Source organism: Micromesistius poutassou, assembly GCF_964030765.1.
Source record: "Micromesistius poutassou genome assembly, chromosome: 4".
Classification (NCBI taxonomy): Eukaryota; Metazoa; Chordata; class Actinopteri; order Gadiformes; family Gadidae; genus Micromesistius; species Micromesistius poutassou.
In genome coordinates this window covers 3,133,604-3,276,555 of record NC_140274.1, presented here as the reverse complement: position 1 = coordinate 3,276,555, position 142,952 = coordinate 3,133,604, and the positions used below count along the sequence as shown (strand labels likewise).

Here is a 142,952-nt window from a genome sequence, read left to right as displayed (position 1 = left end):
AGGACTAAACACGACCAATGATTTGCAGGATGAGAAAACATTTAAAACAAGGAGCAGTTTCCACGCAGAATTTCTTGCTTCTTTCTCAACTTGGAGGGCCATTTTGTATCTCACTCACAGCTACTCTCATCTGACTTGGCCCACTTACTTGGAAAAGAAGACTTCAAAGACAAGGCGCCTAATTGCAATTGTCTAGCTGGTATTGGAATCCAGGAGAAAACAGCATTAAATCAGAGAGAGAGAGTGAGAGAGGGTGGTGGAAAGAGAGAGATTGAGAGAGGGTGGTAGAGAGAGAGATTGAGAGAGGGTGGTAGAGAGAGAGATTGAGAGAGGGTGGTAGAGAGAGAGATTGAGAGAGGGTGGTAGAGAGAGAGATTGAGAGAGGGTGGTAGAGAGAGAGAGAAAGAGAGAAGTGAGAAAGAGAACGTGATAGAAATAAATGGTAGAGCATGATAGAGGGGTGTTATAGTGAGAGAGGTAGAGAACGAAGAGAGATCAAGAGAGAGATCAAGAGAAAGATCAAGAGAGAGAGAGAGAGAGAGAGAGAGAGAGAGAGAGAGAGAGAGAGAGACTGTAGAGCCTGTAATTTTGCCACAAAACTCCCCCATACAACCCAGGTGGACACACCCCCCTCTGGATCCCAGGGAGCCCAAAATAGCCCTGCCTCACTTATTAAGGGAGGGAATCAAAACAGTAAACAACAGGGGGGGGGCTGTCATTAAGAGAACCACAAGGACCTAAAAGTAGACATGGGAACAGTAGGAGCCCGTGCACACGAGGAACCGGTCCTGGAGGATGGTACAGTCGTCTGTGTGGAGGGGAATTAGCATGCAGAGCAGAGTCACAACACAAACAAACACACATAAACGCACACACACACACATACACATCCACATCCACAAACACACACACACGCGCACACACATCCACATCCACAAACACACACACACGCACACACATCCACATCCACAAACACACACAAACACACACACACACACACACACACACACACACACACACACACACACACACACAGTGTGACGTCAACCGACGTTAATAGAAGGAAACTGATGAAACAAAAACGCGTAAAATAAAAGGCGCAAAAAAACTAGAAAGTCGTTTGAAGCGAGGAGCGTCAGTGAGAATAGCGGGACGCGGCATGGTGCGGGGGGTCTATAAATACTCTGCGTGGATGCGCACATGGGCGTAGATCCGTGGCGTCACATCTTTTTATACACCGCCCGACACATCGAGGGAAACCCGATATAGCACCACCGGTGTGAGACATCGCATCACTTATTCAAGCAGGGTGGGAATGTAGTGTGTGGATTCACACCGGAACCGCATCCGCTTCAGTTGCGTTTTTTTTCCGACTTCCATATAAACCTCCCAAATAACTCTGTGTGTGACTGTCAGGCTGTTGTTTATTTCTTTCCTTTTTTGGGGGGGGGGTGGAGGCTTTTAATTGACTTCACTGTCACTGCCGTGTGGCTTTAATTAAAACCGAGCAATTAGAAAATTGAAAAAGAGATGAAGAAGGGGAGCGAGCCGGAGGGTGAGGAAAGCACACTAGGGGGACGGGGGGACGGGGAGGGGATAATTACACAAGGAAGAGGAGCGCCACACACAACTCCACAACACCGCGGCCCTAGTGCCGCCGTCCCTCTCTCCCCGCTCAATCACACTGCTAATATCACCTCTCCTCACTCTGCCTCTCACGCTTTGTCCGTTTGTTTAGCTCTAAAACTCCCTCAGAGTCCCTCGGATTCTCCACGCTAAGCAGGCTGAATACTAACCGGGCGGGCGAGCACTGCGGTAGGGTGGGGGGGGGGGGGCCCACACACACACACACACACACACACACACACCGACACCTGAGTCCCGTTCCCCCTCGGGTGATGTGAAATGGGCTTTTAATAAAGCCAGCGACGCCGTGGTCCCCTGCCCGGCTCACGTGTAACGCCTCGGTGATCCCGCCCTACTCGACGACAAGCGTCACTCATCACCCGACAGAACCCCAGGGTGGAAACTAGTGGTGGATTTCATGATTTGTTTGAATGAATCAGTTTGCGTCGGTCAGTTCGCCAAGAAGAGTCGTTCGTTCGTTCGTTCGTTCGTTCGTTCGTTCGTTCGTTCGTTCGTTCATTCGTTCGTTCGGATTTCCGGTAGCGGTGAATCATGGTTCTCAGTCACTGAGTCGGTCAGACTCGGCTCCTCCCTCGTTCTCGTTCAAACGAATTGTGAAGGCACAGTTCTCAGCCGAGTCAGTCAGACTCAGCTCCTCCCTCGTTCTCATTCTCAAACGAATCACGATCGTGCAATGGTGCAAACGGTCATCAATCAACACAACATTAACTAAGTTCCTTTTAGCTGAGGAGCGCTTCATGGTCGGAATCGGGATGTTGTTGCCCGGCTGGCTCTCGTGACTTCTCAGTCCTCGAGTCTTCACCGCTAAACACAGTCAGTGAACGAACGGCGACTCGCGACTCAGCGCGACTCAGCGACTAGTGGGTGGAGCTGGGAGTCGAGTCTCGGCGAACAAACGATTCGAACGAGACGAACTGAAACGGGGAATCAGGTCGGTTTGTTTATGTTAAAGAGTCGTTCGTTCAAACTGATTAGTGGAAACAGACGTTCAGCCTGAAAGCACTGAGCCGCAAATTCACCAATTTCACAGAACAACACGTTCTTGCTCTCCTATTCTTGTTTTTGCTGAACTCACTCCAAGCCAACAGCCCCTCTGTCGGCGTCGTTGCTTGTCTGCTTTTGTCTTGATCAATGGCTGCAATTAACACACACACACGATCAATGGGCCCGGGCCCTGGAAGAGCCGGGCGCCGTGGCCCAGCGGGGGGCCCAGCGCTCGCTGCTGCCTCCTGGGGGGGGGGGGGCACGCTCCAGACAAGAGGCTAATGACACTCACAGCGCTCCTCCCCTCCACTCATTAATCAGCCCTCAGGTGGGGGTGACGGATGGCCAGTGTCCGTTTCCGGCGACTTGCCGACCCCCCCGCTGTCCGTCAGCGGGGGGGTGGGGCGGGGGTGGGCGGGGCTGTGTGTGTGTTTTTAATTGTTGGTTTGTTTGGCAGGTTGTATTCAGCTTGTTTTTTCTGTGGACTGTATTTAACATGAGGTCCATCCTTTCAAAGCACTGTGTGCAGGTACTGGAAGAGTGCGTCATCAAAACACATTATTATTATTATCACTATTAATGTATCCACCCTTTTATTCACCCATCCATTCATCCATTCACCCTGCCATCCATTCACCCATCCATCCATCCATCGAATTGTCCATCCCTCCATCCATCCACCTGTCCAGTCATCAATCGTGTCGTCCGTCTGTCCGTCGCTTCCCTCTGCATCCCTCTATCCTCTCCACGCTGTTGAAGTGAAGCAGAGCGAGCTGCAGCCCCATTAGTAGGCTCTCCTCTCTCCTCCCTCTCTCTCCTCTCTCCTCTCTCCTCCCTATCTCTCCTCTCTCCTCCCTCCTCCCTCTCTCTCCTCCCTCCTCCCTCTCTCTCCTCTCTCCTCCCTCCTCCCTCTCTCTCCTCTCTCCTCCCTCTCTCTCCTCTCTCCTCCCTCTCTCCTCCTTCCTCTCTCCTCCCTCCTCTCTCCTCCCTCTCTCTCCTCTCTCTCCCTCTCTCTCCTCTCTCCTCCCTCCTCTCTCCTCAATCTCTCTCCTCTCTCTCCCTCTCTCTCCTCTCTCCTCCCTCCTCTCTCCTCTCCCTCTCCCTCCTCTCTCCTCCCTCTCTCTCCTCTCTCCTCCCTCTCTCCTCCCTCCTCTCTCCTCCCTCCTCTCTCTCCCTCTCTCTCCTCTCTCCTCCCTCCTCTCTCCTCTCTCCTCCCTCCTCTCTCTCCCTCTCCCTCCTCTCTCCTCCCTCTCTCTCCTCTCCCTCTCCCTCCTCTCTCCTCCCTCTCTTCTCTCTCCTCCCTCTCTCTCCTCTCTCTCCCTCTCTCTCCTCTCTCCTCCCTCCTCTCTCCTCAATCTCTCTCCTCTCTCTCCCTCTCTCTCCTCTCTCCTCCCTCCTCTCTCCTCTCCCTCCTCTCTCCTCCCTCTCTCTCCTCTCTCCTCCCTCTCTCTCCTCTCTCCTCCCTCTCTCCTCCCTCCTCTCTCTCCCTCTCTCTCCTCTCTCCTCCCTCCTCTCTCCTCCCTCCTCTCTCTCCCTCTCCCTCCTCTCTCTCCCTCTCCCTCCTCTCTCCTCCCTCTCTCTCCTCTCCCTCTCCCTCCTCTCTCCTCCCTCTCTCTCCTCTCTCCTCTCTCCTCCCTCTCCCTCCTCTCTCCTCCCTCTCTCTCCTCCCTCCTCTCTCTCCCTCTCCCTCCTCTCTCTCCCTCTCTCTCCTCTCTCCTCCCTCCTCTCTCCTCTCTCCTCCCTCCTCTCTCTCCCTCTCCCTCCTCTCTCCTCCCTCCTCTCTCTCCCTCTCCCTCCTCTCTCCTCCCTCTCTCTCCTCTCCCTCCCCCTCCTCTCCCCAGCAGACCAACGCAGCGCTCGGTGAGCCTACGCTCGCGGCTCCAACATATGAAACAACTTAACGGCCGACCCCGCGTCGTCTTATCTTCTCCGCCATCTGCCCACGGCCCCCAGCCTCTGCACGTCTCGCCTCTTATGGCGTACAGTAGAGAGGCCAGCAGATGGTCGGACCAGAGCAACACCACAAGCTGGGCAGACGATGGCTCTGGGGAACATCAGCAGCCTGGACTCTGAGGTCCAGGCCTCTGCTGTGAACAAAGGGTTACAGCGGATCGCTGTGTGGTGATGGAGATTCATTGGTCTTGTTTTACATGCAGTGTTTGTCGCCAGGACGTGGTTGTTGTTTATGGGGATGGGGTTGGATGTGATTTGCGACCTCGCAAATAGGTTAAGCTTATTTCAGTCCATTATGCAGATACATGCTAATTCCTTGGCAGCTTATCCCAAAGAGGTATTCCTGTGGAGTTTGAGGAGAGGATGGGTGAGAACGGGCATGTTCTTAATGTAAACTAATGGATCTGGGAATTCTCAGCCGGGAGCGCTGAAGGAATGAGGCTGATACCGCCGCCGCGATCCCCGGTGATAAATAACCCCTCACTTAAGTGACACACTTTAAGCCCACATTCCCACTGTTTAATATATGAGTAGCATCTTCAAGGTGAGCGCACACCTCACAACTCTCCTGTACCAGGCAGGCTTTATCTGCTAAAACACAACACCCCCCACGTCGTACAATATCGTTTATTTTTTAATTTCACTTTCATTTCCTCCTCTTACGAGACGGACAGCTCTTCCACTAACCGTTCTGTCTTATACTGACTTGCCAGCGGGTGTGAAGATACCAGAGTATGATAATTCTGAAAAATAATGTTTTCTGCTTCCCGCCCCAAGGGTACGGCTGAACAATAACAACTCTGAACGCAGTCTAAAGCTCCCTGTTTCTCCGAGTGGAGACGACTCTCCTCTTCCTCTACTACAGTAGACGGTACAGTACACTGCGCTACGGGGTTAGCGCCCTGAAGCTACCAGGGCGGTGAGTCCCACCCTCAGGGGCCCGATCACACTCCTACGGGGCTGACGTTGTCTGCCAGGCCCTCTTGTGGCCCCTGTTATCTCGTCGGAGCAACACTAGGAAGAAAGACTTTGAGTCTGAATGGGATTTATTTTTCAATAGAAAAATTTAAAAAAGGGAAAAATATATATTCTATCTTTTCATTATGTTGGCAAGAAAAGAAGGAAACGCTTTGAGAAGAACATGCTGGAATGAATGAATGAATGAATGAACGAACACCAATCATACCCAAGGATTCCTGAAAGAGGGCGAGGGCGAACGAGAGAGCATCCTCCCAGACCTCCACCCCCAGCCCCACCCCATCTCTTAAAACTCCTGCATTTCAAACAAAAGGAAGGCACACACACACACACACACACACACACACACACACACACACACACCAGCCCAATAGATAAGTTCCACGCTCTCCTACTCAGTGATGGAAGCAAAAAGAGCTGAGGTGGAGTTCAAACCATCCCCCCTCCTCCCCCCCCGCCTCCCTCCCTCCCCCTCCCTTCTGTATCTTCCCTCAGGCTGTAGCTCGCTTCAGATAAACACACACCCACACTCGCACACAGACACACTCAATATGATACACACCCACCCACTTGCACACACACACACACACACACACACACACACACAGTACATGCGGTGCTCTTCCGTGTTCTCGTCAACACATGCTTGCAGCATAGTGAGTGTTTCGTTATGCCTGCTGCTTGAGCACGATCCAAGGTTCACCCCCACCCACTCTCACAAATACACACATAAAAAACACACACACACACACACACACAGTAGGGCAGCAGCATCCAAAGACACTGTTTACAGAAAACAATTGTCAGCAGTTGAACCCAAAACAGAATGTGTTTATTTAGGTTGAAGAGCAATCTGCTGGTAAACAACAGATGGAAACAGTGTATCTGTTGTTTGTGTTCGATGTGTTTGTTGTGTTGTCTAAATCAGATCGGTAAATATCGAGTTATCCATCACAGAGAGGAACACATCATCGCCTGGCGAAGCTATTGACATCGGCGTCGAACGCCACCGTACGTCTAAATGCTCCAAATGAGTTCTGGAAAGGAATACATATTCCACTGCGAGCGTGTGATAATAAATGGTGATACAGAGACGAGCAGAGACGCGAGCAGTGAGGAGAAAACTCTTCCAAGGACATCTCTCCTCTGACAACAGGCTGACAAAATATGCAGCGGAATAACATGTTGGAGCGAGGGTGGGGTGCTCTGGAAGCGCGGGGGATGATGTTCACCGGAGTTATGGAGTTATTAAACACCAAACACCACTCACATTCTAACAGGAGAACACGGTAGGGAGAAAATCATGTTTTCTTTTGTTAAACATTCAGTAGAAAGTTAAAGAAGAGAAGTGAAGGGTGCTGATGGGTTTGGAAAACGTGTTGTGGCGGGGGGGGGGGGGGGGGGGGGGTTTCAGGAAAATGTTGAAAACTTGCCTGGGAAAAACCGTGGTGACATGTCAGGATTGAGGAGCTTCTGATGGACTGGGGGAGGCCGGGTAGCGGTAGTGAATTGAAGACTGGTTTTAATATCGTACTGGAGTGGAAACTAGAGTGAATCCACGACGCTAAGGGCGTGTGGACTCAGTGACTGATGGAGGACTGGGTATAGAACAAACTGTGTGTGATACGACACGAGGAAGATCTGTCGGATTGGTGATCCAGCAGGAACCAACTCCTAACATTGAAGGATTCATCTCTCATTTAGAGCAGTAAAATCAGCAACCATTAATCCGCCCATCCACCAATACACGTCCAAGCATCTATGAACGTATCCACCCTAAAATCGATCCCACTGTGTATCCAACCATCCATCCATCCATGCATTCATTCATCCTTGCATCGATCCGTCCATCCATCATCACCTATACATGTCCATCTATCAAGGCATCTACCCACCATTCTCTCCCTCTGTGTATCCAACCATTCATCCATCCATCCATCCTGTTGGTTGGGGTTTGATAGCTCCATAGCAGGAGTCATTTACATTTAGGTCATTTAGCAGACGCTTTTATCCCAATCGACTTACAATTTATGACAAGTACATTTGTCATAAAAAGTGAGTCATGAATCAGTCATCCTCTGTCTGGGGTCACTATTGCTGCTATGGAGCTGTGTCTCGTGGTCCTGCCCCTGCACGCCAAGCCCATGTACCGCCCAGGAAACACACACACACCATCCACACCTGTGTCAGATGTCAGGCAAACGGGACGGCTGTCAAGACCTGAATCCCAGTCTCTGGAAGGCCAGACGGCCGCCCTGACAGGCGGCCAGGGAGCTATGGACAGCAGCCAGTGGCGCCATGAAGAGCTGCACACGCATACACAATATTATCTTGTTACAGAAGCTCTGCCTTTCTCGGTATATATACATCCGTCTCTCTCTCCTTCTCGCCATGTTCCTCCCTCACTCTCTCTCTCACTCTCTGTCTCTCTCTCTCTCTCTCTTTGTTCTCTCGTGCTCTCTTTCACTCACTTCCTCTCGCTTTCTCACTTCTCTCTGTCACTTGTCTCTGTCTCTCTCTCGCTCTCTCTCGTTTATCTTGTGCTCTCTCTTTCTTTCTCACTTCTTCTCTCTCTCTCTCTGTCATAGTCTCTCTCCCCTTATCTATCTCTCCCTCTCTCTCTCTCTCTTCATTCATTCGTGCTCTCTCTTTCTCACTTCTTCTCTCTCTGTCATAGTCTCTCTCTCTCTTCATTCTCTCGTGCTCTATCTTTCTCACTTCTCTCTCTCTCCCTTCCTCTCCCTCCCCCGCTCCCTCCCTCCTTATCTCTCCGTCTTTCTGACACGATCACAGAGCAGATCTATTAGCCTGGTATCGCGGTTGACGTGGGCCCGTGTTCCCACTATGATCGGCCTGATTAATCCCTTTTCTTGAGCAAAACCAAATAAAGGAAGAAGTCTGCCGAACCGGAATGTCTGGAAGGCGCGCCGCCCGTATAAACGGGGCCGGATCTGCATCGACTTAATGACAGTGGCGTCATGACTTGGACCTCATTGGATCTGTAGTATCTCCAGCTCCCCGAGCGAACGGCACGCATGGGCTGACTCAGACCAGGACATGGTGCCCGCATCACAATCTCTGTTCTCTCTCTCTCTCTCTCTCTCTCTCTCTCTCTCTCTCTCTCTCTCTCTCTCTCTCTCTCTCTCTCTCTCTCTCTATCTCCTTTATCTCCGCCTCCTATTGGCTGCTGATGTGTGTGCTGCTGCATGATAAGTAGAAGGTCAGAAGGGAGAGAAAGCAGGCGAGGAGTTGGGGAGTGTGTTTTTCCTCCGTCTTCTCTGGGGGATTTTCCGCCCGCGGTGTGACAGCATTGTTCTGTAGATACGGACCCAGGGGCCCGGTCTTCCTGGTCAATGCACCGGGCGCCAAAAACAACTTGCTTTTGCTGCTTCAGGAAGGGATAGACACTAGTGATGATAATCTCCCCTGCCGTTGCATAGCAACACACGACTAATGCTCTATTCCACTATTAACAATGCACCTATAGATTTATGAATAATAAGCGTAAATAATGTAAAATAGATGTTAAAGCAATGATAATATAATACAGGCTCCCTGAAACTCTCTCTCTCTCCCTCTCGTGCGCCCTGGGTTTGGGTTGTGATCTGTCTTCATGAGAGTTTGCTGCTGGAAGCAGGGGCACCTTATAGGTGCCCCCATCTCCTGACACCTGAGCTGGGTGTGAGATCGACATTAGTTGAATTATCATCATTCCACACGGCTCACAACTGAGCAGTCAGCTGCCCTGCGAGAGCCAAGTGATTCTTCATTGAAATATATGCCAATATTTCAGTCTTCATTTTATTTTTTACATGGACTAAGAGGAGAAGTTATGAAAGTTTAACGTTGGCTCTGAGCCATGGAATGCAATGAATAAAAAGGCTTTTAGATATGCACGGTCGTGTAACAAGAAGGAATAGAAATACATTCGTAGGTCAGGGAAAGTCTAAGTAGGCCTGCCGGATATGATGGATGGAGAGGCAAAAGAGAACTGAGCAAAGACAGACGGCACGGCGAGCTCGGACCCAGAGAATCCTCATCTCCTCTCAGTGGCGAGGTGTGGCTCTGTCTGAGTCTTTGGTCCTAATGTGTGCAGAGCACCAGGGATATGTGAAGACAACTCCACTCTTACACTCCATGGCTTCAGATAAACACACACCCACCACACACACATGATACACACATACACACATACATAAAATGACACACACATTCACACAACACATCAGATGATACAACCATACACACACCAAAACAACCCGGAGTGGGCAAGGGGGGAGGGGGGGAGGGGGGAAGGGGGGGAGGGGGGAGGCGGGGGGGGAAAGGTGGTCTGCAGCTCTGCACCAGGGCTGGGACGCTTATGGAGTCCCTCACGGAGGAGGAGCTGCGCTGCCGGCGCTGTCCACCGGGGGGGGGACGGCGGCGAAGACACGGGTTGGAAAACGCAAAGAGTTTCAGATGGAAAAAAAGCAGATCTCTGTGTGGGATCACAGGGCGCAGGGCGGGGCGGCTTCAAGGACCGGCTACACAAACCTATATTGAGGAACGTACTCCGCGGGCAATCCTGGTCAAAGATATGAAATAAACCCAGGACTGGGGGCTGGAAGGAGATGTGCTAGACACGAGCCTTCTCTGAAGCCTCAGTCTGGAGCGTCCAGGAGGGCCCGGGCCGGGAGGCTGTGAGGCGGTGGTGGTGGTGAGGGAGGAAGCGGGCTGGACTCTTCCACAGGGGAGGACTTGCTGTTGTAATCCTTCACTGTTGATAGCAACGCTGGCTGGCCGGCTGCACCCAGGCGGCGGCGGCGGCGGCGGGCGGCGGCGGCGGCGGCGGCGGCCGACGCGCGATACATCAGCAACGCCTTCCTTCATAACCAGAGCCAGGCATCCCTCTATCAGCTCCAGAAGTCTGCTCAGCAGAACACCGGAGTAATCACCAGCAGGAGGAGATAAAAAAACACATCAACCAACACATCTTGGGTGCCGCTCCGGAGCCAGCTCCTCGCCTGCCTTTTTTCGTTCCCCTATCACACTCAATTAAATCCCTTCTTGTCAGATCAAACAGTGGCCCAGACCACCCCCCCCCCCACCTCCCCGGGGGGCGGGGGGGCGGGGGCGGGGGGGCGGGGGCGTGGGGGGGGGAGGGGGCAGGTGATGTCTTAGGCGCCCTGTGCGCCTGAACAGGGCTGACATTTGAGGAAAGGCTGCAGGGTTGGGGTCCCCGAGATACGGGGCGATAGCCGCGCACGCCGCCGCCGCCGAGCACCGAACCCAATGAACTGCGTGCACTTTGTGGAGGCGTTTCATCTGCCGCTCGGAGCGCCGTAGACACGCGTGCGTGCACGCAGTCACGCAGTCGCGCACGCACAGACGCATGCACAGAGGCACGCACGCGCACATGCAGAGACGCGGCGCACACAAAGACACACGTAGAAGCGCACGAGCAGACACACACGCACGCAGACAGACAGGCACATACAAAGGCACGTACGCACGCAGCAGGCACGCACACACACACACACACACAGATACAAAGACATGCGCACACATGCGCACACTGGGATACAAAGACCACCACAGTCACGCACACACACAAACGCACTCACAAAAGCACACACACACACACACACACACACACACACACACACACACACACACACAATGTGGGTGTTATCGTAGGATAGGTGCAGCTCCTCCTCTGATTGAGAATTATTAATGTTCCCTTTCAGAAGCACAGCCAGAGATAATAATAGACGTCTTGTTTTATTTACATCCAATATTTTGATTACTCACTAATTGGCTGAACAGCTTGATATCATTTCAACGATACGAGACATTTCACTGGCCATCATGAATAACATTAATTGCTGTGCAATTGTATAATGTCTTTAACTTTCCTTGTCTTCTCTGTGACAAATTATCTGTTGAATTTGGCATTAAGTTCATGAAATATGCATGTCACCCATTTGGATTAATTCCCCAGAAAGTAATTAGTATTAGCAGAAAAATTTGCTGAGATAATATTGATACAGTGGGAGCATTAACATAAACGTGCTCCGTCTAATGCTACTGGTAATCAGGGAAGATAGAGCGCTTAACTTAATAATGAACAGAAGTACTCTGGTAGCCTTAAGAAATATCCAAGAATACTGCAATACATTTACCATAAAGCCTTAAACGTTTGCTCAAACGATTGTTCAACGTTACGGTAACATCATTTATTATCCCTAGCTTCTTTTGGGATTATATCTCTCCAAAAGAATGAAAAATATTTAAAATGACAAAAGACGAAAACATGATCCCTCAGTAAATGGTAAAGACTGCATTAATACAGCGCTTTTCAAGACAGCCGCCACTGAAAGCACTTCACAATACTGCCTGTGTGAGTCAATATTGTAAGTGTGAGTCTTAGTCTCAGGCCCAGAACGGCATGTAGATCACAATACATTACAGGATGGCTGCATTTAAATCGTTACGACAGGAGCAGGAACAAACAAACCAGACCAGGGGTTCAACCGGAAGAATAAAACATGAAACGTCCATGTTTCAAATTCATATCTGCACACCAGTCATCAGAATTGTTACGCCGCCTGCAGGCGCAGATGCTGCGTTGAGTATGATTGAATACTAATGCATCGACAGCTGCTTGTGTTTTTACACTCACTCTGCTGCATCGAGTGTGTCTAACTCACAGTCCAGGCACCGGCGATGATGTGAGCTGACGTCTCTCCCGGACTTCACGTTTTGTTATTACATGAAGACTGAAGGCACTTCTTTCACAGCAAAGAGGAGAGTGCTTGTTTTGACTCTGAATATTTCTCACGCATTAACAAACAGGAATAAAAAACAGAATAAATAAAGACAGTTAACTCCGACTCGGCCCTCTCTCTCTCTCTCCTGTGTGGCGTGAGGGGTCCTGAGCACACACCACTGGCGAGCCGTGTCCTTCCCGCTCACCGATCGGTGTTGAAAGGATACGATTGGCCGGCCTATTAAGACGTTGACTCGGAGGCACCTGGTTAAATATTTAAAGGCGTAACTTGGTATTCACTGCATAATGTGTGCGCATGAAAGCGCTATAGGACCTGACACAATGAGAGCACAGCGCTCGTGGTGGTGGTGTGTGTGTGTGTGTGTGCGTGTGTGGAGGGGGGTTGTATGAGGTTGGGGGCTTCTAAGTTGGAAAGCATAATCAAGCCACTGCTGACAAAGATCAGGTCCACTTTCTCTCAACCCTGCCCTCTAACTAACACACACACACACACACACACGGATTTGCATTTTGACAGCGAGTGGCACACACACACAACACACACATTAGACACCACCAACTGAAAGGTCAGAGGTCGGCTCTTTGCCATTTTAGCATTCCAGATGCTAAGCCTGTGTTTCTGGCATCAGACTTGTACGTTTTGGCTGGGAGAAATGTGCTTGCCCTAAGCTAACAATGGCTAAGCTAATCAGCAAAAGGTTCCTTTTCTCGTGACCAATCTCGTAGCCGTGGAAAACAGGCTTTTTCTTCAGTGTCATACTTTGTACAAATTACCAGTCAGGAGGGAAATTGCTCTATATTTTGTCAAGCATCTGTCATCTGTCAGAAAGGAGCTATTTAAGTCGCAGGAGAGAAGCTCCATTATCACCATGGTGTGTGTTTGGCTCTGTCTGGTTTCACCGACTCTACACATCACTCTCCACTTCACACGCCAAGAAAAGTTTGTGAGGAATTGGAAAGAAAGGAAGTCAAATAAAAAGACGGTTGGTTTGAAGAAGTTCCCCGGGGACAAATAAAGTAACGTGTGTGTGGATCTGAACCAACACCAACGGTTTAATTTAATTAAAATGCTTTAAGCCACCAGTGTATTTGTTTGTCGGTTGTTAACGATGTAAACATCGCGGTTGAGCGGTTCAACGGGTTTGTTTACCAGGAACGGCGTTGTCATTACCGACCACAATCTCCACAATCTCCCCATCACAAACCACACACAGCGACTGTTTTCGTCTGATAAAAAAACTCAAATTGCGGCATATTCTATTGCAACCAGGTCACAAAATTACGTTTTTCAATTGTGTCTTTTAACCTACCAGAGTGGAAAAATCCACCGCCCTCTGCAATTATTTCAATATGCAACCCAGGATGGTTTTACCTGTCAGACGGTCTGTCATTTTGGGCCCTACCTCCATCTTCTACATCCAGCCTGCTCACATGATGGAAGACAGCAGGACCCCCTCTGTGAAGATACACACACACACACACACCCTGGGGTGAAACTATGGCTCTCCAAACGGACGTTCTACACCTTTGATTGTTGGTAGTACTAATATGTATCATAGACTGTATTCATACAGCACTTTTCTAACCAGTGGCCACTCAAAGCGCTTTTACAATATTGTCTAACAATCACTCACCGACGGCGGTGTCAACCACGCAGGGCGGCAGCCAGCTCGTCGGGAGCAGTCAGGGTGAGGCGTCCTGCTCAGGGACACCTCTAACACTCCGGGGAGCCGGGGATCAAACTAGCAACCTTCCGTTAACCAGCCACCCCGCTTCACATACTGAGCCACATGCCGCCCGTTGTCAAACATGTCCTGCTTTGTATGTAGAGTTTAGACCTGGTCCACTGGCTGCCTAGTATCCGCAGTGACCCTAGAGACCCCCGGTTGTTCTCTCCTCCTCCACTGGACCCCAGAGTAGCAGGCAGTCTCAACTCCAGAAGTGTCTCATACAGGGGCCAGGGCAGTCACCCAGAGCAGATATTTACACATAGCGATACACCAACAGATGGCTGGCTCTGGCCTCTCTGACGGATAACACTGGACGAACAGCTCGTAAACGCTGCGTCCGGTACCTGCAGCATCGACCCAGCGCCCCGGCCGAGCCGTCGCGGTGACGCTGGTCCCTGGAGGTGTTGGTGTGGCCGGGATGCAGAGAACAGGCAGGCCCACGCACACGCACCACCCCGGGAAAAGCAATCGATCGCAGGTGTTTGGACTGGGTTAGGTAATTGTGCTGCCGCCCACTGTGCTGTCCGCTAGGACACACAGACACACGCACACACGCACACACACACACACACACACACAGCTGGGTTGGTGTCATTGTAGGAGGCATTGGTCTAATGGTGCTTTGATTTTGACGGTTATGTAGTCTAAACGGTGGCAATATCGTCAAAATACTTGGCACAGGCACACACGCACACACACACACACACACACACACAGTGGACACACACACATACGCACACACACATACTCTGTGTGTGTGTGTGGGAGGCTCAGCATTAAGCATGGCTCAGTCCAGAGCCCCGCATCCTCTTCCTCATCCTCTTCCTCTGAGGTATGAGGAAGACCAAGAGGGGTGCCTCTGGCGCCCCCCCCCTCCCCCGCTGGTCTGCACATCGTTCCAGAGAAACGCAGCAGGCCGCACTGCATCAGACCCCCATCCGTCTCCTTCTACTCAGTCCATTGGAAAGCCATTCCCGGCCATAATCAATTAGGGCCAGATCGATAACTCCTGGCAGGTCGCCGTGGCGATGAGACGACCCTCCACTCATTGAGCGGTCACTCAGATACCACTGCTGTCCCCTGGCAGGTCGCCGTGGCGATGAGACGACGCGCCCATCCACACACTCACAAGGACACACACACGCACAAGGACAAACAAGGACACAGGGCCAGACACAAACGCTCCCGGACACACGCGACCAGGGCCAGAACACACTGCCGGACACACGGAGACACACACACACACACACACACACACACACACACACACACACACAGGACGGTCAGGAGGTGCACAGAGAATCACACGACACACGGATACATCATTTTAGTTGTTGTTTTTTAATTGTATCACTTCCCCATTGCACAAAATGTAATTGTTTTGGTTTTTAATTAAGACTTGGCGGATTCAGTACTGCAGTGAGTTTGGAGTATTTGTTCTGAATTGAGTTTGGAACTGATAGAGAAGCAGGGCCTTTACCTCCCATCTCCACGCTCGTTTCAAGATTCATTTATTTGTTTGTTTCTGAAACAATCAAACTGGGAGAAGGATAGAGGATGATGTGAAATGATGTTGTTAGCCAGTTATGTCATTTTCTTTGTACTTACTGATTTATGAGCATTTGCCATAACCAACAACTTTATTGTATGGGACTGTAAAGTTATAGCTTTCCAAACTATATTTCTGTGAAGACTCCAGTGGTGTTCATGATACAAGGGCAGGACACATACCGTAAACCTGAAAATGTTGGTTAACGAAGCATTCGGTAAAATGTATTCATTTGAGGCTTTTTAAAATTTGAACACTTTCCAAGTCTCTCTTGAATTAATCCCACTTGGAAAACATTAGAGACAAATGTGATGTCAAACATGTCACATCATTCAGTTAAAGAAGCTGTATTCATTATCTACAGTCTAAACCTGTGTTTTTAACTGGTGGGTCGCGACCCAAAAGTGAGTCTGTGACCCAAGTGTGTGGTCAAAATTCTTTTTACATTTATTTGTATTTAATTTTACTTCTTCGTTTTTTTTATTGCTAGAGTAATGTGCTTTGAATGCAGGGATGAAAATAAATGAGCTTAGTTTGAATTGTATAAAAGTAGGTCACGACTTAATCACCATAGGAAAAATGTGGGACCCAAGGCCAGACCAGTTGAGGACCAGTGGTCTAAACGACCCTTCCTCCCCTGTCAATTTCAAACCGTGAAAGTCAACACCTCCAACTTTTTAGTTCAAACGCTGTCGATAAACCCTTCACCGTCTCCTGTTAGGGTAGCTCAGGGTATGGACCCCGGCTGGACACCGCCGAACCGTCGGAGCCTTCGACGCCGGCCGGTCCAACGCTGTTGTTAGTTCTCGCACTCGACAGCCCCATGGAAAAGGGATTGATGTCAAAGCCACCTGTCTTTGTCTTTGAAGCCTGCCAGTGACTCCCAGCATCACAAGGCCCAGCCCCCATGCGGCGAGAGAGGGCCGCAGGACATCCAGGAAACGCCCGCCCCTTCCAGTCAAAGCTCCTGACGGGGGAGCTGAACGTGACACACTTCAGTCACGCGTGTCCGCTCCGGTCCCGTGGTCACATGGTCCCGTCGCCCATCGTGAGGCTGCTCTCTACGCTGGGCGTCTTCCCTGATAAACGTTGTAAACGGCTGTGGGCCATCGAATTCCCCTCTCCTTCGTTAGCATAGCAAAACTTCCACTTTGTTACTACGGCAACAAATTGACTATTCAATTAGTCTAGAAGAAGGAGTGGTATTGGTGCGTCGGAAGCCTTAAAGACACAGACACACACACAGTGTGCTATCTCTCTGCACAGAGCCACGCACTCGTCGCCAGGAGCGACCCAGAAGAAACCCATTTGGCAACAGGATGCGTTTGTTTAATTAGACCTCTTCAGAGCAGTGCCGCGCCGCGCTACCTTCATTTCCCCCTCCTTAATGTTCATCACAAAACACCCCGGCGCTACACACGAGTGCTGTTTGTTGTTGATTTTATTGGCCAAACTTAGGAGCACAACGGTTTGTGAGTAATGATGTGAAGTGATAGCCGCCGGGGCCGTCTGCTGAACACCACAGCCATGGACTTGGCAGGGCCAAAGACGAGCCACAAGGGGCATCTGGGTAATGGCTGAGCTCCACGACGTCTCCCGTTTCCAGCACAATGACGGGCGCGCCGCTGAGTGGAGCCGACAATAAGGTAACAGAGACAGAGACGGAGAGCAGGGTGTTGTTTGGGCGGGAGCAACTCAACCTCTTTGTGTGCAGTAACTCTGGATTTGGGCTCGGAGTTGACCTTTGACCTTTCATTGGTTCGGCCACTGTGTGACACAGAAACCAGTTACCACGTTTGCGATTTCTGTAGCGGGTTCTCTCCCATTATAACCAGTCGTTATCCAGGCACTGGTTGGTCCGCACACAGAGTGCGTCTGCGTGTGTATCTCTGTTGGTATACAGTGTGTCTACATGTGCCGCTAGAAGTCATTGCCGTGTTAAAAAGTGAATTGTTATACAAACGTACTCCAGTACACTTTTGGTATTCAAGGCGCTCCAGGATTGAATCCTTTTTTCATTCCCCGTCACTCCTCTGCCAGCGCGGCTTCTCTTCCTCTCTGCCCGCATCCAAGCGAAAGACTAAAGAGCTTCTCCGGCTCTTCGTCTGTCACGTCTTCAAGGGCTCTGGAAAAAGATGTCAAAATACGGTCTCCGAGCGGGGCCCTGCTGAAGCTTTGCCTCCACAGGCTCTCTCTCAGCAGCGAGTGACACGGCGGCGCACTCACCCCGTTCTCCCTACTTTTTTTTCCCCTTTCTCTTTCCCGTCGTCTCATCCCTGCACCCCGAGACGGAGACGGAGACGGAGACGGGCACCCCCCCGCGGCGAGGAAATCAGCCGCTCGCTCGACTGCATAGAAATAGCATTTGGATTGTGGAAACATTTTTCTTCCATAGGGGCTGCATGAATGTGCAGCGAGAGAAAAGCTCTCCCTGCCAGTGCTTATGTGGACGCTGGGGTCGCCTGTAAACACTGACGGGAAACAGGGAAGTGTTCCTGTTGCTGCACGGCGGCCCCTCCTAGACTGAGAGTGAGACAGAGAGTGAGACAGAGAGAGAGAGTGAGACAGAGACAGAGACAGAGAGTGAGACAGAGACAGAGAGTGAGACAGAGAGAGAGAGTGAGACAGAGACAGAGAGTGAGACAGAGAGTGAGACAGAGAGAGAGACAGAGTGAGACAGAGAGAGAGACAGAGAGTGAGACAGAGAGAGAGACAGAGACAGAGAGAGAGACAGAGTGAGACAGAGAGAGAGACAGAGAGTGAGACAGAGAGAGAGAGAGAGACAGAGAGAGAGACAGAGAGAGAGACAGAGACAGAGAGTGAGACAGAGAGAGAGACAGAGACAGAGAGTGAGAGAGAGACAGAGAGTGAGAGAGAGACAGAGCCAGCAAGTGAGAGAGAGACAGAGCCAGAGAGCGAGAGAGACAGAGACAGAGACAGAGAGTGAGAGAGACAGAGACAGAGAGTGAGAGAGACAGAGAGAATGACCTACACAGAGGGAGACAATGAGAGAGAGAGAGAGAGAGAGAGAGAGAGAGAGAGAGAGAGAGAGAGAGAGAGAGAGAGAGAGAGAGAGAGAGACCAGGGGGGAATCTCTACCATGACACTGGGCAACTTGACTTGGAGATATAAATCTGTAGACAGAGACAAAGACAGCGCGATAGAGAGGCAGGGTAGAGACAGGGACAGAGAGACAAACAGAGGGCTACAAAGAGAGAGAGACAGAGAGAGACACAGGGTGAGCGAGAGAGGGACTTCTGTTCACCTAAACAGAATGAGGATGTTAAAAATGCATGGGGTGGAGTTTAACACACTGCTCTTGGGAAAGACAAAGTGCACACACACACACACACACACACATACACACACACACACCGAGGACCCTAAATCTGTGGAGGATGGTGGGAGAGAGGCTACCTTTTCTTACCGCAGTAAAGGGAGATGAGATACTTTGCCCGTTCTGGACTGTATCGTATTTGACAGTAAGTGGAATAAGTTACATCTTCACATAAAGAGGAGATATAGATTTAGAGAAAAGAGTGCGAGGTGAGATATATAAAGCGAGACAGAAGGAAATAAAAAGGAGCTTTATGGAGACTTGGAGGTGGGAGTTTAAGAGTAAGCTACACCAGACTGGGGCACTGCTAAAGGGCCTGTCCACCACTCCCCCACAGGGACCTGTTCACACCCCTCTGGAGGAAGGTTTAGGAGAGGATCTATCTGGAGTCTGCAGCTGAGCGAGCGAGAGAGAGAGAGAGAGAGAGCAAGAGAGAGAGAGAGAGAGAGCAGTGTATACCCAAACAGTGATACTCTGCAGTCCCACGTAATCTCTCTCCATTTGAATGGAACAGATGCTATCAGGCTGCCAGCATCTGCGCGCGCGGCGGAGTCAGTGCTGGAGTACACTTCCACCAGACATCTGTCACAAGAACCCACCGTTTCAAAAACATGAACGTGATGGTGTACATGGAGGTGGAGGGGAGGGGCGGGTGCCAAAATACACTCCCCTGTATATGGATGAATCAATTGTCGTTATCATGGTCGCGGTTTAAAAAATGCATTGGTCGACTCTTCAGGTGCACAGGGAGGCGGAGTCCTGATTCAGAGCTCTCGGTTGTCCAATTACAGACGGCTGCGACCAGGTGGCATCTCTGTGAGAGGGTGAACGTCTCTGTGAGATGGTGAACACCTTGGTGAGATGGTGAACATCTCTGTGAGATGGTGAACACCTTGGTGAGATGGTGAACGTCTCGGTGAGATGGTGAACACCATGGTGAGATGGTGAACATCTCTGTGAGATGGTGAACGTCTCGGTGAGATGGTGAACACCTTGGTGAGATGGTGAACGTCTCGGTGAGATGGTGAACACCTTGGTGAGATGGTGAACCTCTCGGTGAGATGGTGAACGTCTCGGTGAGATGGTGAACGTCTCGGTGAGATGGTGAACACCTTGGTGAGATGGTGAACGTCTCGGTGAGATGGTGAACACCTTGGTGAGATGGTGAACCTCTCGGTGAGATGGTGAACGTCTCGGTGAGATGGTGAACGTCTTGGTGAGATATATACAAGGTGGCCGGTACATGCAGACCACAAACAGGACCAGTACATGCAGACCGGTGCAGACCACAAACAGGACCAGTACATGTAGGCCGGTGCATGCAGGCCGGTGCATGCAGACCGGTGTATGCAGAACACAAGCACGACCGGTCTCAAAGGAGGAGACCTCATCCTCACTGACCAAAGAGCAACGGCTCAGGCTTCAAAGTCATTTTGAAACAGGAGTCCTTCCCCGGCATAGTAATGTCAGCGACACGGCGCCAGACCTCTGAAGTCTCCCCTTTGTTTCATTTGTTTTTCATGTGCAACGTAATGTAACGGACATCTGAGAAAACAATAAAGATCTACCGCCACTTTTGGAGGCGCCCATGGGGTCCTGATCCTGTAATTGAAGATTGATGATGACAGAGTAAGCCCTTGTGGAAAAGTGAGCAGGCCTCAAAAAAAAGGGAGAAACGTGCTTGAATAATCACCATGGCAACAGTTGGTTTTAGTTTTCTTCCTTCCTCTTTTTCCCCAGTTTGCAAACACACAGAAAACTTTCTCCCCCTGGAAAGTATCTCTCTGTAATGTGTTGTTAGCTTCTCTGCAGCCACATATTCAAATTATCTAAATTGATTCCAAGTATCTCCATTCACCATCTTTAGGAGCCAATCTAAAACTTAATTTACAACCTAATACATCGTTACCAGGGGTGATTTTTTTCTCCGGCGGAGGATTGCATTGTCTCAAAATAATAACTAATCTAGGGAAGAGATTTCCTACACTATAAATGGAGGAATCATACGTCATTGCTCCCGGTACTTGTGGCCGGTGAAACAAAAACACGACAAATTTGATTAAATTGAAAGGAAAGTGTCTTGGCAGACTGTGGGCCTCAACAATGACAAGCAGAGTAAATAACATCAACTAACAGACACACCCATATAGGCTACTGCTGGAGGAAAGCAAACAGCACGGACCCATCTACCAGACCCAATTAAAGAATCAGGAGCAAAATTACTTTTATTACATCTTATTGTACAAGTACACAAGAGTACATTCTTATGCTTGGTTCCTCAACAATATGTAAAAATAAGTAGCAGAATTGTAAAGTGATCACGGTAGTTGTACCTGCCACGGTTTAGTCTAGGGCGAAAAAATGCTATGCAATTACAGACAAATATGTATTGAAATAGTCTTTTGTTGAAGTGTGCGTGGGGTTGGATGGGGAGGAGGACAGCAGACCGGAGACACATTCTTGTCCCCAGACAGAATTTGCACTGCTTTTCAGAAGTCAAAAAGGCTTAGCACTTTATTCGGTGGCAACAATTACGACTGCGATAAGCCTGCTACCTGCCCTGACATGTGATTGTCAGAGCAATCTTCTGGCCAGTATCAGGCTTGGATCCCACTGTGGAAGCATCAGTCCAGGGTGAAGAGACGGCTGACTGCTCGGCTCCGATTGGCGAGCACCTGATGGCTTTACAGCTGTTGTGTTGGATGTCCAGATGTTCCACAAAGCCTCGCTCGTTGGGTACATACTTACACTCCTGCTCCTTGAGCAAACCACTGTCCCCCAGATCTGGAGTTTGGCCCCCGGGCCCCACAGCGTGAAACCTAATAACGGTCCTTAACAGGATGGGACAGCAGAGGACCTCCGCCCCCAGGTGGAGCGATAAAGACTCATCTCCCTCACACAGCGGCAATCCGGATGGGATTGAAGACGTTTGGCCGCAATAAGTGCTCAGTGTGGGTCTGGGAAAGACCCACACTGGGTCAGGCCAATATACAAAGACGCACAACTATCCCACCCCCACCAGGACATCAGCTCCCCTGTGTCTGGCGAAGGAACGAGAGCCAATCAATCTTGAACGATACACACATTTTCTCCATTCATCATCCATTACCATTAGAGCAGGACCCAAGAGGAACCCCCTGCATATTATATTCTCTCTCTCTCTCTCACCAAGATGTTCATCTATCAAAGACGTTCACCAACTCACCAAGACGTTCGTCTATCAAAGGCGTTCACCATCTCACCAAGACATTCTTTTGAAGATTACCTCGAGGTAGAACCATGCGGAGGCTCCTTAATGTTTATCTGCCTATCAGAAGTGTGGCGCGACGGCAGATGATATTTACACCATAATGTTTCACAATTGGTGAGCTTATCAGGTTATTGTGATTGGGGTCCTCAGCCTCAGAGATCAGATTCCATACGCAGGTAGCTGAAATATGGACTCCTGGAACCCAGATGGGATTACTCTAATGTGATCCGGTGTACTTTCCATACGAGGGTAATTGACTCCGCAACACATTAACTCCTTGCCACTCAAAATGGAGGTCAGGAATCTGCCCCCCCCCCCCCCCCCCCCCCCCTCCCCATCTCCACTGACATGTAGGTCAAACTAGCTGTAGATCGTAGTGTGCTAACATTGGCCAATGGGGCCAGAGGAGGAGACTTTCTGTCCCGGCTACAGTTGGGCGGGCTGCAGGCACCCCCTCCCGTGACCCTGACCAGCAGTAAGTAGGCGGAGAGGGGGTCATGAATTGAAGCGTTCTCTAGCTCTACAGCAACGCTCTCTCGTCTCTAAACCTTTGTAGCAGGAAGCGCCCTCTCTCTCTAATGACGCTCATCTGGAAAATCCTGTTCCAGGTGTTGTGAGATGAGAACCTGAGGCATGAGGTTAAGGATGATCTGACTTGATCATCCTGTGTAAAACTATCAAAGTATTTCCAAACAATAAGCCTTGGGTCTCAAAAGAAATAAAGAATGCAAAAAATGAAAAGAAAGCTGCCTTCATGAGTAAAGATAGTGACAGGGTTAGGGTTGCACAAAAGAATCTAAAGGTTGCCATAAGGCAAGGGAAAAATAACTACAGAGATAAGGTTGAGAACAAACTTCAGGAGTGTGACACTAAAGGTCTATGGAAGGGCCTTAAGTCAATAACGGGATATGGCCAGGTTACTAGTAGTCTGAAAGAAGGTACATTTACACCTGATGAGGCTAACCAATTCTATGCCAGATTTGACTCTACTATTAACTCAGATGTTCACTCACCTACACAGTCCATTATGTCCTTAGAGGAAGATGGGAGTGGTCATTTACCCTGCCCCCCAATAGCTATCACTGTTTCTCAGCTTAGGAGGCTTGAGGTAAATAAGGCCCCTGGCCCAGATGGGATCATGCCGCGTGTTCTCAAAGTATGTGCTGATCAGCTGTGTGGGGTGCTTCATTATTTGGATACCTTGTCTCTGTCTGCGTCCAAAATCCCAGCAATCTGGAAAACATCTTGTATTGTGCCAGTGCCAAAAAAATCTAATGCTAAGGCATTAAAAGACCTCAGACCTATTGCCTTAACATCACATGTGATGAAATGTTTTGAGAGGACTGTGCTGGGACACCTAAGGGCACAGGTCAGTGCCTTTCAGGACCCACTTCAGTTTGCGTATAGGGGGGGGTGTAGGTACAGATGATGCACTACTTTACTTGTTGCACAGAGTGCACAGTCATCTAGAGCTGACTGCTGCATCTGTTAGAATAATGTTTTTTGATTTTTTTCGAGTGCTTTTAATACTCTACAGCCAAACATTTTAGCTAAAAAGCTTCTTGGTTTTAATCTTCATACATCTGCTGTTGCATGGATCACAGACTACCTCACAAGCAGGTATGTAAGGGTTCATGACACCAAGTCTGAGATAATCGCCACCAACATAGGAGCACCACAGGGTACAGTTCTATCTCCCTTTTTATTTACACTTTATACTTCTGACTGCAGACATAGTAGTGCCTCTTGTCACTTACAGAAGTTTTCTGATGACTCTGCATTAGTAGGCTATATTACCAACAATGACCATGCAGCATATCAGAATGAGGTGGCTAGCTTTGTCAGTTGGTGTGATGATGCCCATCTCATTCTAAATATAGACAAAACTAAGGAGTTAATATTTGATATTTGAGGAGTTTAATATTTAAAAGGAAAAAAATATTATTAGAGGTCAGCCAGTAGAGGTAGTAACTTCATATAAATACCTTGGTGTTCACTTAGATAATAAACTAGACTGAAAGGAGAACTGGAATAGAATAGAATAGAATCTTTATTGTCATTGCACAACAGGTATACAATGAAATTGCAGTGCTACTTCGGCCAGTGCATAATAAATATTAAAAATAAAGAAAACAGTAATAAGTTAATTAATTAAATAGCAAAGAATTAATAACTGCAGAGTTACCTTCAAGAAGGCCCAGTCTAGACTGTTTTTTCTTAGGAAACTGAGGGCATTTGATATGGGTAGGCCTATTTTTTATCATGGGATACTGGAAAGTGTCCTTTTTTTATGCTGTTGTGTGTTGGGGCAGTAGCCCCAGTAACAGTTGAGGACAGGAACAGGTTTAACAAGGTGATAAGGAAAGCAGGCTCCATCATTGGTTCATGCCCAAATTCTGTGGAGGAAATATTGGATAAGAGGGTAATGAGGAAGATGAGGAGTGTGTTGTCAAGGGATGACTACCCCTTGTACAACATCTGGGTAGGCTCCTCCTACCCAGATGCTCCACTGAGAGATTTAGGAGGTCCTTTGTTCCCACAGCAATCAGGCTTTTTAATAAGAGCTGTTGATATGTTGTGACTTAAGCTGTTGTTGTGACTTATGGTTGTTGGTTGTTGTAATTCATGCTGGTGATATTGCTGTGATTGTTGTGTTCTTCCAGTGCCTATGTATGGTGCAAACCTATTTTATTTGCTGTTGTAGTGTGTGTTGTACTGTGCCCTGTCTTCATCTCAGTACTGTCCTGTTGATGTATGTTGTTGTGTGTGTGTGTGTGTGGTGGCTGGTGGCAAATGAATTTCCTCTTGGGGATTAATAAAGTCAATCAATCAATCAATCGAATAAGTAGGTGAGAAAGTTTGTTGGTTAATGAGCTGGTAGTTAGGGTGGATGAGTTGAGTTGGACTCTTAGCTAATTACGTTTGCCATGCTGACATTTACATGAACATTTATGGACATTTTAAGGGCATTTAGCAGGCGCTTTAAACCAAAGCGACTTACATAAAGTACATTTGTTAGAAGAAATAAAAACAATATCACTGTCAGTACAGTAAGGAAAGCAATGCTAAGTACTATTTTTAAGTGCAAGGACGTACAACATACAATTAGTGTGTAAGAGAGGTGTGGGGATGTGTGTGTGTGGGGGGGTGGTAAGGGGGGAGACTATGCAGTCTGGGTGAACTCTGAACTCTGAGCCGTGTTGGGCACATAGCTAATTAAATTAAGTTATTTAAATTAAATTTACCAAGTAAGTGACCCAAGTGGTTCCTCGACAGTTTCCTCATGTCCTCAAACCTCTCCTCACACGCTGATGGACAAACACCATCTTTCTCTTTTAATTGTTTTAACGATCGGCACCTCACTCCCGTTTCTAATTTCCATGGCTGAGGAAAAGTCTTTCCGGGGATTATATGTTGTACAGTCAATCCTCGACAACATGCCGATATTTCCCAGAGGACTTTGCCGTGGGGGTGACCTTTCCGATAGAGGCTGGCGTCTCGCAGTCGTGTGCGCAATACATGACGTCTAATCCGCCTCAGGACCTCGGTCAGATGGGCGATTCAGCTCACAACACAACAGGTTTGGACTTTTTCAAAGCAGACGTGTGTATTTACAATCAATCCTGCAAATACATCTCCCCAACCCCATAGGAGAGCAATATTCGCTTCACCAGTCAAAGGTTCCTGTGAAACATGTGGTGCCTCCACGGTGCGCTACAACCCACCCAGCCCGTTTTACACACAATTTAGGGTTTTTTGCTGACGCTTTTATCCAAAGCGTCTTACAGCCATTCATTCACAAATTCACAAACCGATGGCGGAGTCAACGATGCAAGGCAACAGCCTGCTAGTCGGGAGCAGTCAGGGTGAGGTGTCTTGCTCAGGGACACCTCGACACTCTAGGAAGAGTTGGGGATCGAACTAGCAACCTTCTTGTTACCAGCCAACCCGCTCTACCTCCTGAGCCACTGTCGCCCCAGAATCTTCCAACTTACAGCATCACGGGGGACTTCAAAGAGTCCCCCCGGAAGAGTCAAAACTGTTACTTTAGCCGGCCATTAGCAGAAGACAGGATGGCTTTGGACCAAATACAGTCAGGACCCTGCACTGGGGAGGTGGCTACAGCGGCCCAACACACCAATAGCATCCAGCTGCAGCCCCGGAGATGGGGGCTGTAGTGTGGTAACGGGGCCTGTGGTGCGGCAGCTCGACAGGCCTCCGTTCACAGGCCCCCCTGCCACCCCACAGGCCCCTCTGCCACCCCACAGGCCCCTCTGCCACCCCACAGGCCCCCCTGCCACCCCACAGGCCCCCCTGCCACCCCACAGGCTCCAGCTCCGGGGCTGCAGCTGGATACTACTCCAACACACTGCCCTCCAGCGCCCTCATTGGCTAAAAAGCCTCCCAAATCCATGTTATATTAGTTTTCTTCTTGCAATGTTTACTGCAGATGAGCTCCTGGGCGAGACGGGCCAAAGCCACCGGAGGTCGTGAGGGTCGGCCGCCCACGCTCCCCCTGTGTTAAAGCGGATTTCCCCTCCCCCTCTGAGGAGATGCATGTTATCGCCGCTGTAAGTACGAGCGAGTCTAATCCGGGCAAATAAAAGGAAAAGGAGGGGGAGGAAAAGTGTGAAAATCAATTTGACGTGCAACAAGATCTAATTTTCAACCGAACACGGTCCGTGCAATCGACATAATCACAAATTAGAACAAGGAAATAGGTGTGTGCTGCCCGCCGTGCGATATTCCTTTATTCATATAGCTGCGTTTCCCATTTGCAGATAGCAAGGGAATCCAAAGAGTGGAGTGAGGACGAGGATATAGTCCACAGGTCACGGGAGACCCATCGCAACAGAACCTCGCTAAACAATGATCCTTATTTTTTAATTAAACCGCAACATTGATTTAATTTTAGAGTACCACAATACACACGAAAATATAATGCAGAATTTTAATTACGTGACTGGATACGGAGGCGGAACAGGCCAGGTTCCAATTAGCGGTTAATTAGGTCTGCGCGTCACCGCGGGACCGAGCCTGCAGACACACCAGCCGCTCGGCCGCAGAACCCAGCCGCCGCGTGCTGGGAGGCGTTTACACAGAGCGACGCGCCGCAGCAGCAGAGGCTGGGAAACGTCACGTTTCGCAGCTCAGTTTAGAAGGAATAATAAGAACAACACCAGACGTGTACGACATAACGTAGGAGTCTGGTGGAGAACGAGAAATGTAGGATAGCCGTCGCAGCAGCAGCTGGACAGTAAAGGTTTGTGAAGCTTCTTAAATTGACACACACACACACACACACACACACACACACACACACACACACACACACACACACACACACACACACACACACACACACACACACACACACACACACACACACACACACACACACACACACACACACACACTTTCAGGGGGGTCCCAGGAGATGAGTTCAGTGGACCAGCCGCTAAACACGCTGTGATCAAACCCTGCTGACAACTCGTCTACGTGCGAGTCTACCCTGGTTCTGTAATAAACAGCAAGGCGATTGTATTTCGGGTCATTTGAGAGATTTCCTAGAAAAGTACAATAAAGAGAAAAGGAGAACCATGATCATTTTGATTATATTTTTTAATTCTTCAGCATTGGACCCAAAAAAACAAATGCAAAACAAAACCAAACAACATAAATACATCGCTGTGTTTCCCGTTCCCTGTCGGCTCCGCAGCGGTCTGCTCTGCCTTGTTACTCGTCTCGCGAACCCCGGCAGAACAGACCGTCTTATCAGGTGTCGCCAGGTCCAAATGGCATTTTACAAACGTGCACCAGGGTTAACCAAACCACGCACACGCACAAACCACACACTTCTGTCCCTATTCGCAATAGCTGAGCGATCCTTGATCAGTTTATTAGCTTTTGTTCCATTTTTATTTAAACCAAAACGTGTTGTTATCTCTGTTATATCTATGTTGTTGGAGTTCCCTAGAGAACCAGTAATCTACAAACCAGTTATGTATATACAATCAAAGCAGTCAACACAGCCAACCGCTGCTTTACGTCCTGTGACGCCTTACGAGGTGAAGAGCTGGGAAATGAGGGTTTAACGTAAAGGAGCCGAAACAGGGCAGGCGCCATCGGTAGAAAGGAAAACACTAAAGAAAATGAGCTATTAACACGGACCGGACATCACAGAGACAGCTCCCCTAGACGGCCATTTTGCGGATGTTCATGATCAGTCTCTTGCTGTACTCCTTGTGGTCGACGGGCTTCACGTCCATCACCGTGGCCTTGATCCGAGACTCGTCCTAGAGAGGGGAACAGACAAACAAACACACAAACAAACAAAGAGTGAGGCCTGAGGACAGCTCACAAGCCATCAGACGCACGGCGGTGGTGGGAGCAGCACAGAGCGACAGACACACAGCTTCTGTACATGTTGCGAGGCCCTTCAGATGTTTGTTTGAAGCCTGCCGTCCCTTCTGCGAGGATATAGGCCCCGTTTAAAGACAACATGGCAGTAAAGATAATGATGCCAATACCCTCGAGGCATCCTTACCATCCAATAACTTTCCTTAAACAAACTCTGCGCTGCATTCTAGAGTATAGTTATTCCCAGTAATCCCAATTAATCCTCCCCTGAAATACAGTCCGGGAGAGACGGTGGGCTCAACGTGAGATATGATCGTACCCGGGTTGGGCAGCGCTGTGGCGTCGACTGCCATTAAAATGAGGATCACCACAGAGAAATGGGAGTAGTGGCGTTTTTTTATCAACGCCATCCCCACCTTCACGGCCGTCTAGACAGGAGAAGGTCATTGGCAGCCGGGGCCATCATTCTCCGCGTTTAAAGCGCAGTTACACACACTTTGTCTCCATTAATCTCCCCTTATACCCATGTAGGTGAGATGTAAATCATCCCCGATCGGGTTGGCACTGACATTTTATTTTAACAAGATCCACACGCTGTCCTCGCCCAAATAGGTAGAGTAACCCCCGGCATCCCTTACATAAGCGGGGGAGAGGGGCTACGATGCACGGGTCCACCCTCACTCCGCGCCGCCCCCCCCCCCCCCCCCCCGAGCTACGCGGCTATGCTAAATATGCTAATGAACCAATGCAAGAACAACACATTATGTACGCAAGGCCGACGCCCCTCAGGAGCCCTATAGGGGTACGGTTGCCCTGGTGGTGGTCCACCCGCCTCCACTGGTTTGTGGGGCGAGGCGGCTGATGGGCAGAGCTGAGCTCAGGCTAGCGCCGGGCAGGGTTAGCATTGGCCAGGCAGGCTGGCGCAGGCTAGTGCTAGGCAGGCTAGTGCTAAGCTGGCCTAGCAGGCTAAACTCTAGGCAGGCTAAGTGCTAGACAGGCTAGCTCTAGGCAGGCTGTTTGTGGTGCTGAGCACTCTGCTACAAGGCTAGAGGTGCCCGAGCTATAGGGGGCTCCACATTAACATAGCGCTGAATAAGGATGGGGGGAATCAAGTAAACGAAGACTGTGTGTGCGTTCGTGCCTTGACTTAACACACAGTGCACGACAAACATACACACACACACACACACCCCCTGAGGGCGAGGCAGCATCTGTGCGTGCTGACGGTGTTAACAGCAACAGCGGTGGTGCTACAGTTAGTTCCCGCGGCTTTGCAGGGATTTGCATCTGGCTGGCTCTGTGAGAAGGCTCTGCCGTTAGCCCTGGGCCTGGCCGGGCTCCCTCGGGGCGGCGGCTGACGGCACGAGGGGAAGGAGGGGGCACGGTGTTGGCAGGGTGGAGCTTGTAGCTACCAGCCCCTCTCTCTCTCCCTGGGTAGCTGTTAGCTGCCAGCGCCAGTGAGAGAGGGGCTGGTAGCTTGAAGCAACAGGTAGCTACGAGCTGAGTGAGTGAGTGAGTGAGTGAGGCTGGTAGCTTAAAGCTCCATTGAGAGAGAGGAGCCAATAGCTTAAAGCTACCAGCTACTAGCTCAAGGCTACCAGCCCCTCTCTCTAGCTACGAGCTACAGTGAGAGAGAGAGAGAGGAGCTGTTAGCTACGAGCTACAGTGAGAGAGAGAGAGAGGAGCTGTTAGCTACAGCGAGAGAGAGAGAGAGAGAGAGAGCTGTTAGCTACAGTGAGAGAGAGAGAGAGGAGCTGTTAGCTACAGAGAGAGAGAGAGAAGCTGTGAGCTACAGTGTGAGAGAGAGAGGAGCTGTTAGCTACAGAGAGAGAGAGAGAAGCTGTTAGCTACAGTGAGAGAGAGAGCGAGAGAGAGAGAGAGAGAGAGAGAGGAGCTGTTAGCTACAGAGAGAGAGAGAGAAGATGTTAGCTACAGTGAGAGAGAGAGAGGAGCTGTTAGCTACAAGCTACAGTGAGAGAGAGGAGCTGTTGGCTACAGTGAGAGAGAGGAGCTGTGAGCTACAGTGAGAGAGAGAGAGAGAGAGGAGCTGTGAGCTACAGTGAGAGAGAGGAGCTGTGAGCTACAGTGAGAGAGAGAGAGAGAGAGGAGCTGTGAGCTACAGTGAGAGAGAGAGAGGAGCTGTGAGCTACAGTGAGAGAGAGAGAGGAGCTGTTAGCTACAGTGAGAGAGAGAGAGGAGCTGTTAGCTACAGTGTGAGAGAGAGAGTGGTAGCTACCTAGGCTGGTAGACTCACTCTCTGGTGATGAAGTGCCAGAGCTCTGCTACATCTGCCCTGTGGAAGCCCATCATGTCATGACTAGATCAAGCCGGTCTAGAGGGTTGTTCAGACTCTGATATCGTCCACATTTGAGCGCCAGTGGCTGTGGCTGTACCTGCACTAGAATTTAGTAAATGAATCGATGGATGGAGGCTGTGTAAGAATGGATGTAATCCATGGATGTAATCCACTGTACACACACAACGGTAAAGTTGAGTGCTGCTGGGTGTTTAGTAACACGGTCGAGTGGTGCACAGGCAGTGAGCACGTTGAGCTGGGCGAAAACCGGAATACATTTCCATGCGACAGGCCTTCGGTTAAAAAGAGAAAAAAAAAAAAAAAAAAAAGGCTGCAAAGAGAATTTTTTCCCTTCCAAGAATAACATGAAAAATGTTGAAGCAATGCGGTGGAAGATTGCTGCCTGCAGACACGGGTCAGCTCGGCGGGCATTAATTCAACCCGCCCGGTGCGATGGACCCAATTGAGCTGTGCCAAAAGTGAGGACTCTGGACACGGCAGGCATTAACTCGCCCAAAGCAGCCGCCGGAAATAAGCGTGGAACGATTTGACGGTGCAGCGCGCCAAAAAAATAAAAAAACATCTCCGGAGAAACATCATCTGAGCCCCCGCTGGATTCTGGGCCGTTTTTAGGGGACTAAAAAGAGGAGATACTGTCAGGGTCGATTCATAGAAGACCAGGACAACGGGACAACAGAGGTCCGTACAGCAAGCCCGGGCCCCTGAGGCGCAGGGCCTTAGTTTGGGGCCCTAAATCCATCATCCACCCGTGGGGTCGGAGGGCTTTGACAACTAGGTCCCCCTGCCAACGAGAGAAAGTTACAGGCTGGGGCCGCTACTTCCTCACATCAAAACGGCCCTGCCCGGAATGGGTGGTTTATCAAAAATCTTTGGGAACATTTTAATGACTTTCTTTTTCTTTGGTTATGCACCGATATATCATCGACTCCCCATTTCTTTTATTTGTGTCGCCCATGGTTGGTTTTAGTGTGACTTTTATGACCCGGTGATCAGAGTCGTTAATGTGGGTCGTATGGAGCCACACCAATCCTGGGGCTTCTGGTTAATGGCCAATTTAACGAAACAACAGGCAGTGGGAGACCTAATTCAAAAAGTAGTCCATTAAGAAAATATTAAATAGGATTAAACCCTGTTCTTCTTCCACTATTCCAGTTAATACTCCAACAAACTAAACACTTTCTTTTTACCTATGCTTTTTTTTCCTCCGCATTCTCCTTTCATAGCAAGGTCGTTCCACTTGAAGGCACCCCTCACGACGTGTGAGCGGCAGAGAGCCGGGTGTAGGAACCTCCCCCGGCCTATCAGGTCATTTTTGAAGAGATAAGAAAGAAAATCGAACCTCAACACAACTGTATACAAAATACAGCGGTTGAGATCTTCTGAGTAAATTGTTATTTCAGTTGAGACTCGTTACTTTGTGTGTGACATTTGCTGGTGAGCGTGCGAGGAAGGAAGACGCCGCTAGTCATGTTCTGTTCCCCAAAGTCCTCCCCACTGTTTTATCTGGGCTTCGAAAGTCCCCCTTTCTGCACAAAAAACACCACCTGCAATGCCCTGGCCTGGCCTACAGCTCCATGGCTGATCTCACCCCGTTCCTCCAGTGATTAGCCCTGGTCTCTTCTTGCCAGAGAAGCAGGATTTGTGTGGGCAAAAAAAAAAAAACATCAGCCCAGGCATTTGCTATGCAAATCCTGCCACACATCTCTTTCAAACTGGGCGGGATTGAAAAGCCCTGGCGCGCGCGCGCGCGCACACACACACACACACACACACACACACACACACACACACACACACACACACACACACACACACACACACACACACACACACACACACACACACACACACACACACACACACACACACACACACACACACACACACACACACACACACACACACACACACACGTCGCCTCCTTCCTCTGTGGCCCTACCGTTTTGAAAACATTTAAAATGTGTTAAAATGTCTAGACAGGGGGCCTGCAGGGGTGACTCACATCCTAAATACCAGCCGAGTGATTAGAAAGTGAAAAAAAAGCTGTAATGACGGCCGGCCGAGTGTGAGGAACGTGGCGAACGGGGCGAGAGGGAACAGACAGACACTTGACAAGTTTAAAAAGTGACAGGGATATTCATCCAGCGACATTTCCAGAAGTCATGACCTACATGCATTCATCCCTGTTCTGATATTGTAAACGGGTTTGAGCTGTGGAGCTCCAGCACAGTCAAGATAAGATAAGATAGTCCTTTATTAATCCCCCTTAGGAGAAATTCGCAGTGACCAGCAGTACAGTGGGAAGAGTGCTAAACAAGAGTCAAAGTCAGAAGGGAGGATTTATATCCACTGCAAAGTTCCAAAATATTAGATCTGTGTGGATGTGTCTTGATAAGGCGTTTGCGATTTTTACCAAATGGGAGTACAATCAGATCGACTTTGTACTTCCCCAAGAAACTAAATCCCTATCGATTCACCGATCATTTTTACATTTCACAGGTATTTCTAAACCCTACCATACACCGATTCCTGAAGTCGCTGCATTTGATCCGATAAAATGATCTCAAAGTATAATAAGTTTCAACCTCCCCCACAGACCAAAAGAAAAGCAGCAGACTCATCAAATATGTACAGAGTGTGCCCTTCAGAAACCTGCTTACAATAACGCCTCTCAATGACTTGACAGCGCAGTGCTGCAAACGCTTCAGCAAATACATCAAACACCGGAGGACTGCGACACACAAGCGTGGAGGTTGTGTCACAAAACGAAACGGAGAATAAATAAAACGCTGCACCACTTTATCTCCGCCGACTGACAGCTCTGATAAACGCCGGTGGTTTCCCCCGGTGTACCGAGGCCCGTGTGTACCACATCATCGGTGTGTCCATAACACAACCTCCTCTCCACTTCCCGGGAACAATAGCCGGCATTCACAGAGGAACACAAACGAGGGCCCGGTGAAGGTGTCGTGTGGGGGGACACGGGGGCTGTGGCGGCTGCAGGGCGGAGGAGCGTGTCCTTGTGGAAGCAGAGTAGGCACTTTTGAGGATGAAGCCACTGAGCTGTGTGACCGACGGGAGGACGGATGTGGAAGCCCTCCTCCCTGCCTCACACCGCAGGCCTGGCTCTGCCCCAGACCTCGCGCTACAAGCCCCGGCCCCATCGGTTCCTTCAGGCCCTGCTGTCCACGACAATCACAACAAGGGAGCTTTCTGTGTGCAGCCCGTGGGAGACGTGACCGTGGGAGAGGTTCACCCACCTGGGAGTTCACCTGACACAAAGCTCCGCAAGATAGGCAGCTTGTATGGAAAGGGAAAAGATCGCCACCATTTTGAATCGCATTTGTGGGCTTATTGTTTGGCAGCAACGCATTAAAAACCATTGGGTGAGACTGTGCATGAAATCACAAAGGCCTGAATGTGTGCCGTGCTTTCAAAAAGAAGACACTTCACCTTTGGTAAAAGACAAAGTTTAAAGCATGCCCCTTTAAAAGGATTGTAGGTGCTTAGCATTTAGCTTGAGTCCAAGGAGACATACATCATGAATGAGCAGGTAGCGGACTAGGTAGGCCTGGGCAATGTGGCTGAAAGACATCATGATATAACTTGATCCTATTGATCGATAACTATTCATCATTTTAATGACCTAATAAGACTAGGAATTACCATGCTGGATTTAAACACTTCTGTTTGACACTATGATCTTCCACTGTTCTTCATTGCTAAATACTCCAATGTCGATACAACACTGAAAAACACAAATATTGTAAGTAAATATGGAACCGTGTTTATATAACAAAACCAGCTGCTAGATTCGGTGGTGCAGTCTCTTATCGATATATATTGAACATGTTTTATATTGATATTGATCAAAGGTCTATCACGATATGATAACTTATCGTTTTGTTGCCCAGGCCTGGGACTAGGCATCTTGCTCAGGGACACCTACGGGTGGGATCTTAAACCGGAAGCGGTTATAGATCCTGGATGAACAGAGGCAACGTGTGTGTGGGCTGTGAGACCCCCTGAGCGTTCATCTATCCTGCACCCAAGCGAACGCCTCCCTGTGTTGAAGACGTCAGCGGACGTCCGCTGGACTTACGTTGTACGTCTCCAGCTTGACCCGGCTGCGGAACACGAACGTGTGGAAGTTGGCCTGCTGGAAGACCTCGTCGAACGCCGCCTCGTTCTGGAGGGGAAACACGGCGGGGACATTTCAATTAAACCCTTCGGCATTGTACAGTCTAGCTTTTAATGAGCGCTAACAGGACACACCGCTCTGAAGAAACACCGGCTTGGATTATTTCATGAGCGCCTCTTCACACGCACACGCACAGAAGGTGTGAATCCTTGAATCCAATGAACACATTATACACTGCTTATTTATACGCAGTGAAATGTTAGTTTGTTGTGCTTCGTGCCAGAGCATTTGTGTTTCAGATCGGGGGGGGGGGGGGGTTCACGCAGCACCGGGTCTCCACTCGGCTAGACTGGTAGCTCAGCCGTGGGGGGGGGGGGGGTGCTCACCGAGTCCTTAAGCTGCCCGAGGTAAGCCGCATTCTGGCCCAGGATGGCCTCGGCGCTCTCCTGGAAGCACGTCACCCATTGGTTGTCCCCGTAGTCCGCGATGTTGGCCTGCCAGAGAGTGGAGGAAAACGAGGAGTCGGTGAGAACGAAGGCGGAATCGTAAACCGCCTTTCACCACCGGTGTCTTTACGTTATTTAAAGCATGTGTGCGAGCTGCATGAGGAGATGTGATTCCGGTCCATATGGGTGGGTATTCATGATGAATGCATTCACGATGAGGCCGTATGTACACCTTGAGGTACGGTGATGCATACGGGGGAAGAGAGATTCACAGCTTATGTTACCGCTTGTGTTCGGTGGCAATATGCTGATGGCTGAATGGTACAAAACAATAACAAAAAAATATGCTTATTCCAAAAGGGCTGGGCGCTTTCGCTGACTGAAGGCGTTTTTAAATTTAAAAGGTGATATTTCATGTATTTCGGCTCCATACAAACAAAGAATAGGCCTATATTTCAGTTCATCCCTGCAAAAACCAGAAAGCACAGAAAGTCAAACAGAAAGACAATAACCGCCTCATGCAGAATTTAACATAAAAACAAATAAACATGTATTTTTATAACCAGTGTGACGGATAAAGAAGAACACAACTGAGTGTCTCAACACAAAAAGAAGAACACAACTGTCTCAAGTAGGCACCCAGCCAACGTCTGAGCAGAGAGGTCTGGCCCTGGCCCACTAAACGGCTGCCCTGGAACCGCAGGCACTGTCCCTTATGTGTGTGTCTTGGACTGACTGTCTGTCTGTCTGTCTCGGGTGTGTGCGTGTCTGTGACGTGTGCGTGTGTGCCCACGCCAGTGTGTGTCTCATGTGTGTGTGTGTGTGCGTGCCAGTGATTGTGCGTGGTTTTGCGTGTGTACGTCACTCACCGACAGGATGAGCCGGTACTTGTAGTTGGGGAACTCTTTGTCACACTTCTCACAGCGGTACATGCCGTTCTGCTGGTCCACTACCTTCTTGTTGCAATCTGGGCTGGGGCAGGCCTGGTACAGGCAGTTCTCCTTACGCAGGTACACTATGGTGGCGATGCTGCTGAAGTAGTCCGCCTACAGAAACACACACACACACACACACACATTAATGTAGATTCCAACTTTCTGTCCACGTGAGGGCTGCGTGCGGTGAGACATTCGTTAGGAGCGATGCCATCGTCAACGCATTAAAAATAACATTGTATTAACATTAAGACAGAGGACAAACACTGGGAGGTTCAAAATAATGAATTGCATAATTTGACGGAAATCTGCATGCATCGCTCCGACACAAATGCAAAGCTACGACGTGTCTCCCACACGTATTTATGAGCAGTATGAGAAAATGTAAATTATGAGAATTATGGAGGCCGTGCGCATGTCAACAGGCTCTCCGAAACAGATTCCTTCACCTTCACTGAAGAGTGAAAGATTTATAAAAAGACACCGAAAAGCGAGTTGTGAGAAAGGAGACAGCGGGCCGGAGGGGGAGGGGGGAGAGATGAAATGCAGGCGCGGCCTTTAAAGGCTCCAACCCGCCAGGCGACAGACCCCCTGTGATGGGTCTGCCGAGTCAGTCGGGAGATGGGGGGGGGGGGGGGGGGGGGGTGCTGGAGCTGGCTCTGATTGTCATGTAGTGCGGGGCGGCTGAAGTCACACGATTCTGCCGCCCCCCTGCAGAACGGCGAGGGCAGAGATATGGTATCACCGGGCCCGAGTGGCAAAGCGTTTGGGGGGAGACCCAGGAGATGTGCGATTATGATGAAAACAGCCAAAGGAAAGGAACAGCCCGTTCCTCGTAACAGGTGACTCCGACATGTGGCTGACAAAAAAACAAAAAAAAAGAAACATTAGTTTTGCGTAGAAATGACAGCGCCGTCCATCAGGTGTCGATAAACCCAGCAGCCATCCGACAGATCCGCCTCACGGACCTCGTCTTCGTCTAATTAGTGCACGTGTTGCCGCGAGAGAAGCGTCACAAAAAACCGGACCGAAGAGTCTTTAAATGCGTGAACCCCGCATGGGCGACCCTCCGGCGTGCCAGGGAAGATGGTCAGGCCCGGCGGTGTGGTGCGGTGACAGCAGCCTTAAGAGACAGCGGCGGTGAGGAGACACCGAGTGTCAACAGAGGTTGTCCTCCCACCAGCACCTCCGACGGGGTGCTCACGCCCCAACGAGCCGGCTTGTTTTGGACCTGCTCTCCCCCCTTCCCTCCCTCCTTCCTACCCTCCGTCCCTCTGTCCGTCCGTCCATCCATCGCCCCGCTGGCCCTCAAGATGATTGGGTTGTGGGTGCGGAGGGGGGTGGGATGGAGGTTCACTGCCTGGCTAAAGGTGCATTTCCTCGGGGGTCAGTGAGCACGGTGACAAGTGGCCTCCTCGGAGCCGGGGCACCAACAGCAGACCTACCAATCATCCTGCCGTGTAAGTCTAATTATGTTAACACCACAGAACCGCCCGGGGCTAAAAGGCATCTGTAATAGCGTCTAATCCGGGTGAGAATTGTTGATTCCTAATGCCCTGCTTGCACGACTAGGCTTAAAAAAGCATATTTGCGCATTCTGGCTGTTGTGATTCAACCGTAGACAAAAAGGAACAGACTTGTGGAAAATAAAAAAGAAAGGATTTAACAGGAAAGGGACCCACGCCCCCCGGGAGTCCTGTTCACTTACAGTCTTGGCCACCGCTCAATATCCAGGCTGCGGCCCGGGGCCCAGCCTCCTGTTCTCTGGAGGAAATAAACTGAAGGAAAACTAGAATTGATCCGCCGCCTCCGTCCTCCTCCTGCCAACTGCCGACCCCCGGGTCAGGCCACGACAGTTCCTCGACCCCAATTAGCACTGTGCGCACGACATCTGATATCATGTCACTTCAGATAAATAAGCACTTCAGAAAAGCAGTTAACGGCATTGGCAAAAAGAGAGGAATTCACCCCCCCCCCCCTCTAAACAGACTTCTGATTCTCCTGATTTAACCAAATACAACCGTGGCAGTTTCTCACAAAAAAAAAGCAACAATTACAACAACAAAAAATAATAAAGCTTGTCAATTAGGAGTTGGACGTCACGTCGGTGAGACAGCGCGGAAACGGTGACAGGGGAGCGTCCGAAAACGCTGTTCTGCCATCCTCTGTCACATCCCGTGTACAACATGTCCGCCCGGCTCGCCGGAGACCGGACAGCGCGTGTCAGAGGGCAAGCCCCCCGCGTTGGGAATATCGGAGATTGTGACACAAAGAGTTTATGACAGGGATGGGGGGGGGGGGGGGGGTGGTGAGCAATTAATTGTGGCAGATCTTGGTCAAGGGAGTGCAGTGAAAACCTGACCCTGCATCACCCCCCCACCCCTCCCTACGTCAGCGGGGGTCTGGGTCCAGGTAAGCCAGGTTCAAGACGGCCTGAGATGACAGGCTTCTGCTTCCTGTCAGTTCAAAGTCCCCCCCCCCCCCGCCCCCCGCCGGCGCGGCCCACGCTGAGGAGGACAAACGTGCGGCGTCGCGGGGGTCACGCTCGCTCCGCCCTCGCTCTTGTTCTCGCCGTTGAGCGGCGTGAGCCAATGGGAAGAGGGGACGATGTTCAACGGACAAGATGGAGGCACCGATGACCGCAGTGCGGCGAGATGAAGAGGACATGGAGGATGACAAGAGGATGCAGACGAGATGGAGACACTGATGACCGCGGTCCATGTGGCAGAGCGGCGGGATGAAGAGGCGGAGGATACGGACGAGACGTAGGCTGCTCGGGCGAAACGGGACGAGAGCAAAACCAGCGAGATCATTTCAAATGGTAAATGGACTGCATTAATACAGCGCTTTTCTAACCAGTGGCCACTCAAAGTGCTTTACAATTATTGTCCGACATTCCCCCATTCATACAAACATTCACACACTGATGGCGGTGTCAACCACGCAAGGCGACAGCCAGCTCGTCGGGCACAGTCAGGGTGAGGCGTCCTGCTCAGGGACACCTCGACACTCGGCTAGGAGGAGCCGGGGATAGCAACCTTCCGATTACAAGTCAACCCGCTCTGCCTCCTGAGCCACTGCTGCCAAGACCGCAGTGTGTATTGTATTCGCATAGACTCACTGGCTACCCAGACCGTCTGCACCCTCGTCATAATTTGCCTCCCAAAGCGATGTGGATGCCTCTAACTTTGCGGCGGTTAGTTTGTCACGGCCTTCTGCGTCGAGCGCTCCGCGCCAAGAAGAAACACGGGAGAAACAATGAGCGCTGGTACCGCTGAGCCCAAACAGCCACCGGCGTCCGCCTTAATTCAGACCGTACCGCGGTAATAACTTCAGAGAATTGGACCGCTTGACGGCGGAGAGACCATTAAGAAGGGGGCGAGAAGATAACGTCAATGCGATTACTCAGATGTTTTGAGCCGAGGAGCTGTCGTATCTCGCATCACATCGTGGTTATATAGCGACACGGCCCAGTTCTGGTGGCTGGTGATGGGGGAACGAGATTAGAGAGTGGGTGACCATGTGTGTATTTGTGAATCCATGTGTTTGTCCATGTGTGTGTATCCGTGTCCGTGTGTGTGTATGCGTGTCCGTATCTGCGTGTGTGTCCGTATCTGTCTCTCTGTGTGTGTCCGTGCGTGCATTAAAGCTTATAGCCTTGGTACAATGGCTCCACTTTCACAGCCGGGAGCAGAGCAATCTGCACGGAAAACACACACACTCGACAGTACACACAAACACACAGCAAAGGCAAAAGGCAAAGAGACACACACACGTAATCCAATAACCCCTGTGACTCCTCACATCAAAGCAAGGGGCTGAGGAAGGGCAGGAGGCTGAGGAGCGGCGGTGTCCTTGTTAAGACGCTGTGTACCTTTGTGCTTTTTGTTTTCCACAAAGTGGAGGTGTCATCCTTGGTGTCCCCTTTGCTCAAAACCCCCCAAAGTTTCCCATTATTGCCCTCAGCTAAAGCCTAAAATGGTTTTCGGAGCAAAAAGTCATGAAGAAAAAAAAAAAGTGAAAGTTCCATTCTCCAGCGATATGAAGTTAATAAATGGAACAACACACATTAAGAATGTATGCAAACAAATCAAACTAATTATTCACACAGGTTCAGCGTTCTCACCCGTCACTATTCACACACACAGAGACACAGCCAGCGAGCCGGAGTCCTTACATTACGAGCTGAAATTAAAGCATTGCATTAAAACACTTTACTTATGGCAGAGCCCATCGTTTCATTACCGAGCGCCCCAGGCAGGGTGGGGTGGGGGGGCATGGTAAGGGGGGGTTATCCCATTAGGATCAATATGAAGTGCTGAGTGCCGTTTGGGCTGGATCTACATAACCCGGTCAGCGAGAGGACACCCAGGACATGGTGATTAACGACCCGGCGGACGTTCACCCCCCGCCCCCCCTCCTCCCTCCTTCCCTCTTCCTCACGGAGTGAGACAGCGTGGAAGACCCACAGTCACTTAAAAACGAGCACCCGATGACCGCGCCCAATTCGATGATGAGCCCGATCCATCACCGTGGCAACCTTTGGAAGCGGCAAGCAACGAGGAACTTCCTCAGAAATCGAATTCGTAAAAGGAAAGAAAAGAAAACAAATCGCCGCGTGTCCTGCGTTTCCCTCCCTTCCATCTCTTCCAGAAGCGTCAGAGGATCCTGACCAAGTGCCGAGGATTTGCGCGGCCGACGCCTTGATGGCCTCACCTTGAGCCCGCTGCCGAACACACAGGGGGACGTGCCGTGAATAACAACGCCCACGCCGTCGGCACGCCAACCAGACGCTGATGCTGTGGGTGTCGGGGGGATGACGTGCGTGTCAGGGGGGGGGGGGCCTCACCTTGTCTCCGTGGCCCAGGTGCTCCGTCTTGACGTCGCTCAGGGTCTTCCAGTTGGTGCTGGCTCCGCCACCTCCGCCACCCCGCATCTCAGTCAGCGACTGCCCCTCCACGGCGTGACCCTCCTTGTCGTACCTGTGATGTACACACAGAGCAGCACACACACACACACACGTTGACAAATGTGATGGACGCATGCCGCGGCGCTGGGGACATGAATCACGGTGAGGAGATAAATCACAGCACATGGGGCCATTACTGGACGTCTGTTTGTTATGTGTAGATCTATGGCGCTGTCTGTTTACGACACACACACACACACACACACACACACACACACACACACACACACACACACACACACACACACACACACACACACACACACACACACACACACACACACACACACACACACACACACCTGGGGGTCAAAGCCCAACCATCAACCTGCCCAATCTCTCTACATGGGCCCCATCTACAGTATAGCAACACAACTACATGCATCACTGTATGTATCTTTGTACTGGTGGTATCACTGTATAGAAGTATCATTGTGTAGATGTATCTTTGTACTGGGTGGGTATCACTGTGTAGATGTATCTTTGTACTGGGTGGGTATCACTGTGTAGATGTATCTTAGTACTGGGTGGGTATCACTGTGTAGATGTATCTTAGTACTGGGTGGGTATCACTGTGTAGATGTATCTTTGTACTGGGTGGGTATCACTGTGTAGATGTATCTTTGTACTGGGTGGGTATCACTGTGTAGATGTATCTTTGTACTGGGTGGGTATCACTGTGTAGATGTATCTTTGTACTGGGTGGGTATCACTGTGTAGATGTATCTTTGTACTGGGTGGGTATCACTGTGTAGATGTATCTTTGTACTGGGTGGGTATCACTGTGTAGATGTATCTTTGTACTGGGTGGGTATCACTGTGTAGATGTATCTTTGTACTGGGTGGGCATCACTGTGTAGATGTATCTTTGTACTGGGTGGGTATCACTGTGTAGATGTATCTTTGTACTGGGTGGGTATCACTGTGTAGATGTATCTTTGTACTGGGTGGGCATCACTGTGTAGATGTATCTTTGTACTGGGTGGGTATCACTGTGTAGATGTATCTTTGTACTGGGTGGGTATCACTGTGTAGATGTATCTTTGTACTGGGTGGGTATCACTGTGTAGATGTATCTTTGTACTGGGTGGGTATCACTGTGTAGATGTATCTTTGTACTGGGTGGGTATCACTGCCGTTTCATCACATACACGCTGACCTCAGAGCTCGATCCGTCGGCGGTAAACACGGCTGTGGACAGGTTGAAAGCCGTCACATTTGAATTTGGCTTCAAAGAAGAAATAAAGAAAAGGACGAAAGGACAGAAAAATAAAAGCTATGTTCAGAGGCTGTGTGTCTGAGCAGGAGGGAGGACGGCTGCCCTGGCCTCCTCCTCCTGAGACACGGCAGCACAGGACTCTTAAAAAACTAAAATACAACAAAGAGGACCGGAGCTGGGGCGGGACCCAGGCTGTCACCGTGGAACCAAAAACCCATTTCCTCCCCAACGCTCGCGGTGCTACGCCGAAGACGAGGATGAGGAACGCGGGGAGGGGGGCGGTGGGGCAAGGGCAAGGAGAAACCAGGGAAAAGGAAATGGAAAAGGAGAGGCGGGGGAGGAGAGTAAACGACATCTAAAACATGCCCCGGTGATCAATTGAGCCTGGAGTCGGGGGGGCTCTGCGGGAGTGGGGCGCCCGAGAGGTAAATACAAAAGATAAATACATGTAGTGCAAGGCCCTGAGACGGACGGGAGGCATGACTAATTGAAAATCTCGCCATTAGTGCTTCGGTCGGCGGCCCAGGCTGCCCACAGACCGTCACTCTCCACCACTCCTGCTGACTAATGTCAGCAATTATTTCCGGCGACCCCCTTTCTTTCACCGGTACGTCTGCACCGCTCGGTTTTAATTGTGCTTGCTCGCGGTCCGAGAGATCGGGGGGGGGGGGGGGTGGTGGGGGAAGACAACCTCTGAAAGGAAATCAGGTCTTTTTATCGGTTCAGTGTTGCAGCTTTTGGTCGAGCCACCAAAAAAGGTGGCTGACCAAAAGAGCGACGCTGCACTTAAACAGACTCCACCTCAGTAGTTTGTGGGTGTACCCTCGCAAACAATAGACTTAAAACCAGAAAGAAACATGTGATGGAAACGACCCGCTACACTTCATTTAAAGCTATTATTTTCTCCAGCCAGGAATCCCACGCAAAAACTCCAGAGGCAGACGCGGCCTATTCATAACGAGACAACCTGATTGCCTAATTCAACCACTGAAAAGGCGCGGGGGGGGGCGGGGGCTGGCCTTGATCAAGGCGGACAAAGGCAGAAGTGATTGGAACCGGGCGAGAGCCGAGGAACGGGAGGCCTGACAGACGAGCTGAAGACGGGCACTGAAACCGCGAGCCGCACAGTTCAGCACTGAGCTGCTTTGAACAAACCGATTTTAACAAACCTATCATAAGCCATGACAATAAAACGGACACACACACAGTCTTTGCAGTTGAGTTGAAATGCTTGTTGTCTTTATGTTATTGCCAATGTACAGTATGAGCAAAATGTATGGAGCGCAACGAATGGTGTAGCGTAAAAACGTAAAGCCATCGGATGTTTCATGAACCAAACGACCCACGGTGCGATAGTCCAGCAGTAAGATGATGTCATTTGTGACATTAGAGTCACGTCAATTACAGGACATTGAGGTTTGATTACTCATAAAGTTTGATGGAAGGAGCTCAAATTGACCAATCATGTTGCTGGAAGCTGGGCTCTGGAAGCGCGTAATTGGCTGTCATCGGTGAACTCAACCTCAGATAGCACTAGTAAACAGTAGGGATGTGTCAGAATATTCGATTATTCGTTCCCGAGGATCAAAACCGATTTTTAACATTTGGAGCATTAACATTTTTTCAAAAAAAAAAAAAACACGCGTCCGTCCGTCCGTCCGCCCGTCCGTCCCGCGGACCCTGCTATAACGTATGCATTACAAGATTATACAGAATCTCACGCCAGCGAAAACCCAAAAGTTGGCAGCCCTGCTATTATTATTTTTTATTATTATTAAGTGTGGAACGGGGAGAGCGTCTGACGTCATTCAACAGCGCATTATGTAATGACGTTTACAGAGTGTAGGCCTATTCTGTTGTGAGGCTAACAATGTCCAAGTCCCGCAAAAGCTCCGCCTGGGCACACTCCAAGAAAATAGAAGAAAATCGTGTCCAGTGTGGGATATGTGGAACAAAATTATCCTACCATGGCTCCACGTCAACGATGCTGTCGCATCTCAAGTTGCATCCAACTAACGTTAACGAAGATGAGGGACCCACCCAATCAAGCATGGCAACATTTATTCACGCTCGCCAAGTGTAACAGAAGCCGCAGCGAAAAAACTTCTGCCCTAATTGCCAACATGGTGGCTAAAGATATGCTGCCTATTAGTACAGTAGAGGGGAGGGGGTTTCGAGAATTAATGGCATACATAGAGCCAGAGTACACGGTTCCGTGTCGCAAAACCATCACCTCGCGTCTCGAAAAGATGCATGCTGAATGCTCAGAGTCCGTTCGCAATTGCGTTAGCCAAAACGGACAGAGTAGCTATTACCACGGACGCCTGGACCTCACTCGCAGTGGAATCATACATTACAATAACGTGTCATTTCATTGATGAAAATTGGGAAATGAAGAGCGCTGTCTTACAAACACGGTCGATGCCAGAGAGACACACAGCAGAAAATCTAGAGGGGCTGAGAACAGCAGTCGAAGAGTGGGGCTTGGAGGGGAACATAATTGCGTGTGTTCACGATAATGCAAGTAACATCTTACTAGCCAACACACAGCTACTGGAGTGGGACTCAAGCTCGTGCTTTGCCCACACATTACAGCTGGCAATAAATGATGGGTTCAAAGTCAATGCCGTAAGCCATGTTGTTGCAGCCGCCAGCAGAGTCGTATCCCACTTCCACCACAGCACTGTGTCAAGTCAGGCCCTGAGAACCAAGCATGAACAGCAGAATCTGCCTCAGCATCGTCTGATACAGTACTGCCGCACCAGGTGGAATTCGATCTGTGACATGTTCGAACGACTCCACGAACAGAGGTGGGCCATTGCGGCAGTGCTGTCAGACAGAAGGTTCACCAAACTGTCAGATGCACGCACACTAGAGCCAACAGATGAGAGCTGACACATTATGGAAGAGCTGATCCCGGTGCTGAAATCACTGAAGACTGCAACAACGGCGCTCTGCGGAGAATCAGCCGTGTCCATCTCCATGGTTTATCCAGTCACCACAACACTGCTCTCAAAGCACCTGCTTCAATCTGCAGATAAGCCACGCAAAGTCACAGAGTTCAAGTGCACAGTGTCGGATAGGGATGTCACGATACCAGAAATTTAGTAGTCGATACCAATACCAGTGAAATTCCACGATTCTCGATACCCAATTCGATACCACGGTCAAAAACAAAACAATAAATCCCATGTACTTTATTTATTAAAAACATTTAAACATTCCAAAAAACAGTGGCACTGGCATGTAGCCTTCAAGTAATGAATAAAAATAAACCACTATTAACAATACAAAAAAAGAACAGTGGCATGTAGCGTTCAAGTAATAATAATTTAAAAATAATAATACGCGCTGAAAGCAGGCAGTCATGCAGCTATGCGGCTGGCGTTTACACTTGCGTGCATGGCGGGGTTTAAAACATAACTTCCAACCTAATATTAAGTAATATAACGCAGGTGCGCAAGGCAGCCACAGGAGACGCCAACATTGTTTTCAACTGCTCGGTACCGCGCCGTATTAATTACCAAGTTTTGAAAAGAAAAAGTATTTGAAGCGAATAAGCAACGCTGTTTTTGATTTGTTTATTTGGTTTTGAACGAATAATTTTGGATGCATGCATCGGCTTTGAGTTGGTTTGTTTACTTTGAAATTGCATACGCTCGCAACACACACGCACACGCGCACACGCACGCACACATTCACCGCCGCACCTACTACAACCTGCCGATCTTCAATCAAAACAACATCAAGTAAGTGATGCCGAACGCAGTCGTACCATGCGTGTTTAGAAGCGCAACATTGAAACGGGTCCCGTCTGAAACAGTCGCGCGGCGCAGCGTTCCAAACGCAAAGTACTTCCAGACGCGACTCTTGTTATTCTTTTTATCGACGAGTCGAGGCGGAGCGGTCGCACTCGCTGCAGCTGCCGTCTTCCATGTTCCCGTGTAGGTGTATATGCTGCCCACGTGACGTCCAGAGGAATTGCATCCTCGGTACCTACGGTACTAAGAAAAACGAGTACCGTCACGTTTTTTTTAATTTTGGTATCGACTTGGTACCGAAGTATCGGTTCTCGTGACATCCCTAGTGCGCTGTCTCTGTGTCCTCAGGGGCCATGCGCTTTCTTAATGACTCCGACACTAGGGATGTCACGAGAACCGATACTTCGGTACCAAGTCGATACCAAAATTCAAAAAACGTGACGGTACTCGTTTTTCTTAGTACCGTAGGTACCGAGGATGCAATTCCTCTGGACGTCACGTGGGCAGCATATACACCTACACGGGAACATGGAAGACGGCAGCTGCAGCGAGTGCGACGGCTCCCCGTATCGTGACATCCCTACTTTATACTTTATTTACTACTTGAAGGCTACATGCCACTGTTCTTTTTTTGTTATGTAATGTTCAAATGTTTTTTAATAAATGAGTGTGTTTAAGTACATGGGATTTATTGTTTTATTTTTGTTTTTTGCCGTGGTATCGAAATGGTATCGAGAATCGTGGATTTTCACTGGTATTGGTACCGACTTCTAAATATTTGGTATCGTGACATCCCTACAGCGCAGAGGGTAGCACTCATTGCCTCTTACCTGGACCCGCGACACAAGCACATGCGATTCACTACTGAAGAGGTTTGTGTGTTCCTATTTTGGCCCAATATTAGGTTAGCATAGGGCCTATGTTATTCCTGTAGGAGAAATCAAACGATTTGCATAACTTGATTAAAGTCTAAATGCCACAAGATTACCATACAAGCTTTATCTTATAGCAAAGGCTGAAAAAAATATATACGTATATATATCGCCTATATATAAATAGGCTATATAAAAAAATAATATATATATATCTTCCCTTTCTCTTGTCATCGGACAGGTGAAAGATGCCGTCAAAGACAGAATTGCTGTTGTCCTTTTAAATTTCGAAGAAAATGCTCAGGCTAGCACAGCACCATCATCACCACCATCCACACATCCACAACAGCCTGCGCCCCCACCCGACAAGCAACAACGTAGGGCAGACGCCGACCGGACAGCGATGGCAGACTTTTTCGGGGAAGAATACTTTTTGAATGCACCTGACCAAAAGACGGAGCTGGAGAGATACTCACAGGACCAGTGCATTCCCCCTGATTAAGCCCCTCTGGAGTGGTGGAAAAGGAATCAAAACAGATACCCCGAGCTCTTGCGTGTCGTGAAGGCGTACCTCTCCATCCCTGCTGAGCGGGTTTTTTCCGCTGCAGGTGTTTTAGTCAATAGGCTCTGCACTCGTCTCCTCCCAGCACATGTGGACATGCTGTTGTTCCTAAATAAAAACTCGGGTTGATGAGACTGCCTTTTGGCTCTCTTCTCTCTCTCCGTTCCACAAGCCCGCACCTAGCTGCTTTCTCAAAATGTTCGGCTACTAAATAATTCCATTGCGATTATTTTCGTTCATTTTCGTTTCTGCATGTGGCCTAGCGCCTGTGTTTTAGGTAGGCCTATGCTTGTTCATCTTTTGAGTTGACTTTGCAGTTTTACAACTTAACGAAACTTGTGTATTTGGCCGTTTTGATGTCGGGTGTTCTGTTCTACATTATTATTATGTTAGCCTGATTGAAGTATTTCTGATTACAGTATTTACATTTATTCATCAGGATTAATACCAGAATAAATTCGATTTTTCACTGTTAAAGTTTTTTGTTTTGTTTGTTTATTTTGCATTTAATATATGAAGTGATTTCTTGCCGATGAGGGCCGCCGCTCCCCATACGCAGAGTAGCCTACGCAGAGCGCGTAGGGCCCCAAGTACCTGGGGGGGGGGGGGGGCAAAATTAAGGTTGGTAATTATTACATTATTACCTTACAATTTACAAAATATATAAATGAATTACGAACAGGCCCACCGTTGTTATTTCCAAAAGCTTAGCAGCGGGTCTGCCGATGATCCATGGCTGCCTTTGTGAATCTCGGCCAGTGCCGGCGCTCCGCACACGCAGAACACGCACTGCGCGTAGGGCACCAAGTAAGGTTGATAGCCTAACTATTACATTCCAATTTTCAAAATATATATATAATATATATATTATATAAGATATATAAAATATTATATATAAGTTAATTACGAACAGGTCCACCGTTGTTATTTCGCATCGGAGGCACCCAATGCGAACAGGTCCACCGTCGTTACTTACTACCCCCCCCCCCCCCAACAATCGAATATTTGATTATTCGTTCATACCACCCACTGATTATTCGACCATGAAAAATTAGACTTATTCACATCCCTAGTAAACAGCAAATAAGTGTCTCAAATCCTGCACCGTGTAGACTGGCCACTGTGGAAACACACTTATTAAAATACCACAGCGTAACTCCATCCAGTCAGTCTGTGGTTCTGGCCCAGGCTCTGTGCCCGCCCCCCCCCCACCCCTCCTTTTGTAGTACTGCAAGAGGGTTATATCCAAAATTTCTTGACTTAAAGTATAGAGCCATAATCGGTTGCTTTGCCCCCCATGGTGCACCAGAGAAGGTCACACACTGGTACTCTCCCAGTACCCTCCCAGTACTCTCCCAGTCCCACCAAGACTCTTGTTTCCTGTCTTTTCTAGCCTGACAGTCAAACAACCATTTCCACAAGGCCGTATCCATGGCCAAGTATACGTCTAAAATAAACCTTGTGCTTCCTCTGCCAAGTTGAACAGTAGGACTGCAGGATCCCAGATCTCTCAGGCCACATCAACACTATGCCAGCTAAGTGTAGAAATGATGTTTTCAAGTTTCAAACGCTGTTCAAACATAGTCACGTATGCACATGCAACAAATTACTATTTGTTGCTCTGCAAGAGGTCTGTGTTTTATTTATATTTATTCACTTTAGCAAACATTTTCAAGCAGCTCACTAATTTTTTCGGTGGAGGAAAAACCACAGCTCAGTGTGGACAGAGAAGAAGAAAGGAGAAAGAAAAAAGGACTATTTAGCCGTAGACCGTAGCGGACTAACGACCGAGGTGCAAGGGGATCGACCCAGTCACAACGAAAACGCACAAATACTAAACTATGTGCCGGGATAATGACCAACTAACCGGGATGAGAAGTCTCCAGATGGGCTTGATTGACATATGTAACTAGGTCAGTGCAGGCCAGAGCCAAACACTGAATAAGTGAGGACGCCTGGTTATTAATGTATACACTATACAAATTAAAATAAATACACATTTGCAGCCAGAAGCGTTAAATTCTTCAGCGATATACCAGGAGTATGTGCAGCCTAACTGATGCAGCGTTCTGCGTCTCTGCCTTCAAACAACACGACGGGTGACAAAAGCAGGTTCTCAGTTGATAGACTGAACCATGTTGGCATGCCACAGTTCATTTATATCTTTAAATGTCAACATAAGCAATGTAGTTGTTTATAAAAAATAACCACATTCCATCACCTCTTAATACCACACCACCTCTCACTAAAGGAAGTGTAACCGACTGGACTTCCCCCTTGGGTTGAGAGGCAATTGAACTCTCAGCCTTCACCAAATCATTTGGGGGCAAAACTCAAGAGACCAAGCAGCAGCCCATCCATCAGAGGATAACACACCCTGGCTCTCCAAAGATGACGAATAATGAATAATACAATTACAGATTCAGGAGGAGGTGTGATCCGGCAAATGTTTCACAAAATGGATGAACTTCAGCTGCCCACCTCCCATTACCATTCAGGAGTATTCAGCAGAGGCGGACATCCTAAGAGACCATCTGAACCATTTAGATGATCTACAGGCTCTACGGAGCAGGTAGGGGCCGGTCTCCCTGCCAGAGGATAACTACAGCTATGACTACAGAGGTTGGGGCTCGAACACAGAACCTGTCTCCATGGATCCACAGAACCTTTACCTCTAATCCTGCCACCTTCTAGCTACGGCACACATGCAGCAGAATCTGGACCACGTGTTAATGGTAAATGGACTGCATTTATATAGTGCTTTCTAACCAGTGGCCACTCAAAGCGCTTTACAATATTGCCCAACATTCACCCATTCACACACTGACGGCGGAGTCAGCCACGCAAGGCGACAGACAGCTTGTCAGGAGCAGTCAGGGTGAGGCATCTTGCTCAGGGACACCTCGACACTCAGATAGGCGGAGCCGGGGATTGGACTAGAGACCTTCTGGTTACACACATGCCGCCCCGTGTGTTCAGGAGGCCACCCTAAAGCGCTGATTTTCAGTTGACCGCTGTGCACAAAGCCCTGCGTCCAGCCGGTCAGCTGGACCCAAGGGGCTAGACAAACGTGGCAAGGCTGTCCTCAAGTGACTGATTGACTAACGCCGTGGGAGGGAGCTGGAACGAAATATCGCCCCCGGAGGGGAGGGGAGAGGGGTTACCGTGGCGTCCTGGAGAGAAGGGACCAGAGGCATCACCAAATGTGTCGTTGCCCCCTAATGGACAACTGCGGTATCGCACAAGAGTTAAAGAGTCAAAACGGAGGAGAAATACAGTAGATCGAAGCCTGTTTGAGACCAGCAGTGCCGATTGTTAACAGTGGCTGAATCTTTTATCCTTGTAAATGGGGGAAAATTGCGGAACATTGGATTTGAGCTTAGGGAAATCCACAATTGAGTTATACACAAAAGAATGTTAAGAGTTATTTTGAGCAAACAGCAAACAGTTATGCTTGGAAAGCACTAATGCATGCAATCTGTGAGAGCGCAACGCTCAACATGGGAGGAAGATAATTAGGCAGCGCAAGCACAGATACTCTGCACTCCAACCCCACCCCCCACCCCCCCCCCCCTCTCAAATACACTAACAAACTTCTGCACAGTTCTGCATTGCTGTGCAATAAAACAGTTGTCTTCTGCCTAATGCTAATTACTGTGACATTAAACGGTGCAGTAGTCAGCAGTCCCCAGAATACACGATGGGGTCCGCTGGCTGATTCTCCGGTGCGGCCCAAACCAAGCCACCAGGGACGTATTAAATAGTTGTAGAGAACTCAAATGCTCGGCACCAAAACATAATCAAATTAAAACTAAATCCCTGGGACAGAACCAGGACACAGGTGATTGCGGTGAGCTCTTTTTTCTCTACCTGGCCAGAAATAACCGAGAAGTGCCACATGTGTGTGACAAAACCGGTCACACAGAGTTGAGCAAAATCAAGAAAGGCGACGGCCACAAAGTGTTTAATCGTTTGCCATGACGTCGGTTTAATTTCGTTTTACTTTGAGACAAACAATGAGATTTTTTTTAATCTAATTTAATGAACGGTTCATAAATCACATCCATCACATTTAAAAACTGAACTATTTTTTTTAATTAAGTGTTGATAAGTCAGCTTGTTTTTGCACCCCATAAATCTCTCCATATTGCATTGGATTGAATGAGAATAGGCTCTACCACTCACACCCTCAATCTCTCGACCACTCTCTCCCTCTACCCCTCTCTCTGGACCACTCTCCCTCCCTCCCTCACTCTACAACTCGCTCTCTCCCTCGACATCTCTCTCCCTCCACCACTCCCTAGTTCAAGTCAGGTCTCCTGTCAACTGTGACTTCTGGGCTCAATTAGAGGAGGTCTATGACGCTCTAAAAGGCCTCAAAAAGTCCTGCAAGGACCGGCCCGTCTCCAGGACTGGATAAACAAACACAGCGTCAGGAATCGTTATCTGGGGTCGGCCATGTGAGAAGGGACACACACACACACGCACACACACACACTTCATTTATTTGGAATGACCAAAACTTACGACACAGCATTCCAAATATTAATAAAGAGCCCATTTATGTCTCACACAGCAACACAAACACTGTGCAAGTATTTACAGCCAAGCAAATTAGTAAATAAATACAACGCTATCACGGGTAAAGATGGCACCGCCTTCTCCATACATGCAGACTGCCTATGCTTGCTGACACAGAGCAGTATTTGGCTATTTGCTTAGATTTCTTCTTATTAAATCCAGCAATTTGCAATCCTCTAACACAGAGTCTATGAACGTGTCCAAGGCTACCATAAATAAGTACAACCAGTATTGTGTTATAACCACCTGATTACCTACCTATAACCACCCTACTGAAAGAGCATGAATTAATGGCTGGTATTTTAACATTTTGTCAGAGAAACACAGGTCCATATACATGTCAAAGAAACAACCCACTTCCAGAATCACAATCGTTTTTAAAAGATCATCAACAACAACAATGTCAGGGGTGTTTGGAGTCTCTAAGAACACTTTCTAGCAAGTTGTCTCACACACACACACGAATGATAGGAAGGACCCATGAAGTTATTAAAATATGATTTAAAACATGCTCAGGCCAAGTTTTGAGTCCAATATCGTCAACCAACGGGGCAAATCTCAAACGGCTTAAGGCGAGGCCTTCACAGGGCACCCACGGGCGTCCAACGAGCCAATCACCGGCGGATCAACACAATCAGGAAGAGGCAGCCGAGTGGTAAACAGAACTGTACTCTGTTGACTCGCTCTCCACCGCCTCCCGCAGAGCCCGCCCATTTAGCCGCTGCCATTATGGAAATGAAATCCTCGCATCAACAGAGAAGAGAAAATCCCACAACTGCTTCCTCTTCCACAGCACGTGGCTGCCGCTCCACTAGCACACGGTGGTGTGGAGGTGGGAGGTGCACGGGGTCTAATGGGTGAGCCCGTGATGACTCAGAATCGCCACGCCCTTTTCCTTCACCCTCATCCCATCCCATGCGTCGGGACACCTGTGACTGCCAGCTTTAACCCTTGGGAGTCATTCATTCATTCATTCATTTGGGGAGGAACTGGTCCGCTAAGAGAACACAGGACGACGCCACTAACAGGCGGCTGCTATCATGTACGAATCGGGAAGGTTGGGGATTAGGGCCGGATCAATAGGCCGGCCGGGTCGATCAATGTGCCCTGGAGCTGAAGGGAAGGTCGAAGAAGAGCGGTCACGCGACCATCTCCCCTCAGTGCCACTTTTGGCTGACTGACAGCCTTGTTATCTTCCACCCCGTGTGTCACAGTGAAATCCTGCGTCCAAGCCCCAGAAAACGTCAGGAGAAAGGAGGAATGAAAAGGACTTATGCTTTTTCCTTTTGTGTCGCAGTCGGAGGTGCAAAACACACAGGCTTATTTCTGGACTGGGCGAGCACCTAGGACGGGAGGGTTTAGGTAATGATGAATTGTAGGAACGGCCAGAGAGTGCAGAGAAAAGATGAAAGCTGGAGTCCAAACTGTTTCTCTATTCCTTTGAGAAGCGCAGGCCAATAGCGAGTCTGAGGAATACAAGCGTATGGCTGTTCAATTGTGATAGCTCAGACCATCTTAAAACCGCATTTGGCTCCGGTGCCTTTGAAAGAAGCTGAAATACATTTCACTATACAACAGCACCACTTGTGATAAGCCCACACAGGACCGGTTGTACGTGCTTGTCTACAAATAAAGTTAAAGTCTTAATAAAAACGGCCACAATTGCGGGAAATCTAATTAACTCATCCGCAGATGAGTTAATTAGAATTTTCCTGAATTCCGTCTCTTTACATGCGAGACAAAAAAAAAAAAAAAATCACTTTCCAACAGATTACATGTGAATCCAATTCTCATGAGGTACCACAGCACCAGCCCAAACCCACCAGACTAAAACGTCACACATCCTGAAGACAAGAGCAAAGTACGTAGCTTTACAGTCCATTTCCACATCCTGCGGCCCGTCAAGACATAAAACAGCGCCTAATGCTTCCCACCAACGCAAGCATGCATGGACGTATGCACGCCTGTTGGTATGGTAAAATGGTAAATTAACTGCATTTATACAGTGCTTTTCTAATCGGTGGCCACTCAAAGCGCTTTATAATATTGCCCAACATTCACCCATTCATGCACACATTCACACCCCGACGGCGGAGTCAACCACACAAGGCGACAGCCAGCTCGTCCGGAGCAGCTCAAGCTAGGCGGACCCAGGGATCGAACTAGCAACCTGCCGGCCACCAGCCACCCCGCTCTACCTCCTGAGCTACCTTTCGCCCCCAGGCTTTGGAGAGCCCGTATGTAAACGTCTCCCCCACTCACCAGCCCCGCAGCTTGAAGGCCTCGGGGATGTCCGGGTTGATCATGACTGTGCTGCTAAAGGACGCCGACAGGGAACGCCCGCCAAAGTCCGACAGCTTAGCCCCCTTGATGGCCACGATGGGCTGCGCCGAGCCGTCAAAGTTCTCCGCCTGCGTACGCACATTGGTGGAGGAACAGAGAGTCACCAACGCTTCACCAAACTGGATTCAGATTTTTCCTCTGCTTCCTACGTGGTGTGTCACGTCTTTGGTCTGTCGCGCCAAAGTACAATTTATCAACATAAAAACAGATTTTCACTGCAATCGTTTTTGTAGATTTAAGGTGGTCTTTATTTATTTCATTGAGTTATAAACAACAACATGGAGAAGCACCTAGAGGGAATGAAACCAAACCAAAAAGGACGCACACACACAAAATGAGAGCAAATATATAAACCTAACCGGAGTCCTTAGAGAGGAGAGAGGACATAATGCAGTTTGGTATTATGATTGTTCTTTCTAAACTATACGTCCTCCTGTACCTCAGCACGTCCCTGCGGAACTAGGGATCTGCCGAGCAAACAAAGAGGCTAACAGTCTGCTCCTCGTCAAGGGGGAGGAAACGGGAGAGGAGAACCGTGGGGGCCATGAGTTGAAAATCAACTGCGACTGCAACCCAGAGTCCGTTCATCACGGCGTGACAGGGTATTTATTCCCTGGTCTGAGCTACAGCTTCTAGCTTCAGCTATCGGAGAGGCCCCGAGTTCCATTAAACACACACACACACACATCCAAATCTACCGAATAACTACTCAAGTGACACACAGGCCCAGTCCACAAACACAGCTTATTTTGACATAAACACCCAGTTGGTTGACAGGTAGACCCAACAGGTATGGATAGTTGTGAAGGTGCCCATCATGCAACCATAGAACAGAGTTCTGAATAAATACTCTTGTTTGGACGAGCATTCGTTTTCATCGGAAACAAACGGAATGAGAATCCTTCTGCACCGCGTCGTCAAAAGCTGTTCCCTTTATCCTACAGTTATCCATGAAATGGATAGTCAACAGTATGCATTGTAACTCCCATGCCTTAGGGGGCGCTCTATGGCACCTGTTCAGTGTACCTTGTAACGTTGTTCCAGTGCTAGTGAATCAGAGTTGAAGAGGATATCAACGTCTCGACCGGCGCTCTTGTGTCACTCCGTTACTAAAAAGGTATCCTTACATTATCTAACAAACATAATACCTACTCCAAGAAGAAACCCCCCTGCTGGGCATGTTGACCCCGCCTGCGCCCCCCCCCCCCCCCTCTCACCTCCTCCCCCCACAGGGTGACAGACACCGTTCGGCCGGACTGGTCCATCAGGTTGAAGGTCCGCTTGGAGACCTCGCGGTTGGCCTTGGTGGTGAGGCGGGTCAGCTCGTCAACACTCTTGCACACCCCGATCACATCTGCACCGGGGGGGGGGGGGAATGTAAGGTAAGGAACCCGGGCCAAGATCGGACTGAAGTCTCCCCGCTGACACCCGAGAAAAGTCCGGAGAGGGACGAGAACTCATGTGCTTGGCTTGAAAAATAATAAACATAAAAATAGAGAGAAAGGGGAAAATACAGCTCCCTTCTCCACACCATTCACGGGGCACATATGCATATCATAAATATTGATCGATGGGCCAGGGAACCCTAGGTCACACACAGGAAGCGCTGGTGGTTTTCCACCACAAATTGGCTCTGGGGAAATCAGCGGCTGGTTTTTCCATTTGGAGGCGGGGCTGAGGTCAGTGTCTTGCAGGTGCATACATTCATAACTCCGCGACGCCACTGGACTGAGCCGGGAACAGCTCAGTACTCTCCGCTAAGGAGCGGCTCAGACCATCAGACTATAAGTTATCTGACTGTTAACGAAGTGTTTCCAGTATGCACTTTGCACATATTGTAAATAATGTTCCTCATTTTGTACATTTCAATTTATTTACATTATATATACACACCACTTTTTCACGTTTTGCATTACCTTTTGCACTATTTAGCATTTATTTATTGCAAATATTACTTGTCTTATTTTACCTAATTTTATCCTTTTGTTCTTATTGCACCGTGGGTCGGAGATAATCGCAATTTCGATTCCTCTGTATGTCTGGCACATATTTTGAAATTGATAATAAAGTTGACTTTGAACTGATGGGACTATCTGTGGGATGGGAAGGATACATTACATTTACATTAAACAGATGCTTTTATTCCGCATCCCAGTGTGATCAGTGGTTTGGTCGATAGGTTTTGACGTTTCTTAATAAAGCTTGATTTTCTTAAAACGAGGAACGGCAATATTATGAGCTAAAATGAAACTGAAATGATGTGCTGTTTATTTAAATATCATCTCCACTTTATTAAGACATATACTGATGCCTTCAAATGAATGCAATCAGCAGGTTTTATATTGATATGTAACACACATTAGAACATTTAGATAAATAAAGAAAAGTATACTTTGTATGGTTCTTGAAAAAGTATTATGTTGCTTTGCGAAAATGAATTAAATGAAGTCGAAAAGTTGTCACCAGTTGACTAGATTAGTGTGACAATTTATTCTACAACCAATTGTTAAGTTTGCTATTGTATTAAAGGTCCCATGGCATGAAAATTTCACTTTATGAGGTTTTCTAACATTAAGTTGAGTTCCCCTAGCCTCTCTATGGTCCCCCAGTAGCTAAAAATTGCATTAGGTGTAAAACGAGAAGTAGCTATCTTACTCCATCTTTGAAAAAAGGATCACTGAAACGCTTTGATTTGGGTTCCGGTCCCGTACGACGTCATACGGGACCAGGTTACCTCCGCTTTCTCTGCTTGGCCCACCCAGAGAATTTGGCCCAACAATGAGACAATGAGCTAGGACCGTGCGAGTTATTTGGATAATCATTCTGCTGTTGGTGTTATGGCGCATAACACACAACACAATAACGCAAGCTTGCATAAAGCTCCCATTTGGTGAAAAGACTAGACTGCGTCGGGTTGGTTGAGAAGGAATTGGGAATCGCGACATGGAGGAGAAAAGGATTGTTGCCCAGGATTGTCCGTCGGAGCCCCGTTGTAGCGGGCAGCGGGGCTGGGTGGGCGTTCAGTGTTCACCGTGTTTACAGTGTTCCACTGTAAACACTAGTGCATGGTACCGTATTACTGTATTAGGTACTGTTAAGTACTGTATTAGGGGCCCACTAACACCTATATAAAAGCATCCATAGAATAGCATGCCATGGGACCTTTAAGTTGGTTCCGCCCATCATCTGCATTGTACAGACCAATAGCAGAACTCTAGCTCTAGGAGACGCTACAAGGCCCCTAAATTATACCCATCCCCCGCAGAAATTACTGCCCATATGCAGGATTTTTGGTGAAACCGCTGAACTATTCCCAAAAGTGCTGCCATCATCAAGTTGCCTTTTCCACCCAAAACAGATTAAGTCAACGCTCAACATATTACTTTGTAAAATAATACGTTCTCTTACAAATAATTTATAGGCTCTACAGTCTGTTGCGTTGACAAATCAAACATGTAAAGCTTGTATCCGAATACACTGCTCCTCTCTCATGGAGTATAACTCAAACTATCTCTACGATGTCGAGCTAGGAGCTTAGGAGCCAACATGGCCACGACCATAGCATTGTGTTGGAAAAGGGGCGAAAATTTGCATGTAATTTTCACGGCTCCATCACTGGATGGAGTACCACTAATATGACACACATTCGAGTCATTTGTCTTCAAATGTCGGCCGATTGTAACCTTTCCCACTGAAGGCCAGATGGTAGGGGGGGGCTGTTTTACTGGGGTTAATGTCCAGAGGGAAATGGGCTTCAGATTGAATCACTCCTACTCTGGCCGTCTGGTTCTGAGTGGCCAGAGTTCACCTTGAGCTCTCACTCACACACACACACACACACACAAGTACATATTATACTCAGATCGTCACCCCAGGGGTCTGAATAGAAATTAACCTTCTGATCTAGTGTCAATAACATCTTCCTGCTGAGCCCCAGTACCATGTCTTGGCCTTACATACAGACGTAAACAGTGCCATGGTTTTGAATCGTAACCTTTACACAGTGCCTGGTTTCGTAGTGATACCCAGTGTTTGTCTCTCATGTGCCCTCGTTTCCACTCACGACGCGCTCGACGACGACCTCATTTGATCTCACCAAACCCAGGTGCGTCTCCCCCTCTCCCCAGGTGCCTGATTTGCCCCTTAATCAAATTTTGATCACGATTTATTTATTTTTTTTTAAATAGAACAGCTGGATACATTTTTGTACGTTATTTTCTATTTGAACATCTTCTATTTGAACTTTTTGTGTATTTTATTAAGGGGAAATTTCAAGGTTCTTAGTTACAAAATGCGTTTTTTTGCAAAGAAATGCCGAAAAAACGCGTCGTGTTTCAAAATTCAAAAACAATCGTTTGAATAATGTTGTTATTTTTTTCCCATAATCCAGCAGCCCCCGACCAACCAACCGGCAGACGGCCCCTGTGAGCGAGTGTCCTCACCCAGCACAGCGTCCTTCTCCATCGACTCCAGGTCGCTGATGGCCACAAAGTCGCAGAGGGCCACGGGCAGGTCGGTGGCGTCGTCACAGGGGATGATGGACGACTCGCCGTTCAGCGTCATCTCGTAGTCGTTCTTCATCGACGAGTACTGCTTGTTGGCGATCTTCAGGGTGCCCTTGGAGATGTAGTACACCTAGAGGGAGGGACAGACGCACGGACGGGACAGACGTTAGAGCACCGCCCGAGGACCGGGGGATCCACCCAACACGACTTCACACGGAGGGAAGGGAGGGGCTGGAGGGGATGGGTGGGGGGTAGCAACAAACGCTGGCAGGAGATCATAAGACGATCACAGTGTTGTTGCTCTGGTACGTTGGCAAGATAGCGCGGTCTACAAGACATCGGCGATGTCTCGGAGGCCGCCGCCGACAGCTGTATCTGAGCGTCTCCGCCCGCAGCCCATTTCCTGTGCGACGGCTCGGGAAAATGAGTGTTGGGTGTCGTCAGACCTGCGCTCTGTCAGTTTCCTCACCTTGCCGACCTCGATCAGACTGTAGAACTTGTCCACCTCCTGGTTGAAACCAGTGACGCGGATTTCTCCCTGCAACCCAAAACATCAAAACACGTCAGCCACCGTCACACACAGGAATTAGAGCGGGTTGGCGGGTTGCTAGTTCGATCCCGGGTCCTCCTAGCTGAGTGTTGAGGTGTCCCTGAGCAAGACACCTCACCCTAACTGCCCCTGACGAGCTGGCTGTCACCTTGCATGGTTGACTCCGCCGTCGGTGAAAAGAATTCTCAAAACAAAAGTATTGTCTTCAAGTAGAATTATTTACAATTTCAACACAAATTATATTATTATATATCCCGGCGGTTTTTTTTCATAAGATAGTGAACACACACACATATGGCATAAACAGTCAAAAAGTAGCCTAAATCAGTAAAAGTATCGCAATGTATTTCTAATACAGGAACGGCAAATTTTGTGTGAAATTGAATGTGTGTATGAATGGGTGAATGTTAATGTTAGGGTAATGGCAACATTGTAAAGAGCTTTGAGTGGCCACTGGGGCTATATAAATGCAGTCCATTTAAACCCAGGAGACCGCTGGCCCCACTCTGGGCTATACTGGGAGTACGGGGATGATGAACACAACAACAGGAAGGAGGACGGTAACAACACCCACACTCTCGTCCACGATCTCCATGGAGAAGAGCTTGCCGTCCCCGCGGGAGTTGCTCCATGTGCGGATGCTGCTACGGTTGGTCACGCGCACCCGGATGGTCCACCTATCAGAGGAGAAGAGAGGCCCTGTGGTGAGCTGTCCGACTCACGCTCAAGGGTTGAGGGCGGTGTGGGAGTCACTTTCATGCCAACGGGCACGCCACATGATATATTTTTCGAGCTTCCCACATTTAAAGTATCTCCACGTAGCCAAGCACACAGAGTGCATAAATAAACACGGAGGTAAATTGGGCTATTTTGCGTCTCTTCTGAAGATGCATTAAGGTACAGGCTGTTCATGTAAAGCTTGTTGAGATTAATGGGAATTTAAAGGGTGGTTAGCGTCACAAATTAAATAGTTCCAAGATTATTTTTTTTCCCCCACTGCTTTAAAATGGCAATTAGTTTCTCTCTATCGTTCTTTTATAATAACTCGAAATAAAACCAGCTGTATTCATTGAATCAGAGCATTCGGCACAAAGAAATCACCGGATGGAAGCCTCCTTTGAAGATTGCTAGAGAAAACAATGGTAAAGTAAAAGTATTATCTTCTATATTCTTTAGGCATTCGAGAGTATTATTATTTTGAAAACGTACTAGCTAGGAGCCAAAACCCGAAAAAAAAAAAAACATTTAAAAGATCCCTTTTAACTTTTGTACATTTTAATATAAACGCATGGCCTGCTCCGTCGCTGCAGTGCAGCCGTGCACTGCCTTCTAGTTCAGAACCCCGCAGGAAGGCGCGATGGCAGGGATACGCAGAGCCACCGGCCCCTTAGTGGATGGAAGGGGGCCAAGACACTCACTTGGACTGGTAGGGGTTGAGGCTGGCGATGGGCACGACTTTGGAGGAGCCCCCCGGGGTGCTGGGCAGGGCAGAGGGGGTCTTCTTCCCGAACTCTCTGCTAGGACCTTTGTTCGCAGCTGGGGGGGGGGGGGGAAAGAGAGAGAGAGAGAGAGAGAGAGAGAGAGAGAGAGAGAGAGAGAGAGAGAGAGAGAGAGAGAGAGAGAGAGAGAGAGAGAGAGAGAGAGAGAGAGAGAGAGAGAGAGAGAGAGAGAGAGAGAGAGAGGACAGGAAAATCAATGATCCAAGAACAGCAAGTAATAGAGTGAAGTGAAGTGAGAGATACATGCATTATTCATACAGGCAGAGTAACAAAAGATCCAATTCCTTTAGATGCCGGCTCTGTGATCGGCGTAATCGTCTCGGGCACTATACCGCGGAGCTGCGTCAGGCGACGGCCACACGTGACGCAGGGACGCGTGTGGGCGCTGGTGTGAACACGGTGTGAGGCAGGAAAAAGGAAGTGGTGGGGATGATGTTCCTCCCGAAGAGGAGCAGGATGATTCACAGTCACAGATTCAGGGGCAGAGTGTGAAATGTGAAACACACTTAGAGACGCTCCCTCCACTGCAGAGCGCAGCCGGCGCTGCCTTACTGTGGGATTTGTCGGTTGGATGGACACCCCTACCGTGTGCATGCGTGCGTGTGTGTATGTTTCCCACGTGGCGGATTATAGTTCAAAGTGTCCACTTAAGCCACACCACCACCCAACACTTCAACTTTGCCAACCTCTGCACTTCTGGTAATTAAGCCCTCCCCAGATCAGGCAACACACACACACACACACACACACACACACACAAAATTAACAATAACTGGTGATGAGGAGGGTGCTGCCGTGGGCTCCATCGCCTCGCGGCAGATTAAAAGGGATGAATACCTGCCAGGGAACGGGGGCTCAAGACGGCCTTCTGACAGCCAGATCACACCTCATCCTCCACCACCACCAACACCGCCGCCGCCGCCACCCGTCCCCCCGGTTCCAGCCCATTTACCCCACCTTGCGCTACTTGAGTCCCTCCAACAACGTATTTAGATTACCTATGGATTTAGCCTGAGTGTGATCGAGGCGAGGGGAAGCGTTTTAATCAACGTACGGACGGGCTCGTCAGCGTTTAAAGTGTTCCCAGGTAAACTTCTCAACGCCGTGTGGGAAAGTATGAGACGTGATCCATTAAAATACTGTTAACCCCGTCATGCTAATGAATAACGAGAACCACCGAGTTTCATTAATAAAATATCAATGGGGCGGCTTGTGTTTGATCACACCCATATGGAAGGACGTAAGCAATGTGTATCTGAACATAACGTGTCTGAGCAGTGTTGCAGGCATACTCCTCACCTGCTGCTGCAAATTGGCTGGATACCTAGCCGCGTTGGCCCGACAAACACTGCCATCAGGTGGCCACTCACAAGAATACGCACCTATTAAAATACCTGGTGAAAGAACCTGAATATAACTCACCCTCTTTACCGTTCTGGGGCTGCAGGGGGCGGACCGGAGCGGCGGGCTCGGCAGCCTGTGGTGCTTTACCCCCCTGACCTGGAGAGCAAGAAACCACATCGCCCATCAGCTCTGAGGCCTTCTATCACCTCTGAGGAGACGCCCTTACTGAGCAGCTCTCATGAAAGACAGATTTTGGTGAGGTTACTAAGACACGAGGTGAACATGCGTGGACTAGAAGGCATCACCTTCCACGAAGGGAATGGGCTCGCCCAGCTTGCCGGGAACATCTTTGGCCGACTTGATCACCTCGATCTCCAGGATGATGATGACCCGCCTGGGAACAAATCACCCACATGGTTGTATTCATGGAGTCTATCAAAAAACTTAATGATAACATCCCCCCCACACCCCTCTTATGGACCCATTGTATGTTGTACGTCCTGGCACTTAATGTACGCAGTTATTGTATGTTGTACGTCCTGGCACTTTATGTACGCACTTAATGTATGTTGTACGTCCTGGCACTTAATGTACGCACTTAATGTATGTTGTACGTCCTGGCACTTAATGTACGCAGTTATTGTATGTTGTACGTCCTGGCACTTAATGTACGCAGTTATTGTATGTTGTACATCCTGGCACTTAAAATAGTACTAGCATTGTGTAGTGTCTTATCCTAGCTATCTCTGTTGTATACGGGGAATGGGTTAACCTAGCGATTGTAAGTTCTTCGCACTTGGTTCTATGAACGTCCTTACTGTTCCGACAGCGATATATTGTTTCTCTTCCTTCTGACAAATGCACGTAAGTCTCTTTGGATAAAAGCGTCTGCTAAACGCCCTGAATGTAAATGTAAATGATAACCCTGGACGAACATTAACATTACGGACACCTGGCACTTGAGTGGGTCCGTATTGTTTTGCGATACTAACTCCCAACCCTCACACAGCATGTGTTATTCGTTCATTTTCAGATTGGGGCGTCACCATGAAAGCATCCCATAATAACCCGACCACCATTACTGCAGCTCACCTTCCATCCTTCAGCACGTTGGTCACACTCTTCTTTAGCATGCACACACAGTTGGGCTCCAGCTGGTTCTGGTCGGCCAGGGAGTTCAGCTGAGTGGACAGCATGAAGTCTGCAGGGAACAGGGAAAGAACGCCACAAACATTGAATCTCCAACCACCACACTTTAACATTAATTCACATCACATTCAGCAGACGCTTTTATCCAAAGCGACTTGCAATGGTTCTCTCACACACACACACACACACACACACACACACACACACACACACACACACACACACACACACACACACACACACACACACACACACACACACACACACACACACACACACACACACACACACACACACACACACAGCGACAGCCAGCTCGTCGGGAGCAGTCAGGGTGAGGCGTCTCGCTCAGGGACACCTCGACACTTCACTCAGCTAGGAGGAGCCGGGGATCTAACCAGCGACCTTCCGGTTACAAGTCAACCCGCTCTACCTCCTGAGCTAAGCCAACCCCCGCTAAGCCAGACAAGTTTGCGCTGTGTGACGCATGTGTGTGCCTGGGCGGCTAATTAAGTAGTACTGCTAATCAAGTTCGGCTTGGAACAGTCCCAGTAATAATAATCACGAATATTCTGTTACACATTGAACTGCAATAAGATCAGGCCAGCAGAAAAGTAAAAAGGCCTTGGCCATTCATAATTGGTAAATAATTACCTTGAAATGCCTCTAAAAAGTAATCTTAAAAGCAACACACCACCAGGCAGTGACACCAGAACAAGGTCTGCTGAGGTAGTGACACATATCACATCTTTTCTCCATATTTCAGTCAACGACTGAAAGAATTTTTGTCATGTCAGTGGAATTAATTCAAACATTTCCACCTGTAACCTCCACTTGTAACACTACATGCAGATTTCATACCTGCAAACTCATAAGGGTTGAAAAGGGTGACAAACTAAACCGTTGTAGGGGGGTCTGGGGGCATCCCCCCAGGCAAATTTTGCTATTTTAACATGTAAATTAAGCATTCTGGTGTACTCCCAGAAGAAAATAAAGGGAAAAGACAACATTTTCTTATGGTAAAAATGGCACATTTATTAACCCATAAACTGGTCAGTTACGACTGAGCAGTCCACTCCAGGACTGGAACGATGGGGAAAAAAACATGCGCTGTGGTATATCTTGATAGTGATTGGTGGTCGTGGAACATGGAATGTGGAACGTGGCGTCATTTGGCCAAAGATTTTTTTATTGTGAAGATAGCAAACTTGTTTTCTCGCTCATTATACAGTCGGTTATTATCAGGGGTGCACATAACTTTTTTTAGTGAGTTACTCATGAGTACCAGGAGATCTCTCGTTTTCGTCAGACTGTAGACCCCCCCCCCCCACCCCCAATGTTTTCTCAATGGATCTCCACGAATCACACAAGTGGCCAATTTTGTTAAAAAAACGACGAATTTCGCCAAAAGGTGACTAGTTTGCATGCCTGAGATTTGCCTTTTTTACAGGTATGCAAATTCCCACAGAGCTAAGTGTGAGTGAGAGATAAGTGTGAATGTGAGTGTGTTCATTCACTGTGGAGATGACTATTGTTGATTCAGATTGTGAAACTCATTCAGATTGTGAAAATTAGCGCATGTACTTACAAGACATGGTGTGTCGTCCGTCGTTCATCATGATCCTGAAGCGAGGGGGACCACTGGTCCCGTCCATCTTACGGATGTTCTGAGGGAAAACACAGTCAGGCCACAAGCTGCACCAACGCATAGTACAGTACATACAGTACAGTACAGCAATCAGTCCACACACCAAGAACATGAATCTGAAATAAGAAGACCTTTTTTTCTGTGTTTCTGTGCTTTCACCATATAACCTCCTTCCCTTCTCTCCCCATCCTCTTTTTAACTTTTTACTTATATGCGTTCGCATTAAAATATCTTATTTTGTGTAAAGCTTCCTTGAGTATTTAGAAAAAAGCCTAATGTATTTTAATAATTATTTTCAATCAAAATGTATTTGTTGTGACATCATTTCGGTGGCCAACAAATAGTCTGAGAGCACAATAGATAATCATACAGTATTAAAAAAAGTATGTGCACCATCATCAACCATAGATAAATAAAGATTTATCTATGGCATTTCCCTTCTTATATATATATATATATATATATATATATGTGGCATTATTGCCACCCAATATAGAGCAGTCACAAGTTACACCGTTGATAAAGCATGACAGGAGAGGAGTCCATAGTGATGGTGACCATGGGTGATAACAGGACCACAGTGGAACGGGGTAGTATCTGTATTTCAACTCATAACCCTGTAGTGAGACTCACCAGCAGCTGAAGCACTGCCTCCGGGTGCTGGCCTCCCATGGTCAGAGTCTGACGGGACACAATCAACACTTTATACACTCGTTTGTCGTAAAATTAACGTTAAATGCATGTTTTTGTGTTGTCAAAAAAAGCATGGGCTGGATACAGACAGAGCTACTACTACTTAAGTCAACGGTTTATATATAACATTAACATTTACATAATACTGATGGGTTTGTGTGCCTTGCTCAACATACGTTGAGCTCTGAGCTCGTTTGATTAAGCTCACAGCTCAACTTGTATATACACTGTACACAACAACGCAGTCGCTCAATAACATTGTTTATTAAACCAGTACCGTACCTCTATGGCTCCCTCTGAGAGTTTCATCGTGTCTGTACGGATATTATTACAGATTAAAGCTAATATTTCAGAGTGATATCAGAAGCTCGGCTGTGGGCTTTTTTGTTGTCGATAAACTGTGGCGCCAACTACTTCTGCACAGGACCGCGCACATTCACATTGAGCTTTTGCTTCCGTTTCCGTCCACAGATCCAGCGTCAGACTAACGTCGTCACTAGTAGATGTTCGGAGCTCTGACGTTGAATCTGAAACCGACTCCAGACCAGTTGCTAGCATGGACCTATAAAGAAAGGTTGCTAGTCACAGGCGTTCCGCGCCAAACACAACGTGACGACACTGTGCGTGCTACGTATTGCTGCATGGTGCGTTCATAACACGCTGGCATTCGGAATTTTTTAACTCAATATGAACAACTTAAGACCTTGGCCCTCGGAGAGATAGAAACATGATTATATATATATTTTGCCCCATTGTTAAAATATTGTGTGTGTGTGTGTGTGTGTGTGTGTGTGTGTGTGTGTGTGTGTGTGTGTGTGTGTGTCTGTGTGTGTGTGTGTGTGTGTGTGTGTGTGTGTGTGTGTGTGTGTATATATATATATATATATATATTTGTATGGTTTAAAATGCATCTCAATAAATTAGAATATTGTGTACAAGTTAATTAATTCAATTTAAAAAGTGATTTACACCCAAAGTGAAATATTTCAAGCATTATTTGTTTTATTTTTGAAGAGGCCATTTAAAAATGTGGGGGAGCTTCACAAAGAGTGGACCGAGGCAGGAGTGCATCACGAGCCTCCACGCACAGACGTACCCAGGACATGGACCACAACTGTTGCATTCCTTGTGTCAAGCCACTTCTTAACCAGAGACAACGTCATAAGTGTCTTACCCACGCTAAGAGAACTGGTCTGTCGTTCAGTGGTCCAAAGTCCTCTTTTCAGATTAACATAAATTTGGGATTTAATTAGGAAATCAAGGTCCCAGAGTCTGGAGGAAGAATAGAGAGGCACAGAATCCAAGTTGCTTGAAGTCCAGTGTCAAGTGTCCACAGTCTGTGATGATTTGGGGAGCCATGTCATCTTCTGGTGTTGGTCCACTGGGTTTTATCAAGTCCCAAGTCATCGCAGACGTCTACCAGGACGTTTTAGAGCACTTCATGCTTCCTTCTGCTGACAAACTTAATAGAGATGCTGAAATCATTTTCCAGAAGAACTTGGCACCTACATACACTACAAAAAGTACCATGGCCATGGGATTACTTACTTAGCTTGATTGGCCAGCAAACTCGCCTGACCTGAACCCTATAGAAAATGTCTGGGGTATTGCCAAGAGGAAGATGAGAGACACGAGAGCCAACAAGGCAGACGAGCTGAAGGTCGCTATCGAAGCCACCTGGGCTTCCATAACACCTCAGCAGGGCCATGCTGATCAAGGCAGTAATTGATGCAGTCATTGATGCAAAAGGAGCCCCGACCAAGTAGAGTACATTGACAAAAACATACTTTGCAGAATGATGGAATGATTAAAAAATATTTTATTGTTGAAAATGAGTATTTAACAATATCTGACTGTAAACCAAGTTGGTATGTTTTGATCTAATTGACCTGGGCGATTGGTTGAGCGTAGTGCGTGTTCTTCACACTAAAATAGTATTTCACAAGAAGCAGAAATTGACCAGGGACACAGACCCACTCATTGTCTTTGACAGATTTTATTTTTAAAAATTTGATCACAACTCGATCCAGTTAACGCTATAAAATAAAGTTGAGATCTGCAAAATGATCGTGTCATCTGTTTTCTGGCTGGTGTCACATAACAGTTCCTACTTAGGAGGAAGACCTTTAGATGACACCTCACTCTTGGTGTCAATGGGGTAACCCACTTTATCTTTGCCGCCGGGTTCGGGTCTTCGCAGTATGGGCGCTCCGGGGTTGGGGTTGTTCACCACGCCCATCATGACCGGTACTTTGGTCTTATCGTCCACGAGGCTGAAGAAGAAGGGGCTATCGACGGAGAAGATGGGAGTGGACATCCGAGAGATGATCACGTTGGTGCCTGCAGTGGTCTCTGCCCCCTCCTCGTTCAGCTCCATGCTGGACTTGTGGTTGACCCCAGACACCACCAGGGGCCCTTCCGTAATCCCAGCCAGGTTGGGGTTCGAGAAGATCGATCCTAGACCTGTTGGAGGACCGATCATAGAGGGACAGTTAGGAGAAGGTGAAGCAATACCCAGTGTGGTGTGTGGTGTAATGCACTTGTTGTAAGTCATGCCTCATTAGTAAAAATAGTACTTAGCATTGTGTCGCATCTTATCCTAGCTATCTTTGTTGTATACGGGGAATGGGTTAACCTAACAATTGTTAGTGCTTGGCTCTATGAACATCTTTACTGTACCGACAGCAAAATAAATTGTTTCTCTTTCTTCTGACAAATGAATTTAAGCGTCTGCTAAATGCGCTAAACGTAAATGTTAGGGTAGTGTAACTTGTGCAGGGGCTGTTTTACGTACCCAAGTTAGTGAAGGCTTTCATCAGTTCTTGACCGTACTCCAGTTTGAGCTTTGGAAGGGTGACCTTTGCATCCTGTTCTTGAGGCAGACGACTGTAGACGTCTGAGAAGCGGAGTCTTTCGGCCAACCTCGACACATTCACCTGTCCGGAGTTCGGCAGCACCAGGATCAGACTCATACGCTTCTGGAATCTCAAGCGGGCCACCTGTGCAGGCATGAATAAAAAACACAATAAGCGTAGTTACACACGGAAAACATTGTTAACATTGGAATAAAACGGCATTATACATTTGAAGTGTGACCTTCACTTATGAATAACCATGCTCTACAGCTGAATCCCATTTGTGACCCCCAACAAAAAAACATCAAATGAAATGAAGAAGGGATGCTTACGCGTGCGTCCATGTGTGGATCTGCATACACACTCAAGGGGTGCTTGGGCCCCTCCATCATCTCCACCTCAACCAGCTGATTGTTGTTCAGGTAGAACACCCCTCTAGAGGTCAGCCGGGGGTCAAAGCGGGCACTCCATTCACCTGGGATGGAAGGAAGAGCACATACTTAAATAGCGGTACCAAACGTCGCAATATTCTACATTTTGAGGTGCTGTGCATTTTAAACAGCACTTAGATATATAGTCAGACACTTTAGCGCTAACAGTAACTATTTTGCACCATGAAGACTGTGTTTTCTGTTGTGTGTTTTGTGGGGTTGGGTTATATATATACAGAATATACATATTTGTATTTGTATATAAACATTTTGTATGTTTGTATTGGTCTACACAATGGTTACATTCCTCTATTCTATTCGTATGTCCGTTTATGGGGAAAAAAACATGTTGAAACTATTTCAGAAACTACTTTTTGTATTAACACTATTATGCAAACCGCACCCATAACAAAAAAAATTAGATTTAGTGATATACCTTTAAAGTGGACGGCATTAATGAGGATCAGAAGCAGATTGGGAGGCAAAGAAGTGAGGAACTCAGGCATTTTCCCCTTGGTTGCTTGCTCCACCCATGAGTTGATCTGCTGCAATCCCTCCAGGGCCACCGGTTCCGACTCATAGAGCCGCTGAGAGTCCTCAGTAAACTTCTGCTTGAGCTCCAGTCCTGAAACACGTACAACACAAAAAGTCAGGGCGATTGTTCCAATCTCTCAATCTCTCTCCAAACAATGAAATCAAGTCTGCCAAATTCACTTTAAAATCCACGCCAAACTTTGTCAATTTGCGAAACATTAACTTAAACCATTTTCAATGGAGCAAAAAGCTGAATTCATGGCAATTCTTCCAATCCTTCAAAGCACTTTTAATACAATGGCCTGTGATGAAATATATCTAAACGATGAAATGAAGAGATGTTATGTTTTACGCCCTGGCACTTAATGTACACACTTATTGTACATCGTACTTTGTTATAGTACGCTAAAATTGTGTAGCATCTTATCTTAGCTATCTTTGTTGTGTACAGGGAATGGGTTAACCTAGCGATTGTTAGTGCACTTGGTTCTATGAACATCCTGTACCGACAGCAATATATTGATGTTTCACCTTCTTCTGACAAATGTACTTATTGTAAGTCGCTTTGGATAAAAGCATTTGCCAAATGCCCTAAATGTAAATGTAAATGTAAGAGGTGACTACTATTCAAGAGGAGCTAATGTTGTCCTCTGAATTGTGAATGAACTCCTGAATGCAGAAGCCCGGCCAGTCTCCGCAGTGACCTTGGCGCAGGAAGATGCGTGTGGCGATTTGCAGATCATCCCTTTTGAGCTGCTCCAGGGCATTATGCAGAGACTCGTGGTAACAGGACAGGGTGTTTCCATGGAGATGATTCATGAGAAGCTCCTCCGTCTCATTGGCCGCTCCTATGAGTGAAAAGGAACGGGACACACACACACACACACACACACACACACACACACACACACACACACACACACACACACACACACACACACACACACACACACACACACACACACACACACACACACAATCAAACCATCAACTGGCCAATTCTGTCTAAATCTGCCCCATCTTCAAGATTTGCTTGCGGAACATGTAGTAGCTTCCAGAATCAGCTTCTGACACACGACGTGATCAGATCTACACACCATAGAAACAACACATAGTCAGATGTGAACGTGCACAGGCTTCAGAAGGAGGCTGCTTACCCAGAGCCAGCTGGGAGAGAGCTAATGATATGCTGAGTGGGGATATGATCACATTTGGATCTTTCTCTGTCGGCTCCAAGTTCGCCAGGAGCTGCAGGCCACTCCTCTGGATGGCTTTGGCGATTAGCGACAGGGAACGCCGGCTTTGGCCTACCGACTCGCAAGAGCCGTCTAGATCTTCTTCTGAGAACGCCTCGTTCTCATCGTTGGTGTCGGGGGACGGAGACGAAGGTCCTGTTGTACCTTCGGCCGTTGGTTCTAGTGCTCTGTTGGTCAGTGGTTCTGTGGTATTTTCAGCTGTGGGCTGAGAGGAAAGTATACGGGAAATTAAGTGAAAGCAGTGAAATCTTTATTTGTCATTAAGATTACAATTTTTGAAGGGTGATGGGATACATAACACGTTGTGTTGAGAGTTTAAGTTAAAGCCTCTCACCTCTACGGGTTTGCTGGGAAATAGAGGGATGAGAGGGATGACGTCAACCCCCATCTCATTCTGTGACAAGGGGAATCGGGTGTTAGAGCTCAGATCAACATTTATATAGGAAATGTAGTGAAACCCAGCATTTGTTAAAGTATGAAGTATTTGTCATATTAAGATATTAAAGTATACAGGAGATGTAGTGAAAGGACTGAAATCCCAGTATGGGTATGTATGAAGACATGATTGACATCATTTGAAGAGTGATGGGTAAACAAGTCAAGAGGAGTTCAAGTCTCTGACCTGTGCAGGACTGCTGGGCAGTAGAGGATCGAGAGGAATAACCTCTGCCACCTCGGCGTTCTGTAAGAAGTGAAATCTGGCGTTAAAGCTAGGGTAGGTCACTTATTTATTAAACTATTTTGTCATATTTTTTGCAATTTTTTCTACAGCCCGACCAACAAACCACAACTCAAATTCTCGGGTATCTGTGGCTGTTGCAGGCCTGCAATAAGCCTGTCCAATCATTACAATCATTCCCAAATTAAATGATTGGATGGCTTACCTGTCCGTCTACCTACCTACCTACCTACCTACCAGGTAGGTAGGTAGACATAGGAGTACCTGCACATACTCATTGCAAATGACCAGAGTATAACACAATGCTAGGCAGACCTATTGCTAAGCTAGCTAGCTAGTCACGTGTTTTGGGGGAGTGGCTTTTGTGTGCGGCCTAAAGAGAGAGCTGGGACTTTTTCAGTTGGATCCGTTCAAAATCTAGCGTTCTCTGGCTGATTCCTCCAAATCAAAATGTTTACTCAAAATCTAACCATCGGTTCAGAAACAAAAATGATATATGAAAGGATTGTGCTACTTACTGAGATTCCTTTGCTGCCAAGACACAACAACAGGAGGGCCAGAAGTACGTCCATGTTCTTACAGTGTCTAGAGCCAAGGAAAAAGAAGCAAGTTCTGTAAAAGTTGTGTAATATCAAACATTTCTCGCCCAAACCAATCTTACAATGAACCACATAACGTCAACATATTGTATCATAAAGTATCTATCTATCTATCTATCTATCTATCTATCTATCTATCTATCATTATAATATCAACATTAACAGTTATGGGTTAATCCCAAATAACACATGGTTGTAAAGTTGTGTAAAACTATTTATAATTTGCAATGAAAAGCATACAATTAAAACTGGAGTAGCTACACAAAGCTTAATCTAAAGTTTAAATAAGAAAACAGACAAGAGCGGAGATTTGCTATAGGAATCGCAAAGACAAAAATACATATTTTACAATATTAACACTGCTTTCCATAATGTTTTATGAAACCGTTAGCAGAAATTCTAATATTGTACAAATTGTAATGTCAGCCAGAGTCTGCCAAAATCACTTTAAAATCCATGGCAAACATTGGAAATGAGTTGCGAAACATTTGCAAAAACAAGCAAAAATAAGTTTAAATGTATATATATTTATATATATATAATACATTTAAATAACCTCAAAAATATAACTGCATATCCTCCAATAACCATTGGAAATGTACATAGGCACAAACTAAATCAAATACACAAGAAAAAAAGATCTTACCTTAAATTTAAATTGGATAAAACATAAATTGTGAAAAAACAAGTGTGTCTAAAAAAAACGACAACGTACGACAGACATCCCAAGCGTAAAAGATTGGCAGTTGCTCAGTGGCCAGTTAAATATCAACTCCCATTGATTGGGCCCTCAAACCAGTCACTATGTGTTTGTAAATGTCTCCAGAGTAAATCAGGGTCAAGCTGTGCTCAATTCCAATCAAGTGATTACTCAGTATCATGTACAGATAATTCCCTCGTTGGTACAAACCACGAGTCACTACACTGTTGTACTGAACAGTTTGATTCTTTGATTGTGTAAAACAATATACACAATGTACATACAGGATGACGTCAGCTCTTGTGACAGATGTTGGACGAGCGAGGGTGATTAGAACATGAATGGGTGAAGGTGCCAGGAGCGACAAATTAAAAAGAGTGGCAATTGCTTCAGAATACAACACTCTTAACAATTAAACTGCTGTTTCTTTAGAGCACATGACTGCTGCTGGTAAAGGATTCTTTTACAAACAAAAAAAGGGGGACTTTGTCCAATAGCACATTCGTAATGACTTTTCTTAGGCTATTTCAGAATGGCGAGTGGATGATTTGTGGAGTTGACTCATGAGTCATGAGAAATAATCGCATTCAAACATGTGACGTCAAGTCATTTTTTTATTAAACAAGTTAATAAATAAATCAAGTTATTTATGTTTCATGTTTGAATTTTTTTGGATCACAACCGAATATCCATATGTAACAAGAGTTTAGATTTCAACACAAAGTTGTCTGTCAAGATTTAATCCAAGTTTGGAAATCGGATACAAAGTAAATCAAAATAAAAAACCTGGAAAATGTTGATCTGTGGGCAAAACGAGCGAAACAATTCAAACATGACAAAAAAACATTTGACAACAGTTACTAACAGACATTGATTTGAGGCATTTTGCTAAAAGGAGTAATGATGAGTTTACTACAAGAGTGACCATTTAATATGCGCAATTTGCAACAAGAAAAGCACTACATGACTACAAATGATTCGTTTTTTTGTAATCCGTCCCATTAGTGGAACAGATTATACTACATGTTATAATGCATTTGTGATTACATAGAAATGTTATAATACAAAAGTATTTTGAGGCTTGCCATGTGCTCCTGCAATGCTTTTCTGTGCAGACAATGCATCGGTGGTACATTACCAACAGCTCTGCCCAAAGGGACATCTCCTCAATGGATCTCCTAACAACTGGAATACATATGTTAAAAAGTCACGTCAAAGCCGTGTTACTATGGACCCTCTGATTGTTAATACAATAATTCACGTCTGAAAACCTGTGTTAAGACTATTCAGAAAGAAACTTCAAGTAATTAATGAGGCAAAAATAAAAAAAAGCATCTTAAAATCGACTGTGTCTCCGTAGAGCTGAGAGCCCAGGTTGTGCTCAGGATCGAGAGTTGTGCATTGTTATTTGAGCTGACCACCCAACTAGAAGATCCACTAACATCGTCACATGAAAACAGACCGCTGTAGCTTTATTGTTTAGAAAAAAAGTCTACTGTGGAAAAAGGTTTGACCAAAAACAGGAATTTGGATGCAAACGAAAAAACAAAATTGCTCTACAAATACTGCATAGTTTCATCAGTGCTTCAGACTCATCAAACGTTACGGGACGAGGGAGGAGGAGGTGGTGGCGTCAATGTGTTTTTGGCGTTGGTTGGTATGCATCTGTTTGGAAAGTGTAAACACTACACTCAAACCTTATTTGCTTTCCCCCTGAGCAGGTCCTCAGATTCATTCTTTCAAAAATAATAACTGACCTTATAGAGATAAGAATCTCCTATGATATGGAACACACAGACACACAGACACACACACACACACACACACACACACAGACACACAGACACACAGACACACAGACACACACACCTAAAGGCAGAAAGTCATGAGCCTTCTCTAAGCACAAGGTTGTGATTTTGCTGTGCAGAAATAAATCTCAACAGTGGAAGTAAAGAGAAAGACTTGTGTCTACTACTTTGGTCAGTGCCCCGACCCCCCAAGCAGCAGCAGGATCCCTTCAGGGGTGCAAGGGAATTCAACTACCGCACTAAGGCTGCTTTCATCAAAGGACAAAAAAAACAAAAAAAAAACACATTTGAGGCGTAGGCAGCTGGCGTTATCGGTTACACAATCGCCCGCATCCCACACAGAGCAAGGGCCGCCGAGCGTCCTTCCCTGGTCACTCCTCTTCCGGCCCCCGGTGGCGGGCGGGCGGGCGGGCGGGAGCCTTTGCCTCCAGCAAACCTAAGCAAACAGGCGGATGGCGCCGTTCTCCGAGCCCAGCAGCAGCAGCCTCTTGGTGGGCAGCACGGCCAGGCTGGTCAGGGTTCCCCGGAAGTTCTCAGAGCTGAGCTTGGTGCTGCTGACGGGGCTGAGGGAGATGTCCGCCATGGAGTACACGCCGATCTTGTTGGCCACCGTGCCGGTGACCAGCTCCGAGCCGTACAGGTCGAAGGCGTGCACGGGCTCCGAGGGCGACTTGTACTGGCGCAGCGGCTTCTGCTCCAGGTCGCGCCACACCGTCAGGGAGTGGTCGGCCGAGGAGCTGATAACCAGGTTGCCTTCTGCAGCCTGAAAATAAAATGGCAAACGGTAAATGGTAAATGGGCTGCATTTATGTAGTGCTTTTCTAACCGGTGGCCACTCAAAGCGCTGTACAATATCGCCTCACATTCACCCATTCATGCACCCATTCACCACAACGGCGGTGTCAGCCATGCAGGGAGACAGCGAGCTCGTTGGGAGCAGTCAGGGTGAGGCGTCTCGCTCAGGGACACCTCGACACTCAGCTGGGAGGAGCCGGGGATCAAACTAGCAACCTTCAGGTTACCAGCCAACCCTCTCTACCTCCTAAGCCACATGCCGCCCCATGAAACAAACATTCTGGTTCACAAAAACGCGGCGGGCAATGGGACTACACGTCTGCGACGCACGTCAAGCACCACTTGGGGTTATTATTGTGAAAGTCCATCAGTTTGATGACACATCTAGGGGGGGTTACCGGTTTTATCCAGAGACCAAGGAACTGGACAGTGGGTTGCAGGGTATTCATGTGCAGTGTGTGCCAAACAGCACTGTCAAGGTTTTTCTAATGACTAACTTGTGTCCATATTTGCCTAAACCCATGCCTTATAATCCGAAAGGCCCTGACCCCAGATTCAGGGTTAAATAAAGTTTGCTTAGCTGTTGACTACACACAGCCCGGGTTCAACTGTCCCGGGCCTACCGGCGGTCTGCAAATGGTCTTCAACCTGATGCAGAGTATATAAGGATGATGTGTCCTCCGTTATATGTATTAAAAATCCCGAAACACAATCAGAGGGAAAAGGGTCTTATGCAACAGTGTGTGTGTGTGTGTGTGTGTGTGTGTGTGTGTGTGTGTGTGTGTGTGTGTGTGTGTGTGTGTGTGTGTGTGTGTGTGTGTGTGTGTGTGTGTGTGTGTGTGTGTGTGTGTGTGTGGCCAACCGACTCGTTTCCGACATTCAAACTTTAACAAACTAGGCGCCGTCGCGGAGTCGGTATCTTATCGGGCGTTTGATCCAATTGTGAAAGTGGAAAGCATACGCCATTGATGAAACGTCAAAGTCAAATGGCAGGGGAGCGAGATCTAACCCGGGTGCGAGCCCAGAGTCTCACCGTGCCAATATTCAAAAGCAGAGGTGGGGAAACCAGGATTGTTGTGACATCACAAAAAAAAACAGGGTATAAAAATACTTCTTTTGAAAACAGGGCTACGTCTGGCCTAGATTAACCGCCGTCGCAACCAATTGTTTCAGCAGCGCTCGTAACCTGACAGGAACTTTGATAAAGTTCTGTTCCGTCTACTTTCTGCCGCGTTGCCGCATGTGGCGGTTCTCCGTGTCGGAGTGAATCACAGGCGGCGTTCCTTCTGAGCGAGGAGCTTTGAACGGGACGGGGAACACGGCGCGTCCTGGGACAGGAGGTGTGACGTCGAGTGTAAACGAAAACAAACCGTTTACGTCTGAGATTGCGCAACGCCGAAATAAAACTCGATTAAAGGGCTGCCCGGGAAACGGATTGACTAGGATGTTTATTGTGACTACACCGTATACTAATTCATGCATTAGGACGTTAAAAATCTGTTATCGTCACTGTCAGAGTTATGGCAGTAATTGATTCAGTCAATTAACGGTTGTTTATTTGATTGTCACATTACCGTCGGATATTTCCCTCTTAGCAATGTTTATAGTTTATGAATAAATATAAGAATGCATTGGTAATTAACAAAAAGATAAAGACTCTGACATTTTTTATTTAAAAAAGCCGACTGGGGATTTTAGGATTGACACATAATTGGAGCGCCATGCATATGTGCAAGTAATTGGGGACTTCTTTGTTTTCATAAACAAACGTATACAACCACACGTATGACAGGAGCCACACTACCCTGCTGGACTGCCATTGGCCATTCAGCCAACTATACTTGGAAGAGAAAAATATTGTGCTACAAATATTGCTCACTCCCGATTTAACTTTTAATTTGAAGGATGAAACTAAACCTTCACAGAGGAGGGTTTTTGGTGAAGATTGCAGAAAAACAAAGCAGTGCATATCAGCAGTCCTCTGCCTCATAATGCAGACTGGATGAGCTGGGACAGATATCTAATCAAAGCACTGAACTTAACAAAACTAGGGAACAATATAGAGATTACCATGGGAAACTCATTCGTAAGGCTCCCCTTCTTAGAACTATATAAACCCTAAGGTCACAATAACCTTGGTAATGTGATGAGGCACACACGCACACGCACGCACATACCATACAGAAATACAGTCCCAGCTACCTGCTAGGCTACAGTCTCAGCTACATCCGTAGATACACCCTAGTATGCAGTCTACGCTACGGTCTAAGCTACACACTAGGCTACCAACTAGGCTACAGTCTGGAATATAGTCTCGGCTACACGCTAGGCTATCATCTAGGCTACACACTAGGCTACATTCTGGACTACACACTAGGATGCACTCTAGGATACACTCTAGACTACATTCTAGGCTACAGTCTAGGCTACACGCTAGGCTACGAGCTAGGCTACACACTAGGCTACAGGCTGGACTACAGTCTCGACCACAGTCTCGGCTACACGCTAGGCTACAGGCTGGAACACAGTCTCAGCTACACGCTAGGCTACACGCTAGGCTACAGGCTGGAACACAGTCTCGGCTACACGCTAGGCTACACGCTAGGCTACAGGCTGGAACACAGTCTCGGCTACACGCTAGGCTACACGCTAGGCTACAGGCTGGAACACAGTCTCGGCTACACGCTAGGCTACGAGCTAGGCTACACGCTAGACTACAGGCTGGAACACAGTCTCGGCTACACGCTAGGCTACACGCTAGGCTACGAGCTAGGCTACGCGCTAGGCTACAGGCTGGACCACTGCGCAGGGCCGGTCCGTACCTTCATCTGCAGGATGTCCCCCTCGTGTGCGGGCCAGCCCCTGAGGATCAGCCCCGTGCGGGAGTCCAGCAGCACGATGAAGCCCGAGGAGAAGCCGGCCGCCACCGTGCGCCCCCCGGGGCTCACGGCCAAGTAGCGGATCAGACCCGCGCTCACGTTGTTGTAGGCCAGGCGGAACTCGTGCTGAGAGGGACGAAACCATGAGGTCATTCAGCAGGACCAGAGTCATTACTACAAACTCAATTAAACAAATATATATATATCTACATTTTTTTAATTTTCTTCATCACAGGTACAGTCTCAAACAGGCCATATGTTTATGGTACTTTATATACACATGAAATGCACAAACAGCACTGTGATTGATGCAGTACAGTAGTTTTTTTTGTACTAAAATCAATCTCCAGGTGTTTTGTTTGTCGAGGGAATCTCTCGGTCTCATAAAGTGTGTGACTTGAACATGGAGCCTATCAAAACTAGCATGTTACAACGATAGCCTAATTGATTCACCTGCAGTTAATGGACAATTCCGGGATTTTGAATATTGAGCTCCCTTTCTGGTTTGTCTAGGATGAAATAAATTGGTTGACCCTGAAATTTTGACCGTTGGTTCCTGTCTCGGGTATTTGGCTAATTTAGAATCGCCCTGCCTGCTTCAGAATGGCTGGCTACGTGCATTCACAAACCTGTCCTTAAAACAACCCTAAACGTTTGTTTTCAGAAATGTGCAACTCACCGAGTGGTTAGTGGTGTTCGTTGAATCAAGTATCGTAGCGAAATACAGTTTCTGTCGTGTTTTTACCTTTGGTTGTAGTCTTTTCGCTCGGTTCTAGCCCCACTGTTGAGACGGAGAACCAAACAAAAAGACTACAACCAAACGTAAACAGCCCCCCTTTCCATTTCCGGCCAACGAGCAATGAGTCTTCCAACAGAAATCAATGGGATTTACAAAATGCGATAAATGTGCAATTAAACACGACAGAAACTGTATTTCGACGATTTACGATACTTGATTTGGAACATCAACGAACACCACTAACCACTCGGTGAGTTGCACATTTCTGAAAACTAACATTTAGGGTTGTTTTAAGCACAGGTTTGTGCCCATCTCCAGCCATTCTGAAGCAGGCAGGGCGATTCTAAATGAGGCAAATACAAAGACAGGAGTCACCAACAGTCAAAATTAAAAAAAAGTCAAAACTACTCTATTTCATCCTAGACAAACCAGAGAGGGGGCTCAATGTTCACAATACCGGACTTGTCCTTTAATAAACCTCTGAAACGAATTGAAAAATAACCATGCCTTCCTATCCGCGGACATTTTCTGCTCGCTCAGCGTTTGCTGACCACTCCTACTTCTAACTTTAATAACACAACGAAAACCCAGCTTTGCACAAATTGGCCCCGGGGGTAATGCCCCTCCGGCGCCCTAGGGGGCGGTGTCAGCGCGCCCTGATTACCTGCAGACCGGGTTTGCGCGGGTCGATGAAGCGGAGCACAGAGTCGGCGCTCCCGAAGACCACGCTGCAGTGGGGCGCGGGCATGGTGGTGACCGCCGTGATGGGGTTCTTCCCGTCCAGCGCCTCGTACGAGCGGATCTGCTTCCCTGGAGACGACACCGGAGAGCAGAGCGGTGAAGGGAGGGGTCTGAACGCCGCTCTGGACCCCGACGGGGCCCCGAGAGCAGAGCGGTGAAGGGAGGGGTCTGAACGCCGCTCTGGACCCCGACGGGGCCCCGAGAGCAGAGCGGTGAAGGGAGGGGTCTGAACGCCGCTCTGGACCCCGACGGGGCCCCGAGCTCCACTGCAGGGTGGGACAGTTCTGCTGATGCAGACCGCAGTGGAGGACGTGAGTGAGAGGATGTCTGGAGAACCACAATGATGAGCTGCAATGTCTTTTAGTCGCTTATGGCCTTAAGTACGCTTGTTTGTGTGCATGCCTTCCATCCTACGAGTCATAATGTTATAAGACTTTCCTTTCAGATACACATCACATTGTATGCAGACAAGATTTTCACTTCCATTGGTTGTAACCAATCAATCAAACTTATTGATACACACTGAATACAGTACACTATATAAAGTGAAAGTGTACCCCTTTCAGCCGAGTACCCCCTTCACCGGCACAAAACAGAAGCTTTCAGAATGGAAACTTGCTGAGGTTGAAAAAGAAAATGATAGTAAGCTATATCATTTTCTTATTCTTTATTTTTAATTATTATTATATATTTTCTTTTCTGAGTACCCCCTGCACTACTAGTACTCCAAAGTACCCCTAGTGGTACGTGTACCCCCATTTGAGAACCACTGCTCTATGCACCATTCTCCCCCTCAGCACTACAATAAGAGCCCAGCTGCAGACCCCCCCCGCCCCCCCCCCCCCCCCCCGCCCCGCCCCCCCCCGACAGACTCACCGGTGTACTGGTCCCACAGGTGCACCGTCCCGTCACAGCTCACCACCTCCTGCGACGCCTCCAGCTGCCCCACGTAGAACACCGACTTGCGGTGGTCCGTGTAGCAGAGGCGCGCCTCCACCTCCCGCGTCCCGTCGCCGTGGTTATAGAGGGGCCACAGCCTCACCGTCTTGTCCTTGCTGCCCGACAGGAAGAAGTCCTCCCCGGCCAGTGGCGCCAGGCACTTGGCCGTGCCCGTGTGGCCCAGGAAGTTCTGCAGGCGGATCTGGTGGAAGTGGAAGCGCGGGTCCTGCTGGTTGAGGCCGATCTCGTACTGCCAGTAGGCCAGCCAGTTCCCCTGCAGCGACCGCTCGCTGCGGGGCAGCTCCATTTTCAGGGCGCTGTCCTCGGGGGCGGGGCCCCCCGTCGCCCACGACGACGCAGAGAACGCCGAGGCGAAGGGGGCCGCGGGCTGGTCGCCGGTCGCCGCCGCCGCGCCGCCACCGCCGCCGCCGGCCGGGCCCCCGAGGTGCGCCCGGCCCCAGGAGTCCGAGAGGCCCGCGCTGGGGCTGCTGCTGTACTCGGGGTCCCGCGACACCTGGATGCGGTTGCCCACCAGGTGGCTGCCGAAGGTGCCCGACTCCGGGATGCAGTCCGCCCCCGGGGCGGAGGAGGGCGAGGCGGTGCAGGGGGCGGGGAAGTGGCTCTGGGCAGCCGCGGGGGCCGGCCCCGCCCCGGAGTGGGGGTCCGGGCTGGCCGGCCGCACGCGCTCGTGGTAGGACTGGGCCATCCCCCACACCAGCTCGTGGTTGGGGACCAGTTTCCGGATGGCTTTGTCGCCTGGAGCCCCGTGGAGAAACAACACAGGTCTTACACCAGGGGAACCGCTTTGTGAGAAAACACGTAAAAGCATGTGCTGTTATTGGAGATGTTCCGATAGCATTTCTTCCTTCCCGATTCCGATTCCTGAACTTGAGTGTCGGCCGAGTATATACCGATACAGCATCTAGCATTGTACCTACTCATAGCACTTGTTCTTCAAGGGTTTTCTTATGAGGACAGCAATGTCAGTTCACTTACTGTTGACAATTTCTTTTAGCTAACTAGATCCTTTCCATTTATAATCTTCAATTAGAATACTACATTTGTATTCTTGTTAACCGGCGATGCATCCATATTTTTCCGACTTCGTAGATCGAACCCACGTAGGTCGGAGATGACACGTTTCCTGTTCCAACTTTTCACCTCCGACCGTTAACGAACGCAGCATAACACCGTAGTGTTGGTGATGTTCTCTGTCTGTGTAGTAAATGACTCACGTGATCGTCTCGGATCGGCACATCGACTTGCGTAGTCGCCGATACCCAGTACTGCATTTTAGGCAGTATCAGAGCAACTTCAGATACTGGTACTGGGATCGGAACAATTCTAGCTTACCCCCATCCTAACTGTGCGTTCACACCAAAATACACATTTGTGGCCTGGTCGCGGTGACGCATGACGCACGCGTGACAAGTCATAATCAGTCACTGTAGTGATTTGTGTTTTATCACGCAAATTTAGTATATGAGGAAGTTGAGTGCCAGAGACGTTGGAGAACCCAACGCAGTCTATTCAAAATATCATCTGGAGGCGCACACAGCTTTTGGCAGTGATATTATATATTATATTATATAGACATTTAATATTATATGATATAATATTATATATAGAGCTCCGGGAGTCGCAAACGGCAACAAACACTACAAACAACAAAAAGCAACAAACACTCTCCTCTCTGCTCCTCCATGCTCACTCCGGACTGCAGGGAACGGTTGGCCGGTTGAACGCTGATTGGCTGTTACCTGACGTCACTCAGGGAGTGACCGCTGATTGGCCGTCATCGCGCGAATGTCACGGCAAAGTTCAAATATTTAAACTCTGGCGACGTATCGCGCTACTAAATCCTCATGAACGCACTCGCCCGTGCCAGGGGCGTTTACGCGTCTCTACGATGACTTTGTATGGAGTCGCGTCGCCCCGTCGCTGTGGACGGACAGTAACGCGGCGGCGGTGGCGGTCCTCACCGATGAGGCAGTAGAAGGGGATGTAGGAGGCGTAGGCCATCTCGGGGTTGAACACCGTCTGCAGCTCCTCCAGCACCCCCAGCTCGTAGGTCACCTCCGCCCCCTCAGGGGTCCGCACCTCCACCACCGTCACGTCCCCCACCAGCCTCCGGGGGGCGCCGTCCAGCTGCAAAGGGAGAAGGCATCGCGGGTCAACCACGCCTGGCCGCTCACGCCCGTCTGTGATTGGGCGCCTTACGCCGTGACGCAGCCAATGGAGCGCCTGGGTGCACACCTTCATGCTCTCTGTGAAGCCCTCTGTCATAACGCAGTCCGTGATCAAGTGATTAAGCACCAAACGTCAACTCATTCTGACCCAACCCTGTGTGTGTGTGCGTTTGTGTGTGTATGTGTGTGCGTTGTCGCGTGTGTGTGTGTTGTCGTGTGTGTGCGTTCTTGTGTGCATGTGCGTGTAAGAGCTTGTGTGTTTGTGATTGAGTTTGTTTGTGTACGAGTGTGTGAGATTGTGTGTGCATGTGCGTGCGTACCTGGGGCTGCAGGCAGCGCAGCAGGGTGAAGACGGTGAAGAAGCGGCCCAGCGTGTCGGCCAGGTGCTGCTGCACCATCTCCCGGCCGATCCGCAGGCAGATGAGGGCCATGAGGCTGAGGGTCTTCAGGCACAGGGCGGAGCGGGTCTGCACCCCACTGGGGAACCTGGGGGGGGGGGCGCACACGCACACGCACACACACACACACACACGTTTAGATGGACCATTCTGCTCCCCTTCCCCCAGTGCAGCACGGACCTTTTGAGGCGGGAGCGGGTCTTGAATACTAACGGCCTTAAGGGTGGAATGTCTTCACACTGAAAGGCGGAGACATTGCAATCGTCAGTCATTTGTGTCATTATTTTTCATGCAGGACATTAAGCCAATCGTCCACACAATGGAGGGTAAAAGATCACGTGCAGAGAGTTGGTTTTATGTCCTACTTGAAATATAACGACAGCCGTGATTCATGAGTGGGGCGTTTACACAATGGAACTGTTATTCAATTGTCTTTATTTAATCATAGAACCGTCACTTTAGCAGAGCCAAATGCCAAAGCAAAGCATTGTGTGTGAGTGAGCCTGTGAGTGAGTATGTACGTGAGTGACTGATTGTGACCGTGAGTGAGTGAGTGAGTGAGTCTGTGTGCGTGCGTTCAACAGTTGAGTGAGTGAGTGAGTGACAGAGACAGTTTATTCTATGGGGTGGTGAGTGAGTGAGTGAGTGAGGTTTACCCCATCTGCAGGGCGGTGAGTGAGTGTGTGTGTACGTGAGTGAGTGTGTATGCGAGTGAGTGAGTGAGTGACTGAGTGAGTGTGTACGTGAGTGAGTGAAGGGTTTACCCCATCTGTTGTGAGTGGATGAGTGAGTGACTAAATGAGTGAGTGAACAGATTTACCCCATCTGTGGGGTGGTGAGTGAGTGAGTGAGTGAGTGAGTGAGTGAGTGAGTGAGTGAGTGAGTGAGGGAGGTTCACCCCATCTGTGGGCTGGTGAGCAGCTCCAGGAGGGGCAGCAGGATGTCCTGGTTGATCTTCATCAGCATGTCCATGAGCGTGGTGTCCGAGAGGAGGACGATGATCTTCTGGGTCAGCACCACCGCGCCCAGAAGCCCCGCCTCCTTGCGCGTGTTCAGACGCAGCGACGAGGGCGGGGACACCTGGGGGGGGGGCGGGGCCAGAAGCGGCACAACGTGGTTATAGCACATCCATAATGACGTCAGAGGACATAGATGGATTCCGTCTGCTCTGGGATGCCTACTATTGAACGTACGACGTGGGGGAATGGAAGCCAGTGCCATCGGAGGAGAGTGAAATGATAGTGTGATGAGTGTCCACCTAGATGTATGCAAATATTGCTTATCTAGGTGGACACTCACGCTCGCTGTGGTAAAGGCACTAACAGCCTGTCGCGGCGAATCCCGCTCACACCTGGGGGTATAAGAGGGTTCTCTAAGAAGTGCATAAAGACAACCACGGGGTCATTCTCCCACCAGGTAGCCGATGTAGGGCAGGTACTGATAGGTGAGCACCGGCTCTCCGTAGAGCTGGGCGATGTAGAGCAGGCTCTCCAGGACGGGCTCCGCCGTCAGGTCGCCGGCCACGGGCTTCTTCTCGTACACGCTGCCCATGGCCACGCCCTCCAGACTGCTCTCCTCCGACAGAGGGGCCAGGAACTGGTGCTTCTCCGGCCCTGAATCGGAAAGAGCAACATAAGGAACATAGGAAATGTCTTTATTGTTATTAAGGTGCATAGATCAGTTATTGGACGGCATGTGGCTCAGGAGGTAGAGCGGGTTGGCTGGTAATCGGAAGGTTGCTAGTTCGATCCCCGGCTCCGCCTAGCTAGAGTGTCGAGGTGTCCCTGAGCAAAACACCTCACCCTAACCGCTCCCGACGAGCTGGCTGTCGCCCTGCATGGCTGACACCACCGTCAGTGTGTCACTGTGTGCATGAATATTGTACAGCGCTTTGAGCGCCCGCTGGTTAGAAAAGAGCTGTATAAATGCAGTCCATTTACCATTTGACCATTTACTTACTCCAGTCACATTTTTTTAAAGATATTATAAATCATCCTGTGTAATGTGGATAAGCATCTAGACAAATAAATCTAGGTGAAGACCCATCTCCATATAGCCTGGCTATTGCCAGCTTAATCGTAGATTGAGCTTGGTCTGGGGAAGCTGCTGTCATTTTCTTCAGCACAAGAGGCGTGATCAACGGGCGGAGTTAAATTGACTCTGTACGCAATTGGCTGCCTCGTCACTTCCCTGTCGTCATTATGTTAAACCAGCCAATAGCGCGCCAGGGGGAAAAGCCAGCTTGGTGATTGGCTCCCGCAAAAACGTATCAAAACTAGAAAGAAATGTATCGCTTTTCTCCAGACCCTTCTGCAGGGCCAACTCAAATCGCCGGCAGAATGGGCGGGGCTACCCAGTCTAATCTCCATAGCCATGCATCACAATACGATGAGACCATTCCCACCACGTACTCACCGACATAGCAGGTCGTGAGCAGTCGCAGAAGATTCCGGGCCACGTATCGAGACGTCACCGTGGGTCCCAGCTTGGCAGTCAGCCACCGCACCGTTTTGAAGACCGTGACTGTGGACACGCATGGAAGGAAGTCATTTACATTCAGGGCATTTAGCAGACGCTGTTATCTAAAGCGACATATAATAAGTACATTTGTCAGAAGAAAGAGAAACAACAATATATCTCTGTCGGTAAAGTAAGGATGTTCATAGAACCAAGTGGCAAGCACCAACAATCACTAGGTCAACCCATTCCCCGTACACAACAGAGATAGCTTGGATAAGACTTTACACAATGCTAAGTACAGTTTTTAAGTGAAAGGATGTAAAACATACAATAAGTGCGTACATTAAGCTCCAGTCGACGCTGGACAGCAGAAACAGAGAAAGCCGCCCCACATAAACCGACCGCTCCCTCCTCACTCACCTAGAAGTATCTTGTGCTCCTTCTCGTCCGAGCCGTCCATGGGATCATGGTCCTCCTCCTCCTCCATGATGCACTTCTCAGACTCCTCCAGCGCCATCCCGTTCAGGAACTCTTCCTCCAGGGTCCCCACCGTGTCTTCGGTGCCTCCGGAGAGCGAGAGTTCCCCGCCGGCCTCGCCCGGGCCCCCTCGGCCCTCGGCCGTCTCGGCCGTCTCCTCCTCCTCCTCCTCCAGCTCGCCCACGTCCTCTCCCTCGCTGGCGGGCTTGAGGTCCTGGCTGCTGTCGGCCGAACGGAGGCTGGCCCGGTCCCGCGCAGAGTCGCCGTCCCCGATGGAGAGCTCGCTGGCGCTGCTCTTGTCGCTGAGCTTGCCCACGCTCATCGACTCCTGGTCCTGCTCCTTGGCGGCGGCGGCGGCGGCGGCGCTCTGGCCGTGCTGCTTCCCGGCCGCGGCTCCGGCCGTCCCGCTGTTGACGTAGAAGCCGTTCTGAAAGTCCTCCCCCTCGGAGAGGAACACCTGGTCGTTGAGGCTGAGGCCCGAGGAGTAGTCCACGAGGCCCGTGTCTCCGCCCACCCCGACACCGCCGCTGCCACCCCCCACCTTCCCGCTGACGGACCCCGACGCCGGGCGACCCTCGCTGCACTGGTAGTCTTCCTCCTCCTCTTCCTCCTCTCCCAGGGTGCACGTGCCCCCCCTCAGACGCTTCCCCTCCTCCGCCCCCGAGCCGGCGGCGCAGCTCTCGAAGCCGGTGATGACCTGCAGCACGTGGGGCAGGAGGCTGGACAGGAAGGCCTGCAGGCCCAGCCTGGCGATGAGCTGCAGGACGAAGCAGTCCGTGTAGAGATAGAACCGGCCGGGCAGGCACCGCGGGTTCTCGTAGACGCTGACCAGGGGCTTCAGCAGGAACTTGGTGGCGTTCCTGGGACCCAGCACTCTGGCGATGGGCTCGAACATGTACCAGGCAGCGTAGACGGCGGTGGACTCCTCCAGCATCAGGGACAGGATGAACGGCAGGAGGATCTCCAGACCTTCTGCGTTGATGTTCCCCAGGAGAAGAGTCTCCAGCTGCTGCCAGAGGTGAAACACCACGTCCCTGCCTTGGAGGCCACAGGCCGTCTCCATCTTGTCGTGGTAGGAGAAGATGAACTGGTGCAGTGCTGGGAAGTACGTTGGGAAGGGGAAGGGGGTGAGGACGGGGTTCAGCAGCAGGCAGGGACTGGGAGGAGGCAGTCCCTCGTGAATGGGCTGGTATCTGAAGAGCAGCGGGCTGGAGCAATGCGTGAGCTCTGTGTCCGCTCTCCCAGAGTGCTTCTGGATCAGCAGTATGGTCTCCAGGGCGTGATGCAGAGACAGGGGCACGTCGCGGAGGTTGGACGAGCACAGCTTTCTCACAGCCTGGAAGCGATCCCTCAGCGGGGCGCCCGGCGCCAGGCCTCTCAGCTTGGGGGAGTAAAATATCTCGGCGATGAGCACGCCGAGCGCCTGTACGTCTCTCTGAAAGAGTTCCGTGACTGAAGTGACGGACCGGTCCGCCGTCCCCTGGTCCCTCGTCTCGTTCCCGGGCGCCAGGAGGTGTGGTACCTCAGCATGGAGGCTCTTCACCAGGAAGTTGTTCAGTTTCTCCAGCTCCTCCAGGGGCTGCAGGGGGTTGAATCCTTCCGGCAGGATGATCTTAAAGTCGTCGGCGTTGGCGACGGACGCACTCCCCTCGGCGTGCTTTTTGCCCGACGTGACACTTTTTTGCAACATGGCGCTACGGAAGCTCGGACCCAGGCCACTGGTGCTGCTGCCCCGGCCCTCCCCAGGCAACGAACCCGGGGACTGGGAGACAATGAGGGCCGGGTGCTCGCCTGCCATCTTCCCTCCGGCTGCATGCATGCACGGCAGCGGCGCCGAGGTGGCCGCCGCGCCGGAGGACCCAACAGAGGCCAACGAGTCCAGCGCTTCCATGCCTTGTTCCAGGTCCTCGTCGCGATCCACCATCGTCCAGCCGCTGGACTCGCACCCCGTGGTCTCCTGCACCATCCCGTCCACGGCGTCGGTCATGGTCTTCAGCAGAGGGACCTGCAGAGAAGGCACGTTCAGCTGCGTGGCCAGGCCCAGAAGAGGCGGCTCCGGTGGCGCGTACTGGTAGGGGTGAAGGCGCGGCGGGTGGGGCTGGTCGAACAGCTGCACCACCCCGAAGCTGGTGAGGTTGGTGTGGTTGTCCACCAGGTGCAGACACACGTTCTTGGCCTTGACCGCTTCTTTCCCCGACAGCTTGTAGCCAAAGGTGAGGTCTATCCAGTGGTGCAGGTGCTGAGACACCTCCCTGCTCTCCAGCATGCGGCGGTGCACCTCGATGAACTCCTCGTAGGAGCTGCACCACGACGGCACGTCCAGGTCGGGCATGTCGGCGTGGATGGAGCGGAATATGGAGGGGTCCGTGTAGAACTCGGGGATGCACTCGTCGGGGGTCCAGCTCTGCATGCGCTCCATGCTGGCCGGGTACTCGTTGGGCTCCCACTGGGAGCGCACGTGGCTGCACAGCACCGGCTTGGGCGTCTGCCGCGCCTTGTACACGTAGTACGTGATGTCCGACAGCACGTCCGAGATGTGGTGCGGCACGTGGAGGTGGTCCGACGGCCCCGCCCCGCCGCCGCCGCCGCCGCCGCCGCCCGCCACCCCGCCCAGGTCCCCGCCCACGCCGCACCCCCCCAGCCCGCCGCCCCCCGCCGCCGCCAGGGCCTCTTTGGTCATCTCGTAGGTGAAGTCCAGCTGCTTGTCGCCCTTGTTCAGGCGAAACTTGGACCTGCGGAGGTCCCGGAAGCGGCCGAAGGGCGCGGTGAAGTCCGCCACCCAGGGGAGCACCGGGTGGTAGTTGGGGTCGCCCGCCCGCCGCCCCACCAGCCGGTTCAGCTCCATCAGGTAGCAGAAGTTGCCGACGCGGCCGTGGACCCAGTCCAGCACCAGCGTCTTCAGCCCGTCGAAGCAGTCCCGGCACAGGGCCCGACCGCCACCGCCCGCGCACGCGGCGTCCGGCGGCGGGAGGTCCCGAGGCACTGGTCTGCCCCCCGCCGCGGCGCCCGCCGCCGCCTCATAGTGCGCCAGGTTGAGGCGGAGCCGGCTGCACAGCTGGTCGTCGACGGCGATGTCCTGCAGAGACAGCTCCCCGACGGACAGCCCCGCGGCGTGGCAGGCCTGCAGCGCCGTGAGCACCTGGTACAGGACGAACAGCACCTTGGCGTGACTGTTGGCCAGCTTGGCGGGGCTGTAGGAGACGACGTCGTGCAGGGAGTACTGGCTGTAGGGCAGCACCACGTACAGCGCCTCGGCCGTCTCCAGGAGACACTCGGCCCGGAGGACGTTGGGGCACGGGGGGCCGGCGGGGGGCTTGTGGCACGGGGCCGAGGCGGACTGGAAGGGGCCGTCTTTGTCCTTCTCTCGGGCCGGGGAGAGGGACGGAGACACTTTCTCCGCAGAGACGAAGGAGGAGTTGAAGAGCTTCTGCAGCGCCTGACGCACGGCGTCGAGCGCGGTGATCTGCGTCTGCTGAGCCGCGCCGGCGTACGGCTGCACGCGCTTGTGATGGGCTTCACGCCAGAGGTTTCTGAGGGGGGGGGGGGGAAGGAAAAAAAAACAGGAACAACGCCGTCACTGATGTTTCACTCCGTCTCATCAGCAACATTATCAACATTATCATATTGATGGGTTGTACATTAGTAGTTACATTTTGAACTCGCATGTTAGTGAGGACACACACACACACACACACACACACACATATTAGTAAACACACACACACACACACACACATTAGTAAACACACACATACACATTAGTAAACACACACATTAGTAAACACACACACACACACACACATTAGTAAGCACAAAACACATTAGTAAACACACACACACACATTAGTAAACACACACACACACACACATTAGTAAACACACACACTAGTTAACAGACACATTTGGAATCTGTGCATCCCAAAGTGGAAGTGCGTGCTTATTGCCACGAGGCGCCGTCACACACCATACCTGACATTCTGTTGTGACACACAGAGCATGGTCTTCATGAAGGAGTCCTGCGGCATGGCCTCTCCCTGGTGACAGGGGTCCGTGGCCAGACTGTAGCCCAGCCGGCTCTTCCTCAGCCCCTGGACGCACACCCGGGTCCAGCCTGGGGGCAGCTTGGCCTGCGAGCGCTGGAGGTACGTGCGGACCTCCCCGTCGCTGATGCTGTCGAAGCGCGGACAGCGCAGCACCCTCCTCTCGTGCAGCCCCGCCACCCAGCGGGTGGGCACGAGGGCCACCAGCTCCTGGGGGCTCGGACCCGGGCCCAGCTGGCGCCGGTCGATCCCCAGGTCCCTCTCCACCGCTGGCATCAGCCACTCCATCTCCGTGGAGATCCGATGTCTGCCCAGAAGTCACGCGCGGTCCGGATGCATACAGGCCTCCCCGCTCACACTCCCATCGGGTTATAAACGTAGGACTACAAGAGCCCTACATTTATGTGGTCGAGGTTCGTATCCCCCTCGGGTTCTGCAGAGGACCTATCCGAAACAGAGATATAGCAGTTAGATCCGGGGCGGCATGTGGCTCAGGAGGTGCAGCGGGTCGGCTGGTAACCAGAAGGTTGCTAGTTCCCCGGCTCCTCCTAGCTGAGTGTCGAGGTGTCCCTGAGCGAGACGCCTCAACCTAACTGCTCCCGACGAGCTGGCTGTCGCTTTGCGTGGTCGACACCGCCGTCAAGTGTGTGAACGTATGCATGAATGAATGGGTGAATGTTACGCAATATTGTAAAGGGTTTTGAGTTGCCGCTGGTTAGAAAAGCACTAAATGAATGCAGTCCATTTAACATTTATCTGTATGTTTCCACTACAATGTGAAGTCCCCAGCCACGGGGAAGTCACACAGTGGAAGCTAGTGCTATTTTGTAATCGAAACAGGATGCAATTTTAGTGACACATGTTTTCAATCTGGGAGACAAACTCACATGACTTGGCTGCCTCGACCCCAAGTGCACACGAGAAATAACTATCCCTGGGCTCAGAACACGAGAGCCTGATGGAGGCTGGCTCATGAAGCGACTCTAGCTGAACACAAGGAGAGAGAGTACTCAGAGTTTAAAGTACATACCTCAGAACATTACCTAGATAAGGATCGACTGAACGTCGCAGGTCAGGATTCACAGATAAAGGATATATAACAGAAATGTCCACCCTCTCTACAGATACATGAAGTTTGGTAGTCAATCACACATGTAGACTTATGTACATCCCTGGTGGCTATTTTAAAATAAGAATGGATACAGGTAGATGATGCAATAAAATTAATTCCTTAATACAATATGTTCCGATTTTATAGCCTGAGGCTACAAAAGCGGTTCAACAACAACACGTTTATTATTACAGTGGCAGTGTTCACCAACACACAAAACAACACTTATTCTACACTTTCTTAATAAACAACCGTCAGTTTAGCCCGGTATGTGCATGATGCTGTCTGCAGAGTGGCCTTCTGTCTTAAGTTTCCCACTGGAAGAAGTACCGAGACCGACCCCAGATCGGCTGATAAACACCCAGCTAACGTGAGCCGCTTTCTAGGGACCGCTAACATTACGCACGGAGAAGAGAAGCACCACAACGCAGCGAGGACGCAGCGGGTACCGGACACCAAAACACCAACTCATCAACGCATTCAAACACCATGATGATCATTTAACGTGACACTAGCTCACCTCTCCGAACTTGTAGCTAGCAGCCAGTGCAGAAGGCGAAGTTTCGCTTCCTGATCGGCGGTGCGCAGGACGTCGCGTCAAGACGCTCCTAGACGCAGACCAGAGAGGCGCGTCTCTCTGAGGTCCCTCGTTTCCTGCTCCGGTCGGTTCAGATAGACACAGTCAGACGCAGTCAGTCATCTGAGGGTGTTTTAGTGCAACATTATGTGCAGCCATGTTATTTCCAGAAGGACTCACGTGATCCCGTTGTAACCGCCTGTCACGTGACCGGTGTCTCTCCCGCCCCGCTGGGCGGCGCAGCGGTCCGGCGCCTTATGCGTTATGATTATTAATAATACACACCTCACAGGGGGAGCCTATGCTGGTTAGAATTAGAATCAGAAGGACTTTTATTCCATCTTATTGTAGGCTACAAGAACACAAGAGTAAAATGATCAGGCTTGGTTCCACAACAGCCACATAGCAACAATACAAGATACAGTTTATAAAGATAAGTAGAAATACAAATATGTAAAAACAAGATTGCATAGATCACAATAATAAATAATAATAATAAAATAAGTAAGTCATAATAAGATAAACTTAACAGTGGTAATAAGCAATGAGTAATGATGAGGAGTAGAGGTTAGATAAAGTATTAACATTTACGATTCAGTGGTGAGTGAGACCTACACGTTCATCCAATGGTCTGTTTTTGTGTGCCGTAAACGTTAAATCCACGCGGTGGCGCCATTTCTCTGCTCAGCAGATTGGGCGCTTTGGGTTTTAATTTGCGTTCTGTGGCATTGTTTTATGGTCCATAGAACAATATTATTCCTAAAAAAAAAAAATGTGTGTGTGTTTATTCTTGACTTCTCGTGGTTTCATTAAAAGAAGGATACTTTTACTACCTTTTTTTTTTTTTACTTATATTATTTCTGCACATAAGCCTAAGCATAAGCCTATACCGTTATGCTTGTGCAGAATAATATAGGGCACAATACCATAATAAGCAGACCTATAAGACCACATACATAAGTATAAAAATAACGTAATCTGAATTCTACTAGCCATAGGCCTACTAATACATTGTCTATTTTCATCACCGAGGATGTATGCATTATCCTCCCCTGCGGGTAGCCAACAGGGAAGCCAACATATATAGGTCTGAGAGAGAAGGCCCCACTAGGCTTACAGGAAAACGAATTAAAGATGTCCTTTCCCAGCAGACCACCACAAGCGCCGTAATTGCAGTCAGCGATGATTCAAAGAACATGACATTCTCTGCACACTATGTTCTGTCCACAAGAACATTTGAAACACAAACGGATGATACGTGGCCTTCCCTTCGCTTTCCTTTGTCCCTGCACTACGTGGCAAATTCGCTCTGTGAGAGAAACACGCTGGATTGAGCTTATCTCGATTGAATAATAGTTTTTGCAGTAGTACACTGTGTGTGCACCAGACGCGTTACCAACGATGGGAACTGCCCTGTATCCTCCGAAGTAGCTTAATCTACTCGCATAGGCCAGCTTGCGTTGATAAAGCCTGCACCCGACTCTGAACTCCTCCCACCTGGTCCTCTGGGCTTCTGAGGACCCTGAGAGCAACGGACCCCAAAACCTGCAGAAAGCCTTCTACCGCTGCAGCCCGAGGCAGGCTGGTACTCTGGTGGCGAACCAAGGTGCACACGAGGACCCGTTAGTGCAACCTGCTCGGATCGAAATCGGGAAAAAAAAATCGGATCGGATCTTTTATTGTTCACCTTACCTCGCCATACGGTCATACAACGTTAATAATAATAATAATAATAATAATAATAATAATAATAATAAAAGTTATTAATGTTTTATTATTATTTTTGAGTGTGAATATCCTGCTTGCAGTCTGCAGATGATTAAATGGGCCGAACGGGTAAACGAGGCCTAAACCGTTGGCATTTCTGTGTTTTTTTTCTTTAATGTAAAAGAATAATGTTTATTAATAATAATAATAATAACATAATCATGATAATCGCAAGGACAATGGACATGGCATGTGGACAACAGTCCTCAGACACCGGATCCCCGGTGTCCGGTTACCCCGCTGCCGGACCACATCTGAGGGAATCAGATGTCGGCAAGTCCGACTGTGACCTGAGCGCGTGCACGTGCCAAAGTAATGGGTAGGGTGCGCGCGGACCCTACCCATTACTTGGCTGGTAATGAATGATAAGTGATGTGACGGCGATGAGGGAGGAGGGCGGGAGTCGGCAGGTTCAAAAGAAGTGATTTCAGGCTTTGGCCCCCCCCCACACACACCCACCTCTCCCCCCTCCCTCGCCCCTCTCTCTCTCCCCCTCTCTCCCCCTCCCTCTCCCTCTCTCTCCCCCTCTCTCCCTCCCTCCCTCTCTCTCCCTCTCCCCCTCTCTCTTTCTCTCTCCCTCTCCCCCTCTCTCTTTCTCTCTCCCTCTCCCCCTCTCTCTTTCTCTCTCCCTCTCCCTCCCTACTCTCTCCCCTCTTGCCCTCCCTCCCCCTCCCTCTCCTTTTCCCTCTCTCCCTCCCTCTCCTTTTCCCTCTCTCTCCCGCCCTCTCTCTTTCTCCCTCTCCTTTCCCTCTCTCTCCCTCTCCCCTCTCTCTCTTTCTCCCTCCCTCTCCCCCCCTCCCCCTCTCTCTCCCCCTCTCTCCCCCTCCCTCTCCCTCTCTCTCCCCCTCTCTCCCTCCCTCCCTCTCTCTCCCTCTCCCCCTCTCTCTTTCTCTCTCCCTCTCCCCCTCTCTCTTTCTCTCTCCCTCTCCCCCTCTCTCTTTCTCTCTCCCTCTCCCTCCCTACTCTCTCCCCTCTTGCCCTCCCTCCCCCTCCCTCTCCTTTTCCCTCTCTCCCTCCCTCTCCTTTTCCCTCTCTCTCCCGCCCTCTCTCTTTCTCCCTCTCCTTTCCCTCTCTCTCCCTCTCCCCTCTCTCTCTTTCTCCCTCCCTCTCCCCCCCTCCCCCTCCTTTCCCTCTCTCTCCCTCTCCCCTCTCTCTCTTTCTCCCTCCCTCTCCCCCCCTCCCCCTCACTCTCCCTCCCCTCTCTCCCTCCTCTCTCTCTCCTTCTCTCCCCCCTCTCCTCCACAATGCACTCCGTGAGTGGACTGCAGTCCCTCGGTCCTCTTTTATCTGATGGAGGACTCCCCCTTTCCCCCCGCCTCTCCGGGTGGTAAAAAGGCCCGCCATGGCGCTCGCCGACTTACTTTCCTCGGCTTTTTTCGCGCTTTGCTGGCTATGGCCTTTTTCACCCGTCTCCGGAACCGAAAGAACGAGGCTATCCTGCTGGTCGCCCCGTTAATCTTCCTCCCGCTGCCTCTGGTGATCGGCACCTCGGTATGTACCCAGCAAACACACACTTTGGGTTTGTTTTGTATAGCATCATTCGTTTTTAGTCAATCACTGATAGAAAACCAAAGCGGACCCGATTCATTCATTAAAGCAATCATTACGCATTTCACCTTTACGCATTCAAACTCTGACTGCTGTTGTTGCACGTTTACGCATTTGCGTAATTGGGTTTCAGTCACCTGTAGATGCGCCCTACGGTCCCACCAAGAGCCGTCAGAGCTTGGGGTTCGGTCACCTGTTGATGCGCCCTACGGTCCCACCAAGAGCCGTCATAGTTTGGGGTTCGGTCACCTGTTCATGCGCCATTCGGTCCCCCGGTTGAACATGCATGGGAACAACATGTATAGGAAGTCGGGAACCGGCCCGTGTTGCCGCAGGCTGCCCCCGCACTCTGAGCTGTGATTTTAACTCTTTGTATGAACACGGAGCAGGGGTCAAGTCCAGCGTGGGAACCGAACAGTGTCACCCCTGCTGCATGTCACACACTGCTATGACCGTGTTGTGATAAGTCAGTCACGCAACGGATTGAATTGAATTGAAAATATTGTTATTTCGAACAAGTAAAGAAAAAGAAAAAGCAACAACGAACAATAAAATAAAATTATGAAACAAGTGGACATTTACAATTAAGTAATATTTACAAACAATGAAAACCACACATGAAAATAAACTGTCTAACAATTCCTTATCAAAAATATACATGAGTTGATGGAATATAATCTCTACTGGAAACCATCATGGTCACACAGACGTTGGCATGGATTTATCTTATGTCTCTGAACGTCGTCTGTGTGCGAGGCATGCTGTTGAGGCATGCTGTTGTTGTGTAGAAGCAGGTGATTTAATGACAGCTCAGAAACGTAAACTTCAACCCCCTGTTATCTGAGCCCAGAGCTACTTATTCACTTTCCGCCTGGTAATAAATATTGAGCAGGACAGAAGTCTGTGTTGTCTGCCCTGTTGTGCCGTGTTTTACCCTTCATCTGACACCTCTGAGCAAGTGTAGCTCTTGTCTGATCTAAAACAAGGTGTGTGTGTGTGTGTGTGTGTGTGTGTGTATTTGGGTCTGTATGTGTGTGTGTGTGTGTGTGTGTTTGTTTACTAACGTATGTGTGTTTGTGTTAACGTGTGTGGGGGGGGGGGGGGGGTTTCACTAACGTGTGTGTTCACTTATGTATGTGTGTGTGTGTGTGTGTGTGTGTGTGTGTTTTTGTGTGTTTTCATTAATGTGTGTGTTTGTGTGTGTTTATTTGTGTGTTTTCATTAACGTGTGTGTGTTCACCAACATGTGTGTTCACTTATGTGTGTGTGTGTGTGTGTGTGTGTTCACTAACGCGTGTGTTTGTGTTTATGTGTGTTTCATTAACGTGTGTGTTTGAGTGTGTGTTCACTAACGTGTGTGTGTGTGTGTGTTTGTGTTTGTGTGTTTCATTAACGTGTGTGTTTGAGTGTGTGTGTGTGTGTTTGTGTGTGCGTGTGTGTGTTTATGTGTGTGTTCACTAACGTGTGTGTGTGTGTGTGTGTTTATGTGTTTGTTCACTAACGTGTGTGTGTGTATGTGTGTGTGTGTGTGTGTGTGTGTGTGTTAACGTGTGTGTTCATTAACGTGTGTGTGTGTGTGTGTGTTAACGTGTGTGTTCACTAACGTGTGCGTGTGTGTGTGTGTTAACGTGTGTGTTCACTAACGTGTGCGTGTGTGGTCCTGGTGCTCCAGGTGGCACAATGTGCCTACGTGATCATCCTGATGGCGGTGTTCTGGTGCACCGAGGCGCTCCCATTGGCTGTCACCGCCCTGCTCCCCGTGCTGCTCTTCCCTCTGTTCGGCATCATGCAGTCCAAAGACGTGAGTCCGCCCCCCTCCCGCCCTGACCCCCCCCCAACACAGGGCCTGCTCCGGGCGGTGGAGAGGCCTGTGTTTACTCGCTGTGTCAGGCCCGTCAATTACTCCTTGTCAGTCATTTACGTTTATGTTTAGCAGACGTTTTTATCCAAAGCGACTTACAACGAGTGCATTTGTCAGAAGAAAGAGAAACAACGATATATATATCTCGCTGTCGGCACAGTAAGGACGTTCATAGAACCAAGTGTCGAGTGCTAACAATCACTAGGTGAACCCGTTCCCCGAATACAACAGAGGATAAGACGCTTCACGATGCTACTTACTATTCTTTAGTGCAATTCGTCGTGCTCATTGGTCGACCCACGAGTGGGCTCTAAGTGGGCGTGGTTGTTTTGGTGCATCCAGGTGTGCATGCAGTACCTGAAGGACACCAACATGCTGTTTGTGGGCGGGCTGATGGTGGCCGTGGCCGTGGAGCACTGGAACCTCCACAAACGCATCGCCCTCAGGGTGCTGCTGTGTGTCGGCGTGCGGCCTGCGCTGTGAGTGGCTGACGAGGGGGCACACCCACCGGGAGTGGACACACTATTGGTGACACAGACGTACCTACTGACGTGTGTGACACACACCCCTACTGGCGACACACGCCCCTACTGGCGACACACGCCCCTACTGGTGTCACCTTTACAATCACCGCTGTCCTCCACACATCCTTACAGAGCTCTTGACTCCGTTAGGGCTGATATGTAATCAGCGTATGAACCCAGTAATCAGCTCATCAATCAGCAGCCACCACGCACGGCCCGGAGCAACACGAGCGAGAGCAACAATAACACACTTGTTGTTCCCGCTGTCATCATTTAAAACCCAAAATAGTAAACACTCATTCTGCGTCTCACCGAGCTGGGTCTATTATTGTACTGCACTTGTCTGAGAAACACAATTAGACTCTCAGACAGGAACCGCACAGGACGGACGGCCGATTACAGTTTACTGCAATCAACCACAAACACATCCACACACACACACACACACTATAAGCTAATGCTTACTGCGCACACGCCTACATCCGTCTGACTGGGTCCGTGTGCTTCCAGCCTGATGCTGGGGTTCATGGGCGTCACAGCCTTCCTGTCCATGTGGATCAGCAACACGGCCACCACCGCCATGATGGTGCCCATCGTCCAGGCCGTGCTGCAGCAGCTCAACAGCGAGGGGGAGCCAGGAGAGAGCCCTCCCATCCTCTGCTCCTCTGAGGACCAGGGCCTGGTGGTGGAGGGGGAGACCAAGCCGCCCTCCAAGCCCACTAAGCAGGCAGAGGGACAAGGTCTGCTGATAAGGCCCTCGGCCCGGCCCTAGTGCTCCCTCAGAGTCGTTAAAGCTCAGATAAGACAGGGTTGGTCATCGCTGGGCGGGGAGACACAGGCGTCAAACGTGTGTCACAAAGGATGCACGACAAGATATGGAAGATATGAAAGATATGAAACATGCATAGAAAACAATAGAAAACTTGAAATAACAAACTTTCAATAAGGTACTGCACTCATGTTGATATACATGTATCAAGTGCAAGTACATTATATCAAGTACAACATCAAGTACACCAGACAAGTGTCAAGTACAGTATTTGTAAGGAGACAAAGAGGAAAAACAGAATAGCCATTGAACAAAATTAAAATCAATATTTACAAAGCTTATGAAGAGGCACAAATATGCAGATTTGTTGAAAGAAAACATATAGAATAACTAAATACATAAATAACTAATTGACATATTGCTTATGAGTGGGGAGTACTGCATACAACTGATGAAAGTGTTTAGAATTAGCAAATCAGCAGGAACAATACAACTAACGAGGGAAATGAGGCCGTCCTTTGCAAGACTGCAGTTGGAATGCCCCCGTACTTTTATTGTGTAGTACAAACATGACACATGAGACAGACACTGTGCAGCCCGTGACTTGTCCTGTGGCCTCGCAGTGGTGGTGACCTTCCTGGACGCCTCGCTGGAGCTCGCCCGGCGCAAGGAGCAGGCGGAGAACAAGAGGATGTGTAAGGGCATGATCCTGTCCATCTGCTACGCCGCCAGCATCGGAGGGACCGCCACGCTCACCGGGACCGGCCCCAACCTGGTGCTCACCGGCCAGATGAACGAGTGAGTGGCCTGTTGAAGGATTGCTCACTAGCAGACGCCCTCATCAGATAATTCAATTAAATACAAGTTTACTTGTAAAGCCCTTAATCACAGGTACAGTCTTAAAGGGCGTAACAGGCTATATATGACCCCCCCCCCCCCCCGACCCTAGCCCCCCAGAGGGCAAGAAAAAAGTCCCTCAATTAGCAAGGAAGAAGGAACGCAGAGTGGGGGGTCCCTCCTTCAGAGTGGGGGGGTCCCTCCTTCCAGGGATGATCAGGGGTGCAATGGGGGCCATAATTGACAACAGGCAACAGGCAAAACATAGATGGCATTAAAGACCAGACCGCTTGCTCAAGGCACAGAGAATTATATCATATCATATTTCACAATGTACTGTTTTATGTTGCGTTGTTGTCTCAGTCACCTCTCAAATCCTTCTCTCTCAGACTCTTTCCTCAGAACGGAGACGTGATCAACTTTGCGTCGTGGTTCGGCTTTGCCTTCCCTAATATGATCCTCATGCTCACCCTGGCCTGGCTCTGGCTGCAGTTCGTCTACATGGGATTCAAGTAAGCTCCTCGGCTGTGATGAAACGGCCTGTAACTCACCATCTAACCCGAGCTGACAGAGCATTTGAACCTGCACCAAAACCCTTTTCCACCGGGCGGGGAGATTAAACGCTAAGGTGACAACACAGATTCCTTGTGATTCCCTTCCAAAACCCCGTTCTAGCTTCAAGAAAACCTGGGGGTGTGGCTCCGTGAAGACGGAGAAGGAGCTCGCCGCCTACAAGGTCATCCGCGAGGAGCACCGGCGGCTGGGCCCCATGTCCTTCGGGGAGCTCAGCGTGCTCAGCCTCTTCCTCCTGCTGGTGCTGCTGTGGTTCACCCGGGACCCGGGCTTCGTGGACGGATGGGCCACCAACCTCTTCAACGACAGAGCAGAGTTCGTAATCCTGACTCATCGTCCCGGCATCATCAACTCTGCTGTTGTTGTTGTTGTTGTTGTTGTTGTTTACTTCCAGAGGTCAGCCTCTGGAAGGTCTCGACACTGACTCTTTCTCTCTATTTTCCTCCCAGATATGTGACAGACGCCACGGTTGCCATTTTCATTGCGATCCTCCTATTCGTTCTACCTTCTAAAGGGCCGCGCAAGTGCTGGGGGCGGCGCAACACCTATGAACCAGGTGACTGGGCGTTTCAGATCGACAGAACTCTGCTGTTAGGAGGGCATCCGGTCAATGGCAAAAACAATCAATACTAATGTGTGTTTGTTGTTGAACCTGGATCAGTTTCCCTCTGCCGCGAGGTAGGACGTTGAGAGAGGAAGAGGTCACTGCGATCAGCTTGTTTTAACTGTGCGACTGCTGCCGTCTCCCACAGATGAACCTTCAGGGCCCTCCGCACCTCTGCTCACCTGGAAGGTGGCCCAGAAGAAGATGCCGTGGAACATAGTGCTTCTACTCGGGGGGGGCTTTGCTCTGGCCAAGGGTAGCGAGGTACGCTACATACAGCTGCCTCACATGACCGCATCATGTCCAGTCCCCTGCTGGCTGCTGCATCTCTACTGTTTCTATTTCACTGTATTGTATTTCTGCTGCTGTGACACCCACAATTCTGTCTCGGATGAATACAGTTTCTCACGTCTTATCCGATCAGCTCTATGTTCCGATGTCTCTATTCCATAAACTATCATTTATGGTCATGTAATCTACTCTGATCTAATCTACTCCTATCAAATTTACTATACTCTAATTTACTCAACTCTCATATAACTACTCTTGTATGATCTACTCTGCTCTAGTTCTCTCCTGTACTCTTGCTGTACTCTCTGTATATAATCTACTCTTCTTTAATCTGATGTAATATAATATGATATTGTACATTCCTCTGCAGGTATCCGGCCTGTCGATGTGGATGGGAGAGCAAATGAGTCCCCTGAAAACTATCCCTCCCTGGGCCATAGCCATCATCCTGTGCCTGCTAATCGCTACCTTCACAGAGTGCACCAGCAACGTAGCCACGGCAACGCTCTTCCTACCTGTGCTGGCCTCCATGGTAAGGATTTCCACAGCTGGATTTACAAGTCCCTATAGAGAATGCCATTACACAACCGAATTCCTTCAGAAGGGCAATGGGAGATATATGCGTCGGCAGTGGGGATCCTCAACGTGAAACATCGTAACAGTGGCGAGGCCTTTGGAGAGAAGGCACCAATCAGAGCGCAGCACTGAAACTACTCCCAGAGGAAGCTGGCCCATATGTCCTTGTTGGGCGCTCTAATGACTGCAGATACTAGGTCCCCTTAGCGGGGCCCCTCCTCCCATTAGTAACCTGCCAAAAGCACACATTCAGCCCAGTGTCCTGCACTGGGGTCCTGTTTCGCAACCCCCCCTGCCTCTGAAGAATGGGAGGGCTGTGCCCGGCAATCAGCCCCCCCGAGCAGCCATGAGACAGAACGTGTCAAGCGGAGGTATTCAGACAGATATTTACTGAGCCCAGCCAAGCCAAGAGGGGACAGCGGGGGGGGGGTGCCACGGAAAGTACCCTCAGGGACAATGGAAGAGGGAATAGGAAAAGAGCATCTCATCAAGTGCATGTGATGTAAAGTTAGGGGGTGTGGCCACATGCCCTTTACCGAGCTGCCACGGTGTATAGTCGTGCAGGATGAATGTTAGTAATTATGGACTATAAAGTATTTCCACCCTTTGTTTATTCCAAAGCCAGCAATTCTGATCGTGTCGTCCGCTCCTGTGCTGTGGGGGACGTGTAATTCCAACACAAACCCAAAGTGTAATGTGTGCCTTGGTAGTAGTCTGCCATTACAACCACACGGGAAGGACTTTTCCCCGTTCGGCTTGTCACATGACTAAAAACGGTACGAGAGCGACTTCTTAACGACGCCAGAGTAATGAGAGTTTTCACCCGGCGCAGAGTTACACTGAGTCAGCGATTACCGTGCGAATCCAAACAGCAGCAGATGACAGTGTGTGTGTGCGGTTGTCATTCGGTTCCAGAAGTTAACGGCCTCGTTAACTGTCTCTCTGTGATCGGTGCAGTCCCAGTCCATTGGGATGAACCCTCTGTACGTCATGGTGCCCTGTACGCTCAGCGCCTCGTTCGCCTTCATGCTGCCCGTGGCCACGCCTCCAAACGCCATCGTCTTCTCCTATGGCTACCTCAAGGTGGCGGACATGGTAAGCTCACTCGGTGAAGTATAAGTGTGCCGGTCCACAGCTGTTACTTTTGGTCTCTTGTTACGCAACCCTGAACGGGGCGCATCCACAGTGATTGCTAAATGGTAAACTGACTGCATTCATACAGTGCTTTTCTAACTTGAGTGGCCACTCAAAGCGCTTTACAATATTGCCAAGCATTCACCTGTTCATGCACACATTCACACCCCGACGGCGGTGACAACCCTGCAAGGCGACAGCCAGCTCGTCGGGAGTAGGTAGGGTGAGGTGTCTTGCTCAGGGACTCCTCCCTTTCAGCTAGGCTGTTCAAGGCTCTCGGTGTGTGACGCCCCGTGTGCACCTCACTGCTTCCCTCTCCAACAGGCCAAGACGGGCATTGTCATGAACATCATCGGGATCCTCTGCATTACCTTGGCCATCAACAGTTGGGGCAGGGCCATGTTCCAGCTGGACTCCTTCCCGGCCTGGGCCAATAACACAGGGGTGTGAGCCCCTGGTCGGAGTGAGGACACTGAGGACGTACCAAGCAGCGTCCAGTGGGAGCTCCAGTTCAAAGACTTCACACCAGAGAGAGGCCATAGGAGGACTGGGTGAACCGGGCTGTCCATGCGGATCCCTCCCACCTGGGGAGGGAAGGCGCTGATGGATGTGAGAATTGGGGTTCAAAGGGCTGAGGAGGTGGAGCGTCAGACATGTTTGAATTAACATTGCACCCTTAACTTAAGATAAAACCACGTTTTGGTATTGTTAGTAAGGCATAACATTGCCACCGGCACTCTCCTTTTCCCTCGGAATATACATCTTTTTAGCTTGGTAAATATAAAATATAACCTTCATGAAAGGGCTGTCAACATCATAAAATGGATTCCAGAGAGTTTAAGAATGGATTCAGACTCATAATAAAGTATTTGCAGAGAAAAGATCATTAAATCCATTAAAGTTGCCATGTGTTGTTTTGCTAGCCTGCAAGATCATGATAATGTATTCAACAAATGGCGTAGGCAACCACTATCCTTACACTTAAACCTTTCAAAATAAATGTGTGCATTGTTACTTCCACCATCTCCTGAACCATCACCTGAACTTTGACTGGTGTACGATCACTGCAAAATAGAAATCTGATGTAAATGATAAACACAAATGGATGTATTGTATTTTCTGTTTTTCTCAATACTGAAGCCAGTGTATGCTGCATTTCTGGCATTACAGCAATGTGATTAAACATAGATACATTTTATATTTAAGAGCAAATATGTATAGTTTGTATGTGTGTTTGAACATAAAAAAGTTTCAATGATCATGAGAGTCTCCTTCATCTACGTCTACTGCGTGTCATGTGCACAAGAAACCGTTTTGGATTTCTCATTCATTCCTTTTCCTATACAAACTCAGAACCATCTCCTTATCTCTAAGACAACCCATTACCTACAACACAGTGGTTTGATGGCGCAATTGTTTTCCCGCTCTGGACTCAGCAGCCAGTGACCTTGTCTCGGTGCTGATGAGCTATGATCCTGTAAACACAGTGTTCAATGCCCAGGTAATCCTTTGGCTTTGAATGGCTGCACCTCGTCTTAAGGCCACAATCCTTTCAAATCCAGCCAGCCCATTTCACAAGCGTCTATTCTTCTGGATTCACCCCAACAAACCTGTGTGGTTCCTATCGAGTCTCGTTTGGAGAATCCTCTGAGAATCAGAGAATGTTTCACCACCGTGCAAAATTATGTGAAATTCATGAAAGTGCTATATTCACATGTGACCTCCAGGTTGACTGTTGTGTACTCCGACGCAGCGATATATGGCCGGGCAGGAAGGGCAGTAAACCATTCAGCATTAGAAAGGCAGAAACGGTTTTGGAAGGGAAGGGAAGGGAATGGTGTCGCACGATGGCCCGGTGACTCAGCATCAAATAAAGGTCAGCGCTCCAGCTCAGATGGCGAGCGGAGAGGTCCCTGCTGGAGCAGCCAGACGCCGGGCGTTTTAAGGGTAGTTAACAAGCGGTCTTGGCCAGTATAATCCAGCTGGGATCCCTGTGATCTTGGATACCAGTGAGGCATAAAGCCCGTGTAATTATCATGCTCTCCTTTCCCTTCGCTGCCTTTTTTGCCACCCAATCATTATCCAATTGAAACACGTTCTTTTGGATCATGGCCTCCATTATTTGCACTATGTATATACTTTAAAAGGGCCGGGGACCCTCGGGTACAGGAGGGACATGATGCCAGGGCTTTAGCAGAGCACCCTGAAGTCACAGCTCTGTTGTTTCCCTATAAGCGTACAATGGCATGCTGTTTGCAGGAGGGGCACCTGTAATCATGATGGGGTAGCATTCCATCAAGGGTCTCCCTCTTTGGAAGAGAGTCATTGAAACACACACACACACACACACACACTTTCTTTGAATCACTCTTGTTCATTGGATGAACAAGAATGATTTTTGATAGTAAATGAATGGTAGGTGGATGGTTTTCAAACAGCCTGGGCCATTCTCCCAGGTAACAGTGTCCCTTACCAACAGAAGACAATAGACAGCCTGTGTGACACAATCGACCCTTGACCACACTGGATCGGTTTCATGTGACTTCTGCCTCAAACTAAAGTAAAATCAGAAACTCTTACTGACTTGTCGCTGACCAGGATTAAGTGGAATTAAGCCTGGCAGTGAGAGACAACAGAACTGTCTTTGGCCCAAGTGAATACTTTAGTATTGACTATCCCTCAAAAGGTTTAGGGTTGTTCTTTAAGTTGTATGAGACATTTTTGTGTGGATAGAAATTACAATTTGAAGTGATTAGATGGTGATGGCAAAATATATATCCCTGATTGTTGAGAGATGGGGCAGATGAGATGTAATCAGGGGACCACACCTCTGGGGAGATCATCTTTCATTGGCCTATTTAAAAACGTTATTGTTCCCATAGTCCCAATACTGTGACATCTCAGTACAGTCATGTTTTCACTATTGCAAAATCCAGGCCTCTTGTTCTCTGGACCACACACAAGCTCAGGCCTATAGACAAGATGAACAATGACTCATATGACAATAATAACTCTTTCTTCTGTTGGATACACAGCCCGATGCTTGGGTGCCACTTCACTGGCAAAAGTGCTGTAATAAGGGGTTTCATGCAATGCAAACCTACCATATGTTCTCTCTTTAGTGCTTAAATTACTATTTTTACTGACGTATTGCATATTTTTGCTTATTCTGCTCTGCCAAAGCAGACATATCAGTACACAATTAACACTTCCACCACCAAAGCTATTGGCCCATAGAGACGACTCTGAGACAGTCAGTATCCACACGCACCACTCTGTTCTGAGAGAGTTCAGCAAGCCAGAACTCTGTCATCGGCGAAACGACTACTACAACTTTTCCCACAATGTAACCCATGGCAGTAAGCGTGCTAGAGGATAAATTGCCTGAAAAGTGGGTTAACCACCACATCCAAGGCAATATCTTCTGTTCTCATGCATTGCAAATTCTGAAGGCAATGAGAGGCCGGGTCAACCGTGTGGTGGCGATGGGTGATGTTCATTTTCTTCAGGGGCTATAACATAGGTCCATGGACTATAACAGGAGAAATGGCGCCATCTTGTGGTAGAGACCTGAATGAACAGAACATGCGTTGACTGTTCTATCTAGTCAATATATTGAATAGTTTTCAATGACGAATAACGGCAATAATATTACAACTAAAAGAATCCTCCTAGAGAATTATTTCCTGGATCAAAATATGTGTAAAAACGACACCGGTGCAACGTCCATGGGTTATTCACAGCCGGAAACGGGACTCCCGTCTGAAGTTTTTAACAGCGGAAGGCAAGGGGCCAGCCGGAGAGAGACCACAGTCGGTGTTGATGGCGCTTTACCACGACACGACCGGACCCGCGGTCTTTTCACGGAGAAGCTGTTGTCATGGTTTCTCGCGGGGGCTTCGGAGACGGATTCCTATTGGTTTTAAAACAGAACTTGTGGAACTGTTTAAACTGGCCTGGCCAATGGTAGGTGGGCAATTAATGTGAGCGTTACCACATTACTAGATATCTCGATATTCGTATGTATGTCGGTGTATTATCTAAGTCGAATGCAGATACAGATAAAAGCAACAACGTAGGCCTATTCGTAAATTGAAAGTCAACATTTACACCCGCGGACCCTGCTATAACGTATGCATTACAAGACTCGCTCACGCCAGCGAAAACCCAAAAGTTGGCAGCCCTGTAACATACAGCCGAGATATAGGGATTTAGAGATACATTTCTCTCTAAATGGCCCTACTAGTACGAACTATTCATAATTAAAAGATATTCATGTCTGTCTTGGTCCACCTGATGAAGTTACCTTCTGGCACATATGGTGCGTTCCAGGCAACTCGTAACTCGTGGTCAAAGTTCAGTTCAAAGTCAAAGTTCAGTTCATACAAAAAAAAAAAAAAAAATTCACGTTCATAGTTCACCAATTCAGTTTTGAACTAGTTCATGTTCAGTTCATAGCATAACAGCTTTTTTAGAAAAAAAAAAAAAAACTGTTGGTGAGTATTCTGTGCTTATCTTTTAAAATGAATCCTCTCCATTACCTGCTGCCCATCACTACAATCTCAAATTGTTGTGGATATTATTTGTACACTAAATTTTTCATTCATCACAACTAAGGCAGTAACTCTATTTAAAAACATGTAATCTGGACCTAAGCATAAATTCAGAATGTCACAAAATCTGAACTAGTTCAAGTTCAAGTTCTTTAGTTCAAAGTTCATACAAAAATTAACTTGTTCAATGAACTAGTTCAACTAGTTCATTGCACAACCCTGCATACATAAACAATGGCGGCTCTCTACTATCTACAGAGCTGCCAACTCACACGCTTTTGCCTGTTTACACATGCACACACGCCACACATCCAATTTCTCACGACAAAAAAAAAAAGCATTATAAGACTACAGAGTCTCACTCTGGCCAAAAACCAAAAGTTGGCAGCCCTGTATCTATAAAATCAAATAAATCGGTTGTTAGGAGATCCAAAATGTTTGGATAGGCGGTGAGTCGTGACTTTAACTGTACGTTCACACCAAAAGCGATGGGGCGACACGACTCCATACAAAGTCAACGTAGAGACGCGTATCAGACGACTTTTGTCACTAGAACAACCTGAGGCAAGATTTGACATGAACGCCCTGGCACGGGCTAGCGCGTCCACGAGGATTCGCAGCGTGACACGTCTCTCGAGTTCAAATATTTGAACTTTGCCGCGACATTCGCGTGATGACAGCCAATCAGCGTTCACTCCCTGAGTGACGTAACGTAACAGCCAATCAGTGTTCAACGGGCCAACCGTTCCCTGCAGTCCGGTAGTGATGGGAATTTCGGCTCTTTTCAGGGAGCCGTATCATTTGGATCGGCTCACCAACAAGAGCCAGCGCTTTTGGCTTCCAAACGGCTCTTCATATTACCACATATACCTTTTATAATTCAGCCAAATGTAGCCCTATCATAAGTCAAATCATTTTGACTTATGATTCGTATGTGTAGGCCTATATATCACTTAAACTATTCAATATGCCCTGTTAGTATTCAAAAGTAAAAATTACATTTTCTAATATCAATTAATTGCTGTAGCCTATTGTTTTCATTGCATATGAACGCAACGCCCACCCCCGCCCATTACTGCTTGCTTAATGGTATGATCCTTGTCTATCCACACTTTATTGGTTGCATGCATGCACGTCACTGCACACACGCATAGCATGCACGATGCACCCGTAGAGCGGAGATCTTCATATCATTCTGCCTAGGCAAACTTTATATAGGGTTAGGGTTAGGGCCGTTTTTTTTAAAATAAATAAATATATATATATATAAAGATATATAAAAAAAGGTATATAAGATATATAAAAAAAAAAAAACAGCTCGCAGCTGGGAGCAGACTCCCATCGTTCACTTAGAGAGCCGGCTCTTTGAACCGGCTCGTTCGCGACCGACCCATCACTACAGTCCAGAGTGAACCGCAGCATAGACCTCTGAAGAATAGGTCCTGCCTCCGAGGCTCCCGGTTCCCTCGGTCAAATGTCTATGGGAAATAACATGTTATTTTTTTTATTATCGTACATAACAAACTCTGTAGGTGGCGAAGATGTAAAAGCTGTGTCACGTTTTGAACTACACACTTTTTCCATCTAGTTTCGACTGAGTTTTGGGGTTTTCGGTGCCGTTAAAATAGTGTTTATAATCGTTTACTACTTTAACGGCACAGACAATCCAAAAAGCGACAAAACTCAGGCGACACCGCGACCAGGCGACCGATGTGGCATTTGGTGTGAACGCACCATAAGTCGTAACTTACAGGCTGAAAAGTGTCCCTGGAACGCAGCAAAAGGCCCGGGGCCTCTACGGATTCTCTTTTTTCCATAGGAAATTTCCTTTCCTAACGAGATGACCCGGAAGTACTCGGAGGAAAGGTGGTTCGAATTCTAAAATTAGGCGTTTCAGATCGCCTGCATTTGAGCGCATGCATGCACGAGACCCTAACCCTTTCTTCATAAAAAATTGACATGAGTGACGAAGTGAAAGTTCACAAAGTCGTCTAGGGCAATGTTTTGATATGTTGAGGGGAGTGTCTTCTGTCCGCATTTATTTGAGACCATATGCACAGAAAAGCAGACGGAGGGAGTTACCCTGGAGCTCCCGCAAGTTTTTAAAGCCATGTGACATGTCGCATAGGGAAGTTATCACCAGCATTTCTGACTTTTTTGTCCCAGAATGCATTATGTTATGCGAGGCAACGCAATGCAGGCTTGATCTAAAATACGCTAATTGCGTAGGAGCCTCGACCCGCCATCGCGCAATGACGTTGTTTAGGAAAAGTGGAGTCTAATTCATTTTAAACAGGGCAGTCTTTTCCTATGTTCGAAAGGAAGCACCTTTTCATCTCTCCTTGACCCGATGACTTTTTCCACAAAGGTTAAGGAAAGGAGGCATAAAGGTTAACTTAGGAGATTTGACTTTCTGAATAGGGCCTCGGTGACGGTACTCATTCAATCATGCTTAAAATCGTCTTATGATCCTTTAGTCAATAATATCAATAAATAGTGAAAGCTCATGAAGTAGATCAAGTTATATTGGCGTTATATTACAATATATGATGTTGTTGATTCCATAGTTTTTAGTTTCATTCTATCAAATCTAGTAGATTTGTTTACATTTTTGTACTATTAAGGTAGGCTTAATGTAATTGAACTGCCCAATTTGGAAATACTGTTGTAAATGTTTTTTTCATTGGGACTGGGTGTGATTCATGAAATGCTCCTCTTCTCTTTCACGTTTCTTCTCAGTGTATAGCTCAGATGCTCTCCTTCCTCGTGAGTTTCGTCAGTACAGTCTTCTGTGGGCACCTGGGGAAGACCGAGCTCGCTGGAGTGGTCCTGGCCATCGCCGTAAGTTGGCTACTGCTTTAACTTATCAACTACTGAACCACATATTCATTTGTGTAGAGCAGACAAGGAAATCCCTCCCTGTGACATTGGATGCTGCTGTGTTGTGTTCTGCAGGTGATAAACGTCACGGGTATATCGTTCGGGGCTGGCTTGTCGTCTGCATGTGATACCCTCATATCTCAGGTGAGGTTCTGGTCGGTTAGGGGTGGAAAGGGGTGGTCGGTTTCCAAATGGCACCACACAAACCATGTCTTAGCCACACCCCTTACATAACATTACACCACATTACACCAAATAATGTGTGTCTTACTACACCAAACATCAGTTTTTTGTATTTGGGTGTAGTATGCACATCTCATGACCCTTTCCTAGTTGGTGCCATCCATTAGCATCATGCCTTAACCCTATAGGCCTACCTGCTGCTAAAGTCTTTTTGATGACCTCTATTTTAAAATAATTTAGATGCAAATACTAACATGTTAGGTAACCTTTGGCTGGCATACACGTCAAGAATATATACAGTAAATAAATCCCTGTCACCCTCCATACCATACACTGTTTTGTCCACATTTGGGCTCCCTGAACAGTAACAGACTTAGTAGCCCAGGTTCTCTAAATGGTAAATGGACTGTATTATAAAGTGCTTTACTAACCAGTGGCCACGCAAAGCGCTTTACAACATTCACCCATTCATGCACCCATTCACACACCGACAGCGTGGTCAACCAAGGCGACAGCCAGCTCATCGGAGCAGTCAGGGTGAGGGCGTCTCGCTCAGGGGACACCTCGACTCTCAGCTAGGAGGAGGAGCCGGGGATCGAACCGGCAACCTTCCGGTTACCAGCCAGCCAGCCTAAATCCCCTACCATTGTCCTGCCAGACGTTTGGGAGCGGGAACGTGCTGCGGGTGGGGCTGGTGGTGCAGCGGGCCGTCCTCATCCTGCTGCTGGCCTGTCTCCCGTGCTGGGCGGTGCTGGTCAACACGGAGCTGATCCTGCTGGCCGTCCGACAGAGCCCCGAGGTGGCCCGGTACGAGTCTCCCTCCGCACCGACTGCACAGCACAGCCCGTGAGCGTCAGGGGCGGAGGTCGGTTGTACAACGTGTGTTTTATCTTCAGGTTGTCTCAGACCTACGTGAAGATCTTCATGCCGGCCCTGCCCGTGGGTATATGAACAAGAGAGTGAATGTGCAATTCCTTGTGTCCCAAAGTAAAAAATCATATATATATATGTATGTATGTATGTATGTATGTATGTATGTATGTATATATGTGTGTGTGTGTGTGTGTGTGTGTGTGTGTGTGTGTGTGTGTGTGTGTGTGTGTGTGTGTGTGTATATATATATATATATATATATATGTATGTATATGTATATGTATATATATGTATATATATATATATATATATATATATATATATGTTTCTATTTTTCTCTTATCTTTCTTTTACAGGCTTCCTTTATCTACTCATTGGAAATAAGGTATCTACAGAACCAGGTGTGTAACCATCACAAATGTGAATACACTTTCAAATAGACTGCAGAATATAAGGAAGGACTACTCTATCACAAATAAACAAAAAATGAGAACTTAAATACACACTCTAAAGGTGACCCGAATGAGCCAATTAGCAGACTGGATCACACCAAAACACTGGTGAAACAGAGCTGCCTAGTGGCCTAACATGAAAATGACACCCTATCATGTAAATGCTACTTTGGTGTCTCCTATTTAGAATCTTAAATCTTCGCTGTTATTATTTGATGATCGATCCAATCAGTTTTATTCTCTGTTCAGGGCGTCATATGGCCACAGGTGTTCACCGGAGTTGTGGTTAATATCATCAATGCCCTCCTCAACTACATCCTTCTCGACGCCCTCGATATGGGAGTGGCGTGAGTAAAGCTGCTGCATTTTTACATCCAACCTAAAGTGATTATTTATAACTATTGATGACAATAACGAATGGCAGATCACTCACTCATCACCCTTTACAGAGGTTCAGCTATAGCCAATGCAGTCTCCCAGTTTGCCATGGCTGGGATTCTGTTCCTCTACATATGGGGGAGAGGTCTGCACAAGGCCACCTGGGCAGGTGAGTGTGCTTACATGCTGAGAACTTTTCTATCCTCTCTAATCAATGTTATAGGGGTGAAGCCTCACACCTACCCCATATTTATTTCATTATATTTTAATATAGAAGTGGACGAAATCCAGATGCTGTGTTCAGCTACACCACAAAAAAATGAAGTTATTAATTGGGGCTGCATGTGGCTCAGGAGGTAGAGAGGGTTTGCTGGTAAGCAAACGGCTCCACCTGAGTGTCGAGGTGTCCCTGAGCAAGACACCTCACCCTAACTGCTCCTGACGAGATGGCTGTCGCCCTGCATGTCTGATACCGCCGTCAGTGTGTCAATGTGTGCATGAATGGGTGAATGTTGGGCAATATTGTAAAGCGCTTTGAGTGGCCACTTGTTAGAAAAACACTATATTAATGTAGGCCATTTACCATTAATCCTGTGAGTGAAATTCATAAAGTGTGTCAACAACACGGACAGAGGTTGTTGACTGATGCACCGCTAGACAAGAGGTGATTGTGAGTTGATGCTGAGGTTCTCCTCCTCCCAGGCTGGTCCAGAGAGTGTCTGACTGAGTGGGGCGCCTACATGAGCCTGGCCGTCCCCAGCATGCTCATGCTGTGCGTGGAGTGGTGGACCTACGAGATCGGGAGCTTCCTGGCAGGTACAAGACCCGGGTCCTTGGAGGACAAGAGAGCCCCACTAAGTCAGGAACCCCCAGGAGAGAGACGGGCACAGTAGATGCCCGCGTGCGATTACTCATTAGCAACAGCAAGGGGATAGAATGGTTGCCAGCAATAATTGCGGGTCATAATCCAACTGTTCCACCCTCGCTGGGCCTACAACATTTGTCTCTAAGTAATAGAAAATATATAATATGTATCTCTTGAAATATGACCCGTCTTGGTGCTGTTGTGGATTGTTTGCATTGCAGAATCACAAAGTTATTTGCCCTAGTGGGGCTCTCTTAGAAAGCGAAACTATTCATGACGGCACTGTCACACCATTCCAGTGAACAATATGTGTTGTGGTTATTTGTTGAAACCGACGTGTGGTGTACGTTTCATTTCACAGGTTTAATCAGCGAGGTGGAACTGGGAGCTCAGTCGGTCGTGTACGAACTAGCAAATCTGGTTTTCATGGTAAACAACAGCGTCTTACCTCTGGAACATGTCACTCACAAGTTCCTTGTGTGAACCGCACATCCTCCGTGATGTCTCACCTGAGATGAGGCACGCCGGAGCAGAGTGAGTTCACAGTGTGTCGGGGGGAGGCTGACGCTGTCCACCGTGCCTCTCAGTTCCCCCTAGGGGTCAGTGTCGCCGGCAGTGTGAGGGTAGGAAACGCCCTGGGTGCTGGGGACACAGAGCAGGCCAAGCTGTCTGCTAAGCTGACCATCCTCTGCTCAGGTCAGATTCAGCAAATCCATCCTGCTAGCAATACACTCCTGTGTGTGTCGGTTCATAGTAGTGTGTTGTAAACGAGAAGTAATGTGTTATTAACTCCACCCGAATGTGCAGTATTCGTTTCGTCGTGCTTGTCGGTCGTCATAGTGATCCTGAAGGACCACATATCCTACATGTTTACGTACGATGAGTAAGTAACTGATCCCGTTCCTAAGCATAAGCTTCAACACCGTTACACTGTTACACTGTTACACTACTACATTAACCTCTACAGTACAGTAACTGTTTTGGAGCTGAGCAGATTAAGATAACTCCATCTATCCCTCCTGTTGTTGTGAAAACAATCACAGACTTGAACTACAAAAATCCCCTCGTACATCACTTTTAATGTAAATTATATTATGGCTACATCTGTAATTCCAATAAGGAATTCTCTTCCAGGTCTTGTGACATATAGCCAGAACAAACTATGGTTAAAGGAACTGGGAAGCTGCAAATCTTACATTTACATTTAGGGTATTTAGCAGACGCTTTTATCCAAAGCGACTTACAATAAGTACATTTGTCAGAAGAAAGAGAAACAATATATCGCTGTCTGTCCAGTAAGGAAGTGCCAAGCACTAACAATCGCTAGGTCAACCCATTCCCCGTACACAACAAAGCTAGGATAAGATGCTACACGATGCTAAGTGCTACTATTTTCCAGTACCAGGACGTACACCATGGTACAACAACATGTGGTGGAACACAAGTGCTCCACCACAGTGCTGACTCCACTGTGCCTCCCCTAACAGAGAGATCCGACAGAGGGCTGCCGACGTGGTGGCCCTGTACGCTCCGTTCCTCATCGTGGATGCGGTGGCGGTGAGTGAGGGTGGCCCTGCATGCAGAGTGCTGCATTAAGGGAGAGTTATACGTCTGCACCCCGGGCAGGTCCTTCTGCATCGGCGGCTTCAGAGAGTGTTCTGCCGAAAAGTTCACCAGAAGTCCCTAATTCACTGACTACTCATTTTTTCTACTTTTTCTACTCATGAACCCCCTCTAAGATATTATTTTTCATCTGAGGACCCCCTTCACCGGCACAAAATGGAAGCTTTTAGAATTGAAACTTGCTCAGGTTGAAAAAAATGTATAGTTAGATATTTAAATTTTTAAAATATTTTTTCTGAGTACCCCCTGTACTACTTCAAAGTACCCATAAGGTACTGTTTCAGAACCACTGATCTAGAGGTCTTTATAAGGTAAAGATGATGTGCTGTACGAAGGATCATGCTTAGCCACGACACCCCGACGTGTGGTTCCCTGTTTAGAGAGGTGCAGGAGGCCCTGGGGCCCGGGGGCCACATGGAGACCTGGATGTATGTGGATGTGGAAGCACAACTCCTATCTACATTTACATTACATATACATTTAGGGCATTTAGCAGACGCTTTTATCCGAAGCGACTTACAATAAGTACATTTGCCAGAGAAAGGATGTTCATAGAACCAAGTGCCGAGCACTAACAATTGTTATGTTAACCCATTCCCCGTACACAATAAAGACAGCTAGGATAAGATGCTACACAATGCTAAGTACTATTTTTAAGTGCAAGGGCGTACAACATACAATAAGTGTGTGCATTAAGTGCCAGGTGGTACAACATACAATAGTGCGTACATTAAGTGCGTACATTAAGTGCCTGGTCGTACAACATACAATAAGTGCGTACATTGTGCCAGGTGGTACAACATACAATAAGTGTGTGCGTTAAGTGCCAGGTGGTACAACATACAATAAGTGTGTGCGTTAAGTGCCAGGACGTACAACATGGGTGAGATGTTAAGCTGAACCTAGGAGGAGGTACTGAGGAGGTGTTTGTGTTTGTTTGGACCAGCTGGCAGCTGGCAGCATCGCCAGAGGAGCAGGGAGGCAGCGCGTCGGAGCGCTGTGCGCCGTCCTGGGGTACTACGGCGTCGGCTTCCCCATCGGCCTCTCTCTGATGTTCGCCGCCAAATACGGCATCAAGGGTGAGGAGGGGGACGTCTGTGACTGATGTTTGAAACGCGCGTGTCTCGTGTTAACTGTTCCCCCCCGCACCTTTTGAAAGATCAATGGGTTTCGCTCTTGGCGAGACATCAAACGCCCAGCTCTCTCTCCTCACCTGACCTTGTCCTGTAAATGAAACGTGGTCTCCCAGGTCTGTGGCTGGGCCTGCTGGTCTGTGTCATGCTGCAGTCCACCTTCCTCCTCGTTTACCTGGCCAAGATGGACTGGGAGAAGGTCACCGTGGAGGTGAGGATCAACCTTTCCACCCCTAAATTCCCCACTGTGCATATTCTACAAAATGTCCATTCATTGTAAATAACTCTGGTTCACCTCTGCTTTCTTCGTCCAGGCTCAGATCAGAGCTGGGGTTCCCACGAACGTTCTGGAAGCACGTGAGTGACACCTTTTCATCATTCTCTGGCGTGTAGGCTGTATGCACAAGTCCTCACAAGGGTCAGGGCTCCTTGGCTGTCTGACCACTTCATAGTTACTAGGGATATTTAAACCCCCTTTCTATTTTATTTTCACTTTTTTTATCCCACACCACCTACAGGTACAGGTCGTTTAGGAGCTGGTAAGGGTTAGACCAGGGGTTCCCAACTTTTTTTGCCGCGTGACCCCAATTCTAGCTTTGACAATGTTTGAGACCCCACCTTCAACTTTTGTGCATCTGCTTGTAGCAAACAGTACCCAATCAACATCTGCTGGTAATATCAATGGGCACCGCATCACTACTTCACTGATTAGCAGTCTGCTAGTGGCTATGAATCATTAGGCAGTCAGCTGGTATATACAGGACCTCTATGAGACCTTTAACAAATACGGTTGCCTAAAAAGGATCATCAAACATCTAAAGCTTATGTCACCAATCTCCTGAGACCCCATATGCATGTTGTTAGCCTCGTAGCATAATTGCCTAAGTCATATTTTGGCTGCTGATTCACTGGGCCTCATTGGCTATATCCTAAGCCAATCAGGGTGCTTTTGGCGCAATCACTATCTGCCTAAGTCATCTATTTGACTTCAGCATTTTTGACGCTAAATACAAGATCAACCTTAAAATATGACTTAGGTAACTATGCTATGAGGCTAAGGATATGCACGCTTAGTCTCCTTCCCTGGATATTCACCCCAGATGTTTGTGACGGTGTGAATATCCAAAGGAACCCGAGTCAGAGTCAGACCCATTGGGGTCGTCAAACCCAGGACCTTTCACCAGGAAATGGCTCATCCTCACCCCTGAACGGTCCTCCTCCCTCGTACCTTCAGGGGGCGAGGAGGACTCTCCATTCCTCCAGGGGAGCTCAGAGGAGGAGGAGGAGGAGGAGGAGGACCCGGCCGACGCCCCGCCCCTCCGCCCGGCGCCGCCCCGCCCCTCCCTCCCCCGCCTGCTCCTGCGCCGCGGCCTCACGCTGGGCGCCATGCTGGCCATCCTGGTCACGGGGATCCTCACCGACCTGCTGACCCCTCGGACAGTCACATGACCCACCTCACCGACCTGCTGACCCCTCGGACAGTCACATGACCCACCTCACCGACCTGCTGACCCCTCGGACAGTCACATGACCCACCTCACCGACCTGCTGACCCCTCGGACAGTCACATGACCCACCTCACCGACCTGCTGACCCCTCGGACAGTCACATGACCCACCTCACCGACCGGCTGACCCCTCGGACAGTCACATGACCCACCTCACCGACCGGCTGACCCCTCGGACAGTCACATGACCTACCTCACCGACCGGCTGACCCCTCGGACAGTCACATGACCCACCTCACCGACCTGCTGACCCCTCGGACAATCACATGACCTACCTCACCGACCTGCTGACCCCTCGGACAGTCACATGACCCACCTCACCGACCTGCTGACCCCCCCCCCCCCCCCCCCCCCCCTTGTGTGGTCACATGACCAACCTGCCGACCCCTTGCATGGTCACGTGACCGGCTGACCCCTCACCGACCTGTTGACCCCTCACGTGGTCACATGACCCATCTGCTGACCCCTCACCGATCTGCTGACCCCTTGCGTGGTCACATGACCGACCTGCTGACCCCTGATCCGCCTCACCCAAGCCAGCCTGTGATCTAGAGCAGTACGAGGGAGGACCACCAGGGGGCGCTGCTGTCACTCTCAAGTCACAGTCGTCACTCGGACGCCATTTATTATTGTTTTTAAATGTGTTGTTGTTTTTTGTTGCACGTTTTATACACATTAATGACATGTAAACAAATGCAAATCAGCTTCAAAACATGACGTTGATGACGTTTGTTTAGTTTATGGATGATTTGGGAATTCCGAGCTGGTTGTTTTTGGAACACGAGTGAAGATAAAGATAAAGATAAAGATAAAGATGGAGCTAGGGGCGTTCCTCTACCCGGCTGAGTCCCACAGCGTGGGCAGACCCGGGGCGGGGGTGCTGTCCGTGACGTTGGCCCATCCCAGGGTCCTGTTGCTCTCTGAGCGGGGGGCGGGGGCCTCGGGGAGGGGCAGCAGGCAGTGGACCACCACCCCCAGCACCAGCAGCAGAACCATGAGCAGCGCGGTGAGGCCCCTCCTCAGCACCAGCTGGGTGGTGGACAGCCGCTTCCTGGGTCCCTGGACGGCGTCCGGCCGCTGGGCAGGGGGCGCCCCGTCCTGCTGCTTCTGGTCCTCCGAGGGGGGGCCGCTCACCGGCTGTAGCAGGAGCACAGACCCAGCATCACGCCCATGTGTGTGTGTGTGTATCTGTGTATATACCTGTGTGTGCAGCGTTTCCCATGCATAGACCAATGTGTGGCGCAGCGCCACACATTCAACAACGAGCGCCACAAATTGATTCTTGATTTTTAAATGTATTTTTATTTTAACGCGATTTTTAAGTATAAATATCTCACACTCACGCAAATGTTACGTCAACAATCCCGTCCGCCCGCAATCCAACACAACAATCCCGTCCGCCCGCAACCCAACTCCCCCCCCCCCCTCCTCAACAACTCCGCCAGCCCGTAATCCCGTACCTCCCCCCCGTCAACAATCCCGTCCGCCCACAATCCAACTCCCCCCCCCGAACAATTCCACCAGCGGTTCTAATGTAAGCATGATAAGATTCTACAGAGTCTCACTCCGGCCAAAAACCAAACCAGTTTCCAACCCTGCAGGGGGGCACCACACATTGCTACCTGGTCTGTGGGAAACACTGGTGTGTATGTATGTATCTGTATGTATGTATGTATATGTGTGTATCTGATTGTATGTGTGTGTGTATGTATATATGTATCTCCTCCTGAGCACCTAATTAGCTCAGGTGGTAGAGTTGGTACACCAGCGCGTTGGCTGGTCTACTCCGCGTGGTTGACTCCGCCGTCGGTGTGTGAATGTGTGCATGAATGGGTGAATGTCAGTCAACACTGTAAAGTGCTTTGGATAAAAGCGCTATATAAATTAGGACTATATGTATCTGTATGTATGACAGCATGATAGTCCTTGTTTTCTATGGTTATTTTGCACTGAGTGGAAGCCTACCAAAGGAACGTTAAATATTGAAACAGACCCACAAAACAAGAGGCGGCCGTTTTCTGCCTAGTTGTTTAGCAGTCAATCTAAACTCTAAAGTGTCTGGTTGTGATGCTTTGTCGTGAGTGTGTGGATGAGGCCAGGGCACTCACGCTGCCGTTGCTGGTTGCACTCTGGGTGGAGGTCTCTGGGTTCAGCGGATCCACCTGCATGTTCTTCTTACCTCGCTTCACCGCCTTGGCACAGAGGATTAGAAGAAATACATATTTATACCCATCAAATCTGTATTCCTGGCCAATAACTAAACCAGAAAAGGCATTTTGGTCATTAGAGTGGCAGACACTTTGATCAAAAGCGAGTGAGGCTGACATCAATCGATCAAACAATCAATCAGAGTGACGTGGTTGTCACGCACAGGACAATGAAAGCTTTCGGTTTTGTGGACCATAATAATTCAGTGTGTATTTTCTTTCTTAAGACTTAATGTACCTCCTACCGTTTGTAACTATATTTCCCATGCACCATAGCATGGAAGAGGGGATGAAAGTGGTGGTTGTGAGTAATGCAATTATAATAAAAGATGGTTGTATCCATTCATCCGTCTTGTCATTGGATTCAGATCGATTAACTCCTACAGTAACTATAAAACCTTTAAGCGCTGCACAAGCAAATGTCATTATGACTGGAAGAGCTTCAATCAACAAATAAGAAAGCTCTTTCTATTCACTGCAGGAATATGGTTTCCAAGCAGTAACCATGCCGTGGAGATTCAAGGCCGAGCTGTGTACGTGTCTGTGCGCGTTCTGTGCCTCCGAGCGACATACCTCGGCTGTCATTTTCTCCCAGTTAAAGTTCAAAATCACAACCACATAGAAGATGGCCTGCACGCAGACCGCCGCCAGCAGGCCGACCCAGAACCCTGTGGACGGGAGAGCAGGGAACAGACAACTGAAGCTTTGGTTTCCTCTCGCTCCAGGAAACCACTTTTAACATGAAAACCTTAAAGGTTCTCGTCACATTTTGTCGTCCGTTTCTCATGTGAAAACTTTGAAAGCTGAAACTTCCAAATGTTTAAGGGGTGATGTAATGCCACCAGGTGCGATTGTGATTAACCGTTACAAGCCGTTTGAAAATCCGCCTTTTCCAGTGTTTTAGTGACCTCACAAATGGGAGCGTCCACCACGCTGGATAGATCAGTCCATCAAATGTTGCTTATCTATCCATCACACATCTGGGTGGACACGCCCACTTGTGGTCTCTACTAAAATACAGGAAAAGACAGATTTTCAAACGCCTTGTAACGGCTAATCACACTCACACCTGGTGTTTAAACGTTTAACGTCTTTTAACAGTTCAACAGTTAAATGTCTTTAAGTTACCTACGCCTCCCAGCTCAGTCACAAACATCAGGGTGGTGGCCAGAGGAAGGCCGATACCATAGTAACCAACCAGGTTGGCCACTGCAGCTATCTTCTGCCGGCCAGTTCCCAGCAGGATACCAGTGCTCACACACTGCAGCGCAGGGGGGGAGAGAACACCTGGGCATTGTGTGGTGCTCTTGTGTTGTTGTTGTTGTTGTTGTTGTTGTGTTGACAATGAACAACCGAACCATGAACATCAATAAAAAGCATGTGGTTGCTCACAGCGGATGGCGACTTTGAACTCACCACGAGACTGTCGAACAGAGGCAGGACGCAGTAGACGCTCATCAGGCGGGACACCAGCGCTACAATCTTCCTGCAAGACAAGCATCACTCGTGAAGGTGCACAACGAATTAGCAGCACAGCAGCGTTATCTGCTAGCATATCGGCATCATGGCAGCCTTATCTGCCCAACGGATAAGCGGCATTATGTTGAGCAGATTTGAATAAACAAAGCAGAGTAATGTTCACAGGTGCAGGGTTGCCAACTGAGAGACTTTGGCTGGAGTGAGACTCTGCAAAATGTCGGTGGGCGTGCGAAGAGTGCGCGCGGCGAACGTTTTTGATGACCATAACCCAATTTTTTTTACAAAACAGTCTGACCTACCTTGTTTACTTAGTATAAACAAATTGAAGGAAGGCTGATATAAAAGCCATTGGCTGTTGTTGACGTAGGACATTCAAAATGTGTTTAGATATTTTTTAATCATGCATTTAATCATGCATTGACATGGGAACACAGCTGTATACTGATACCTGCTGCCATAGATATGTATTTAACCAAGACCTCAGAATTTATTCCCAGTCTGACCCAGAAAGAAGGAGTTTAACAGAAGGTAACAGTGTGTCATGGCCTTTAATTAGTTTAGTAATTTGGTTATTGGTTGATCGCCTACACTACATTAAGACACCTTGTAATTTTGTTTTGAGGAGGGCTGTCAAACCATGGGAAAACCTTTAGGGTCTATATTGCGAGAATAGGTTACTTTTTGCCATCTTTCTCTCTTGTTCAAATGTTGGGAATCACATAAAAATGCAAATTTGATGTTCATTTTGATACCCTGGCTGTAATTTTAGATTAAGTATTGAGTAAGTAAATGAAACCAAATAGCGGAGTATCCACATTAATTGCGTTAAAAAAACAACAGTAATAAAACAAACGTAATGTTGTTATAGAATATAGAGTAGATGGATAGATAAATAGATAGATCTAATGAGCATGTTTCCTGTATATTCTGTGGTCTAGTAGTGAGTGATCAACAGCGAATGGATGGAAAAAAGTTTATTATTATTATTTTTTCAAAGATGGGCTATTTGACGTGATATCTCTTGCATGTGTGTGAGAGCGTGAGATTGATGCTGAAAGCGTGAGAGTCACGCCAGATGTGTGACAGTTGGCAACCCTGCGGGTGAGCACCTAGGCAGGTATTCAAATGCTTTTTATATTTAGATTCACATTATCTCCCATGACTATAGCTCTGATCTATTTGGCTGTTATGTTTGTATCTGTCCGTATTTAATTGCAGGTGGAGTCGTGCTCACGTTCAGTCTGCAGAACCAAACTCCACTGACTACTAACTACTACTACTAACTACTACTAACCCCTACTCACTGGTCTGATGTGAAGATGAGGCCGATGACGGACCTGGACGAGGCCAGGACCAGACACTCCAACACCGCCAGCCCCCCTTCAAGGTCACAGACAAGGAGAGACATTTACACAGAGAGGAATGAAACAAGGTGTGAGACAAGAGAGCCAGAGAGAGTGAGAGAGAGAGTGAGAGAGAGACAGACAGACAGACAGACAGACTTAAGAGGGCATGGCGGGGACTGACCAGTGAGAGAGAGAGAGAGAGAGAGAGAGAGAGAGAGGATGACTGACCAGCGAGTGAGAGAGCCACCTTGCTAGAGAGGATGGCTCCGGCCGTGTTGCCGGCCCCCAGAGCGTTGCCCACGCGGATGCAGGCGGCGGCCTGGATCCCCAGAGGGATCTGAGGATGTAGGGGACAGGAGGAGGGATCTGAGGTTAAGGACGTAGGGGACAGGAGGGATCTGAGGTTAAGGACGTAGGGGACAGGAGGGATCTGAGGACGTAGGGGACAGGAGGGATCTGAGGTTAAGGACGTAGGGGACAGGAGGGATCTGAGGACGTAGGGGACAGGAGGGATCTGAGGTTAAGGACATAGGGGACAGGAGGGATCTGAGGACGTAGGGGACAGGAGGGATCTGAGGATGTAGGGGACAGGAGGGATCTGAGGTTAAGGACGTAGGGGACAGGAGGAGGGATCTGAGGTTAAGGACGTAGGGGACAGGAGGGATCTGAGGACGTAGGGGACAGGAGGGATCTGAGGACGTAGGGGACAGGAGGGATCTGAGGACGTAGGGGACAGGAGGGATCTGAGGACGTAGGGGACAGGAGGAGGGATCTGAGGTTAAGGACGTAGGGGACAGGAGGAATCTGAGGATGTAGGGGACAGGAGGTATCTGAGGATGTAGGGGACAGGAGAGGTGCCGGTGGAGGTGAGTCTTCCTGCCTAACGATGCCTACTGGTAGATTGTGGCGATTTCGCACTTTTGCAGGGAGTTCTGCCCCCAAAACGAACCGTTTCTCCAGCGTTTCTTACCTGGTTGAGTCCGACCTGAAACCCCTGCTGCTCAACACACAAATCAACAACTACTGCTTTGTTGTTCTACATTTTAGTGACAAGGGCAGGATAGTCTAGGGTTGGATTTGCACTGGGGTGGTTAGTTGTAATACTAGTTGTAGTGTACTAGTATTTTATGGATACATTACCATGTAGTTGATGAAGGCCACCATCATGATAACGTGCTGGGCTGCCAGCTCGTTTTCCCCCAGTAACCCTGGTCAAAGCCAAAGGTCAAAGCCAAAGGTCAAAGCCAAAGGTCAATTATTAATAATAGCTGCTATGGCTAGCCTCAATAAGCTACATTTTTGTTATTAACTATTGCAATGAGCACTATTGTCTGAATAATTTGTGTTAAACATGTTTACCAGCGAGGAAGCCCCCAGACTCGTAGATCCACCACTCGAAGCACGTCATCAGGGTGCTGGGGATGGCCAGCCGCATGAAGGAGCCCCACTCCTGCAGCGACTCTGTGGACCAGCCTGCAGGGGGCGGTGGAGAGCTGCTTACCGCCACACACACAGCGGAGAATCATAAGAGCTTTCTAGGTCAGAGCGTCTAGGACGTCTTTATGTTTTTATTGCGTTTTTAGGTATTCACAGAGTATCTGTGATAGATACCTGTTATACCTGTTATTCTAGGGATTCTTATTATTATTATTCCAGATTGGTAACGGCCATATCTATATATTTAAGAATAAATCACTCTAAAATACTCTCAATGGAGCAACACAAACAGGGAAGACAGAAGTGGAGGGAGAGCAGCAATCATAAATACGATAAAAGATAATGAGGAAATAAAATAAGAAATTTAAAATGAAATAAAAGACAAGGAAAAGTAATAATAAACTAAACTAAATAAATAAACTAAATAATAAATAAAGTAAATAAACAGTAAATAAAGTAAATAAACAGACAGCATCAGGTAAAAGACTGCAGGGTCCCCTTTGGGTTTCCACTGAAGGGGAAAGCCGTGGATATCTTGGTGGGATTCAGAGTCTCTTACCTTTCCATGTGCTCACGTGTAATTGATTCCACCAAGTGTAAGCAAACATGAAGATACACTGGTAAAGCTGAGCGAGGCAATTGGCAGCAGCAGACCCACTGCAAACAGAGCAGCACAAACAAACAAAGATGAAGGCCCAGCCCCATTTCGCTCCCCTTAACAAGAACACTTGCTTTGAGTGCCCTTAGCTGCAAGTCAGCTCCTGAGCTGGCTTACGTTCAAGGGTTGATTTAAAGGGAAAATAGGCACTCCCCCTTGCTCCCCTAAGTATTGGGACACCCTACCCCTTCACGGGAATGCACAAAATCTAGGGTTAGGGCTCAGATCTAGGGGAAGGGGGAGAATTGGGACAGAGCCGTAGTATTGACTTCCAAGTCCACTCAAACACCACTTACCAGTGCAAGAGTAAATGTATGCCTTTCCCTGATTCTTTTGAGAACAAATTGTTTATATAGCGGAAACATTATAAACCGCAGAAAAAGTTTCGATTTTGTTTGTATAGTTACAGTTGTTATGTTATAGTTGCACTAGGTTTACTATGTGTAGGAATCAGAATTCCTTCTCAATACTGGCCTCTCTGGCCGGTAGGTGAACTGCAGCCTGCTGGGGCCGCAGTGCACTGGAGCGTTCAAAGCACTGGTGTGCGTGCTGAGACGATAACAATCCTACATTTACGTTAGTAATAACCATAAATAAACGTTGTACAAATTAAAAAGGGATGAAAGAACAGACTTTTACCCTGGCAAATCCGCCTGGTTTGGGGAAGACTGTTTTTTTAAGTAAATTACAAACGGTTTCGACATTTAAAGCTATGCATAAATAAAATCCTTGACGTATCCCTATAAATTACTGTGTGTGTTTACATACTTCCCTGATAGAAAGAAGCATGTGTGTGTGTGAGCAGCACTCTCCTACCTCAGCCCCAGAGCCAGCCAGTTCAACAGCACATAGTTGGTGATAACGTTAGCCACGTTGGCCAACACCGCCATGTACACCTGAGGCATGATGATACCCTGAATGTAGAAGACACACACACACACACACACACACACACACACACACACACACACACACACACACACACACACACACACACACACACACACACACACACACACACGCACCACAGTCACTTCCCCTGCAAACAACACCTCGGTGCATCACAGCAGTAAACCCAGTATGTTTCCTGTGGCTGTGAAGACTGAGAGGGCTGAACGTTGGATGAGTGCTCAAGTACTCCACCAGCACTCGGGTCTTGAGGGGGATTTAGTACCTGGCTCTGGAGGTAAGTCCCGTGTATGTGATGTAGAAAGACGGCCTGAAAGAAAGCAACGTTTGAATGCATGTTGAATGAGGACATGCAGGGGGGCTCCCCTTGTTATACGACACGGGGAGTCTAATCTGTTGTTCAATGGATTCATTTGAATTCACAGTGGAATCGTTTGGCTTAATGCGACAGTGTGTGTGCTGTGATGCGACAACGTACAGAAAGTGTGAGGGAGCTTTTGACTCACTGGCAATGCAGGCAGGAAGGCATACACATACACCTGGACTATTCTGAAATCACAAACGGGTTCAAAGGTCAGCTCACAGCACCGCTCCATCAAGAGAAAGTGATATAATATACATACCTGAAGGAAATAATATCTATTAGTATTTCTTTAATAAAGCTAGGCAAACTATCTGTTCAACAAAGTCTCTTCTCTTCAGTTCATCATAATGGGGCGTTCACATTTACTTCACACCACATGATGTAGTGAATTCATGCATTAAGGTCTGTCTGTCTGTCTGTCTATCTGTCTGTCTGTGTGTATATGTATGCGTGTATGTGTGTGTAACGAATTTCTCCAACGGGGGATTAATAAAGTTGTATCGCATTTTTTTTTCACGTGTGTGTGTGCATGCATGCGTGCGTGCGTGTGTGCGTGCGAGCGCCTGTGTGTGTGTGTGCGTGCGTGCGTGCGCGTCCCGTCTCAAGGCGCTCAGCCCCATCAGTATGCAGGCGTCGGCGCGTCCTTTAACTGTTCACACTAATTGGCCGACACACAAACACTCGCACACACAGGCGCCCAGAGGGGAGGAGAGGGGAGGGGGGGCGGGGCCCGGTGTATGCTGTTACCTGGCAACCTCGGGGCCCTGACCCAAAGCCAGCAGGACGGGCTCCGTGTTGACGAGCAGCCCCCAGCAGGGCAGGCAGAACAGCAGCAGGATCAGGATGCCCCGCTGCAGGACCACGCCCACGCGCGGAAGGTTCCGGCTCCCGAACGTCTGCGGCGCGGGGACGCCCAATCACCAGTCAGCACGAGGCGTTCAAGAGCAGCGGCGCGAGTGGGAGTGTTTTGAATGGGTGAAAATGATGGTTGTTTTTTTTTTCAAACCTGGGTCACCAGAGTGTCGCACGCCTGCCCCAGACCGTAGCCCGCCGCCGCCACGGAGCAGTTGATGGCCTGGAAGGAACAGGAAGTGAGAGTTATTTCGGGAGCCGGCGCGGTGCTGTGAGCCCTGTCGTCATATCTCACTGCTAACGGGAACACTTAAGGACGGTAAGGTAAAGGCGGCTCCTAAGCGGAAGGTTGCTGGTTCGATCCCCGGCTCCTCCTAGCGGAGTGTGGAGGTGTCCCTGAGCGAGACGCCCTCACCCTGACTGCTCCTGACCAGCTGGCTTGTAGTGGTGGATTTCCTGATTTGTTTGAATGAATCAGTTCACGTCGGTCAGTTCGCCAAGAAGAGTCGTTCGTTCGTTCGTTCGTTCGCATTTCCGGTAGCGGTGAATCATGGTTCTCAGTCACTGAGTCGGTCAGACTCGGCTCCTTCCTCGTTCTCGTTCAAGCGAATCGTGAAGGCACAGTTCTCAGCCGAGTCGGTCAGACTCAGCTCATCCCTCGTTCTCATTCTCAAACGAATCACAATCGTGCAATGGTGCAAACGGTCATCAATCAACACAACATTAACTAAGTTCCTTTTAGCTGAGGAGCGCTTCATGGTCGGAATCGGGATGTTGTTGCCCAGCTGACTCTCGTGTCTTCTCAGTCCTCACCGCTAAACACAGTCAGTGAACGAACGGCGACTCACGAGTCAGCGACTAGTGGGTGGAGCTGGGAGTCGAGTCTCGGCGAACGAACGAGTCAAACGAGAGCGGCGAATCAGGTCGGTTCGTTCATTTCAAAGAGTCGTTCGTCCGAACTGGTTCGACTCATTCGCGAACGAGCCACCACTACTGGCTTGTTCGCCCTGCATGGTCGACTCCGCCGTCGGTGTGTGAATGTGTGTATGAACCGTTGTAAGGCGCTTTGGATAAAAGCGTCTGCTAAATGCGCTGAATGTAAATGTAAAGTATTGCGTCTGCCCACGGTGAGGCCAGAGGTGGGCGGGCCGCCCTCACCGCACTGGCCAGCCCGTAGCCCGCCATCACTTGGGTCCCCAGACGGCCGCAGAACATGGTAACCACGAAGGGAAGCATGAAGTTGAGGAGTCGAGACAGCAGCTGGAAGGAGAGAAACAATCAAACAACAAACATTACACAACACAACACTGTCAACAGTATCCATGGACTTTGGACACTCACTTCAAAAGTCTACCTCTAGCCTTCCTGATCAATTATATTCAGGGCATTTAGCAGACGCTATTATCTAAAGAGACTTCAATGCATTTGTCAGAAGAAGGAGAAACAACAGTATATCGCCGTCGGTACAGTAAGGATGTTCATAGAAACAAGTGGCAAGCACTAAAAATTGTTAGGTCCAGGACGTACAACAAACAATAAGAGGTAAGAGGGGTGGTAGGGGAACGGGTGGTAAGGGGGTAGGCTATGTAGAGACATGGTGAACTCTGAACTTACTTTGCGACGACTTGTATTATGCATAGAGATATTTTCTGAATTAGTTTACATGAACACCATAAGAAAAGTATTACTAGATCCTAAGTTAACTCTTAATCAACTGTTTGTTAATTGTTAGTTAAGGCTATTTACTGCGTTAACCAATGATAATTAATGATTATTAACAGTGTTGTAATGTAACAAAGTACAAATACTTTGTTACTGTACTTAAGTACAATTTTCACATATCTGTACTTTACTTCGTTATTTATATTTCTGACAACTTTCACTTTTACTCCACTAGATTTCCTAAATAAAATGTGTACTTTTACTCCGATACATTTCTCCTAACCATCTTCGTTACTCGTTACTACAAATTAAAATCAGAAGAAGTTTGAGTTAGTGACGTAATGTCCGTTTGTTGTCATGTCAACCGCCAAGCGCGAAGAAGAAGAAGTCCTGCTTGTCCGGGCATGTCACATTAGTGATGCCATCATGGAAGCACCTGCTGCAGGCTCTGCTGCTAACGTTACCACTCCGGTAGCAGATGACGAGCATCTCGACTGCAGTGGCGAACTTGGTGAACTCCGTGGTGGTGACGAAGATAACGTTAAACACCCGTGGCCGTATTTGCAAGAAATATTTTAACCCATATATAACCCTCTAACTCACTTTTTTTTTTACATACCTTTACTTTTACTCTTACTTTTAATACTTAAATACATTTTATATCAGACAATTACTTTTGATACTTAAGTACACTAAATGTCAGGTACTTTAAAACTTTTACTCAAGTAATATTTTAAAAGGTGACTTTAACTTCTACCAAAGTCATTTTCTGGTAAGATACTTGTACTTTTACTCAAGTATCGCTTTCAAGCACTTTATACGAGACTGATTATTAATGTATCCTTATTGTAAAGCGTAACCAATTCATTTGTACATCTGAACAACTATGCAAACTCTGATGACCTTTCCAATGTGTACCTGCTCATTAACAACCTAACAATACTATCGAATACTTAACAATACTTTGATACTTCGCTCTGGACCAAAGCTTCTGTTGAACAGTCAACATGGGGTTAAGGAGTGGGTGTGTACTGCACAAAATGTACATACTTGATCTGTAAGATTAGTGGCTTAGTTAAGATTAGTAAGGGCTGCCACTCAAATAACAAATAGCAACATTAGTTAAGGCATAAGTTGAGCTCTTGTATTGCTCATATATTCATTGACTTTATGATAATAACAATAGCATAACCCGAAACCAACGTCACAATTAGTACTGATGCTTTCTGCTTCCAAGACATTTACTTTGGACAAAAGAGCGCACGCTGACAGAAAGGATCACAGCTGCATGAATGAGTCTGATTAGGACACAGTGTAGCTGTGCCGCTGCCTCAGGACGCCCAGCAGGGCGCCTTGAGACTCCACCTCCTCAGCCCAGCAGGCCTTCAAGATAAGGAGGAAGATTAGATGTACATCTTCAAGTCCGGTGCCCCAGCTGTTTGTAAAGCTGATTGTACAGCATGTACAGGGAATCAATTATTTTAATCATTTTTAATCAAAAAATGAAATGGTTACGCTTTACAATTGGTTAACACAGTAAAAAGCGTTACATTCTGCGTGCGTGCGTTTGTGCGTGCGCGCGTGTGTGTGTATGTGTGCACGTGTGTGTGTGTGTATGTGTGTGTGTGTGCACGTGTGTGTGTGTCCCATCCCCTCACGGCTCTCAGTCCCATCTGCATGTAGACCCAGACCAGCACGATGCTGCACACTCATTGGCCCCCACCTCCCAACGCAGACAGCGGGCCGGGGCGGGGGGGGCTCACCAGGGGACCGGTCAAGGTCAGCAGCTGGGAGATCTCCAGGCGCAGCGCCGGGGGGACCCTCGCTCGGAGCCGGCCGCAGTAGGACAGGCGGGGAGCCGGCTTCTCCTCCATGGCTCCAGCAGCAGTGACGTCTGGAGAGCCTGCAGCCTGCCGTCCCCCGCCCACAGCCTCACGCCACCCCCTGACCCCGTCAGGGAGTCGGCCACTCCTCAGTTACTGATTACTGCTCATCGGTCGCATGGTAAACAGAGTAGAATGTCTTCACCTAGAACGTCTGCACGTGGAGCGCTATGGATCTTCTAGAACAGAAAGTCTGTACCGTAGCGTGTGTGGATCTTCTGGAATATAAAGTCTATAGACATTGAACTTCTAGAATATAAAGTCTATACACTAGAGTTGTATTGAACTTCTAGAATATAAAGTCTATACACTAGAGTTGTATTGAACTTCTAGAATATAAAGTCTATACACTAGAGTTGTATTGAACTTCTAGAATATAAAGTCTATACACTAGAGTTGTATTGAACTTCTAGAATATAAAGTCTATACACTAGAGTTGTATTGAACTTCTAGAATATAAAGTCTATACACTAGAGTTGTATTGAACTTCTAGAATATAAAGTCTATACACTAGAGTTGTATTGAACTTCTAGAATATAAAGTCTATACACTAGAGTTTTACAAGGATTTTATAGAATGCACTATAACACTTGAGGCTAGATTAGTGATTAGATATTTATTTGTATTAATATATACAATTCATGCTTCTTGCAGAATCTTTTCATTTATTTTGTACATTTTGGACTACTGAGCCTTTACGGTTCAGTGTGTTGACAGACACGCTTTGCACATACATGAATGAGCATGTGAAGAATAAAGCTTTTAAATTGAAGAATATAATCAAAAATCATAGAGTTGAGTACTTGAGTGCTTAGAAACACACAAACAGTGGCATACCTTAGTCCCGTCTCTCTGTGGTCACATGTTCAGTATGACAAAAATAAAGTGGAGTAATTATCCATGAAAAGGTATTTGATTAGATTGGCATGACATTTGAAGGACCTGCTCCGTGGGCAGCCAACACAAATCCTACTCAACTGAATGATTAAACCCAGGCATTCATTCCACCATTCCAAGCAAATGTGATCATTAACATTCTCTCCTCTAGGGAGGCCTTGAGGAAAAACAGAGGCATCAAACATTAACATGTCACATGGTCCGGGCTCGACCAGGAAGTGGCCAAACAGTGTCGGTGAGAGGTCCTGGCTGCGATCCAGCAGGCTGCAGCTGGCCACCTCTCTGTTCACCTCGCAGTCTGTGGCACAGCAGCATGCACACACACACACACACACACATGTACACACACTCACATGCACACTGACACAGGCACACACACACACACATGCATGTAAACACACTCACGTGCACACTGACACACACACATACACGCATGTACACACACTCGCGTGCACACTGACACAGACACACACACACACACACACACACATATGCATGTAAACACAAACGTGCACACTGACACAGGAACGCAGGCACACACACACACACACATGCACATACACAACAAAAGCAGGCACACGCACACACACACACACACACACACATACAGACACACACACACACACACACACACACACACATGCGTTACAGGAACACACACACACACACACACACACACTGGGATAATGACTCCGTATGTTAGAGCCAGAACACATTTAGCTCTCCTCCGTCGCTTGCAGTGTAACGCTGTCTCTCTCTCACACAATGTCTGTCTACCTGTCTCACACTCTGGATTTAGCTATCTACCTGTCTCTTTCTCTGTATCTTACTACCTCCCTCCTATCTATCTGTCTGACTATGCATGGGTGACCAGATTTCCTGAAACTAAAACCGGGACACTTTGCGCGTGACCGTAGTGCGCATGCATGTGAGGTCATAGACGCAGATATTAGGCTCAATTTCAACACGACCAGTGGCGGCTGGTGATTACATTTGTGGGTGGGGCGCTCCCCCTGAACATTTTGATTTGGTGATTTCCTGTATTCTAGTGCATTTTGGGGATGGCCACTACCTAAAAACTCATTCAGATTCATAGGCTACATCCTGACTTGCAGGGCCTGGACAAGCTGACACTGCATATACAGACCTACTTTATGGCATTCCACCAACCATTGCTATTTGTCCCATGGGTGTTATTCTGATATTGAGGGAAATCATGATCACTGTCCTATATGACTACTCTGTGTGTGTGTGTGTGTGTGTGTGTGTGTGTGTGTGTGTGTGTGTGTGTGTGTGTGTGTGTGTGTGTGAACCACATAGAGCTCCGAAAAAATGACCTCAACACAGATATTGCGTCTAGGACAGGTGAGATTTCTAAATGCAAAAAGTACACAATACTTTTAACATTTTAGACAATTAACCTAGGTTTAATGCATGCATACTACTAATACTTTGCATACAGTTTGACAGAGTTATTTATACCGTTTCAGATCCTCCCCACATTGCAGATGTCAATATTCAAATCAAGTAATGTTTACCCAAGACACAGAGTTGCCTGTGTTCTCATCAAGCAGAAGAGTGCCTAAGAGGATGTCTTCTCCTTTGTGACCGGTTTACCCAATTACGAAGGTTAACATTATTGGTTGACTCTAAGGAAGGTAGAGAGGCATCCCATAGAAAAGGCTTTATATTTATTATTATTAATGCTTTGTTTGACCAGGGTAGTCACATTGAGACAGTAGTCTCTTTTACAAATGAGCCCTGGCCAAGAAAGACAGCACCAAGCTAAAAGACACATAAAAACAGAGAAATAGATTTAGATGCCACTGAGGAAGGTGGAGATGCCACTGGGGGAGGTGGGACAGCTGACCAGAGCACAAGGGTAAACATTTTGACGACATCGCTCACTGCTGAGGTGACTGAACCAAGCACAAAGGTCAATATGTAGACGACACTGGGGAAAAGCAGGATGGCATGACAATACACAGAATGGAAAACAAAGCCTATATGACTAAAAGGTAGCAACATATTAATTTTTCCATCACAAAACGCTCTTCAAATTAGCCTACACATATTTGTTTGAGGAGTGAATTTGCTCCAAAATCGATTTGTTTGCTGACAGCCTGCTGTGGAATTGCCTTTAGGAGGAACGGTCATGCAGTTCGTCTTGTCAGTCCAAGTATTGTTCATTATGGAAAAGATCACTCAATTGGAGCATTTGTGACAGGCAGACACAAACTGACAAATTATACATATAATCTTGTATGGAATCTCCCTGCTTCTGAAATGTGCGAAGATCTCCGCCCAGCGCTGCATTCCACTGTGCGATCACCCCTGTTGCGTATGCCCTCACACATTGTTGAAATCATATGCTGGATGCTTTAATCTTTCTATGTGGTTATTAGTTAATGATCGGGCCATAATAAGACCACATTGGCTATGTAGCCTAATCGCGGACAAAAGGGGACACTTCATAGTGGATGGTGGAAACCGGGACATTTTAGCATCCCGACAGGCTGTTGCTGGGACTCGGGACACACAACTCAAAATCTGGACTGTCCCGGTAAAACCAGTACGTCTGGTCACCCTGCATTAGTCTGACATCAACGAAGACAGTGTTGGGCTATTCATAACAGACTACGGTGGATGGAGCCAAAAATAACGATTGATGATTTATTCAGAAGTCAAGCATCAAGAGTCGTGCAGGTGAATTGACAGGAACAGTTAGCGGAGCTTGATCATTGACGTTATTGCTAGGCGGGAGGCTCTTGGATTCAACCAGTTTGTCAGTGGTTACTAGTAAGTTCAGTTTTCATTATAGCTGTTACGATCACGGGGGAAGGTAGTGGACCCAAAAGCACGACACAGGATTGACCAGGCAACTAAGATGGAACAGAGGTGTTTATTGAGAATCCGGGGGGACTGGAGAATGGTGGGAATCTGGTACGGGAGCATGGAACTGAGGAACAAGGAAACATGGGTTAGATGTGTAGGACTGGATAGTTCTGCGGAAAGAAGGATTAAACAGAGAGGCCACAAGAAGATTAAAAACTATTCAAGGTCTGTTATGATCTGGCGCTGATCGTCTGGAGAACCGGGGTTGATATAGAAGGAGCTGATTGGTGATTGCCGGCAGGTGTGTGGAGTTGATGATGCCGGCAGGTGTGTGGAGCTGAATGGAGAGAAGATCGGGTCCTACTAGGTGGCAGAAATGGAGGGGATGACATTACCCCCACCCCCCTCTACGGACGCCACCTGGCGGATGCCAGGCTGCAGTCGGATGGACCCGGTTGAAGTCAGTTATGAGGGACTGGTCCAGGATCTGCCTCCGGGGAATCCACGTCCGCGCCTCAGGGCCATACCCCTCCCAATCCACCAGATACTGGTAGCCCCTACCACGGCGGCGCACCTCCAGTAACCGCCTGACGGTGGTGGGCTGGGCTGGGCCGGTCAGAATTCTCCCGGTGGCTTTTAGTGCCCCACTCCGCCCCTGGTCGAGGGTGTCGGGGCAGATCGAAGGCAGTGGGAATGACAGCATGTGCTCCAAGCGGTGAAGCTGCCTGTGGGCCAATCGATGTGGGGATTGTGCTTGTGGAACCAGGGGTACCCTAAAACTAACAGGGTATGGGGAGAGTCAATTACATGGAAGCTCACCGACTTCCCGGACAACCGCAGGCCCAGGGGGACGGTCTTCAGCTCCACCAGGTCCAAGCGGACACCGTTCAAGGCTCTCACTCCCAGGGGGATATCTAGGGCATTAGTCTCGATCCCTTATCTCTCTACTACCCTCTTATCAATAAAACTCTCATCCGCTATATCCGACAATAGCCTTGCTGCTACCGCTAGAAAGTCAAGCTATGTAATTAACTAGCTGTTTGACCAAGAGTTGCTGCTCGCCTTCACTAGCAGAAGTTATGTAATGTTAGCCGACGCAAGTGAGCAGGGTTTATGTAGACTCATGGTAGGCTAAATAATCATTTCCAAAATGCATCTAAGTTGTTCTATCCAAATTGAAGTGTTTGTGTGGATGTCGATTGCAGTATGACCCCGTGAGTGAGACCGGTTCACCCTGATTTGGTTGAATGCACCGATGACTGTGGAGACTTATTTTGTGATTAGTCACTCTGTTGTAATGTAGGCTTGCAGTGTGTAGCCAGTGGAGGGCCGGTGGTGGGCCGGTCAGAATGTTCCCAGTGGCTATTAGTGCCCGACTCTGCCCCTGCCCTGGCATTTTATTTATAAGAAACTACAGCGGGTGAAGGTTAACTCGATGGGTTACCATACAGTCAATCTCACGGTGTTTGAGTCCATTATCAGGATCCTACCTCGTGTTCCATTCTTATAATTTGGCACGTGTCTCAGGAGGTAGAGCGGGTTGGCTGGTAACGGGAAGGTTGCTGGTTCGATCCCCGGCTCCTCCTAGCTGATTGTCGTGGTGTCCCTGAGCGAGACGCCCTCACCCTGACTGCTGACGACGAGCTGGCTGTCGCCATGCATGGTTGACACCGCCGTCGGTGAGTGATTGTTTGTATGAATGGGTGAATGTGAGGCCATATTGTAAAGCGCTTTGACACTTTTTTTTTTTGCCACTGGTTAGAAAAGCACAGCATAAATGCAGTCCATTCATCATAATACGTCAGCGGTTTAACAGAGACGAGTTGCATACAGGCCTCTGCTTCAAATGAACCCGGCGTGGCGGTGACCAGTGAGGCCCGCCTCTGGGTGAGACGGCGGCGCTTGGACAGGCATCGGCATCGCCAAGGACAGAGTGGGTTGTAGATCCTGTCGGTCGGTACACACGCGCTCTCTGATGAATGACAATGTGTCTGGCAGCGCGGGGAGAGAGAGAGACGCCTCAGCTGCCAGCAGGAGCAGAGCGACTCTGACTCACCGCCGCTTGTCTCCGCTCAGCTCACTTCTGCTTCTTCTGCGTCTCTCTGTTGTGGCCCCCGGTCAGACTCTCTGGGGGGGAGAGAGGGGGAGGCTCGCCGGAGCTCAGCCCTCCTCCGGTCTCCATCGCGGAGGAAAGGATGGGTTTGTGGATAAGAAGGCAGTTAAAACCAAAGGCGGTTTCTTCTTATTGTTTACATGCGTTTGTTGTTTTCCTTGTGTCGTTGTCGTCTTCCCTTCGTATCCACAGGTGAAATCCAACATCTCACGGCGAGCCTCTGCCCCTAGCAACAGTAACCGCCGCCGTGGATACCAAGAGAGCATCATCCTCATGATCTTCGGTTGTGATCTCTTAAACAAGCGAGCTGCTTGTTTAAGACGGAGGCCGCTGATCTGTTCCTTTATACTCCAGTGGCGCTCCTCTCCAGATGAGGGGGACCGCGGGGCGCAGTCGACGCTCTCATAGATGATCCCATGGCTGTAACGTGACGCACAGCAACGCAACGCGGTGTTCTTCAGGTGGCCTGGGGTACCAGGGTGTCCCTCACGGCTGTAAAGGCCTGTCGGGCGTTCCAGTAGAGAGACGGAGCTGAAGGAGTGAGAAGCTTAAAGGTGTGAAGATTTAAGCTGACATTTTGAAAACGCAGATCTGTCATGATTCCTTACAGGGTGGAAAGGGGATAGAAAACAGACTTGAATTAGTAAAGCTTTTCTTTGTATCGCCATAAGTACTTAAGTATCGTCCAATGATAGTTCTACTGCAAACATCGGTTAGAAAGAAATTACTTAACGGATAACTTTCGACAATTATCAACATTATCTCCCTCCGTCCGCGTAAGGGCTGTACTGTGTGGCCGGTGCGGTCAGCCACCAACGTCGACGGAGATGTCCAGAGCAGACAGCTGCTGGGTGGTGCCTTGCTCAAACTTCCCTCCGATGCCAACAGAGAGTGAATCATTCTGCTGCCACGAATATCAGCGTGGGCCGCTTGTGTTGGACATCGTCTCCTCCGACACCAGCCGCGAGCGGGAGTGTGCGTTACTATGCAGGAACAGTTTCTGCCTCACAGGGACAGAGGCCTGGTGGACACCGGCTTCAGGAGCCTGAGGGTAAACTGGAAAAGAACGCAGACCAGGAGAGCCAAGAGGGCACTAAAAGGAGTAGTACTAGCATCGTGTCGCATCTTACCCTAGCTGTCTCTGTTGTGTACGGGGAATGGGTTAACCTAGTGATTGTTAGTGCTTGGGACTTGGTTCTATGAACATCCTTACTGGACCGACAGCGAGATATTGTTTCTCTTTCTTCTGACAAATGTACTTTTTTTGTAATTCGCTTTGGATAAAAGTGTCTGCTAAATGCCATAAATGTAAATGTAAATGTCAATTTAAAACAGGGCAGCTGACCATTGAAAGAGTACTTTTGTCACCTCACGCTAGCTGTTGACCAACAGATGAGCTTGTGGGAGTGTGTGTGGATGATGGCCGACTGACTGGACTCTGGGGCTGGGTGAGGCTGCACACCTTTTGCACATTAATGCGAGAGTAATCAGTGTGCACAGGTTAAACAAGACTCAGGGAGAGGTCTCCTGCATTGCACAGGAGCACCCTTGTTCATTAATGTTCATTGTTCATTAATTAATTAATACAACTTAAATTTTTAGTCATTTTTAGTCATTTTACATTTACCTAAACTACAACGACCAGAGTGTATTCGTTGTAGTTTTGCGTATTTGACATATGTCTTATGTCTTGACAACAGCTGCTCATGTCACAGTATATAGAAGCACTAGAAGCTTGTCTGCACTGCATCCTGGTACATGAAGTCATTGCCGGCACTGCTTCGCTAGACAGAGCACAGCTTTTCCCGGTCAATACAGCATGCCTTGAGGAATTAATTCCTTCCATTGAATACACTTCCAACTTCCATCAACACTGACATCCACAATAAATGTGCCAAAATTGGGGCTGCGACACATAATAAAACAATTATGCCTTGGCGCATGCCTTGGTTGGCCCTGGACTAATAGCCATGTAGATCAAGAATTCGGCCCTCTACCCCAAAGAACCTTATTCCATTAAAATATTCATTCAATATTCAAGTTCAAAATGTCTTTGAACAGTATAGCCTGAGGCAAGAAAGTCTGGTCTGACCACAATGACACACAAATTAGCTTTAGAAAATTTTGTGCTCTGCCCACACTGAGACACAAATTAGCTTTAGAAAATATTCTCTTTGAATGCAAATGCGAAGGGGCAACAGGATCCATCAAACTTTAAGCTTACTACCCATTTACATCTTGCGTTTCTGTTCAAACAGATAGCCGTTTGTCCAATAGGAAGCAGACAACAATCAAAACAAGTGTACAATCAAAACTGGATCAACTACGAGGCACCACCACACTATAGGACCGCAGGAATCAAACCAGATATCCAGATTGAGCCTTGGTCTGATGGTTTGAACAGAACATCACGGAATATCTCAACGTTCACCCCGTCACAAACATCTGTGACCCTCACTGAACATTGAGATATTCCGACTGAGCCTTGGTCTGGTGGTGTGAACATCCACATATTCCCAGATATTCCCACCACCGGCGGGTCAGATGTGGTTAGCAGAATGGCCTCACAGCTCTTCTAACTCCCTCACGTTCAGATGACCCGTCTCCTCCGTGACTTCTTCTTTACTTCACGTCTTATCTACAACTTTAGAACCCCCCTCCCCCCCCCCCTAAACCCCCACTGTCCTCCGGATGATCCGAGCGTGAAAGCATAAAAGCATGCCCGTGTTGCTCTAAGGGGGCTTTGATGCCGGAAGATGCGGATGATTTTCAGTTTGCCAAAGGGAATACGCAGGGGAAGAGGAATTGATAGGCGGAATCAAAGTGAAAGAGCCGCCGCGTCCGGGCAAGGTGCAATTTGGGCCTAAAAATAACCGCTTTGATTGAGTCTCGCTGGGATGGCGTCTGCTACACACAAACACAATAAAATGGGTCAGATAATAGGTCAGGGAAATGGGTCTGCACCGAGGATACATCACTCCGCTGGAAAGCAAGAAGCGTGCGTGGTTATTTGGGGTTTTGATGAGGGAGTGTTTCTGCTGCTGTGTCGGTAGATGTTTGCTTCCCCTTCCATTGATGTGTGTGTCTTAAAGATAAAAGATTGGACTCAAGATGCTAACAGGCAGGATTAACTCAGCTGGAGGAAAGCAAACGACAACAAAAGGAAAGCACTTTGATTTTAGAGTCACTGGATTTCCCCCAACCCTTTCTCAATGTTAAAAATAATTACAATTGGAACACGAGTAAGGCAAATGAAAAACGCATAATTACAGGTGTTGGTGTCCATAATTATTTGCCTGCACTAGAGAGAGACTTCATAACAAAAAAAAAAAAAACAATACACAACAATAAGCTCTGCTGATAGTGATGGTCCTGCTCTGCAAGTCGTTTGAACCTGCAGAGATGTTGGAAAATTTATTTCATAATCGACGGATATCAACAAACAATATTGAATCAACGAGGTGAATACAGTCAGTCTCCAGGCAGGCCAAGCAGCAGGCCCCTGGATCTGGTTTGGTGGGAACTAGCATTGGATACAGACGCCTACCAGAGAATAATCAGTATACTCTGAGACCCACGACAGCACCGTCAGTGATGGGGCAGAAGACTGCGGTATGTGGGCCAGAGAGAAATGATATCAGGATAGTCTTAAAACAGGAAGCCAGTGGCACCAGTTTCTACACAGTTCACCTGGTTAAACTGTTAAAAAGGCACACTTAAGCCTTTGAACATTTGAATTAAGTTGATAAGTTGTTAATTGTGTGCAAACATTGATTGTATTGAATGAAAAGAAAGCACTCATTCAGAGAGTTTGACATTGAACATTTTAGCCACAAACGTTTGGAGTGTGGTGATTGTCTGTGGGGAAATACGTACTGTTAGTTTGTGTGTTTAAACAATAGGTCAAAGTAGGTGGAGATAATGCACGTCTAATCCTTTATTCGGTTTAATAAATAAAGACAGATATTGTAAAATGAGGCACAATGTGTGAAAACTAAACAAAGCCATACATAAATAAGAGTACAACAGTGATTCAAATAAAAATATTTTAATATTAATTTTCAGATGTGTTACACATTTCAACAGCAGAATATATGATCATATTTTTCTTACCACTGATGTGTTAAGCATACAAATTTAAGGTTACCAACAGTTTATCGCAGTTACCTCATACTAAGGAATGCTTGTTTAACAACCTTTTTATTACAATCATCAACAAATATCCAAACGTTGGGATGCACAGAACAATTCCTTGTAAACCAATATATCATCATATGCCATTAAGAATTGTTGTTCACGATAAAGTGCCTACTTCACTTTAATTACCTATAAACCAATAAGCTATAGTGTCACATACAGAGCGGTCACCTGTTCAAAGGATTGACAGTGTCAAAGTGCCTTGACTTTCATAGTAATATCTCTAAATGAAACAAAACAAAATAAAAAGATATTTCACAGCCTCTACAGTATTATTCCTGTGCTATAAGTATTATCGTGGTGTCCTATTATTTTTTTTATAAAGCAGCCTGTAACGCAAACATCTGTACATGCGTGTAGCATCAAAGGTTGTGTCGGGGAGAGATGTGTGTAGGATGACAACTGAATGCTTAATATTGATGTTCCAGAAGATGTCAGGAGCATTAGCGAGAATCCAGGTGTGTGTGAAAACCAAAGAGCATAAGAATGACTTCAAAACGACTTCCAGACAGCAGACAGTTGCACTGCATGCTTCATCACCATTGACATTCTGAATAGTTGAACCTCCTGCTAAGTCGACTGCCGTTGAAAGCAGCGACGACAAAGAGAATCTCTGATATTCATTTGGAAGGTGAACGAGCGGTACCTCCCTCTTGGGTTTGTAGTGCAAAGCCAGGATTACCGCAGTGTTTTCCGTCAAACCCATTTCACAGTTTAACTGAAAACTAGGGTCCACTCTCAAGACGTGTAATTCCCTGAAACGTGGAATCCTCTGACACAGAGCTGTGAGCCCAGCTGTGTCTGCAGCAGGGGGAGCGGGGCTCAGACTATACAGTTGTCGTAGGTATGCCCTAACGCTGGACAGCTCTAGGGTGGTATGATGAAGTCCTAAATCAAAGAGTTTTTACATGTTAACCTTCTTGGGCTTTATGTTCATATTAACACTACTTACAACTCACAAAACGCACCTATACCTAGACCCACACACACACACACACACACACGCATGCACACACATAGAAAAACACACAGGAAAACAGAGCACACACCCACACTCACCTCACAGCTCACCTCGCAGCTCACACACACACACACACACACACACACACACACACACACACACACACACACACACACACACACACACACACACAGTATGTACCTCAAATATCCCAGGACAAAATATCAAATTGTTTAAAATGCACTTTGTCAAGAGGGTAAACTCATACATCTATACTTTGGTCATGACATAAATAAAACTGATAATAACTATACATCAATCACGTCAAATACAATTTTAAGGCAAAACTAGTCAAACGAGAGAAGGCCCCAACTAGGACATGTCTAGTATTTCTATGTACATTATTTACTGGTAGAAAAATAGGTTTGGCTTGCACAGTTGGGATAGGTTTACTGTGGAGAACCTGACCCTATGCAGCGCAGCGTCCATTAGGGAGAAGATGAGGTTGCATAACAGAACTATCAACTCAAATGCACTCACGGTAAATGGTGCACTGGAGTCCTGGTGACATTTCACTAATGGGTCCCCCCACCCCCCGCCCACCCATTACAGTTTTCTTTGATTGCAAAAGCCTGATTTCTTTTGCCAACCATATTAACATTTTGAAAGCAATAGACACACACACACACATACACACACGATTATCGAAAACATGTTAAGACTAAAAGGACACGTTTCATTTTCAGAATGCACTCAAGTCTCTCCAACAAAGTACACAGACTTGACATGAGTGTCAACAAATTAAATGAGATGATTCCCTCCCAGATCCCCATACATCCCCATACATACAGGCAGCGCAGCGAGTGTCGTCTCCTTCACTCTGTCACTGTTGCTTTGGAAACAACTTGCAAGGTTGTTTCCAGCCCGCCTTTGGCCATGAAAACAGCAGATTATTGATGACCCACAATCCCCCTTTCTTTGCAGGCATGGAGAAAGGCCTTGAATTCAGAAGGGTGGCATTATCCCGAATCATTTATGTATTTGTGTGTTTGAGTGCGACAGCAATAGCAAAATGAAACTAATACTTTGCCGTAAAAATGAAACATGAACAGCCAAGGCTTGTCGTCACATATACAACCGCGGGAAAACTGAACCGAACAAAAAAACCCGCTCACAAACGCTGGAGGGACTTTGGGGGGGGGGGTCAAGGACAGAGTGGTGACTGGGTGCTGGGTTGGTAATCACATGTCACATGTTAGTCAAGGACAGAGTGGTGACTGGGTGCTGGGTTGGTAATCACATGTCACATGTTAGTCACTAAGTCATCGTGAGTGCCGCCACCGGATTGGTACCTTGGAGATGATTATGTACAGCGTCGTGGTGTCATGTGTTCATTGTCTACCTCCAGGCCTGACGGTGGTTACGTTGTCAGAAGGGGGGTCAAGCTCACATGTTAATCTTTGTACACTTTATACAGTTTCCTTTGTTTATTTCGCACCGGTTACCGCTTTGGACCAAGTCTGTAAACAAGTGTCTCTCTGAGACGGCTGGACGTCCACTGCACACTATCTAGTAGACGACAGAAGAGTACACTCAGAACGCTCTAGAAGAAAACAGAAATGCAACTCTTTGTTTTGTTTTGTTTTCAATTGGGAATTCTAGCTGATAAGGAAATCAAAAGAAATCAGTGAAATGGAACTTTGACTTTGATAGTGCATATCATATATAAGGGGAGGGAGGGAGGAGGGAGGAGGAGGAGGAGGAGAGGAAGAGGGGGGAGGAAGAGAGGAGGGAGGGAGTTGAAGATGGGGTTCAGGGGTCAACGGGGGGTCCACGGGTTCAGCCGGATCACAACACTAACACTCAAAGCCAGAGGCCAACGGCCGCCTGCTCCGTACTGGGACTGGTGACTGGGATGATGGG

General features: G+C 48.4%; 7 protein-coding genes across 10 annotated transcripts in view; 2 read left to right on the top strand and 5 right to left on the bottom strand.

Annotated features, from left to right (window-relative positions):
* Positions 1–27,801: 27,801 nt before the first annotated feature.
* Positions 27,802–66,514, bottom strand: rpa1 (replication protein A1). Its single transcript, XM_084467350.1, has 17 exons — positions 66,374–66,514; positions 66,032–66,079; positions 65,339–65,417; positions 63,694–63,802; positions 62,907–62,995; positions 62,680–62,757; positions 61,177–61,294; positions 60,333–60,435; positions 59,678–59,746; positions 59,146–59,338; positions 55,921–56,057; positions 54,623–54,771; positions 41,246–41,378; positions 36,331–36,507; positions 35,402–35,509; positions 34,977–35,063; positions 27,802–28,493 (listed from the first exon to the last, which is right to left on the bottom strand). Exons 1-17 carry the CDS (start codon positions 66,398–66,400, stop codon positions 28,392–28,394), a joined length of 1,806 nt encoding a protein of 601 aa, XP_084323476.1. The 5' UTR covers positions 66,401–66,514; the 3' UTR covers positions 27,802–28,391.
* A 1,553-nt stretch (positions 66,515–68,067) lies between these two features.
* Positions 68,068–73,354, bottom strand: serpinf2b (serpin peptidase inhibitor, clade F (alpha-2 antiplasmin, pigment epithelium derived factor), member 2b). The gene is made up of 10 exons (XM_084466949.1): positions 73,092–73,354; positions 72,365–72,431; positions 71,790–71,849; positions 71,502–71,561; positions 71,069–71,372; positions 70,616–70,759; positions 69,814–70,002; positions 69,279–69,421; positions 68,886–69,090; positions 68,068–68,554 (listed from the first exon to the last, which is right to left on the bottom strand). Exons 2-10 carry the CDS (start codon positions 72,416–72,418, stop codon positions 68,199–68,201), a joined length of 1,515 nt encoding a protein of 504 aa, XP_084323075.1. The 5' UTR covers positions 72,419–72,431; positions 73,092–73,354; the 3' UTR covers positions 68,068–68,198.
* A 392-nt stretch (positions 73,355–73,746) lies between these two features.
* Positions 73,747–92,387, bottom strand: wdr81 (WD repeat domain 81). The gene is made up of 12 exons (XM_084467065.1): positions 92,242–92,387; positions 90,540–91,054; positions 86,514–90,100; positions 86,049–86,156; positions 85,047–85,246; positions 84,532–84,713; positions 83,556–83,721; positions 83,029–83,194; positions 80,984–81,802; positions 80,031–80,176; positions 78,571–78,753; positions 73,747–75,716 (listed from the first exon to the last, which is right to left on the bottom strand). Exons 2-12 carry the CDS (start codon positions 90,896–90,898, stop codon positions 75,390–75,392), a joined length of 6,243 nt encoding a protein of 2,080 aa, XP_084323191.1. The 5' UTR covers positions 90,899–91,054; positions 92,242–92,387; the 3' UTR covers positions 73,747–75,389.
* Positions 92,388–95,457: 3,070 nt separating this feature from the next.
* Positions 95,458–103,232, top strand: slc13a5b (solute carrier family 13 member 5b; the record flags this gene model as incomplete). 3 transcript variants are annotated; one of them, XM_084466490.1, is made up of 12 exons in its annotated part: positions 95,458–95,556; positions 97,286–97,414; positions 97,817–97,953; positions 98,509–98,738; positions 99,391–99,565; positions 99,994–100,116; positions 100,280–100,492; positions 100,627–100,733; positions 100,930–101,045; positions 101,443–101,604; positions 102,606–102,743; positions 103,107–103,232. In XM_084466490.1, 12 exons carry the CDS (start codon positions 95,458–95,460, stop codon positions 103,230–103,232), a joined length of 1,755 nt encoding a protein of 584 aa, XP_084322616.1. The 3 variants fall into 3 exon arrangements, with proteins under 3 accessions (XP_084322616.1, XP_084322615.1, XP_084322614.1); XM_084466489.1 differs by having other exon boundaries at positions 99,364–99,565; XM_084466488.1 differs by having other exon boundaries at positions 97,745–97,953.
* A 3,374-nt stretch (positions 103,233–106,606) lies between these two features.
* Positions 106,607–117,559, top strand: slc47a3 (solute carrier family 47 member 3). Its single transcript, XM_084466755.1, has 17 exons — positions 106,607–106,748; positions 110,075–110,176; positions 110,291–110,359; positions 111,057–111,205; positions 111,295–111,337; positions 111,628–111,672; positions 111,973–112,070; positions 112,173–112,270; positions 112,804–112,917; positions 113,328–113,395; positions 113,554–113,662; positions 113,774–113,849; positions 114,454–114,523; positions 115,536–115,668; positions 115,839–115,933; positions 116,037–116,079; positions 116,957–117,559. Exons 1-17 carry the CDS (start codon positions 106,746–106,748, stop codon positions 117,169–117,171), a joined length of 1,530 nt encoding a protein of 509 aa, XP_084322881.1. The 5' UTR covers positions 106,607–106,745; the 3' UTR covers positions 117,172–117,559.
* A 256-nt stretch (positions 117,560–117,815) lies between these two features.
* On the bottom strand, positions 117,816–131,029 carry LOC311341945 (multidrug and toxin extrusion protein 1-like). 2 transcript variants are annotated; one of them, XM_084466754.1, is made up of 18 exons: positions 130,864–131,029; positions 129,907–130,129; positions 127,640–127,741; positions 126,636–126,704; positions 126,377–126,525; positions 125,772–125,814; positions 125,531–125,575; positions 125,173–125,270; positions 124,258–124,355; positions 123,621–123,734; positions 123,402–123,469; positions 122,490–122,598; positions 122,220–122,295; positions 120,853–120,922; positions 120,565–120,697; positions 120,010–120,104; positions 119,338–119,421; positions 117,816–118,366 (listed from the first exon to the last, which is right to left on the bottom strand). In XM_084466754.1, the coding sequence occupies exons 2-18, from the start codon at positions 130,015–130,017 to the stop codon at positions 118,064–118,066; spliced, it is 1,767 nt and encodes a 588-aa protein (XP_084322880.1). In that variant the 5' UTR covers positions 130,018–130,129; positions 130,864–131,029; the 3' UTR covers positions 117,816–118,063. The 2 variants fall into 2 exon arrangements, with proteins under 2 accessions (XP_084322880.1, XP_084322879.1); XM_084466753.1 differs by having other exon boundaries at positions 129,907–130,087.
* Positions 131,030–136,787: 5,758 nt separating this feature from the next.
* pitpnm3 (PITPNM family member 3) overlaps positions 136,788–142,952 on the bottom strand; it is a gene marked incomplete at both ends in the record, with an annotated part of 115,049 nt that continues 108,884 nt past the window's right edge. The window contains one exon of the mRNA XM_084467227.1: positions 136,788–136,927. Within this exon, the coding sequence (XP_084323353.1) occupies positions 136,788–136,927 (140 nt within the window). The remainder of the gene's footprint in view (positions 136,928–142,952) is intronic.

Bases quoted from the DNA above. Each gene is read 5' to 3' on its own strand.
- rpa1 (XM_084467350.1), bottom strand. From the start codon at position 66,400: ATGAAACTCTCAGAGGGAGCCATAGAG. The intron at 62,758-62,906 runs GTGATGCCTTCT...CTTGCTCTCCAG, and splicing joins GCCCATTCCCTTCGTGGAAG to GTCAGGGGGGTAAAGCACCA. The intron at 28,494-34,976 runs GTAAGTCCAGCG...TCCCCTCTCTAG, and splicing joins TCAAGCTGGAGACGTACAAC to GACGAGTCTCGGATCAAGGC.
- serpinf2b (XM_084466949.1), bottom strand. From the start codon at position 72,418: ATGGACGTACTTCTGGCCCTCCTGTTGTTGTGTCTTGGCAGCAAAGGA. The intron at 71,562-71,789 runs GTCAGAGACTTG...CCCTTGTCACAG, and splicing joins TGCCCAGCAGTCCTGCACAG to AATGAGATGGGGGTTGACGT. The intron at 69,422-69,813 runs GTATATCACTAA...CTTCCATCCCAG, and splicing joins TAATGCCGTCCACTTTAAAG to GTGAATGGAGTGCCCGCTTT.
- wdr81 (XM_084467065.1), bottom strand. From the start codon at position 90,898: ATGGAGTGGCTGATGCCAGCGGTGGAGAGGGACCTGGGGATCGACCGG. The intron at 86,157-86,513 runs GTGAGTGAGGAG...GCGTGTCCACAG, and splicing joins GGAGCACAAGATACTTCTAG to TCACGGTCTTCAAAACGGTG. The intron at 83,722-84,531 runs GTGAACCTCCCT...CCCCCCCCCCAG, and splicing joins CTCACCAGCCCACAGATGGG to GTTCCCCAGTGGGGTGCAGA.
- slc47a3 (XM_084466755.1), top strand. The intron at 115,669-115,838 runs GTGAGGAGGGGG...GTGGTCTCCCAG, and splicing joins CGCCAAATACGGCATCAAGG to GTCTGTGGCTGGGCCTGCTG. The intron at 115,934-116,036 runs GTGAGGATCAAC...TTCTTCGTCCAG, and splicing joins GGGAGAAGGTCACCGTGGAG to GCTCAGATCAGAGCTGGGGT.
- LOC311341945 (XM_084466754.1), bottom strand. From the start codon at position 130,017: ATGGAGGAGAAGCCGGCTCCCCGCCTGTCCTACTGCGGCCGGCTCCGA. The intron at 123,470-123,620 runs GTAAACATGTTT...GGCTTTGACCAG, and splicing joins GTCTGGGGGCTTCCTCGCTG to GGTTACTGGGGGAAAACGAG. The intron at 120,698-120,852 runs GTGAGTTCAAAG...CCTGCGCTGCAG, and splicing joins CTCTGTTCGACAGTCTCGTG to TGTGTGAGCACTGGTATCCT.